This window comes from Hevea brasiliensis, chromosome 3 (genome assembly GCF_030052815.1).
Source record: "Hevea brasiliensis isolate MT/VB/25A 57/8 chromosome 3, ASM3005281v1, whole genome shotgun sequence".
Taxonomy (NCBI): domain Eukaryota; kingdom Viridiplantae; phylum Streptophyta; class Magnoliopsida; order Malpighiales; family Euphorbiaceae; genus Hevea; species Hevea brasiliensis.
The window spans coordinates 28,037,920-28,182,098 of record NC_079495.1 but is presented as its reverse complement, the minus strand read 5'-3'; the positions used below and the strand labels follow the sequence as shown (position 1 = coordinate 28,182,098).

General features: G+C 33.2%; 1 protein-coding gene and 1 long non-coding RNA gene across 3 annotated transcripts; one reads left to right on the top strand and one right to left on the bottom strand.

The window, feature by feature from the left end:
* Positions 1–94,455: 94,455 nt before the first annotated feature.
* Positions 94,456–109,433, bottom strand: LOC131178509 (transcription factor ORG2-like). The gene is made up of 3 exons (XM_058143469.1): positions 109,122–109,433; positions 108,233–108,589; positions 94,456–94,694 (listed from the first exon to the last, which is right to left on the bottom strand). The coding sequence occupies exons 1-3, from the start codon at positions 109,428–109,430 to the stop codon at positions 94,593–94,595; spliced, it is 768 nt and encodes a 255-aa protein (XP_057999452.1). The 5' UTR covers positions 109,431–109,433; the 3' UTR covers positions 94,456–94,592.
* Positions 109,434–112,081: 2,648 nt separating this feature from the next.
* On the top strand, positions 112,082–124,695 carry LOC131178508 (uncharacterized). Of its 2 annotated transcripts, XR_009147430.1 has the most exons (4): positions 112,082–112,748; positions 113,016–113,131; positions 113,828–113,892; positions 124,366–124,695. It is a non-coding gene; the product is annotated as an uncharacterized LOC131178508 (long non-coding RNA). The 2 variants fall into 2 exon arrangements; XR_009147429.1 differs by having other exon boundaries at positions 112,082–113,131.
* Positions 124,696–144,179: the final 19,484 nt, after the last annotated feature.

The window sequence follows — 144,179 nt, the reverse complement described above, 5'->3', positions numbered from 1 at the left end:
AAAACTCGGTGTTACCGAAAAATCGAGAATGCAACCCGAATAGGGGCATTGTGGTCATTTGTGTCACACCTTACCCCTCTGTAAGGCACAACATGATCCCGTAGAATACCTAATGAACTACCGAACTTCACCTACCGATAACTCATTAAGTACCCTACAAGGGATTTTAAAACAATTTTCTTATTTTTGATAAGTGGTGAGCATTTCTAATAAGTATTTAAAACATTTAGTTAAAATTAAAACTAGTTAATATTTTTTGCCCATTTTATTTTTACGCAAATTTTCTAAAAATTTTGACAGAGTTCCCTCTGTATTTTGAGAAAACAGTTCTTCAAATACCTATAAAAAAGCACTTTTAAAAATTTTTCTCAACAACTGCTTCAATTTCATACTCAATCTCAATCAATTTCTCAACACATTTATCAACTTTCAAATTTCAAATCCACTATCCAATGATCATCAAAATACTAGCAATCCATTTCATTCATATTTCATTAGAAACAAAGCAATTTATATACATCATTACAAAATTTACATTAAGAGAATTTCAAACTACAATATATATTGCAACTTTATACAAATTTTATACAAACTGCTCAAGACTCATTTTTACATATCCATACATTTATGTGCAATATATACATCAAAAGAAATATTTACAGTTAGGGTATAAATTATACCCAAAGACTTCAAGCTGAATGATCCTCAATCTTCAAATTTCGATCTCTTGCTCCTCTAGTCTCTAAATCTACGACAGCAATAAAAGCTATCGCTGAGTACTAGGACACAGTGGTGCACAACATACTAAAATAATATTTATGCAGAATATAAACCACATTTATTCAAAAATTTGACTAAACATGAGCATTAAACACAAAACACGAATTATGAAATTTTAATGCAAACCAAGTTCATTTCGAAGAATCAAAACACATTTCATAAAATCCACAGTTAGATCATGCCATTCGAAACAAATAGAATCTCAATAGCCAGAGGCTAAAGAGAAATCACATCACAAGGCTAGCTAGCTCAAATATATGGATATCCATTCACATCCTCTTCTACTGGCACACCTCAACACTTCTCCAGAGAAGGAATCAAAATTCGAAACTAATTACCCCCACTAGTCGTGCTAGTGAGGTGTTCAAATATATGGTCATGACACTATGGTTTGAAAACTTATCTTAACCATTTGCTAAACATTGTCATTTCAATATACATAATAATTTCAACAATTTAAATCAAAACATCATAAGAATGCCATAATTCAATATTTCACATTATTCAAAACAGTATGCAAAAGATGATTATAAAAAATATACGTTGTGCACAAACCTCAAGTGAGTCGCCTCTTGGCCTTGACTCGGTTCCTCGGCTTTTTTCTCGGTATTCTTTTCAACTAAAACACACAATTTTATAATGTTTCAGTACTAGAACTTAACATAAATCCAAAATAAATTTAGCTTCACATTTATCTAGTTCTAACGTGTTAAATTCGACGTTCTCGAAATTTTTGTGTTTCGGGTTACTATTCACTATACTATTCAAGTCAAATAGTTTACTTTCTAAGGCTTAATAGGTATGGGAACTCCAACTTCACCCGCATACCACATTTTAGTCACTAAACTTGTTGGTTTTGGTTGTTTACTCAAATCCTAAGTCATTTAGGCAAATTTGGTAAATTTCAGTTTTGGAGTCTTAAGTTGCATTGTTCCATTGGTCACTTTATTGTTGTAATTTGGAAAAAATTTCTTCATAGAAAATGTTCCCCATTGTCTTAAGTTTATTCTCCTTTTTGAATCACTCCAATTGGAGTTTTGTAGCTCAAGTTATGCCCAAATTATGGTTACTGTTCATGCTGCAGAGTTTTGTTCAGGCAGATTATTGATCCCATCTTCGTTCAGCAATTTCATTAAGTTAAGTCCATAATTTGGTCTAATTTCCTTCATACGAAATGTTCTACTATATCTTAGGTTTCCATCGGTTCAAGATTCACTTAAATCGGAGTTTTCTAGAGAGAGTTATAGCCATTGAAACTTTACTGTTCAAATGGCAATCCTGCAGTTTTGCAGGTTTAGTAACTCAACTTTGCTCAATAATTTGATTAGGTTAATGGCATAATTTGGGTTGGTGTTCTTCATGAAAGTTTTAGATCTATATCTTATCTAATTACTAGTAAAATTTCAGGTCATTTTGACCTTCCTAGCTCGAGTTATGACTAAATGAACAAATACAGTTCATTTGGTCAGTTTGTGCAGTGGCAGCCTGCACTTAACCAACTTTGGTCAATTGGTTCACTAGGTTTTGGTCAGTTTTTGGGCATGGTTCCTTAATGAAAATTGTGTCATTTTATGTCTATTTTCATCCCCAATTGGTGGCATATCAATTGGACTTTTAAAATTTCCGTTTTGGTCCTTCAAAGTTGGCTTGGTCATGCTGCATTTACCCTACGAATTTGACTTCCATTCTAACAATTCCCACACATCTCCTTTGGTCATTATTGACCATTTTTTCACTTCACAATAGGTCAAACATGCCATTTACTCATTTTTCCAAATTTTGCCTCAAAACCCTAGGCCTCCAAACCCTAATCACACTAAAATGTTGCATTTATTCACATTTATGCATTTCCATCTTACTACCATTCTCATGCAAATTTACTAACACATTTAAATCCATCAAACCATACAAAATCATACTCCCCTTCAACAGGCCAAAATTTCAGTTTGGTCCTCCCCCCATATTTTTATTTCATTTTAAGTTTATTTACAAGCTCTTGATGCCATAGAAACACTAATTAAACAAAAAAAAATTGAAGTTTATATTACTAACCTTGAGCAGAATTTTCTTCCTTCTTTTCTTCAAATTTTTCTTCTCTCTTTTCCTTGAATCCTCTTTCCTAGTTGCCCAAACAAAGTCTAGTTATTGTAGGACAATTTTCTATGGTTGGATTTTGGTTCTTCAAGCTCAAAAATGAGCTTTAATGGTGGTTTAAGTGAGGGAGAGGGTGAGGGAGAGAGAATGACGTTTTGAAAAAGAAGAAAACTTGTGTTTTATTTTTTTTTCTTTTCTTTCTTTTTATCTATTTTGCTTATGGAAGACCACAAAATCTAATTTAATAAATAAATTAATTTATTTATTTATGGCATCATGCATGAGGTCATGCATGAGGTCATCACCTTTTTACTTTCTCATTTTTCTCTCTATTTTTTTTTCTATTAGTTCTTTAATTTAATTCTCGATTCTGAAATTTTCTTTTCTCCGTTTTTATTTGACAGTTAGGTCAGAAATCAGCTCTCGGGGTCAATTGACCAAATTGCCCCTCGCCGGTTCATCCTGATTTGCAATTAATTCTATATTTCTTCTGGCTCCCTGACCTAATTATTTGACTGGCTTAACAGTTCTTTTTCGTAATTTTCTCTTTTCCACTGTGTTCATAAGGGTCCTAAGGACCGCAGCGTCACTTTTTACGGTTCGAAATTTGAGTTTAAAATGACTTCGCAGTCATTCCCGAGAAGGTCACCAATCGCTGTGACTCTCGGCTCGTTTAACTTCTTATGTTCTGTTTTTCTTATTTGTACTTAACTACTTGAACATTACTAATTATTTGTGTTTATGGTTTATCTAATTGTCTTAAGTATGGTTCTAATCCTCTTAATTGTCCAGACCAACACCGGTCACCGGAGCAGTGAAATATACCAGGCTATACAAATAGGGGTGTTATAATTTGACACCCCGAGTTGTCTTTTGACCTAAATTTCCATTAAAAATAAATGATATTAAACTTTGAAAATACCATGAAAAATTAAAATGAGATACATTATGTAAATAGTAAAAGTGTGGTGGCCAAATTGCAAAAGTTGGAAAGTTTAACATTAAAATAGATTTTTAATCAATTAGTGCTCCACTAACATCACTTAAGTGGACCTTTAATCAACCTTTGGATAGAAAATTTTGTCATCTTCAACCTTGGGACAAACCAGCCGAAACAAAGTGAGAGAAAAACTCCATGGCTGAGCTTGAAGGACCTCCATGCAACCTTGGTTAAGTCACTCTTTCCACTAGCTCCCTTTATTAAACTTGACCTTCATACCTTGGGTAGCATACTAGGAGCAAGAAAGTTAAGTTTTGGTGAGGTTTTGAAGAACTTCAATAGTGGTAAATGAGTGTTTTCAATTCTTGTTTCATTAAAAGTGTAACCAAGATGGTGGGTAGTTGATTTATGGAAGAATTTTTGAAGTTTGATGTTTTAATGGCGATGTACATTTTGGAAGCCATGGAAATTCAGTATATGCAGCTTGTTTTTACTTGTTTATGGTTGTTTAAGATGTTGTTATTGATGGTAGCATGGATATGTGTATAATGGTTTGGAATTGGGTATGTAAATGGGGTATGTTCATGTGGTTAAATGGTGTAAATGGACTTTGAAAAATTCTGTTTTATAGTGTGCATGTTGAGAATGGTTACAAGCTGTCCAAAATTACCAAAATGTATTGTTAAATGTGTTAATGGTAAGGTACAAATCAGAATTGGCATGAAGGAAGTAGTTTGGTAAGTGTTGAATATGTAATTGGTAAGTGATGAGAAGTGTGTAGTAGGGTAGTGTGTGTTTTGGCTTAGAACCTTAAGTGTGTGACTCTAATTGGTATGAGACCAATTGGAGGTGAAACTATGCACAAAATATGCTAACTTTTATGAAGGAAGCTTACCAAAATTCTGCCTAGAAGGTCACTTGAAAAATGACCAAATCCGGATTAGTGACTTGAAAGCCTGGAAATTAACTATTTAGGCAGTAGTTAGTGTTTCGGCTATAACTCACTCAAAACAGGTCCAAATGACCTGAAAAATTTACCATAAATAGATTAGACATAGATCTACAATTCTTCTGAAGACACCAAAGCCCATAAATGGCCAGAACCAAGCCCAATAGCTTACACAAGTTCAGGTATCAAAACTGGCCGAACCAAAAGTGACATAAAAATGACCTAAAGTTACCATTTTGGTGCATTTTGTCCAGCATTGGCAAATTGACCATAACTTGGTCTACACAACTCAGAATGACCTGAAATTTTTCCCTGTGTGCAATAAGACATAGACCTACAAGTTTGTAGTTTGAACTGAAACCCGAAAACCAAGGGAACTAGGTCATCCGGCTAGGTCAAATTAATATACCAGAATCTGGCAAATTGCAATAAAATGCAATATACTTGAAAATGAATTTGGTAATATGCACTAACACTAAAAGGCTATAAAATGTGACATATTAGTAACATTAAACCTAATTCGCCTAGAGTGCATCGAGGGTCAATATTTTAGGTTGACTAAGGAAAATAATAGAATTCAAGAAATTAATTATTAAGCCTTATTGTTAGAGATAGTTTAAATGAGTACTGAAACACTTCAAATTGTGTGTTTCAGTTAGCAAAGACTCAGGGAAGGAGAAGGAAATGCTGAGTCAGGACCAAGAGACATTTATCAGAGGTTTGTGCACAACAGTTATTTCTTTTGAATTTTCAATTGAAATGAATTATGACAATTTGTCTGTTATTGTTTGAATTGTGAAAAATTGTTTGAATGGAAATTTGATGGATACTTATTATTTGAAAATATTGCAATTGGTTTGATACCACAGCTATCATGTATATTGATTGAATTCCTTGTTAGCTTGTCTAGTGGGATGAATTGGCTTTGAATTCCCTCTCTGACTGAAGTGTTGAAGTGTGTGCCTGTTGAGGATGAATAGAATGAGTACTCATATTATTGCTAGCTAGCTTTGTTATTCCTCACTAGCCATCGGTTTTTGGGACGAATTGGACTTTGGCAACATGATTAAGTTGTGTGTATGATTTATTGATATTTATTGTGATATTTTGAAATGGAGTTTAAATTCTCATTGACATTCACTTTCTTTTGAATTTAACTATGGTTTTAAGTACGTCACACATTACCCCTCTGTAAGGCATAACATGATCCCGTAGAATACCTAATGAACTACGGAACTTCACCTACCGATAACTCATTAAGTACCCTACAAGGGATTTTAAAATAATTTTCTTATTTTTGATAAGTGGTGAGCATTTCTAATAAGTATTTAAAACATGTAATTAAGTGGAAGGCTAGTTGGAAATTTTGGCCCATTTTATTTTTTCCTCAAAATTTATAAAAATTTTGACAGAGTTCTGTCTGTATTTTGAGAAACCAGTTCTTCAAATTCCTATAAAGAGCACTTCTAAAAATTTTTCTCAACTACTACTTCAATTTCACAAACAAACTCAATCAATTTCACAATCATTTTAATAAATTTCTCAAGTTCAAAATTCAATAATCCTCAACATACTAGCAACACATTTCATTTAAATTAAATAAAATAGTTGTACTCATATTTCATTAGAGACAAAACAATTTATATACATTCTTACAAAATTCATATTAAGAGAGTTTCAAACTACAATATATATTACAACTTTATATAAATTTTATACAAACTGCTCAAGACCCATTTTTACATGTCCATACATTTATGTGCAATATATATACATCAAAAGAAATATTTACAGTTAGGGTATAAATTATACCCGAAGACTTCAAGCTGAATGATTCTCAATCTTCAGCAGCTTAGTCTGCTGCCCCTCTAGTCTCTAAATCTGCGACAGCAATAAAAGCTATCGCTGAGTACTAGGACTCAGTGGTGCACAACATACTAAAATAATCTTTATGCAGAATGTAAATCACATTTATTCAAAAATTTAACTAAACATGAGCATTAAACACAAAACAAGAATTATGAAATTTTAATGCAAACCAAGTTCATTTCGAAGAATCAAAACACATTTTATAAAATCCACAGTTAGATCATGCCATTCGAAACAAATAGAATCTCAATAGCCAGAGGCTAAAGAGAAATCACATCACAAGGCTAGCTAGCTCAAATATATGGATATCCATTCACATCCTCTTCTACTCTTAACTTATGTTTTTCAAACTATTTAGTCATTTTAGTAAAACTATTTAGTTAGTTCCTATATTTTGAAAAAACGCATTAGTTAGTCTCTGTAATTTGACTCCATTAACTATTTAGTTTCATAATTATTTTTTATACCTAAAATTTTTCTGTACTCATGATTTAATATTTTTACATATTATTTTTTATTATTTTTTATATGATATAATATTATTATAATACATTTATTATTATTATAATAATATAATAATTTTTTAATTTTCGTAATATTTATATTTTATATACACTTAGTATTTCATATTAAGTTAATGAAAATAAAAAGAGTAATAGAAATAAGAAATTATAGAAGTGAAATTTATAATGAAAAATTTATTATTACAATATAATTTTATAATTGTAAGTGTTTTATAAATATATAATTTTAACTATTTATTATTTTGTTAATTCTTAAGTATTGAGTTTATCAACAATAATTAGTTTTTACTATTTTATAATTTTTACAAAACATATATAATTAATGTGAAAAATCTAAAATTTTTCTAATATTATTTAAGAGTTTCTACCCATAATAGTAAAATAAATTTAATTTAGTTTAATTTTATAAAATATTGATTTTTTTTTAATTTTTATTTATTTTTAATTTAATTTTTAATTTTTTTGACAAAATTAATTGTGCACATTTATATCAATAAGTATTAATATTATTAAGTTTTATTTACTATATAAAATTTTATATAATTTTATTTTTTTATTGATATGGAGAAAAACTTTAAAAATAAAACTGAGAAATATATTAATACTAATAAATTATTTATAAATAATAAAATAATAACTAAAATTTTTTTATAAAAAATAAAAATTCAATGCCAATAGAATAAAAAGCTCTAACGTTAATATGTTATTATTTTTAATTAAAATGATTATAGTAAAAAATATATAGATAATTATCTGATTTATACTAAAATATTTTATCAAACTAACCTATAACGTATTTTTAAGTTAAATTTTTTATAATTATTTTTCAATGAGTAAACATCAAATTTTGATTAAAAAAGTTAATGATACTTGTATTCATATGAAAATTATGATTTTTTTTAATTTAATTATCAATTTATATTTATATTTAAATATAAATTTATTAAATTGAAATAACAATATTCAAAGTATGATTTCTAATTCTTTTGCATGTATTCACTATTTACCAAGTTAGGGTAGTATTATAGTATTAAAAAATTAAAAAATTAAAAAAATATATTGTTTTATACATACGAACATTAATATTTTTAAACTTTTAACGTGTCATTTTAAAATAAAAAAAATCAGTATTATAAATTATAATCATCTTATTAATTATATTAATTTTATAATTAACTTAAACAACATATTTTATTAATTATTATATATTATTTAAAACTTTTATATTCATACAATTTTAATATATATTGTATACTAATTAACTATTTTTTATAAATCAACGAATATAAATTTTTTGTCCATTGTATATATAAATATATGTGATAAGTTAATAACTAAAAATATTCTTTTTGTATAAAAATAAAATCAATGTTAATAGAATAAAAAACACTAATGTTAATATATTATTATTTTTAATTGAAATGATTACATAAAAAACATATAGACAATTATTCAGTTTATAGTAAAATATTTTATCAAACTAACTTAAAACGTATTTTAAATTTATATATTTTATAATTATATTTTTTAAAATTATATTTTTTATAATTATATTTTATAATAAATAAAAATTCTATTAAATGATATAATGCTTGTACTCATATTAAAATTGTGAATTTTTTAATTAAATTACTAATTTATGTTTATATTTAAATATAAATTTATTAAATTGAAATAATAATTCTATATTTAAAATATGTTTTTTAATTCTTTTTATACGCATTCAATATTTTCTAAGTTAGAATAACATTATAATATTATAAAATTATATATATATATATATATATATATATATATATATATATATATATATATATTGTACAACCCGATTTTTTCACAAATTCTATTTCTTAAATTCAAAATATTATTTTTAATAAGATATAATTGGATGCTATTTTAATAAAAATTACTGTTATTGAGAAACTTAAATTAATGTTATTTCTAAACATACCATATAAATTATTTAATAGCCCTATTTAAATTGGAATTATTGGTTTTATAAATTAATGTTAAATTAATTATCAAAATATAAGTATTATTTCATTATTTTCAATCTGATTTTAAGGTTTGATTCAAATTATTATTATTATTATTATTATTATTATTATTATTATTATTATTATTATTATTATTGTTGTTGTTGTTGTTGTTGTTGTTGTTGTTTAATTAAAAAAAAAAAGATTTTTTGGACCAGGCCCCCCTTCCTTTTCTCTCTCCCCCATCCCACTCTTTCTCTCACTTTCTCCCTCTTGCTTTCCATCCGGTCAGCCAGTATCAGCACTGGCAAGGCACCGACGGCCTTCCCCCATGTCCGAGCAACAACCAGACGGTGGCAGCACCTAGCAGTAGACAGCACACAGAGAGAGAGAGAGAGAGAGAGAGAGAGAGAGAGAGAGAAATCGCATAATAGGGACCCAACTTCCCGACGTCACTCCGACCATTTTCGGTGGCCATTTCTAGTGGTTCTGTAACACCTCTTACCCGTCTACAGTGTAGCCGAGCAAGGCGTGCTGCACGGCGTGCCGAAGCACCTAGTCTGTGATTATCACATTTTCTGAACTCAATTTGATTTTAAGAAGTCTTTTATGTCATACTCATATCATGCTGATACTATTTTTATACTTTAATAAAATCAGTGTTTCAAAAATGGTAATAAAAAATTTGGCAAGGTGCCGTCTGTATTTCGAACAAACTGTCTTTCCAAACCAGTTGAAAACAGTTTAATATGATAATATCAAAATCTCAAATATTTCATAGTCTCGATTTCTCAATAAAGTCAATAAACTTTTACAGTCATTAAACAGTTCCATAATACAGTCCATAATAATTTAAATATATCCAGAAAATCTCCATAGTATTTAATATGTACAAGATATTACAAACTTTAGAGCTTTTATAATATTACAAAATATAGGGCCAAATTTCAATTATACAATAAAAGTACAAAATATAAGATATCCTAAGTCCTACCATATATGCAATGCAGTGCAGATGACTCTAGACTCCTGTGCAGATCTGATGTCTCACCCGATCATAGGTTTGCTGGGCTCCCCAGCTGTGTCTCCAATACCTACGCGTTACAAAAGCAACGCGTTAAGCACTTTTGCTTAGTGGTGCCAAATATAAAGAAATATACACTAAAATAAAGTAAATGAATTTATGACTTCGGTATTCTTTACAATTGTTGATTCTGCCTTTATTTGCTAACATTTCAATAATTGCTAATTTTTGGTAGTGCTGTATGTCAGTAAACTGGATTTAGCTATTTGAATTTAATAGTACTTGAATTACTGCCCGTGTAGCCTATATGCTTACTAGACTGGATAAACGGATATACTGGCACTGGGTACCTAGTAACTTGGGCCGTCACACCATCGGTCACTAAGTGTCTCCTAGTGTGCAAATAGTGTGGCTAAAAAGCCATATAATCAATCTAGCGATAAGCCAAGAATAAATACACAATATGTATGGCCGTGGGCTATTAAAGTCACAGTGCGGCATAATCAGTCGTAAAAACACAGTATGGCATAAAGCCATTTACAGAACAACTATCAGAATCCTATTGGCATGCCAACCTATCCAAACTAGTCAACTAGGAAAACTAGGGCACATTATAAATTAAATGTTTAATTCTTCAATTTTTAGAGTTTACTAACTATTATGTAATTCATAAGTCAATGCATATGTTGATCTTTTTAGGTACTATGGATAAGTTGTTTCTAGCATCAACATGTCACATATTGTAATTCAATATGCTGCCAATATAGTGCAATTTACCATTTTGATAAGTTGGAATTCATTGCCAAATTGCTTCAAGCATCATTGTATGTAAATGTCAAATTCTCAATTTTTGGTGTCCTAGATTGGTCTAGCTTAAAGTACTATTTCTCTTGGTTTTTAGCTTCTGGTCAAAGAAGCAAAATTGTAACTCTATGTCTTATTACATGCGGAGCAAAATTTCATATCATTCTAATTTTCATAGACCAAGATATGGTCAATTTAATAAAGCTGGACAGATTGCACCTTTAGTGTAAAATTTGATCAATTTTAGGTCACTTTTAGTTCTGGCAGTTTTGATACCCGAACTTGTGCAAGCTATTTGACTTGGTTTTGGTCATTTTTGGGATTGGTGTCTTCATAAGAATTGTAGCTCTATGTCTAAGCTAACCATGGTAAAAATTTTAGGTCAATTGGACCTATTTTGAGTGAGTTATGATCATCCTAATGATTACTGTTTATATGGTCAAAAATCTGGGTTGTAAGGTTGCTATTCCGGATTTGGTCATTTTTAAGGTCAGTTTCTAAGCAGAATTTTCACAACATTTCTACATGAAAGTTGGCTTATTTGGTGTCTAATTTCACCCCCCATTGGCCTCATACCAATTGGGTTCACGGTTTGGCACTTATAACCTAATTTATGTACTGCCATCAATACACAACCTGCACAAAACACTTACACTTCCAATTTGATATTCCTTCTCCTCCTCCTTACTTCAATATTCAATCAATGGCACTTCCATATATATATTGTACACAATTCCAACAAACAATTTTGGGCAGAATATTCAAGTGCTCAATGCACACAATTCACCATTAAGTTCAACATTCACTTATACCAAAATTCAACATATCTCCATATCAATATTACACATACACTTCAACATACTCATACTTCAATATCAATTACACATGCTACCCACAATTTAACACTATCATATTCCATTAATAAACTTCATATTCACACACAAATTCATGACATTATAGGCTGCCAAACATTGCAGTTTTCCCAAAGCATTAAGGTTTCATTTCACACCCTTAATTCAAGCACTACATGCACATACTTAGATTTTGACTTATTACATCTTCCATTTGAGTTAATCAACCTTAATTTCCATCCATTAGAGGTAAAAAAAACTCAAATATAACACATATTCATGGCTGCCGAAAATGGACCATTTCATTTCTCAATGTTTTCTTCATTTCTCTTCACCAAAATACTCACCTCAACCTAAACACAAGGTTTACTAAAGCAAGGGAGACGTTTTGGACACTTACCACTTTTGAAGCTTATCAAAACTTCACCAAATCTTGTTTTTCTTGTTGCCAATATCTTCCCCAAGGTAAGTAGGCAAGCTTTAATGAAGGAACCAAGTGGAAATGGTGGCTTGATCATGCACAAATGAAGGTTGCATGTGGGGCGGCCATGGTGGTTTCCATGGTGAATTTCATTTCGGCAAGGTGAAGTTGGATGAAGAAGAAGATGATTCAGCTATCCCAAGGCTTAGATAAGTGTCCCATGGCTGGAGTTAGTGAAGCACTAGGTAATAGTTTAGTGGTTAATTAGTTAAAGTTTCCTTATTTGCTCATTTAGCTCCATTCTTTTACTATTTACACATTGTATCCTATTTTAATTTTTCATGACATTTCCTAAGTGCAATATCATTTATTCTTAATGGACATTGAGGTCAAAAGGTAGCTCTTGGTGTCAGATGACCAAAATGGCCCACTTCGAGTTATATTCCCAATTTTTTGATAACACCGATTTTTGTCTGTTTCTCGATTTTTCGTTTTTCTTTATACTAATTTATTAATTTTTCTTTGATATTTCTAGTGTAAATTATATTTCAATAGACCTTTAATTACTTCCCGAAATTAAATTTCGAGGGTTCCCGCAGTCCTAGGGTCGGCAACGACCTTCTCAGTGCGGTCACCCATCGCTGCGGTGTCGGCTCATTTAACTTAACTTCATTTTCTCTCTTTCATTTATCTTTGATTTTTTTTTGTATTTTCTTTTTATTTATTTCATCATTATATGTCTGTTCACTATCACCGAAGTGTAGTTCCAGACATCCTGAGTTGCCTGGACTGTTATTTGGCCACTGGAGCAACAGAACTTACAAAATACATACAGTGGGGATGTTACAACTCTTCCCCTCTAAATAAAAATTTCATCCTCGAAATTTACCTGATGTGAAAAGCTGAGGGAACTGTTGCCTCATTGTCTCCTTGCTCTCCCATGTTGCCTCTTCCGTGTTGTGGTGTCTCCATAGGATTTTCACTAGTGGAATTGTCTTATTTCTGAGCTCTTTTACCTTTCGTGCCAAGATTTTAATTGGTTCTTCTTCATATGTCAGGTCAGGTTGTACCACAATTTCTTCTGCTAAGATGACATGTGAAGGATCTGATCTGTATCTTCAAAGCATCGAGACATGGAACACATTATGTATCTTGTCCAGCTCAGGTGGTAAGGCTAATCGGTAGGCTACTGGTCCAACACGTTCCATAACTTCATATGGGCTAATGAACCTAGAGCTTAATTTTCCCTTTTTCTCGAATCTCAACACTTTCTTCCACGGTGATACTTTGAGAAATATCTTCTCGCTAACTTCATACTCAATGTCTTTTCTTTTCAAGTCAGCATAAGATTTTTGTCGGTCTGAGGCAGCTTTCAAATTGGCCTTTATCAGTTTTACATTTTCCTTTGTCTGTTTTATCAGGTCTGGCCCCACTAGTTTATCTTCACCCAATTCAGTCCAACATACAAGTGTTCTGCGTTTTCTCCCATACAGTGCTTCATAGGGTGCCATTTGTATGCTAGCTTGATAGCTATTGTTGTATGCAAATTCTGCCAGTGGAAGGTATCTGTCCCAACTTCCCTCAAACTCAATAACACAACTTCTCAGCATATCCTCGAGGACCTATCACATATGTTCGGTTATTATTATCAGTATCAGTTCAATTATTGTTTATAATAACTCAATAAGTTTCAGAATTTACCTGGATTATTCTTTCTGACTGTCCATCCATCTGAGGATGAAAAGCCATACTAAAATGGAGTTGTGTGCTCAAGGACTCTTGTAATTTCTTTCAAAATCTAGATGTAAACCTCGGGTCTCTATAAGATATAATGGAAAATGGGATTCCATGTAGTCTAACTCTCTCACTGATGTACAATTCTGCTAGTTTTTCCAGTGAGTAGTCAGTTCTAACTGGCAGAAAATGTGCTGATTTGGTCAACCTATCCACAATCACCCATGCTGCATCATGCTTCTTCTGAGTGAGAGGTAGACCACTGATAAAGTCCATAGTGACTAGGTCCCATTTCCATTCAGGTATGTTTATGGGTTGTAACAAACCTGATGGAACTTAATGTTCTGCTTTGACTTGCTGACGTGTCAAGCATCTAGTTACATAGTCAACTATGTACTTCTTCATACCTGGCCCCCAGTATCAGAGTTTCAGGTGATGGTACATTTTTGTGCTTCCTGGATGCATAGCATACACACTGTTATGTGCTTCTCTCAGAATACTGGTTTTCAATTCTTTATCATCTGGAACACACACTCTTTCTTTATAGTACAGGCACCCATTTTCTTTTGCTTCATATTCAGTTTCCTTCCCTTTAGTGATTTTGCCCATAATAGCCATTAATTTCTCATCTGTCTTCTGCCCATCCTGTATTTGTTGTAATAGATTCAGCTTCACTTGCAACTCAGCCAAAATAACTCCATCATGAGTTAAGGACAGTTGGGCATTCAGAGATCTTAATGCTACAATAGATTTTCTGCTTAAAGCATCAGCGACTACATTTGCCTTCCCAGGGTGGTAATCAATCACACAATCATAATCTTTCAGGAATTCAATCCATCACCTCTATCTCAAATTAAGTTCCTTCTGGGTTGGCAGATACTTCAGACTCTTATGGTCTGTATATATGTAGCATTTTTCTCCATACAAGTAATGCCTCCATATCTTAAATGCGAAGATAATTACTGCTAACTCTAAATCATGAGTAGGGTAATTCTTTTCATGTGGCCTTAACTGCCTGGAAGCATATGCGACTACTTTCCCTTCTTGCATGAGTACACACCCTAACCCATTGTGTGAGGCATCACCGTAGACAACAAAGTCTTTTCCAGACATTGGCTGTGTTAACACTGGTGCCTCTGTCAACATAGCCTTCAGCCTCTCAAAACTGGCTTGACACTTGTCATTCCAATCAAATTTTATATTCTTGTGTAGTAATTTGGTCATTGGAGCATCTATCAGGGAAAATCCCTTTATAAATCTTCTATAATATCCAGCTAACCCCAAGAAACTTTTGATCTCAGTTGTATTTCTGGGAGGCTTCCTTTCCATCACTGCTTCAATCTTCTTGGGATCCACTCTAATCCCTTCAGTTGATACTACATGTCTAAGGAATGCAATCTCATTCAACCAGAACTCACACTTGGACAATTTAGCATACAGTTTCTTCTCTTTTAGAGTCTGCAGAACAATTCTCAAATGCTCATCATGTTCTGCTTTATCCTTGGAATACACTAGGATGTCATCAATGAAGACCACTACGAACCGATCTAAGTATGGATGAAAGATACGGTTCATCAGGTCCATGAATGCTACTGGAGCATTTGTTAACCCAAATGGCATCACCAGGAATTCATAATGCCCATACTGGGTTCTAAATGCAGTCTTAGGCACATCGTCATCCTTCACCCTTAGCTGATGATATCCTGATCTGAGATCAATCTTAGAAAACACACCAGCTCCCTTCAACTGATCAAACAGATCATCAATTCTAGGCAATGGATATTTGTTCTTCACTGTTACTCAATTTAACTGCCGGTAGTCAACACATAACCTCAGTGTCCCATCTTTCTTCTTAACAAACAATACTGGAGCTCCCCACGGTGACACACTGGGGCATATGAACCCCTTGTCTAGTAATTCTTGCAGCTAGATTTTTAACTCTTTCAATTCAGTAGGTGCCATCCTATACGGAGCAATTGAAATTGGAGCTGTACCCAGCATAATCTCAATTGCAAATTCAACTTCCCTTTCTGGTGGTAAACTAGGCAATTCCTCAGGAAATACCTCAGAAAAATCCTTTATTGTGGGTAGGTCAGACAAGTTAAGTTTACCCTGCCTAGTGTCAACCACGTGTGCCAGATAGGCTTCACACCCTTTTCTCAACCATCTCCTTGCAACTGTAGCTGAGATGACATTAGACAAGAAATCTGTCCTTTCACCCATAACTGTTATTTCTTCGTTCTTAGCAGTTTTCAGAGAGATTCTCTTCAATTTAAAATCTACTATTACCTGATAATGGGATAACCAGTCCATTCCCAAAATCACATCAAACTCATGGAAAGGCAGTTTGATTAAGTCTGCTGAGAACTCTTTCCCTTGAATCTTCAATGGATAGCCCTTATACACCTTGTTTACTACCACACTGTGGCCTAGCGGATTTATGACAAGGATGTCTTGGTCACTTTTCTCTACTAATATTAACTTTTTTACGGGAAACTTGATACAAATATATGAATGAGTAGATTCAAGATCCACTAATGCATGCACAAAAGTATTATAGAGGAGGAACGTACCCTTGATGACATCTGGAGCATCCTGTTCCTCCTATGCCCTTATAGCATAGGCTGTGGCTGGTTTTCTACCTTCTGCTCTCTCCACAGACTCTGATACAGCTTTCTGTGAAGTATCGGCTGCCTCGGCTATCACACCTTACCCCTATGTAAGGCATAACATGATCCCATAGAATACCTAATGAACTACCGAACTTCACCTACCGATAACTCATTAAGTACTCTACAAGGGATTTTAAAACAATTTTCTTACTTTTATAAGTGGTGAGCATTTTCTAATAGGTATTAAAATCATTTAATTAAAGTTGAAAACTCGTTAAGATTTTTGGCCCATTTTATTTTTTGGCAAATTTTATAGAAATTTTGGCAGAGTGCCGTCTGTATTTTGAGAAAACAGTTCTTCAAATACCTGAAAAAAAACACTTCCAATAATTTTTCTCAACAACTTCTTCAAATTCACAATCATCCCAACCAATTTCAACACCATTTATCAATTTCCAAAAATTCAAATCCACAATATCCAATTCAAATACCATCCAAAATATTACTAATTACTTTCATTCAAATTAGAATAAAATACTTCCATTCATATGTAATTAAATGTAAAAAAAATTATATACATCATACTAAAAATTTACATTAGGAAAAATCCAACTAAAATTTATTACAAACTTTATACAAACTGCTCAAGACCAATTTCACATGTCCATACCTTTATATACATTACATACATCAAAATAAATTTTTACAGTCAGGGTATAAAATATACACGATAACTTCAAGCAGGTAGGTCCTCAATCCTCAGCAGCTCAGTCTGCTGCTCCTCTAGTCTCTAAATCTGCGACAGCAATAATAGCCATCGCTGAGTACTAGGACTCAGTGATGCACAACATATTAAAATAATCTTTATGCAGAATTTAAATCACATTTATTCAAAAATTGGACTAAACATGAGAATTAAATACAAAACATGAATGATGAGATTTTAATCCAAACAATTTCATTTCGAAGTATCAAAACCAATTTCATAAAACCCACAGTTATATCATGCCATTCAAAACAAATATAATCTCAGTAGCCAGAGGCTAAGGAGATGTCACATCACAAGGCTAGCTAGCTCAAATATATGGATATCCATTCAATTTCTTCTTTTACTGGCACACACCTCAACACTTCAGTCAGAGAAGGAATCAAAATTCAAAACTGATTACCCCCACTAGTCATGCTAGTGAGGTGTTCAAATATATGATCATGACACTGTGGTTTCAAAACTTGTCTCAACAATTTACTAAACATTGCCATTTCAAATATACATAAATAACTTTCAACAATTTAAATCAAAAGCATAATAAACATTTCATCACAATGATGTCACAATTCAATATTTCAAATTATTCAAAACAATATGCAGAAGATAAATTACAAAAATTATACGTTGTGCACAAATCTTAAGTGAGTCTCCTCTTGGCCTTGACTCGACACCACGGGTTCCTTCCCGGTATTCTTTTCAACTGAAACACACAGTTTTACAATGTTTCAGTATCATAACTTATCAAAAATCCAAAATAAATTTAATTTCACTTTTACCTAGCTCTAATGTGCTAAACTTGACGTTTTTTTAAAATTTGTGTTTCGAAGTTACTATTCACTACACTATTCAAATCAATTTGTTGACTTACTAAGGCTTAATAGGTATGGGAATTCCAACTTCACCCACATACCTCATTTTGATAACTAAATTTGTTGGTTTTGGTTGTTTACTCAAATTCTAAGTCTTTTAGGCAAATTTGCAAATTTTCAGTTTTGGTGTCTTAAGTTGCACTATTCCATTGGTCATTTTTCTGTTAGAATTTGGCAAAACTTTCTTCATAGAAAATGTTCCCTATTGTCTTAAATTTATTCTTATTTTTGAATTACTCCATTTGGAGTTTTGTAGCTTAAGTTATAGCCATTTGAATCATGGCTGCTGGATTGGACTTAACTCAGATTTTCTGGGCAAATTCTGGTTTTGGCAGTTTTAGGTCACCAATTTTGGGAGGCCAAACGACTTGGTTAAGGTGTAATTTGGGTTTGTGTTCTTCATGAAAGCTTTATGTCTATATCTCAGCTGTCTACTGGTAAAATTTCAGGTCATTTAGACCTTCCTAGACCAAGTTATGGCCAAATGAACAAAACATTATTCATTTAGTTATTTTTGTACAACTCAGACTGCAAAAATCTGGATTTAGTCAATTTGTTCACTAGGTTTTGGTCACTTTTGGGCATGATTCCTAAATGAAAAATGTGTCATTTTGTGTCTATTTTCATTCCAATTGGTCTCATACCAATTGAACTTGTAAATTTTCAGTTTTGGTCCCTCAAAGGGACCTTGGTCTTGCTGCCAGCAACATGACCATTTTCAATCCGAATGTAAACTCACCTCTAACACTTTCAACACATCTCAATTGGTCACAAATGACCATTTCTCACCTCAAACTAGGTCAAATACATCATTTTACAATTTCTCACATTTTTTACTCCTAAACCCTTGGTGTCCAAAACCCTAACTCATGCAAAAGGCTCAATTAGTTAAATCAAAGTGCAATTAAAGTGTCTAAACATTGTTTACATACTTTACCAAGCTTAATTGTGTCTTTAATTGCATCCATATCACTCACATCCTAAATCTTATATGTTGATCGAATTTCACATATACTCTACACACTTGGTTTGTTTCATTTCTTTTATCAATTCTAAATTTATGTTCTACTACATAAACAAAACTTTAAATAGAATTTGAAGGGAATAAGCACTAACCTCTTCTTTGTATTTCAATCTTCCAACCCTCCAATTTTTCTTCAATTTCACTTCTCCTAAACTCCTCCTTGAAGTTTAATGTGAGGATTTCTACTAATTTTCTAAGGGATTTATGGGGGGTTTTAAGATCACAAAAGCTCAAAGGAAAGCTTTAATGGAGGAAAGAAAAAAAAATTAGAGAGAGAGAATGAAGAGTGGCGGCCTAAAGTGATGAAGAAGACCAAATTTTAATTTTCTTTATTTAGTTAATTTTATTGTATATTTATTCAATTTTTGACTTAGTAAAAAAAATTAAATGTAATTATTTTTATTATCATGCTTAGGTCACCACATGATGTCATTATATTCTTTTCTTTTTTGAATTTTTTTTTCATCTCTTTGTTTTTTAGTTCTTTAATTCAATTCCTGCTTCTGAAATTTTCTTTTCTCCAATTTTATTTGACTGTTAGGTCAGGAGTCAGCTCTCAGGGTTAATTGACCAAATTGCCCCTCGCCGGTTTAACCCGGTTTGCAAATAATTCAATATTTCTTTCGGCTCCCTGACCTAATTATTTGACTGGCTTAATAACCTTTTTTCGTGATTTTCTCTTTTTCCACTGTGTTTGTAATAGTCCTAAGGATAGTGGCGTCACATTTTACGGTTCGAAATTTGAGTTTAAATCGACTTCGCAATCCTTCCCAAGAAGGTCACCCATCGCTGTGACTCTCGGCTCGTTTAAGTTCTCATGTTCTGTTTTTCTTATTCATACTTAACTAATTAGCAATTGCTAATTATTTGTATTTATGGCTTCTTTAGTTGTCTTAAGTGTGGTTCTAATCCCCTTAATTGTTCGGACTGGCTCCGGTCACCGGAATAGTGAAATATACCAGGCTATGCAAATAGGGGTGTTACAATTCTCTCCCCCTTAAAATAAATTTCGTCTCGAAATTTTACCTGGTATCAATCTTTGAACAGCTATGAGTGCTGTCTCCTCATGTCCTTCTCTCATTCCCAATTAGCCTCCTGGCCCGAATGATGGTTCCACAGCACTTTCACTAATGGTATTTGCTTGTTCCGTAGCTGCTTCACCTCATAAGCCAGAATCTCTATGGGTTGTTCCTCATATGTGAGATCTGGATTCACTTCAATTTCCTCTATTGGTAGTACATGAGATGGGTCTGATCGATACCTCCTCAACATAGACACATGAAAGACATTATGTATCTTCTCTAACTCTGGAGGTAGTGCCAATCGATATGCCAAAGGACCCACTCTTTCTAGAACCTCATATGGCCCAATGAAATGAGGACTCAGTTTCCCCTTTCTGCCGAATCTCATAATTCTCTTCCAAGGAGAAACCTTGAGGAATACTTTCTCACCCACTGCATACTCAATATTTCTTCTCTTCAAATCAATATAGGACTTCTGATGGTCTGATGCATTCTTAAGTCGATCTCTGATCACCCTAATCTTTTCCTCGGTCTGCTAAACAATTTTGGGCCCAATCATCTTCCTTTCACCCATGTCATCCCAACACAATGGGATTCTACATTTTCTGCCATACAAAGCTTCATATGGAGGTATCCCAATGCTTGATTGGTAGCCATTGTTGTAAGCAAACTCAATCAAAGGCAAGTGTGTGTCCCAACTACCCTCAAACTCAATCACACAAGCCCGTGGTATGTCCTCTAAGATCTGAATTACTCTCTCAGACTGGCCATTTGTCTGTGGGTGGAATGCAGTACTGAAGTTCAATCTAGTTCCTAGGGCTCTCTGAAGACTACCCCAGAATCTAGAAGTGAACCTAGGATCTCTGTCTAATACGATGGATACTGGCACTCCATGGAGTCTCACAATCTCATCTATATACAACTTGGCCAATCTTTCTAAACTGTAGTCCATCCAAATTGGCAGAAAATGAGCAGACTTGGTTAGTCTGTTAGCAATGACCTATACTGCATCATGACTCTTTTGTGTCCTCGGAAGTCCCATCCCAAAATCTATCGTTATTCTCTCCCATTTCCATTCTGGTACTGGTAGTGGATGTAACAACCCAGCGGGTACTTGATGCTCTGCCTTCACTTGCTGACAAGTTAGGCATTTAGAAACAAAATCTGCCACATCTCTTTTCATACCCATCCACCAGTAATGCTCCTTTAGCCCTCTATACATTTTTGTGCCACCAGGATGCATGGCAAAAGGAGACTCATGTGCTTCCTTCAAAATGATCTTCCTCAAATCAACATCATCAGGAACACACATTCTGCCTTGGTGTAGCAGTAAACCATCATTTCTTATTGAGAATTTTGGTTTCTTACCCTGCCTGACTTCTTCCAATAGCTTCTGATACTTCTGATCATTTTGAGCAGCCATTCTGATCTAATCAATTAACACTGGCTGTACATTCCATGCCACTGCTGTCTGTCCCTCATCATTAATCTCTAAGCTGGCATGAAATGATTTGAACTCATGTACCATAGACAAAGGAGTAACCCATAGACTTGCCATAGTCTTACGACTTAAGGCGTCAGCCACAACATTAGCTTTCCCTGGCTGATAGTCTATCAGACAATCATAGTCTTTTATCAACTCTAACCATCTCCTCTGTCTCAAATTCAACTCTTTCTGAGTGCCCAAATACTTCAAACTCTTTTGATCTGTGTAGATATAGCACTTCTCTCCATACAAATAATGTCTCCATATCTTAAAAGCAAACACTATAGCTGTAAGCTCCAAGTCATGTGTCGGATAATTACTCTCATGCGGTTTCAGCTGGCGTGACGCATAGGCAATGACATTTCGATCTTGCATCAATACACAGCCTAACCCATTGCGGGAAGCATCACTATAAACTGTGTATTCTTTACCCGAGGTAGGTAAAGTCAGGACTGGAGGCTCAGTCAAATATTTCTTTAATTCATCAAAACTCTGCTGGCATTTATTCATCCACTGAAATTTCACATCTTTTCGAAGTAACTTGGTCAATAGAGATGCCAACATGGAGAATCCCTTCACAAATCGACGATAGTATCCAGCTAAACCCAGAAAACTGCGAATCTCTATGATATTCCTGGGTGGCCTCCAATTAAGGACAGCTTCTATCTTATTTGGATCTACCTTGATGCCTCTACTGATACTACATGCCCTAAGAAAGATATTTCTTTCAGCCAAAATTCACATTTTGACAATTTGGCGTATAGTTGTTTCTCCCTCAAAGTCTGTAGTACAATCCGTAGATGTCTATCATGCTCTTCTGCACTCCTCAAATAGACCAATATATCATCTATGAATACCATAACAAACTGGTCGAGGTATGGTCTGAAGATAGTGTTCATCAGATCCACAAAAGCAGCCGGAGCATTAGTTAACTCGAATGGCATGACCAAGAACTCATAATGGCCATAGCGGGTTCTAAAGGCAGTTTTAGAAATGCTCTGCTCTTGTGCTTTCAGCTGATAATAACCTGATCTCAGGTCAACTTTGGAGAACACCGCTGCACCCCTCAACTGATCAAACAAGTCATCAATGCTGGGCAATGGATATCTATTCTTTATTGTCACCTTATTCAACTGCCGATAGTCAATGGATAAGCGGAGAGTGCCATCCTTCTTCTTAACAAACAACACTAGCGCTCCCTAAAGTGACACATTGGGGTGGATAAAGCCCTTGTCAAGTAGTTCTTGCAACTGCACTTTCAACTCTTTTAATTCTGCAGGTGCCATTCTATATGGCATTATGGAGATTGGGTCCACACTAGGCATAACATCAATCTCAAACTGCACCTCTCTTTCTGGAGGTAATCCTAGCAATTCATCAGGAAACACATCCGAAAAGTCACATACTGTAGGGATGTCCCTCAGTGCTGGGCTCCCCACTTGGGTGCTATCACATATGCCAGGTATGCTTCACACCCCTTTTTGATCATCCTTCTAGCTAGTGCAGCTGAAATGATGTTTGATGGTAGTAAATGCCTCTCCCCATGTATTACCACATCACCGTACAAAGGGAGACCAAAAGCAACTGTCTTCAGTTTACAGTCAATCATGGCGTGATGCCTGGCTAACCAATCCATGCCCAAGATAATATCATAATATCTAAAGTGCATTTCAATCAAATCTAATAGAAAAACATGTCCTTGGATCACCAAAGGATAGTTTCTATAGATTCTGTTGACCAGGACCTCTTGTCCTAACGGACTAGTTACTAGCACTTCAAAACCCATTTGGACACATGGAACAGCAAGTGAATTGACTATGCTAGCACTAACATATGAGTGGGTTGAACCTGGATCAAACAACACAAATACTTCTTAATCAGAGATAGAGAATGTACCAGCTACCACATCGGAAGTCTCAGCCTCTTCTCGCTGTCTTATCATCTAGACTCTGGCTGAAGCACTTCCTTGTGCTGACTGACCAACAGTGCCCTGACTGCCAGAAGCAATGCCTCTACCTCTACCTCTTCCTCTACCAACTAATTGTGAACCTCTGGGAGTAGGACTCTGAATAGATACTTCTGCAGTCGTAGGAGCTGGACCATATTTAGGAGCACTAGTGCAGTCTTTAGCTAAAAGGCCCTTGCCTCCATAGTTAAAGTAGGCTCCCGTAGCCCGATAGCATTCTCCCCCATGAATCTTGCCACAAGTCTCACAGGGGCAGGCAGGATATGAACCCCTGCTCGACTACTAACCAGACCTAGGGGGTCTCTATTTAGAAAATCTGCCCCTTTCAAATCTTCCACCTCGACCTCTGCTAGGTCCACCAAATTTCTTCCTCTTCCCAGAAGTACCACCAGAACTTGGCTCTACTGACTTTACACCTTTATCCTTCTCTGTTTTCTCAGTCTTCTCTGATTTTTCTTTTACAGGTGTTGCTTCTGATTCAATCCTTTCTAGCTCAAGTGCTTGAGAGATGAGCTCAGAGAAGTTGTTATATCTGAATCCCACTACTTGCATCCTCAAACTGGGCTTCAAACCAGTCTCAAATCTCTTGCACCTTTCCTTGCTAGTAGAAAGCAGACTCCCAGCATAGTGGCTTAAGCGGGAGAACTCCCTCTCATACTCTGCCACTGATCTGTTCCCTTGTTTCAGACTCAAAAATTCTTGTAGCTTCTGATCAACATATGCATCTGGGATATATTTCTGTCTAAATTCTCTGATGAAGTCATCCCAGTTCAGTACTGGTGGTTCAGCCAAGCTGTGGGGGATGGTCTTCCACCAATCATATGCATCCCCTTGCAGTAGTGACATAGAGTATTCAAAGTTCAATTCATCTTGGCAGTGCAGCTTCTTGAACACTTTGTCCATTCTTTCAAGCCATTGCTCTGCCTCAAGTGGGTCTACTGTACCCTTAAATTCTGTAGCCCCATACTTTAAAAGTTTGTCATACTATCTGATTGAAGGTTGTAGTTGTACCATAGGTGTCTAGGGTGGAGCTTGAGCAGGTATACACCCAGCCATTTGTTGAAACATCGTAGCCATCTGCTGTGCGAAATTTGTAGGAAACTGCAGCATTTATGAGGCTGGTGCTACTAATCCACTAACATTCTGTAGAGCTGGGGCTTCCCCTTATGCCTCAGCTTCAACAGATTGCTCGACTGAGTGATCCCCTTCTTCCATTTCAGTCTGAAGTTAGGGTATCTCCTGAACAAATAACACAAGGAGATTTCCCTCCGTTAGTTCATATTTATGATGTAATGCATTGTATGTAACAAATAAGGACATTGAGCAGTTGTACTTAACAAAGAAAAGACACAAATTCATAAATTAAAACATACTTCAAAAATTTACTCTGATACCACTAAAACATGTCACACCTTACCTCTCTGTAAGGCATAACATGATCCCGTAGAATACCTAATGAACTACCGAACTTCACCTACCGATAACTCTTTAAGTACTCTACAAGGGATTTTAAAACAATTTTCTTACTTTTATAAGTAGTGAGCATTTTCTAATAGGTATTAAAATCAATTAATTAAAGTTGAAAACTCGTTAAGATTTTTGGCCCATTTTATTTTTCCGCAAATTTTATAGAAATTTCGGCAGAGTGCCGTTTGTATTTTGAGAAAACAGTTCTTCAAATACCTGAAAAAAAAAACACTTCCAATAATTTTTCTCAACAACTTCTTCAAATTCACAATCATCCCAACCAATTTCAACACCATTTACCAATTTCCAAAAATTCAAATCCACAATATCCAATTCAAATACCATCCAAAATATTACTAATTACTTTCATTCAAATTAGAATAAAATACTTCCATTCATATGTAATTAAATGTAAAACAACTTATATACATCATACTAAAAATTTACATTAGGAAAAATCCAACTAAAATTTATTACAAACTTTGTACAAACTGCTCAAGACCAATTTCATATGTCCATACCTTTACATACATTACATACATCAAAATAAATTTTTACAGTCAGAGTATAAAACATACCCGATTACTTCAAGCAGGTAGGTCCTCAATCCTCAGCAACTCAGTCTGCTGCTCCTCTAGTCTCTAAATCTGCGACAGCAATAACAGCCATCGCTGAGTACTAGGACTCAGTGGTTCACAACATACTAAAATAATCTTTATGTAGAATTTAAATCAAATTTATTCAAAAATTGGACTAAACATGAGAATTAAATACAAAACATGAATGATGAGATTTTAATCCAAACAATTTCATTTCGAAGTATCAAAACTAATTTCATAAAACCCACAGTTATATCATGCCATTCGAAACAGATATAATCTGAATAGCCAGATGCTAAGGAGAAGTCACATCACAAGGCTAGCTAGCTCAAATATATGGATATCCATTCAATTTCTTCTTCTACTGGCACACACCTCAACACTTCACCCAGAGAAGGAAACAAAATTCAAAACTGATTACCCCCACTAGTCATGCTAGTGAGGTGTTCAAATATATGGTCATGACACTATGGTTTCAAAAATTATCTTAACAATTTACTAAACATTGCCATTTCAAATATACACAAATAACTTTCAACAATTTAAATCAAAAGCATAATAAACATTTCATCACAATGATATCACAATTCAATATTTCAAATTATTCAAAATAATATGCAGAAGATAAGTTACAGAAATTATACGTTGTGCACAAACCTTAAGCGAGTCGCCTATTGGCCTTGACTTAACACCTCGGGTTCCTTCCCAGTATTCTTTTCAACTGAAACACACAGTTTTACAGTATTTCAATATCATAACTTATCAAAAATCCAAAATAAATTTAATTTCACTTTTACCTAGCTCTAATGTGCTAAACTTGACGTTTTTTTAAAATTTGTGTTTCGGGGTTACTATTCACTATACTATTCAAGTCAATTTGTTGACTTTCTAAGGCTTAATAGGTATGGAAATTCCAACTTCACCCACATACCACATTTTGATAACTAAATTTGTTGGTTTTGATTATTTACTCAAATTCTAAGTCTTTTAGGCAAATTTGCAAATTTTCAGTTTTGGTGTCTTAAGTTGCACTATTCCATTGGTCATTTTTCTGTTAGAATTGGGCAAAACTTTCTTCATAGAAAATGTTCCCTATTGTCCTAAATTTATTCTCCTTTTTGAATCACTCCATTTAGATTTTTGTAGCTCAAGTTATAGCCATTTGAATCATGGCTGCCGAATTGGACTTAACCCAGATTTTCTGGGCAAATTCTGGTTCTGGCAGTTTTAGGTCACCAAATTTGGGTGGCCAAATGACTTGGTTAAGGGCATAATTTGGGTTTGTGTTCTGTATGAAAGTTTTAGGTCTATATCTGAGCTATCCACTGGTAAAATTTCAGGTCATTTAGACATGCCTAGCCCAAGTTATGGCTAAATGAACAAACACTGTTCATTTGGTCATTTTTGTACTGGTCAGACTGCAAAAATCCGGATTTGGTCAATTTGCTCACTAGGTTTTGGTCACTTTTTGGGCATGATTCCTAAATGAAAAATGTGTCATTTTGTGTCTATTTTCATTCTCAATTGGTCTCATACCAATTGGACTTGCAAATTTTCAGTTTTGGTCCCTCAAAGGGACTTTGGTCTTGCTACCAGCAACATGACCATTTTCAATCCGAATTTAAACTCACCTCTAACACTTTCAACACATCTCAATTGGTCACAAATGAGCATTTCTCACCTCAAACTAGGTCAAACACATCATTTCACAAGTTCTCACATTTTTTACTCCTAAACCTAAGTGTCCAAAACCCTAACTCATGCAAAAGGCTCAATTAGTTAAATCAAAGTGCAATTAAAGTGTCTAAACATTGTTTACATACTTTACCAAGCTTAATTGTGTCTTTAACTACATCCATATCACTCACATCCTAAATCTTATATGTTGACTGAATTTCACATATACTCTACACACTTGGTTTGTTTCATTTCTTTTATCAATTCTAAATTTATATTCTACTACATAAACAAAACTTTAAATAGAATTTGAAGGGAATAAGCACTAACCTCTTCTTTGTATTTCAATCTTCCAACCCTCCAATTTTTCTTTAATTTCACTTCTCCCAAACTCCTTCTTGAAGTTTAATGTGAGGATTTCTACTAATTTTCTAAGGGATTTATGGGGGGTTTTAAGATCACAAAAGCTCAAAGGAAAGCTTTAATGGAGGAAAGAAAAAAAATTCAGAGAGAGAGAATAAAGAGTGGCGGCCTAAAGTGATGAAGAAGACCAAATTTTAATTTTCTTTATTTTGTTAATTTTATTGTATATTTATTCAATTTTTGACTTAGTAAAAAAAAAAATTAAATGTATTTATTTTTATGATCATGCTTAGGTCACCACATGATGTCATTATATTCTTTTCTTTTTTTGAATTTTTTTTCATCTCTTTTTTTTTAGTTCTTTAATTTAATTCCTGCTTCTGAAATTTTCTTTTCTCCAATTTTGTTTGACTGTTAGGTCAGGAGTCAGCTCTCGGGGTCAATTGACCAAATTGCCCCTCGCCGGTTCAACCCGGTTTGCAAATAATTTAATATTTCTTCCGGCTCCCTGACCTAATTATTTGACTGGCTTAACAACCTTTTTTTCGTGATTTTTTCTTTTCCACTGTGTTCGTAATAGTCCTAAGGACCACGGCATCACATTTTATGGTTCGAAATTCGAGTTTAAATTGACTTCACAATCCTTCCCGAGAAGTTCACCCATCACTGTGACTCTCGGCTCGTTTAAGTTCTTATGTTCTGTTTTTCTTATTCATACTTAACTAATTAGCAATTACTAATTATTTGTGTTTATGGCTTCTCTAGTTGTCTTGAGTGTTGTTCTAATTCCCTTAATAGTCCGGACCGTCTCCATTCTTCGGAATAGTGAAATATACCAGGCTATGCAAATAAGGGTGTTACATCGGCCTTACCCGACTTTCTACCCCTTGGAGCTGGAGGGGCAAGCCTAAAAGTTAATACTGGAGTGGATGTAGCAGTTCTGCGAGGACAATCTCAGACTAAGTGGTCTATAGATCCACACTGTAAACAAGCACCTATCATCCTCCAACATTCACCCTTATGCCATTTTTGGCAATGTGGGCAAGGAACAGATACTGTTGGGGCTGGTCCCCTGAACCCTGTCTCTGGAGAGCTAGCCACTAAACGGGTGGACTGGCCTCTCCTTGGTGCAAACTGAGATTTGGGCCTCTGTGACTGACCCTGACTTGGTGCTCTACTGAAACTCTGTGTAGGTGAACCTCTGAATTTCTTACTAGGGGCAGAAGATGTACTAGTCTGATCCTAACCTCTTTTCTACTGTCTGTCCCTTCTGTTCTGCTCATTCATTCTAACTTTTTCAACCTTCAGTGTAGCTTCCACTAACTTGGCAAACTCTGTAATCCCCAAGGCTATAATCATTACTTTAATGTTATCATTGAGTCCTTCCTTAAATCTCTTGCATCTCTCTGCCTCATTAGGGACTATTTCCCGCCCATAGCGGCTCAGTCTGACAAATTCCCTTTCATATTCAGCCACTATCAGCTGTCTCTGGCATAGGGTAATAAGCTCCCTTCTCTTTTCTTCCAGGTATACACTGCCCACATACTTCTTTCTGAACTTAGTGAGAAAGAAATCCCAAGTTATTTGTTCTGGTGGCACCTCACTAGTCACTGTATCCCACTATTGTTATGCATCATCTTGCAGTAGTGATACAGCAGCTTCCAACTTCTGCTCTGGAGTACAATGAAGTTGTTTCAAGACTTCCAGTTCTGTCCAACCAGTTTTCAGCTGTGACAAAATCATTTTCCCTTTTGCCCAGAAAATCCACTGCTCTTAACTTCCTGAGTCTCTCCATATGAGATTTTTGATGTGGAGGTGGTGGTGGTGGTATAACTCCTACCATCTGTCTAAAGAACTCAGCCATTTGTTGAAATGTGGCTGGTGCACCTGGTACTGGTGGAGCAGGTTCCCTCCTGTCTCCTAGTTCAGTCATAGATGGAGCATGACTTTCCACTTCCTCATCGACTACTCTCTGTGATGTGGAGTCCATATTCTGATCAAAATAACAAATCAAATCAAAAGATCTGCATTAGAGTCATCTTAGCACTTATAATGCAATGATATTATGCAATCTATCTAGGTCCAGAAACGCCTAAACTGTGCTTTGATACCACTAAATGTAACACCCCTTACCCGTCTACAGTGTAGCCGAGCAAGGCGTGCCACACGGTGTGCCGGAGCACTTAGTTTGTGATTATCACATTTTTTGAACTCAATTTGATTTTAAGAAGTCTTTTATGTCATACTCATATCATGTTGATACTATTTTTATACTTTAATAAAATCAGTGTTTCAAAAATGGTAATAAAAAATTTGGCAAGGTGCCGTCTGTATTTCGGACAAACTGTCCTTCCAAACCTGTTGAAAACAGTTTAATATGATAATATCAAAATCTCAAATATTTCATAGTCTCGATTTCTCAGTAAAGTCAATAGACTTTCACAGTCATTAAATAGTTCCATAATATAGTCCATAATAATTTAATTATATCCAGAAAATCTCCATAGTATTTAATATGTATAAGATATTACAAACTTTAAAGCTTTCATAATATTACAAAATACAGGTCTAAATTACAATTATACAATAAAAGTAAAAAATACAAGATATCCTAAGTCCTACCATGTATGCAATGCAGTGCAGATGACTCTAGACTCCTATGCAGATCTGATGTCTCACCCGGTCATAGGTTTGCTGGGTTCCCCAGCTGTGTCTCCAATACCTACGCGTTACAAAAGCAACGCGCTAAGCAATTTTGCTTAGTGGTGCCAAATATAAAGAAATTATACACTAAAATAAAGTAAATGAATTTATGACATTGGTATTCTTTACAATTATTGATTCTACCTTTATTTGCTAACATTTCAATAATTGCTAATTTTTGGTAGTGCTGTATGTCAGTAGACTGGATTTAGCTATTTGAATTTAATAGTATTTGAATTACTACCCGTGTAGCTTATATATTGATCAGACTGGATAAACAGATATACTGGCACTGGGTACCTAGTACCTCGAGCCGTCACACCATCGGTCACAAAGTGTCTCTCGGTGTGCAAAAGTGTGGCTAAAAAGCCATATAGTCAATCTGGCGATAAGCCAAGAATAAATACACAATATGAATAGCCGTAGGCTATTAAAGTCACAGTTTGGCATAATCAGCTGTAAAAACACAGTATGGCATGAAGCCATTTACAGAACAGCTGTCAGAATCCTATTGGCATGCCAACCTATCCAAACTAGTCAACTAGGTAAACTAGGGCACATTATAAATTAAATGTTTAATTCTTCAATTTTTAGAGTTTACTAACTATTATGTAATTCATAAGTCAACGCATATGTTGACCTTTTTACGTACTATGGATAAGTTGCTTCTAGCATCAACATGTAACATATTGTAATTCAATATGCTGCCAATATAGTGCCATTTACCATTTTGATAAGTTGTCATTCATTGCCAAATTGCTTCAAGCATCATTGTATGTAAATGTCAAATTCTTAATTTTTGGTGTGCTAGATTGGTCTAGCTCTATTTCTCTTGGTTTTAAGCTTCTGGTCAAAGAAGCAAAATTGTAGCTCTATGTCTTATTGCATGTGGAGCAAAATTTCAGATCATTCTACGTTACATAGACCAAGATATGGTCAATTTACTAAAGCTGGATAGATTGCACCTTTAGTGCAAAATTTGGTCAATTTTAGGTCACTTTTAGTTCTGGCAGTTTTGGTACCCGAACTTTTGTAAGCTATTTGATTTGGTTCTGGTCATTTCTGGGATTTGGTGTCTTCATAAGAATTGTAGGTCTATGTCTAAGCTAACCATGGTAAAAATTTTAGGTCAATTGGACCTGTTTTGAGTGAGTTATAGTCATCCTAATGATTACTGTTCATATGGTCAAAAATCTGGGTTGTAAGGTTGCCATTCCGGATTTGGTCATTTTAAGGTCAGTTTTTAAGCAAAATTTTCGCAACATTTCTACATGAAATTGGCCTATTTGGTGTCTAGTTTCACCACCCATTGGCCTCATACCAATTAGGTTCACAGTTTAGCACTTATGACCTAATTTAGGTACTGCCATCAATACACAACCTGCACAAAACACTTATACTTCCAATTTTATATTCCTTCTCCTCCTCCTTACTTCAATATTCAATCAATGGCACTTCCATATATATATATATATATATATATATATATATATATATATTGTACACAATTCCAGCAAACAATTTTGGGCAGAACATTCAAGTGCTCAATGCACACAATTCACCATTAAGTTCAACATTCACTTTCACCAAAATTCAACATATCTCCATATCAATATTACACATACACTTCAACATACTCATACTTCAATATCAATTACACATGCTGCCCACAATTTAACACTATCATATTCCATTAATAAACTTCATATTCACACACAAATTCATAACATTATAGGCTGCCAAACATGGCAGTTTGCCCAAAGCATTAAGGTTCCATTTCACACCCTTAATTCAAGCACTACATGCACATACTTATATTTTGACTTATTACATCTTCCATTTGAGTTAATCAACCTTAATTTCCATCCATTAGATGTAAGAAAAACTCAAATACAACACATATTCATGGCTACTGAAAATGGACCATTTCATTTCTCAATGTTTTCTTTATTTCTCTTCACCAAAATACTCACCTCAACCTAAACACAAGGTTTACTAAAGCAAGGGAGACGTTTTGGACACTTACCACTTTTGAAGCTTATCAAAACTTCACCAAATCTTGTTTTTCTTTTTGCCAATATCTTCCCCAAGGTAAGTAGGCAAGCTTTAATGAAGGAACCAAGTGGAAATGGTGGCTTGATCATGCACCAATGAAGGTTACATGTGGGGCGGCCATGGTGGTTTCCATGGTGAATTTCATTTGGGCAAGGTGAATTTGGATGAAGAAGAAGATGACTCAGCTGTCCCAAGGCTTAGATAAGTGTCCCATGGCTGGAGTTAGTGGAGCACTAGGTAATAGTTTAATGGTTAATTAATTAAAGTTTCCTTATTTGCTCATTTAGCTCCATTCTTTTACTATTTACACATTGTATCCTATTTTAATTTTTCATGACATTTCCTAAGTGCAATATCATTTATTCTTAATGGACATTGAGGTCAAAAGGCTGCTCTTGGTGTTCAATGACCAAAATGCCCCACTTCGTGTTATATTCCAGATTTTTGTCTGTTTCTCGATTTTTTGTTTTTATTTGTACTAATTTATTAATTTTTCTTTGATATTTCTAGTGTAAATTATATTTCAATAGACCTTTACTTACGTCTTGAAATTAAATTCTGAGGGTTCCCCGCAGTCCTGGGGTCGGCAACGGCCTTCTCAGTGCGGTCACCCATCGCTGCGGTGCCGGCTCGTTTAACTTAACTTCATTTTCTCTCTTTCATTTATCTTTGATTTTTTTTATATTTTCTTTTTATTTATTTCATCATTATATGTCTGTTCACTATCACCGAAGTGTAGTTCCTGACATTCTGACTTGCCTGGACTGTTATTTGGCCACTAGAGCAACAGAACTTACAGAATACATACAATGAGGATGTTATAGGTTCCATGCGCCACAAACTCCTGAGATGACCAGCTTTCAAATGAGACCAGTGGCACTACATTTGGTGGCTGGAGGAAGGAAAACCGGTGAGAGAAAGTTGAAAGAAAACACATTGGTTTCAATTTTTCTGATCACTTTTCTAGTGATCCGACTGTCGGATCAGCGATCCAAGACCACCGATGGACTCAGGGTGATGAAACCTTCAAGATGGGACTGACCCCTCCCTAATCGCACACCGTTTGAAAAAGGCAATCATCAGACGGCCTAGATCGCTTAGTAAGATTTTTGGGCCTTTTCAATTCTCAAAAATTAAAAATAATTTTATGAAAATTATTGATAATTTTTGGACTTAATTTAGGTGCGATCGGATCGGTGATAGCTCACTGGCCTCAGGACTGAGTTTTGACCTAGTCCGGGTGTCCGATGGGCTATCCCAAAAAGGGGTCATGTTTACAGTCGATCTTAGCATTTTCAAACGTTATGGATGCGTTTTAGGTGTCAGATTTGACACAGGTAAACCCGAACTCCAAGTTGTACATTTTTTTTGCTTAATACCTAATTTAGAATAAAATTCATAAACTATTCATTGGTGATTAGAAAAATTATGATTCTTATTGCAATAGATATATAACCTTGTTAAAGACTGCAGGACCAAATTTTAGAATTTTTTAGAGCTCATTTAAGTGATATTTGCAGAATGTTAGTTTTAAGGATTAAAATATAATTTTTCAATTTTATGAGAATTGCCTAGTTGGGAGGGCCTAAGAGGGGCCATGCGATGTTGATGGGATATGGATGTGGGAATTGTGATTTAGAAGTGTTATTTGAACTATATTCCAGGTTGAGTGGGTCCTAGGTATAGGGAAAACTCTGCTGGATTTTTGACATAAATTAGGGTGTCTTTGGTCTCTTTTAAGTCCTGTTTTGAGTTAGTACTATATAATATAATTATTTAGGTGATTAGGATTAGTCGTCTTCCTCCACCCAATCGCTACAATAGTCACTGGTTAATCAGTAAGTAGATATTGATTTAACTTATAATTCAATATTATTATGTATTCAGAGCATGCTCATGCATCACTTATAGATATATGTACATAGTTATTTGCTAGGCACGCCTTGTATTGCATTTATATTTGATGATGTTGTTGTGATTGTTGCTTTATGGCGATTTGGAGCTATGTGTGTAAGTTAGTGTGTATGAGTTGTGTATATGGATATGGATAGGACGGGTAGGCGCGGCTGGAGCTTGACTCACTGGAACTCGATCCTTATTATGAAAAAGTCAGGGTAGGCACGGCTTTGAGTTGATCTTGCTAGCCCCCACATTTGTATATTAAGAGAAAGTCCAGCTTTGAGTTGATCTCACTAGCAAAGGTTAAAACTAAGAGAGCTGTATAGGGGATTAGTTTCCATATATATATGCATGAGTATAGATTTGACAAACGGCTATGTGAGTGGTCCAGATTATCTTTAGTGTGATTATGACTTGACTTATTTGAATTGTGTAAAGATGTTGCATTTCATTCTTAGGGATGCACTAGACTTAGATAGTTATAGAAATTGTATGTAAAATCAATATCTTAATCTATGAGTCAAACGCTCACTCCTGTTCACCCTATTTTTTCAGGCTACAGTAGGAGTTTTTTTTTCAGAATAACTTGCTTTCTTCCTCGCAGGTTTATTAGCAGTTGCTTATTTGTACTATCAATTTCCAAAATTATAATCTAAAACTTCGCATGAGTTAGCACTAGTAATGATCTTGTCAAGTACTATTTAAATTTAAGTTTTAGTGTTTTAATAAATGCAAATTTTTATGATATTTAAAATGTTTGCAAATGGTGGTATCAGGGTTGAGCTGGGCTCCCCTAACTTTAGTTTTTTTTTATGGTTATCGGGTTGGGTTAATCCGAATAAAAATATAATATTCTATTTTATTTTATTCACATGTTGGGCCTCAGTTTTTTGCCCTGGTCATGGATTTGGGAACAGTAAAACTTACTACGGGCCTCAGGGGCTTTATACTAGTCTAGTTCCCAGTGCCAATTCGGCCCATGGGATTGGGTTGTGACAATATTAGTATTAAAGCCTAGGCTTTAGATTCATGGGAATGAGTATAATTGGGAGTGTAAAAGGAGTCTTGTTAGGAGGTCACATGCGGAGTATAGGATCATGTTTCATTTTTTTTTGTAATTTCTTATTTCTAGATTCTGCGTTATTCCTTGGGTAGTATAAGAGTACTTTAGTTTAGTATCTCGATTTTCATGGAGTACATAGTGATGTAAACTACAGTTAGCAGATGTGTTGGGGTCTGCCATGGGGATACATACTCTAAGAAGTTGTGTTTTGGTTAGTATAGGGCTAATTGGCGTGCTTATCTAGTGCAAGGCACAAGGAAATTAAGGTGATTTTTGGTAGTATAGTTGCTTTAGATGGGAGTGAGGGTAACACTACTGGCAGTCATCAGTGGATAGCCTAGTCAGAATAAGTTAATGGGTTTAAGAGGGATAAGAGATTAGGAATCTAGTTTGTTGGGATGTATCGTAGTAACTATGCAATATTCTTGATGTTAATGCTGTAAGTTGCAGATTACAGTACCGACATAGGATTATTATGTAGAGCTATGTGTTTCCCTATGGTGCACCTTGACGAGGGCATTTGCAGACAGTCTCTGTTTTGGCACAGTTATGTCAAGATAGAGTTCTATTTCTACAGGGGAGTTAAGAAAGCTCCTAGTTAGGATTTAAACCCTTGAGATAGGATATCAAAGGTTGCAGTTGGGTGATAACTAGAGTCAGTGACTTAGTTATCCTAATTTGAGTACAGAGTTATAGCATAATTGGCATGAGACTAGAAGATTTTAGTATGGTTATAGTGCAATGATGACACCTGCCTAGTGGGGCCATCTGGTCTTTGATATGGGGTCTTAGACAGTTTTGGCGTTACAAGAGACATTTTGCCTAAAGTTTAGTAAGAATATTATATCCTTTGTGTGTCAGCAAGATGCAATACCCTTGCTATCATTAGTTAAGATATAGGGTATGATCTTATGCTTTCAGGAAAGATAGAAGATTACTACTAGTGAGGGTGACCTAAAGAATAATGTCCCAAATGGGACTGTAGAGTGTGGTAGAGAGTAGTTGGCTCAAGTATCCTAAAGAGGGTATAAGTTTCATTGTAGGAACTATAAGTGATTGGCTCATAATGGATGAAAAGCCAGTGAATTGAATGACAGGTTATGGTACCCAGTACCATAAGTTTTGACTAATTGAGTGGATATAAGAAAATAAAATCCCTATAGATTTCCTCCTTGAGGTATTAGAGGGTAGTTTGTAGTTAAGCAGAGGAAAGGACAATAACTGCAAGTCAGTGAAAATAAGTCATAGAATATCAATAGATAAAAGAAAATATGGAAATGAAAATTTGGATAGTTGGTTTCAGATGTAACAAGAGAGAAATTCGAATGATCGTGGAAGTGCTAATCAGAGTGGTCAAAAGACTAATTTTGAGTAGTACAAAGGTGAAGATGACCTAGCAGAGACACTAAAAAGTATAGTTACCTATCAGGTCAAGAAGAAGAATGGAGCTGAGAAATAAAGTAATCAAGGTTCTATTTTGGATTAGATAAAAGAGATGAATTAAAGAGCAAACTGAATAGTCCAGAATAAGACAAGATTAAGAAGATCAAAGTAAGATATAAAGTACATAAAGTGCCATCTTGGGCAAGGTAAATAAGGTGAACTGAAAAGCAATATTAGAAAGCCTAGAACGAGATTACATGAGCAAGGATAGTTGTCAAGATATAGGATCTAAAAGTATAAGACTTAGAGCATGTCATAGTTCGGGCAGTGTCAGGAGCCAAAACATGGAGTTTAGAGTTGCATGATATGGATCAAACTTTGTCTATGCCTATTCTCAAGATGGAGTAGGTAGCACTGGGATAAGACCCATTTAAGCTTCTAACAGTGTAAGGGAAGTTAGTTGAGGAATGCAACCAAAGAAAGCAAAGGTTATAGGATGTGCAATGGTGTAACACCCCTCACCCGTCTATAGTGTAGCCTAGCAAGGCATGTCACACTCGGTGCTAGAGCACCCTATCTTATCTTACTTTATTCCTTTAATAATTTGTTCTCGTTATATTTTAAAAATAAATTATATTTCTAAAGGAGAAACTAATGGAGTTTGCCCTATTCTATTACCGTTTGGCGTATTTCACTATTCACCTACTTGAAATTTTCAATAATATTTTATAATAAAAATCTCATTCATGCTCATCATAATCATTCCACATTCAATTCTTGCAACTCATTTCCATGCTCAATTCATATATCAAAATTCTCAAATTTTCATTAATTACATAATTTACAAACTAATTACATAAATTCATAATTTACATGATATACAAATTAATTACAATTCCCATAATTTACATTTCAACATAATAACTAATTATAATGCACAAAATACATAATATGACTTTCGTGAGTCCTATCTACATGCATTGCTGAGGAGGTGACAACCTTGAACACTTCTGATACTTCTGCAGATCCAAACTCTAAAATCCCATTCTATTGTCCACTGGGTTTTATCTTCAGTACCTGCGTGAAGGAAACAATCCATCGCGCTAAGCATTGCTACTTAGTGGTGCGATAATATAACAAGAAAATAATATATACAAATAAAAAAAGAAATGAAGCATCATTTGGATACTCAGGAATTTAATTTAATTTAATATGATATTTCTAGTATTAACTATCTTTTGTTCTAATTTGTTCCTCTTAGAAGCGCTTAGTTCTTAAATTCACAATAATAATATACAATATACAAAATTAATAAAAATACTAAGTTTATATTCATATGGTTACAGAAGGTATATTTGTGATATTTATTTAAGTTATACCTATTCTTGCTAATCTTTCATCACTTTACTTAACAATTTTTATGTGATTTGGATAGTTTCATAATAACTAATATTCTTAATTCTAACTAATTCTTTTCAAGTCTTTCTAACCCATTTATTTAATTTCTAACATTTTTAATTTCTAATATTCTTAATTTATTTCACTGCCCAAGTAACCTATGACAGGCTTACTAAACTGGATAAGCGGGTCACTGGGCACTGGATACCGTGGTGTCTCGAGCCGTCATACCATGGGATGTGAAATACGGAACGTCAACCATGTATGCTATCAATATGGCTAAAAAGCCATGGTAACAGATAATCGGACATATAAGCCATGATGGTGAGCATAAGGCGATAAATACAGGCATAAAGCCTTATGCATTACTGCTCAAATAATACCCTATTGGCATGCCAATCTATCCAATCCGATACACGTGTCTAGGTAATACATGGGCATATTAGTACCATTAAGTGTTAATATGTTTTATTATTTCATTATAATTTCTACTTATATTTATAGCATTCAATTTTAGTTATGATGGAAGCATAATTTTCAACTCACATTACTACGCAATTTATACATTCATCATATTATCTATATTGATCATAATTCACATCAATTGTTTCACGTACCAACGTACTCAAAACATTCTTCCTTTCTCCAATAATGAGAACTAATGTCCCATTCATACCTTTATATGATTCATTTATTCATTACAAAATTTGTATGAATTATCATTTGCCATTCAAGAAGATTTTTTGTTTACTAAGTATTTATGATTTACCTTATTTCTACTCATGTACCATTTATTGGGTAGGATATTATTATTATTATTATTCTAACTATAATGAAACATAAATCTTCATGATGACTTCATCTCATTTATACATTTGACAATCTACTTATATTAATTACAATTTCATATTTTAAGTTGAATTACTAATATATTATGTATTCTATTAGTGATGGCCATATAAGCCCTAACTACCTATTCACACAATTGAGGTGAATTACCATTCATATTTCAAGTAATTTATGAACATTTCATGAATTTCAAATTTTTGGCCTTAATTTCCCTCTAACAATTTGGCCAAGATGCATAGTCCATTGGCCATACTTCCTTCATGGAAGTTATTGCTTATGTGTCAATTTAAATCTTTCCTTTTAAATCATTCACCTTAAAATAGTATAATTCTAATCATAATTACTTAATTAATGACCCTAGGCAGCCTATGAATTTCAGAAATTTCTATCTCTTTTGTCACATAATTCAAAGCACTTAGGCTTAGAATTGGCTGTAGGTCCCTAAAATAAGGTTCTAGGCCTTCATCTTAATTTTTCATATCCTTAGGGTTACTATTCAATTTACTATTTATGCAAAATTTGACTATTTAATAAATAATAAGTATGTAAGTTCTAAACACACCATCATACCACATTTTGGTTTTCAAATTTGTTAGCATTAGTTGCCAATTACAATTCAAAACTTCCTAGAAGTATTTTCAAAATTTCAGATTTTGTCTCTTAAGTTTACTGTTCCATTGGACTAATCTACAGTGATAATTTGGCTAAACCTTCTTCATGAAAGTTATTCCTTGATGTGTCTTCTTTAATTTAATCACTCCATTTGGAGTTTTGTAGCTTAAGTTATGGCCAAATTACCATAACTGGTTGGATTGGTCTATTCCCAGAATTTCTGGGCAAATTTGGCTCTAGCAGTTTTGGTGCCCTAATTTTGGCTGGTAATTTGAATTAGTTATGATCAGAGTTTGGGTTTCTGTTCTTCATCAAAGTTGTTCTACATTATCTGAGATTTTCATGGGTTCATGAATCAGGTCATTTGGACCTTTCTACACAAAGTTATCGCCATTTGAACAAATACTATTCATTTAGTCATTTTCCATATCCAGATTTTGGTTACCCGGATTTAGGCAATTTGAGTGTCACTCTAATTTGGTTTTCTGGATAGGGTCTCTTCATAAAAAATGTGGCAAATTGTCTTAGGTTTCATCTCCAATTGGCCTCATACAAATTGGAGTAACATAACTCTACTTATGGCCTAAAAACCACACTGGACTCAAGGTCCAAAAAATCCTACATGAACACAACACTCCCAATACCACCATTCCATATTACTACCAACCTCAAATCACATTCAAAGCACTTCAAATAGTTCATAATTGATCTCAACATCATCAGTTACTTAACATATCATAAAATCCCCAATTTTAATACCAAACCCTAACTTATAGATTTTTCAATTTCAAGTAACACATGCCAACTAACATCTAACTCAAATATACTCATCAAAAACCACTTCTAAGAAATTTAATTCAAACAAATCAACAAATTCCAACCTCCTCCCATGGTCGTCAAAATTAGGGTTCTACCTACTCATAGTATTCTTTTCATTTTCAAGAAATTTTAACCTAATTTCACATGCTAATCATACTTAGAATAAGAAGGAAACATAATTAGTGCACTAACCTCTTGTAGCTCAAGTCCAAGCCAACAAAAACTTCAATTTCTTCTCCTCTTTTTGCTCCCAAACACCTTAGCAAGTTTCTAGGATAAATTTTTATGTTGGGAACTTGGGAAAATATGGTGGGAATTTAAGGTTTCATGAGCTTGCTAAGCTCATCAATGGAGGATGGCTAGGGAGGTGGTTCGGCCATGGAGAAGAAAAGAGGAAGATGAGCTGATTTTTATTGCATTTTAATCTCTTTTATCTCTTATAACTAGGCTTGTTAAATTTTAATTGGTGGGAAGTTTATTTTTATTTTCTTTTTCTTCTTTCTTTTATCATTTTTAATTAAATTTTTAGCAATATTTACTCATATTTTAGAACATAAATCTCACCTACTTAAATGGACAAGTTGGTCAAAAATCTTCTTTGAAGGTGAAATGACCAAAATGCCCTTCGTTTTGCTTAATGAGCTAAAATTGTCTGTACCGATTGTTTTAATTTTCCTTGTGTTTTCTTAGCTATCTATTGTCATCGAAACCTCAATAATTCTTCACTAGAGTGTCAGAAATTATTTCACAGAGTTTTCCCACGGGTCTAGGGTTGCTAACTGCCTTCATAGTCGTTTTTCTTTAGGTCACCTATTGTTGGAGCTCCGGCTCGTTTAACCTTAGTGCATTTCATTGCTTAAATTTTTCCTTAATTTTTCTTGTCATTATTTGAGTTATTTATGACTTCTCACTCTAGTTTAAATATAGTTCCAGACATTCTGGCTGTTCGGACAGATATTGGTCATCGGAGCAGTAAAACATACGGACTATCTAAAGTGATGATGTCACAATTCTTCCCCTCTAACAAAAATTTCGTCCTCGAAATTTACCTGATGTGAAGTAGTAGAGGAACTGCTACCTCCTTGCTTCTTCACTTGTCCGCATTGCCTCAAATCCCTCCAATCTGCTATCACTGTGTGTAGAATTCCTCTTAGGGCAATCTTTCAGAAAATGGTTCATGGCCTCACATCTATAACAGGCTCTAGTCAACCCCCTACATTCACCTCTATGCCACTTTTTACAATGGCCACACTTTCTTGGGGTAGAACTTCTCATTGTTAGCCCCGATGTATTCACTACTGGTGTCTCTGGTTGGTCTCTTCTGGATATGGGTCTAGGTCTTTGTCTCTTACTCTAATCTAAAGTTTGACTTAACTGTTCTCTAGGCCTCTTATTACTAGATTGATCAAAATCTCTTTTCTGTTGATTGCCACTCCTATTCTGTTCCTCTTTATAGACACAGGTAATATATTTCTTTCTGAACTCTATCAGAAAGAATTCCCAAGTTACCTTAACTGGCGGCACTACCTTGGTTACAATATCCCACCAATGATATGCAGCTTCTTGTAGCAATGAAACTGTACACTCCAAACTTTGTTCTGGGGTACAATGGAGTTGCTGCAAGACTCTTTCAGTCCTTTCTAACCAATATTCCGCAGCTGTAGAATCATCTTCCTTTCTGCCCTTGAAATCTACAGCCCCCATAAAACTTGTTGGGGTTGTGCAAGTCCCTCTAACACTGGCACAGTAGGACCTCTCCTGTCTTCAACATCACTCTTAGTGGTGCGATAATATAACAAGAAAATAATATATACAAATAAAGAAAGAAATGAAGCATCATTTGGATACTTAGGAATTTAATTTAATTTAATATGATATTTCTAGTATTAACTATCTTTTATTCTAATTTGTTCCTCATGGAAGTGCTTAGTTCCTAAATTTATAGTAATAATATACAATATACAAAATTAATAAAAATACTAAGTTTATATTAATATGGTTACAGAAGGTACATTTGTGATATTTATTTAAGTTATACCTATTTTTGCTAATCTTTCATCACTTTACTTTAACAATTTTTATGTGGTTTGGATCGTTTCATAATAACTAATGTTCTTAATTCTAACTAATTCTTTTCAAGTCTTTCTAACCCATTTATTTAATTTCTAACATTTTTAATTTATAATATTCTTAATTTATTTCACTGCCCAAGTAACCTATGACAGGCTGACTAAACTGGAAAAGCGGGTCACTAGGCACCGTAGTGTCTTGGGTCGTATTACCATGGGGCATGAAATACTGAACATCAACCACATATGCAATCAATATGGCTAAAAAGCCATGGTAACAGATAATCGGACATATAAGCCATGAAGGCGGGCATAAAGCCATAAATACAGGCATAAAACCTTATGCAGTACTGCTCAAACAATACCCTATTGGCATGTCAATCTATCCAATCTGACACATGTGTCTAGGCAATACATAGGCATATTAGTACCATTAAGTGTTAATATGTTTTATTATTTCATTATAATTTCTACTTGTATTTTATAGCATTTAATTTTAGTTATGATGGAAGCATAATTTCCAACTCACATTACTACGCAATTTATACATTCATTATATTATCTATATTGATCACAATTCACATCAATTGTTTCACGTACCAATGTACTTAAAACATTCTTCCTTTCTCCAATAATGAGAACTAATGTCCCATTCATACCTTTATACGATTCATTTATTCATTACAAAATTTGTATGAATTATCATTTGCCATTCAAGAAGGTTTTTTGCTTACTAAGTATTTATGATTTACCTTATTTCCACTCATGTACCATTTATTGAGTAGGATATTATTATTATTCTAACTACAATGAAACATAAATCTTCACGATGACTTCATCTCATTTATACATTTGACAATCTACTTATATTAATTACAATTTCATATTTTAAGTTGAATTACTAATATATTATGAATTCTATTAGTGATGGCCAAATAAGCCCTAACTACCTATTCACACAATTTAGGTGAATTACCATTCATATTTCAAGTAATTCATGAACATTTCATGAATTTCAAATTTTTGGCCTTAATTTTCCTCTAACAATTTGGCCAAAGATGCATAGTCCATTGGCCATACTTCATGGAAGTTATTGCTTATGTGTCAATTTAAATCTTTCCTTTTAAATCATTCACCTTAAAATAGTATAATTTTAACAATAATTAATTAATTAATTACCCTAGACAGCCTAGGAATTGTAGAAATTTCTATCTCCTTTCTCATACAATTCCAAGCACTTAGGCTTAGAATTGGTTCTAGGTCCCTAAAATAAGGTTCTAGGCCTTCATCTTAATTTTTCGTATCCTTAGGATTACTATTCACTTTACTATTCATGCAAATTTGACTATTTAATAAATATTAAGTATGTAAGTTCTGAACACACTGTCATACCACATTTTGGTTTCCAAATTTGTTGGCATTAGTTGCCAATTACAATTCAAAACTTCCTAGAACTATTTTCAAATTTTCAGATTTTGTCTTTTAAGTTTACTGTTCCATTGGACTAATCAACAGTGATAATTTTGTCACACCTTACCCCTCTGTAAGGCATAACATGATCCCGTAGATTACCTAATGAACTACCGCACTTCACCTACCGATAACTCATTAAGTACCCTACAAGGGATTTTAAAACCATTTTCTTTTATTTTGGAAGTGGTGAGCATTTTAGTAGGAATTAAAAACAATTAATTGAAGTTTGAAAACTAGTTAAGATTTTTGTCCCATTTTATTTATCTGTAAATTTTAGAAAAATTTCGACAGAGTGCCGTCTGTATTTGGAGAAAACAGTTCTTCAAAAGCCTGTAAAAACACTTCCGATAAATATTTCCATAACTCCCAACCTCCAAATAATCTCAATTCAACTCAAAATTTTCGGATCAAACCATTTCAAAATAATTCCATCAACATTGCATTCAGTAAAGCTAATTTACATTCACAAGTTTAATTTACAGATATAAAATCCAAAAATAATACTATTACAGTTTATAAATACAACTCCTCAACTTTATATTAATATATATGTGACACCCCTTACCCGACTACAGTGTAGCCGAGCAAGTTATGCCACTCAGTGTGCCGGAGCACTCTATTTTATCTTAATTCATTTTTATCATAGTTTTGAATATAACTTGTGAAATATAATTCATTTATTGAAATTGTAATTTATTTGAGGTTCCGAAAATTTTAAAGAAAATCCGGCGGAGTACCGGCTAAAAATGGAGAAAACAGTTCTTCGGAACCTGTGAAAAACACTTCTAATAATCATATTTATCTATTCACAAACTCCAATATCAAAATCTCAATATTTTTCAACCATTCGTTTCTCAATCATTCATCACATTTGATAGTCATGTAACAGTCACAGATCAATATTCACTTTTCCATTTACAAACACAATTTTGCATTATTTACATGAAAATCAAAATACATTACATAAGTTTCATTTACACAAAGGAAAATAAAAATCAATTACAAAATACCAAAATGAAGCCTAGTGTCCCACCAATGCACTGTAGATGGTGAGGTGACACAGACACTATGCAGAACTATGAACTGCCTTACCGAATCTGTGGTCTACTGAGCCCTCTGTCCAAATCTTCAGTACCTATGCGTTGCAAAAGCGACGCGCTAAGCATAAAGCTTAGTGGTGCCAATAATACAAGAAAATATAATATGCAAATAAAAATAATAATTTCCTTGCTATTGTGTTCATAAGAAATGAGTAATTACTAACTTATTGTTTAGTCGAGGGCTAATCATGTTTTATGATATTAACTTCTTCATGCATTTCGTTAATTTTTTTTTTTCATGATCTTGAGCTTCCTTGTATTTTTGTAATCATTCCTGATACTTAATTTTCGTATTTTCTTTAATAATCAGTTCACAGTTATACTTTTCCATTCATTTGGTTGCCCAAGTAACCTATCTTTGGATATTTGGATGGATAACGGGTCGTTGGCACTAGGCACCGCGGTGCCTCGGGCCGTCATACCATGGGACGCAGAACGTCAACCACGTATGCAGTCAATATAGCTAAAAGCTATGATATCACATAATCGGGCATAAAAGCCATGAATACGGGCATAAAAGCCACGGATACGGGCATAAAGCCATGAATACAGGCACAAAGCCTTTCCTTTCGCAGCACTGCTAAAACAATACCCTATTGGCATGCCAAACTATCCAAACCAATCTAGTTAGGTATACTAGGGCATTTGATACTTTTAAATTTTTCAAATTTTGAATTTCAAGTTTTGGTGTCACTATTCACCTTATTGGTCAACAAAAATGTTGACTTTTGGATAGAAAATAGGTGTATTGGTTTTAACTGAAGGAACGGAAGCGTGAAAAACACAAGTTTATACCATTGAATTCAAAATTTTCACCTAGGGTCATATGCATCATGCAAGATTTATTTTTATCTATTTGATTTCAATGATAAACAACATATTAAAACTCTTTTAATATGTTTTTGGATCTGTATTTGCCATTTAAGATTTTAAAATTAATCAGATTAATTTTAGAACCCTAGATTAAATCAAGAACGATTACACTAACCTCTTGATGCCTTTGCAGTGATATCTGCGCCTTTGAGATTCGTCTTGAGGACACGGATGTTGTCCCTCTAGCTTGTCCACACCAAGAACACCTATGGCAGCCCTTGAATAGCTTCTAAAGCTTTTTCTATTAATTAGAAAATCAAGTTCTGCCTTTTAAGAGATTAAAGATGTAAACAGGACACTAGAAACAATTTCTAGTGTTCTTAATTCAAGAGATTGATGGCTAATCTCTTTGAATTGATAAGAGATGAAGAAGAAGAGATGAAAACTCTCAAAGTGGCGTGACAAAGGAGTGTGGCTGCTGGTTGTCTTTTATTTTCTCATAACAACACTTAAATAGCTAGGTTAACACATTAAACCCTTGCCACATATCACCCTTTGATTAGCTCTAGGTTTAAGTGACCCAATCACATTGTGCCAAGTGTCAAACCTATATTTAATCTTGATTTTAATCATCTTACATGATTAAAAAACATTTGGCAAGCTTATGTGTTATGCCATGTGTCACCATCTCATGGTGCCACGTGTCACACTGCAAAATGACCAAAATGCCCCTGTGTCTTAATTTTGAGTTCTTAACCCAAAATAATTATTTTCTTCTTCTAATCAATTTATATCAAATATAAATTAATTAATTAATCTCTATTAATTAATTTCTCATTAATTAAATTCATATTTAAACACTTTAAATATAAATTTAACTTATATTATACATCCAATAATCTAGATTTGGTTTCAAGTCATGCTAGGGACTTTGCAATCTAATTGCAAACCAAACCTATTTAATTAATCAATTAAACTCTTTAATTAATTAATTAAATCATATTTAAATAGGTGATAACTTGTGTATGTGTGTGACTTACTAGGCTCATCACTAATTGGCAATGAGACATGATATCAACTCTTAATATCATCAGAACTCTTTCTTACCATAAATGATTTCTCTAAATCATTTTATGAACCTCATAGACCATGGTTAACACCTAGCATAGCATGCCATGGCCACCCAATTAGTAATAAGGTTTACCTTAAATGAACCTATAATCATATGTTACCATGCACTAGAATCTCTCTGTTACAAAATCCCAACTCAAGCTAGAGTCATGGTTTATGTCAAACTCCATTTGCTATGAATATTATGTTCTCTTTTAATTCCAGTTCTTGATTAAAAAGATTTTCTCATCAGAAACTCTTTTATGAATAAATCTATCTGTCCTGGCCAGGAACTTGAAACATCAAGAACAATTAAATGAACATAGGATTTTATCTCTATTTACTTAGAGGAACAGATTCCATCTTGATCAACACCTACCTCCATATATAACTAGTAGGAGCCAACACATGCCCATATACCCATACACAGTACAAGTATGAAAGCAGTATCAAACTCAAACTACCTATATACAAGACAACTGTGCTATCTCAAGTCAAAAGATTATATGCACTGATATGATTTATGACAAAACATTGACAAGAGTAAACTCCATGTGCTTGTCATAAGTGTCACTGGTTCGGCCTACTTATCATTTATAAGTGCCTATCATGTTTGTCATATGGCATGAGACTCACCATTCCATCTTATTTATATCTCATATAAATAACTTGGGAACAAACATGAATACAATCTTTCTGGATAAGTCATGTCCTTATTATGAAGTATCCTCGATTGTGAACCTATTTATGATACTTTGTGCTAGAAATATTGTCACTCATATTCTTAACAACTTAAGAATAATATTTCTAACAAAATATCAATGGACCTTTTCTATTACACATAAATATATTATGTAAACGGAAAAGTGGAAATGCCTTTTATTAATAAAAATATGTACAAGATACATACTAAATGATATGCTCTAGGGCATACTACTAACAATTAACACCCCAAACATACCACATTTTGTATTTAAACTTTGTTGGAATTGATTACTATTACCATTTCTAAGTTTAAACCAAGGGAAGCAGAATTTTCAGTTTGTGAAGCTTAATTTCACTGTTCCATTAAGCACTGTTGTAGTGGGAATTTGAAGAAATGGCAAACATGAAAGTTGTTCCTTATTTTGTCTAGTTAAATTTCCTTTTTTGAATCACTCCATTTGGAGTTTTGTAGCTCCAAATATGGTCCAAAAACCACCACAGCTGGCCGGATTTCCATTCTGCAGAAATTACCATATCTACAGTAACATGAACAGTGACTGCCACTGCCATTTGGGTTAGGTTCTTGTCATAATTTGGGGTAGGTTTCTTCATGAAAGTTGTTTGTCTATGTCTTAACTTGTTTCTGTATAAATTTCAGGTCAATTGACCATATCTACAGTAAGTTATGGCCAAATGAACAGTACTGTTCATTTGGTCATTTCTGCAGGTGCTGTTGCAGGGTATCCGGATTGGGGCCAACTTTTAGTCCTCTTGCTTTGGTCTTTTGGGCATAGTTTCTTCAGCAAAAATGTGCCATTATAAGCCTAGTTTCATTTCCAATTGGCCAAACACCAATTGGACCAACACAGCCAAAGATATGGCAGTCCAAGTGGACTGAAATTTGATCACCTATTTGTTGTCTTTAGGCGACCTACACATTCACTTTGCCATGCATTAACTCACTTCAAATTATGATTAACTTGCCTTAAATGGTCACTAATTGACCACTAGAATGTCCATTAATCAATTCAAATGCCAAGTCCAATTTTCACCCTTAAAACCCTAATTCCCATTATGAATTTTCACAACTTACCTTAATTAACTACTAGTTCATTATCCTTATATTTATACACTTTAAACATGGTTTCTAGTTCACTCCAAGTCCATCACAAACACTCAATCCTATTCCTTCCTTAGGGCAGCCGAAATCCATGGCATACACACCCATAAGTTTCATTCATTTAATCCACAATTTCATACTCATTTTTAAGTCCTTAACATGGAACAAGAGATATACATGAATAATTAAGCACTAACGTCTTTGCTCAACTTATTGAGCTTGTGAAAACTCTAGAATTTCTCCTCTTTCTGGCTGCCTAGAGTTGCCTTGTGATGTGGGGACAAGTTTTAGTGAAGGTGACTTAGGGTTTAGTAGTGGAATTTCATGGGAAATGGAAGAAATTAAAGGAAACTTTCATGGAGGGTTATAAAAAAGGGGAGGTCACGTTTTGGCTGAAGAAGAAGAAGAAGATGACCAGAATTTTTGGTCTCCTTTGGTCTCTTTTATTAGTTAATTAAAGGGTTGTTTAATTGTGATTGGAGGAAGCTTTTTAAATGACATCACAATATGTCATATTTGGCATTTTATTGCATTTTCTTTTCTTTTCTTTTCTACTAACTTTCAATTAATTTTTCATCAATATTAATCCATATTTTATGTGATAATAATTATTTACTCAACTGGACAAGTCGGCCAAAAATCGTCTCTGAAGGCGAAATGACCAAAATGCCCTCCGTTTGGCTTAACGGGTCAAAATTGTCTGTACCGATTGTAAAATTTTTCTAAATATTTTCTTGGCATTCTAATGCCATAGGAACCTCAATGACCCTTCTCTGGAGTCCCAAAAATTATTTTATGAATTTTTTCCCGGGTCTAGGGCTCCTCGTTGCCAGAACCGCAACTTCCCTCTGGGTTACCCATCGCTTGGTCAACGGCTCATTTGACTTGGTTGTCATTTATTTCTAAAATTTTTCCTAAATTTTTCTTATTAATATTTGAGTTAATTTTGGTTCTTGACTTTAGTTTAAATATTTTTCGGACGTTCTAGGTATGCAGACGGACAGATCACCAAAGCGATGAGAATGTACGGAGTTGCTACCGGGAGGGTGTTACAACTCTTCCCCTCTAATTTAAATTTCGTCCTCGAAATTTACCTGACTTAAGTAATTGGGGAGTTGCTACCTTCTTATTTCTTCACTTCCTTGTATCGCCTCATCGATTATGCAGGTTTGGCTCTTCTGAGCTTCCATAGCATATACTTGTGGTGCCACCACGACTTGGGCTTTTCAAGCTCTCGAAACAATCTTCTGTGAAATGTCAGCCATTTCTGCTCTACCCGATCTTTTACCCCTTTGAACTATAGGGAAAGGTCTATCAACTTGTACCGGAGCTATTGAACCACTCTTCTGAGGGCAATCTCTTATGAAATGATCCGTAGCCCCACACTTGAAACACTCTCTAGTTAACAATCGACACTCCCCTCTGTGTCTTCTACCACAATGCATACGATCAGCATTAGGGTTGATCCCCTTGTTATTGTGCCCGGGGAACTAGCTATAGATATTCCAATCTGGCCTCTGTGGCCCTGTGTCTGATCTTGTGAACTAGAACCCTTAAACTTCTTACTATCAGTTGGTATACTTGACTGTCCTGGTCCAAATTCCCTCTTACGCTGCCTATCTTTCCTATTTTTTTCATTTGTTCTCACTTTCTCCACTTTTAATGCAGCTTCCACTAACTTGGCGAAGTCTGTGATCCCCAAGGCAGTGATCATGATCTTTATATTATCATTTAATCCCTCTTCAAATCTCTTACACCTTTCAGCTTCATTAGGGACTATCTCCCTTCCATAGCGGCTCAATCTTACGAATTCCTTCTCATACTCGGCCACTGACAACTGTCTCTGCCTCAGGTTAATAAACTCTCTTCTTCTCTCTTCTAGGTATACAGTACCCACATATTTCTTCTTAAATTCGGAGAGAAAGAAGTCCCATGTCACTATTTCTGGCTGCACTTCACTGGACACAGTGTCCCACCATTCATATGCATCGTCTTGCAGCAGAGATACAGCAGATTCCAAGTTTTGCTCTGGAGTGCAATGGAGTTGTTTTAGAGTGCACTGCTCTGTTCAACCAATTTTATTTGCAATGAATCATCTTCTCTCTTACCATAGAAGTCCACTGCTCCAAACTTTCTTAGCCTTTCCAGGTGTGATTTCTACTGTGGAGCTGGTAGTGGTGGTGGTGGTGCTGGCATTACTCCGGCCATTTGTCTAAAGAAATCGGCCATTTGCTGGAACATGGCCTGTGGAGGCTGAGCAGGCTCTGCTTGAGCTGGTGGAGTAGGTTCTCCCCTACCCCCAGTCTCAGCTGCTACAGGTGGAGCATGACTCTCCACTTCCTCCTCGACTGCTCTCTGTGATGAAGGGTCCATATCCTATTCAAAATAAGAAAGACAAACAGATCTGCATTAGTGTCACCTCGACTCTTACAAATGCAATGCATGGTATGGACTCAATCTAGGCCCAGAAATGCCTAAACCGTGCTCTGATACCACTAAATGTGACACCCCTTACCCGACTATAGTGTAGCCGAGCAAGTTATGCCACTCAGTGTGCCGGAGCACTCTATTTTATCTTAATTCATTTTTATCGTAGTTTTGAATATAACTTGTGAAATATAATTCATTTATTGAAATTGTAATTTATTTGAGGTTCCGAAAATTTTAAAGAAAATCGTGAATCTGCTAAAAATGGAGAAAACAGTTCTTCGGAACCTGTGAAAAACACTTCTAATAATCATATTCATCTATTCACAATCTCCAATATCAAAATCTCAATATTTTTCAACCATTCGTTTCTCAATCATTCATCACATTTGATAGTCATGTAACAGTCACAGATCAATATTCACTTTTTCATTTACAAACACAATTTTGCATTATTTACATGAAAATCAAAATACATTACATAAGTTTCATTTACACAAAGGAAAATAAAAATCAATTACAAAATACCAAAATGAAGCCTAGTGTCCTACCAATGCACTGTAGATGGTGAGGTGACACGGACACTATGCAGAACTGTGAACTGCCTTACCGAATCTGTGGTCTACTGGGCCCTCTGTCCAAATCTTCAGTACCTATGCATTGCTAAAGCGACACGCTAAGCATAAAGCTTAGTGGTGCCAATAATACAAGAAAATATAATATGCAAATAAAAATAATAATTTCCTTGCTATTGTGTTCATAAGAAATGAGTAATTACTAACTTATTGTTTAGTTGAGGGCTAATCATGTTTTATGATATTAACTTCTTCATGCATTTCATTAATTTTTTTTTTTTCATGATCTTGAGCTTCCTTGTATTTTTGTAATCATTCCTGATACTTAATTTTCGTATTTTCTTTAATAATCAGTTCACAGTTATACTTTTCCATTCATTTGGTTGCCCAAGTAACCTATCTTTGGATGATTGGGTGGATAACGGTCGTTGGCCTTTGGACACGCGGTGCCTCGGGCCGTCATACCATGGGGCCTTGAGCGTCAACCACGTATGCAGTCAATATAGCTAAAAGCTATGATATCACATAATCGGGCATAAAAGCCATGAATACGAGCATAAAAGCCATGGATACGGGCATAAAGCCATGAATATAGGCACAAAGCCTTTCCTTTCGCAGTACTGCTAAAACAATACCCTATTGGCATGCCAAACTATCCAAACCAATCTAGTTAGGTATACTAGGGCATTTGATACTTTTAAATTTTTCAAATTTTGAATTTCAAGTTTTGGTGTCACTATTCACCTCATTGGTCAACAAAAATGTTGACTTTTGGATAGAAAATAGGTGTATTGGTTTTAACACCCCAAACATACCACATTTTGTATTTAAAACTTGTTGGAATTGATTACTATTACCATTTCTAAGTTTAAACCAAGGGAAGCAGAATTTTTAGTTTGTGAAGCTTAACTTTACTATTCCATTAAGCACTGTTGTAGTGGGAATTTGAAGAAATGGCAAACATGAAAGTTGTTCCTTATTTTGTCTAGTTGAATTTCATTTTTTTGAATCACTCCATTTGGAGTTTTTTAGCTCCAGATATGGTCCAGAAACCACAGCTGGCTGGATTTCCATTCTGCAGAAATTACCATATCTACAGTAACATGAACAGTGACTACCACTGCCATTTGGGTTAGGTTCTGTTCATAATTTGGAGTAGCTTTCTTCATGAAAGTTGTTTGTCTATGTCTTAACTTGTTGCTGTAAAAATTTCAGGTCAATTGACCATATCTACAGTAAGTTATGGCCAAATGAACAGTTACTGTTCATTTGGTCATTTCTGCAGGTGCTGTTGCAGGTTATCCGGATTGGGGCCAACTTTTAGTCCTCTTTCTTTGGTATTTTGGGCATGGTTTCTTCAGCAAAAATGTGCCATTATAAGCCTAGTTTCATGTCCAATTGGCCAAACACCAATTGGACCAACACAGCCAAAGATATGGCAGTCCAAGTGGACTGAAATTTCAGTCACCCTGCTGCTGTCTTTAGGCAGCCTACACATTCACTTTGCCATGCATTAACTCACTTCAAATTATGATTAACTTGCCTTAAATGGTCACTAATTGACCACTAGAATGTCCATTAATCAATTCAAATGCCAAGTCCAATTTTCACCCTTAAAACCCTAATTCCCATTATGAATTTTCACAACTTACCTTAATTAACTACTAGTTCATTATCCTTATATTTATACACTTTAAACATGGTTTCTAGTTCACTCCAAGTCCATCACAAACACTCAATCCTATTCCTTCCTTAGGGCAGCCGAAATCCATGGCATACACACCCATAAGTTTCATTCATTTAATCCACAATTTCATACTCATTTTTAAGTCCTTAACATGGAACAAGAGATATACATGAATAATTAAGCACTAACGTCTTTGCTCAACTTATTGAGCTTGTGAAAACTCTAGAATTTCTCCTCTTTCTGGCTGCCTAGAGTTGCCTTGTGATGTGGGGACAAGTTTTAGTGAAGGTGACTTAGGGTTTAGTAGTGGAATTTCATGGGAAATGGAAGAAATTAAAGGAAACTTTCATGGAGGGTTATGGAAAAGGGGAGGTCACGTTTTGGCTGAAGAAGAAGAAGAAGATGACCAGAATTTTTGGTCTCCTTTGGTCTCTTTTATTAGTTAATTAAAGGGTTGTTTAATTGTGATTGGAGGAAGCTTTTTAAATGACATCACAATATGTCATATTTGGCATTTTATTGCATTTTCTTTTCTTTTCTTTTCTACTAACTTTCAATTAATTTTTCATCAATATTAATTCATATTTTATGTCATAATAATTATTTACTCAACTGGACAAGTCGGCCAAAAATCGTCTCTGAAGGCGAAATGACCAAAATGCCATCCGTTTGGCTTAACGGGTCAAAATTATGCACTGATTGTAAAATTTTTCTAAATATTTTCTTGGCATTCTAATGCCATAGGAACCTCAATGACCCTTCTCTGGAGTCCCAAAAATTATTTTATGAATTTTTTCCCGGGTCTAGGGCTCCTCGTTGCGAGAACCGCAACTTCCCTCTGGGTTACCCATCGCTTGGGCAGCAGCTCATTTGACTTGGTTGTATTTTATTTCTAAAATTTTTCCTAAATTTTTCTTATTAATATTTGAGTTAATTTTGGTTCTTGACTTTAGTTTAAATATTTTTCCGGATGTTCTAGGTATGCAGGACAGACACGTCACCAAGCAAGAGAATGTACGGAGTTGCTACAGGAGGGTGTTACAACTCTTCCTCTAATTTAAATTTCGTCCTCGAAATTTACGACTTAAGTAATTGGGGAGTTGCTACCTTCTTATTTCTTCACTTCCTTGTATCGCCTCATCGATTATGCAGGTTTGGCTCTTCTGAGCTTCCATAGCATATACTTGTGGTGCCACCACGACTTGGGCTTTTCAAGCATCTCGAAACAATCTTACGTGAAATGTCGACCATTTCTGCTCTACCCGATCTTTTACCCCTTTGAACTATAGGGAAAGGTCTATCAACTTGTACCGGAGCTATTGAACCACTCTTCTGAGGGCAATCTCTTATGAAATGATCCGTAGCCCCACACTTGAAACACTCTCTAGTTAACAATCGACACTCCCCTCTGTGTCTTCTACCACAATGCATACTGATCGAGCCTGGGTTGATCCCCTTGTTATTGTGCCCGGGGAACTAGCTATAGATATTCCAATCTGGCCTCTGTGGCCCTATGTCTGATCTTGTGAACTAGAACCCTTAAACTTCTTACTATCAGTTGGTATACTTGACTGTCTTGGTCCAAATTCCCTCTTACGCTGCCTATCTTTCCTATTTTTTTCATTTGTTCTCACTTTCTCCACTTTTAATGCAGCTTCCACTAACTTGGCGAAGTCTGTGATCCCCAAGGCAGTGATCATGATCTTTATATTATCATTTAATCCCTCTTCAAATCTCTTACACCTTTCAGCTTCATTAGGGACTATCTCCCTTCCATAGCGGCTCAATCTTACGAATTCCTTCTCATACTCGGCCACTGACAACTGTCTCTGTCTCAGGTTAATAAACTCTCTTCTTCTCTCTTCTAGGTAAACAGTACCCACATATTTCTTCTTAAATTCAGAGAGAAAGAAGTCCCATGTCACTATTTCTGGCTGCACTTCACTGGACACATTGTCCCACCATTCATATGCATCGTCTTGCACGGAGATCTGTGATTCCAAGTTTTGCTCTGGAGTGCAATGGAGTTGTTTTAGAATTCTGCCTGTTCTGTTCAACCAATTTTCGGCTGCAACAGAATCATCTTCTCTCTTACCATAGAAGTCCACTGCTCCAAACTTTCTTAGCCTTTCCAGGTGTGATTTCTGCTGTGGAGCTGGTAGTGGTGGTGGTGGTGCTGGCATTACTCCGGCCATTTATCTAAAGAAATCGGCCATTTACTGGAACATGGCCTATGGAGGCTGAGCAGGCTCTGCTTGAGCTGGTGGAGTAGGTTCTCCCCTACCCCCAGTCTCAGCTGCTACAGGTGGAGCATGACTCTCCACTTCCTCCTCGACTGCTCTCTGTGATGAAGGGTCCATATCCTATTCAAAATAAGAAAGACAAACAGATCTGCATTAGTGTCACCTCGACTCTTACAAATGCAATGCATGGTATGGACTCAATCTAGGCCCAGAAATGCCTAAACCGTGCTCTGATACCACTAAATGTGACACCCCTTACCCGACTATAGTGTAGCCGAGCAAGTTATGCCACTCAGTGTGCCGGAGCACTCTATTTTATCTTAATTCATTTTTATCGTAGTTTTGAATATAACTTGTGAAATATAATTCATTTATTGAAATTGTAATTTATTTGAGGTTATGAAAATTTTAAAGAAAATCCGTGAGTCTTGGCTAAAAATGGAGAAAAGCAGTTCTTGAACTGTGAAAAACACTTCTAATAATCATATTCATCTATTATCAATATTCAATATCAAAATCTCAATATTTTTCAACCATTCGTTTCTCAATCATTCATCACATTTGATAGTCATGTAACAGTCACAGATCAATATTCACTTTTTCATTTACAAACACAATTTTGCATTATTTACATGAAAATCAAAATACATTACATAAGTTTCATTTACACAAAGGAAAATAAAAATCAATTACAAAATACCAAAATGAAGCCTAGTGTTCTACCAATGCTTGTAGATGGTGAGGTGACACGGACACTATCTGAATCGTGAAGCGCCTTACGAATCGTGGTCTCTGGGCCTCTGTCCAAATCTTGATTACCTATGCATTGCTAAGCGACACGCTAAGCATAAAGCTTAGTGGTGCCAATAATACAAGAAAATATAATATGCAAATAAAAATAATAATTTCCTTGCTATTGTGTTCATAAGAAATGAGTAATTACTAACTTATTGTTTAGTTGAGGGCTAATCATGTTTTATGATATTAACTTCTTCATGCATTTCATTAATTTTTTTTTTTTCATGATCTTGAGCTTCCTTGTATTTTTGTAATCATTCCTGATACTTAATTTTCGTATTTTCTTTAATAATCAGTTCACAGTTATAATTTTCCATTCATTTGTTTGCCCAAGTAACCTATCTTTGGATGATTGGGTGGATAACGGGTCGTTAATCTTGGACACCGCGGTGCCTCGGGCCGTCATACCATGGGACGCAGAACGTCAACCACGTATGCAGTCAATATAGCTAAAAGCTATGATATCACATAATCGGGCATAAAAGCCATGAATACGAGCATAAAAGCCATGGATACGGGCATAAAGCCATGAATATAGGCACAAAGCCTTTCCTTTCGCAGTACTGCTAAAACAATACCCTATTGGCATGCCAAACTATCCAAACCAATCTAGTTAGGTATACTAGGGCATTTGATACTTTTAAATTTTTCAAATTTTGAATTTCAAGTTTTGGTGTCACTATTCACCTCATTGGTCAACAAAAATGTTGACTTTTGGATAGAAAATAGGTGTATTGGTTTTAACACCCCAAACATACCACATTTTGTATTTAAAACTTGTTGGAATTGATTACTATTACCATTTCTAAGTTTAAACCAAGGGAAGCAGAATTTTTAGTTTGTGAAGCTTAACTTTACTATTCCATTAAGCACTGTTGTAGTGGGAATTTGAAGAAATGGCAAACATGAAAGTTGTTCCTTATTTTGTCTAGTTGAATTTCATTTTTTTGAATCACTCCATTTGGAGTTTTTTAGCTCCAGATATGGTCCAGAAACCACAGCTGGCTGGATTTCCATTCTGCAGAAATTACCATATCTACAGTAACATGAACAGTGACTACCACTGCCATTTGGGTTAGGTTCTGTTCATAATTTGGAGTAGCTTTCTTCATGAAAGTTGTTTGTCTATGTCTTAACTTGTTGCTGTAAAAATTTCAGGTCAATTGACCATATCTACAGTAAGTTATGGCCAAATGAACAGTTACTGTTCATTTGGTCATTTCTGCAGGTGCTGTTGCAGGTTATCCGGATTGGGGCCAACTTTTAGTCCTCTTTCTTTGGTATTTTGGGCATGGTTTCTTCAGCAAAAATGTGCCATTATAAGCCTAGTTTCATGTCTAATTGGCCAAACACCAATTGGACCAACACAGCCAAAGATATGGCAGTCCAAGTGGACTGAAATTTGATCACCTCACGCTGTCTTTAGGCAGCCTACACATTCACTTTGCCATGCATTAACTCACTTCAAATTATGATTAACTTGCCTTAAATGGTCACTAATTGACCACTAGAATGTCCATTAATCAATTCAAATGCCAAGTCCAATTTTCACCCTTAAAACCCTAATTCCCATTATGAATTTTCACAACTTACCTTAATTAACTACTAGTTCATTATCCTTATATTTATACACTTTAAACATGGTTTCTAGTTCACTCCAAGTCCATCACAAACACTCAATCCTATTCCTTCCTTAGGGCAGTCGAAATCCATGGCATACACACCCATAAGTTTCATTCATTTAATCCACAATTTCATACTCATTTTTAAGTCCTTAACATGGAACAAGAGATATACATGAATAATTAAGCACTAACGTCTTTGCTCAACTTATTGAGCTTGTGAAAACTCTAGAATTTCTCCTCTTTCTGGCTGCCTAGAGTTGCCTTGTGATGTGGGGACAAGTTTTAGTGAAGGTGACTTAGGGTTTAGTAGTGGAATTTCATGGGAAATGGAAGAAATTAAAGGAAACTTTCATTGAGCGTAATGGAAAAGTTGAGGACACGTTTTGGCTGAAGAAGAAGAAGAAGATGACCAGAATTTTTGGTCTCCTTTGGTCTCTTTTATTAGTTAATTAAAGGGTTGTTTAATTGTGATTGGAGGAAGCTTTTTAAATGACATCACAATATGTCATATTTGGCATTTTATTGCATTTTCTTTTCTTTTCTTTTCTACTAACTTTCAATTAATTTTTCATCAATATTAATTCATATTTTATGTCATAATAATTATTTACTCAACTGGACAAGTCGGCCAAAAATCGTCTCTGAAGGCGAAATGACCAAAATGCCATCCGTTTGGCTTAACGGGTCAAAATTGTCTGTACCGATTGTAAAATTTTTCTAAATATTTTCTTGGCATTCTAATGCCATAGGAACCTCAATGACCCTTCTCTGGAGTCCCAAAAATTATTTTATGAATTTTTCCGGTCTAGGGCTCCTCGTTGCGTAACCGCAACTTCCCTCTGGGTTACCCATCGCTTGGGCACCGGCTCATTTGACTTGGTTGTATTTTATTTCTAAAATTTTTCCTAAATTTTTCTTATTAATATTTGAGTTAATTTTGGTTCTTGACTTTAGTTTAAATATTTTTCCGGACGTTCTAGCTGTCCGGACCGACACCGATCACCGGAACAGTAGAATGTACGGAGTTGCTACCGGGAGAGTGTTACAATATATGAACGATATTTATTTACATCAAACTAAATTACATTGGGTATAAAGAAATACCCGTGCAAAAATATCAGTGAAGTCCCAACAATCAGTAGCTCACTGTACTGCTTTTTTCTTGTCTCTATCTGCGACAGCAAAGAAAGCTATCGCTGAGTATAAAAATACTCAGTGGTGCAAAACAAAGTATAAAATGCATAATATAAAACATTTATGAACAATTTATAATTCAAAAATCTCATAATCGCATTTCCCAATTTTTCAAATCACATTTATAACAAATCATAATTTTCAAAGCTTAATATAACATAACATTGATCAAACAATTTAATAAATATAGTGTTGCTAATCAATAACACAACTTAGGCCATGACACAAAATTCTCAAACATGCCGTGTGTACATCACAATAAGGCAAACTCACCCCACTAATCGAAATCAAGGAGGGAGGTGGCTAGCTAGCTAATGAGTACTCATCCAAACTCACCCCTCAAACTGGAAAGCCAGAGAGGGAGGAAAGTGATCAAATATCAAACTCAACCCCACAAGTGGAGGAGGAATATAGTAAGGGACTGCCATGCCAAGTGTGAATAAAAAACAATTTCAAAATCATATTATTCAACATTTTATGCAAAACATTAATCAATTTTCATTTCAAATTTCCATTTACAAAGTAGGCACTACAACATTTCTCAAAGTATTGTTTAGCATAAATTGCTCCAAAATGTATTCAAATAAATTTTCTAATAGCAAATCGAAAGTGAAAAGTTATTGTGCACAAACCTGATGTGAGTCGCCTCTAGGTCTTGACTCAGTCCTTTAGACCTTTGGGGTCTTTTTGAGCTGAAACACACAATTCATAGTGTTTCAGCATCTTATCTCACAATAAATCTAATAATTAATTTATATATGTTCAATTCTAGCTCTAATATACTTAAACTTACATTCTTGAAAATTTTCATGTTGAAGTTACTATTTATGGTACTATTCAAGTCAAAATATTGACTTTCTTATGCTTAATAGGTATGGAAAATCCAATTATACCCATATACAACATTTTATTTACCTAACTTGTTGGTTTTGGTCATTTTCTCAAAACTTAAGTCTTTTAGGCAAACTTTCAAATTTTCAGTTTTGGTGACCTATTTTGCACTATTCCATTGGTCATGTTGCTGTTAGAATTTGGCCAAGTTTTCTTCATAGAAATTGTTCCTTATTGTCTTAAATTTATTTCTGTTTTTGAATCACTCCATTTGGAGTTTTGTAGCTCAAGTTATAGCCATTTGAAGCATGGCTGCCGGATTGAACTTACAGTTGCAGGCAAATTTACAGGTTCAGCGGTTTAGGTCACCAACTTTGGGTGGCTAAATGACTTGGTTAAGGGCATAATTTGGGTTTGTTTCTTCATGAAAGTTTTAGGTCTATATCTCATCTTTCTACTGGTAAAATTTCAGGTCATTTAGACCTACCTAGCCCAAGTTATGGCCAAATGAACAAATACTATTTATTTGGTCATTTTTGTACAAGGCAGAACACTCACATCTGGATTTGGCCAATTTGTTCACTATGCTATGGTCACTTTTTGGGCATGATTCCTGAATGAAAAATGTGCCATTTTGTGTTTAGTTTCATTCCCAATTGGCCTTACACCAATTGGGTTGGTAAAATTTTAGTTTTGGTCCCTAAAAGGGACCTTGGTTCTGCTGCCTGCAGAATGCCCATAACCAATCCGAATTTCCACTTGATTCTCACACTTCCAACATACTACAATTGGTCACATATGACCATTTTTCAGCTCAAACAAGGTCAAACACACCGTTTGACCAATTCTCCAAATTTTGTCTCCCAAACCCTAGGTCCAAAACCCTAACTTACTTGATTTGTTACATTTAATTGATTCCAAGCATACCAACATCATTTCTCAACTCATTCAAGCTTACATACACTTTTAATTCAATCAAACACATCATACTCTCATAAATCTATGGCTCTGGCTGAAATTCTTCCCTTTCCAATCATACAATTTTTTTTTTTTCAATTTTCTCAATTTAATTACTTCATTTCTAATGCTAACTAAACATAATTAAGCTAAATTTCAAGATATCTAAAGTAATTTAGTTTGAACATTAACTTACCTCAATTGATGAATTTCAATCTTCTATTTCCTTCAATTTCACTCAATTTCTTATGCCCAATCTTCCATTCATAGGTGATTTAGAGGTTTTATAAGGATTGAATCATGAAAATTTGTGGAAAATTCAAGGTTTAATGAGCTTGAAATATGCATCCATGGAAGAAAAGGAAGAGAGAATGAGAGAGAAGGAGTGGCAGCCAAAATGAAGCAAGAAGAAGCAAAATTTTTTTTTCTTTTCTTTTAAATTTTAGCTAAATTAATACATAATTATCCCATAATTTTTAAATTCTTAATTATTAAGTTTATTGCATCATGCATGATGTAATAAACCTTTTTCACTTTTTCAACTTTTTCTTTTTCCTTTTTTTTTCATTTATTTATCTTTAGTTCTTTAATTTAATTCTCGACTCTGAAAATTTCTTTTCTCTGATTTTATTTGACAATTAGGTCAGGAGTTAGCTCTAGGGGTCAATTGACTAAATTGCCCACCGGGTTTGCAAATAATTCAATATTTCTTTTGGATCTCTGACCTAATTATTTGACCGACTTAACAATTTTTTTTCATGATTTTCTCTTTTCCACTGTGTTCGCAATAGTCCTAAGGACCGCAGCATCACATTTTACAGTTAGAAATTTGAGTTTAGATCGACCTCGCAGTCCTTCCCGAGAAGGTCACCCATCGCTGTGACTCTCGACTCACTTAACTTTTTATTTTCTATTTTTCTTATTCATACTTAACTATTTAACAATTACTAATTATTTATGTTCAAGGCTTCTCTAGGTGTCTTAAACATAATTCTAATCCTCTTAATTGCCCAGACTGACACCGGTCTCCGGAACAGTGTAATTTACTAGGTTATACAAATAGGGGTGTTACAAATCTGGTTAAACTTTTTTCATGAAAGTTATTTCTAGATGTGTCTTCTTTAATTTCCTTTTTGAATCACTCCATTTAGTGTTTTTTTGCTCAAGTTATGGCCGAATTACCATAACTGGTCAGATTGATCTATTCCTAGAATTTCTGGGCAAATTTGGTTCTCGCAGTTTTGGTGTCCTAAATTTGGCTGGCAATTTGAATTGGTTATGGTCAGAATTTGGGTTTCTATTCTTCATAGAATTTGTTCTACATTGTCTATGCTTTCCATGGGTTCATGAATCAGGTCATTTGGACATCTCTACACAAAGTTATGGACAACCCCAAATCTGGTTTCCAATTTATCAGTGTTCAACTTTTTGATATAAGCTGGACAACCCCAAATCTTAACATACTTAAAACTTGGTTTTCTTCCATGCCATATCTCATAAGGTGTGGAAGATATTGATTTTGATGGAATCCTATTTAGAATATGCAAAACTGATTCTAATGCAAATCCCCAAAAGGAGATTGGCATATCAGTATAGCTCATCATACTACGTACCATATCCAATAGGATACGATTTCTCCTTTCAGATACACCATTCAGCTGTGGTGTTCCTGGAGGAGTCAGCTGGGAAATAATGCCATGCTCTTTCAAGTATTCATCAAATTCAGTACTCAAGTATTCACCTCTACGATCTGATCGAAGAGCTTTAATACTTTTTTCTGTTTGATTTTCTACTTCAGATTTAAATTCTTTGAACTTTTCAAAGGATTCATGTTTATATTTCATCAAATACAAATACCCAAACCTTGATTTATCATCAGTAAAGGTAATAAAATAATGAAAACTGCCTCTAGCCATTCCCTTAAATGGACCACATACATCACATGTATTAGATCCAAAATATTTTTCAGCTCTTAGTCATTGTCCAATAAAGGGTGATATAGTCATTTTGCCTGGAAGGCAAGATTCACAAGTTGGAGTAGGTCCAAAACCCAATAAGGATAAAATCCTCATTTTCCCCAGCTTTGCAATCCTATCTTCTACAACATGACCTAACCTTAAGTGCCAAATATATTTTGAACTTGAGTTGATTTTCATCATGGCATTGCATTCTTTTAGATTGCTTGTATTAGATTTGTATTTAATATTATTATCTAGATAATAAAGTCCATCATGCATATAACCCAAACCAACATATTTATTTCCAAAATAAATATTGCAAACATCATTTATGAACTGAAATTCATAACCATCTCTAGTCAAACTAGATATAGAAATGATGTTCTTAAAAGGCATTAGGTACATGCAAAACCTTATTTAAATACAAAACATGTCCACAAATGTATAAAGATTTAGATCATATGGCTAAAGTTTCAATAGTTGAGCTTTTACCAACTCGGAGTCTAATATCTCGTTAGTGCAAGCTGCTACTACTTGCTATACTCTAGGCAGTTCCTATTCCTGTGCCCATCCTTCTAGCAGTGGAAACACCTTCCTTTGCCTCTATCAGCTTTGGTCTTCCCTTTCTATTTAGCTATCTTCTTGGAAGGACTAGGAATTTGGGGTTTCTTTTTCTTATTGCCCTTCTTCTTGTTGGACTTTCCAGCAGAAGAAGATGCAATCAAAGCTACCTCTTTTTCTTTATTGCCCAGCATATTCTTTTGGGCAATAAATAGCATGTTAAGTAGACCAGCCAAGGTGTATTCCTGCTTAGTCATATGAAAATTTATCACAAAAATTCCCAAATGACTCAGGAAGGGACTGAAGGATCAAATCCATCTGCAGTTGGAAATCCATGTTAAAGTCAAGATGTTCTAGTTGCTCAATAAGCCAAATCATCTTGTGGACATGATCCCCAATATTTTGTCCCTCAGACATCCTTATGCAAAATAGCTGTCTAGATATCTCATACTTGGCATTCCTGCTATGTTCACCATACAACTCTTGTAGGTGAAGGAGGTTCTCACTTGCATATTATATGTTCTCACGTTGCTTCTGTAACTCATTACTCATAGAAGCAAGCATGTAACACTTAGCTCTCATATCATGCTCCTTCCACTTGTCCAAAGTTTAATTTTCCTCTTAAGTGGCCTCTGGAGGTAAGAGACCAGAAACCTGTGAGTCTAGAACATATCCTATATGTTCAAGGTTCAGGACAAGTTTCAAATTTCTTAGCCAATTAGAAAGATTAGGTCCTGTCAACCTATTGTGATCAAGTATGCTTGCAAGGATATTGGATGGTGGTGGTTGTGGTGTGCTCATTATTATCAAAAAATTAACAGTAGAAAATAACCAGATTAATTAGTAAATGTATCATGTTTATAACCAAAATTATCATGGTTTTTTAATCAAATTGGTCCTCCCACTAACTTAGCGAATCCTACATTTCCAAAGTAGAAAACGGAAATCCTAGTTGGATGGATTTCTAGTGGGTGATTGAATTCTTATAATCCTATTGATCATCCTCAAGCACATCCATTATTGGAATTACAATAAACTATAAGTGAGCAACTCCTTGCCCATCACATCTCATGTGAGGTTTAATCCTTTTACTTAGCCCCTAATGCTCAAAATCTCAAGCACATCCATTATTGACTTATCTTGCATTAGTTAAGTTGATCCCATTGAGCTAGTAAATATGCAAATAATTTTAATGTCATCAGGCACATCCATTACTGGGCACCAAACCATTTACATATTTACAACATCTCATGCTTAACAATTATTCTTAAGAAAATCTCTTAAATTAATTGTATCATAAGCAAGTATTTAAAATTTCTTGAAATAATTGCCTCAATGGAGGGCCCATGTTATAATTACTTTAATTATATCATTTCCAACTTAATAATTTGTTTGGAAGATTTTGTGGTCATCCTAATTACTATTATGGTCTCACTTTGCACATTATCAAATTAGCATGCATATATCATATACTTGCATACATTCTTATACATCTCATGCATTCATGGATAAACATATAAATATGGTATCATCATGGACTTTCTAAGGGATTCAATTCTGAGCCACCAAGAATTGAATCAAGGCATTCCTAGGTACATTTCATTCATTCATATTACAAGAGTTGCTGAAGGAGTACATAATCAACACTTGATCTTGAATTCCTCCCACTGGTCCCACCAATGCTCTTGACTTCTTTGATCTTCTTGCAATCCAATTACATAGTAATCATTGGCATAACAAGGTGAATTTACAAGAACCAAATAAATGAAATTACAACCCAAAAATATTACAACCTTTATAATACATGCCATCAAAATAAATTAAAATAAATTAATTAATTTACAATCCAAAGAAACATAAAAGAAATAAATCCAATCACATTGGTGTTTTATTGTCCATGATCATCCATCATGCATATCACCATTTAACAATTAAATAAAACATACATACGAAGATTAAATTGAATATCTCATATTCAACTTAAAAATCCAGACTTAAATATGATTCAAACAAATTTAAAAATTCAGATTTGAATCACATTCAAACAAATTTAAAAATTCAGATTTGAATCAAAATTTAATTGTGTGATTAAAAATCCTAATTAAACATTTTAATTAGTCATGAAATGGGCCTTAGATCATACAACAATTGCACATTCAATATCCATCTACCTTGCGCACCATAGTGGTGCCAAAACCATGTGCACCATGGGCACAATCATGATGCCGCCACTCACTTCTTTGCAACTAGCAATGAAACAATCATCTTATGATCAAATCACACAATTAAATCATATAACAAACAATCTAAATGGCAAATATAGTGGCTCTGATACCAATTAAAGGAGCGGAAGCATGAAAATTATTAGATTAGAACATTGAATTCAAAAATTTTCTTCTAGGGTCTCATGCATCATGCAAGATTCATTTTCATACCTATTGATTTCAATGTTCAATAGCATATTAAAATACTTTTAATATGTATTTGGATCTACATTTGTAACACCGCTATATTCGGTAGTGCGTTCTACTGTTCCGATGACCATTGTCTGTCCAGACAGCTAGAATACCTAGAACTACACTTAAATGTTAGTGAGGAGACATAAAATAATGAAATACAATAGAGAGAAATATAAGAAAAATAAAGAAAAAAATAATAGCAATGAAATGTAACCAAGTTAAACGAGCCGAAAACCGTAGCAATGGGTGACCGCAACGGGAAGCTGCGGCATGGACCGTTGACTAGCCCTGGACCGTGGGGAACCCTGGAAAATATTTTTAAGACTTAAATAAACATCTATTGAAGTATAAATAATATTGGAAATGTCAAAGAAAAATTAATTAATTAGTATAAAGAAAAACGAGAAATCGAGAAACTGATAAAAAATTGGTGTTATCGAAAAATCGAGAATGCAACCCAAATAGGGGCATTGTGGTCAATTGACACCCCGAGTTGCCTTTTGACCTAAATGTCCATGAAAATAAAGTGATATTAAATAGTGAAAACCCCATGAAAAATGAAATTGAAAATGAGAAGTATAAATAAGGAAAATTATGGGTAAGATTTGGAATAACTAAAAGTTGGATTAAATTAATATTAATTTTCATTAGTGCTCCACTAACCTCAATCTTTGGACACCTAAAGGGACACTTGGAACATCAGAAACTCATCTTCAACCTCACATTGAAAACCAGCCGAACCAAGCTTCTCCCAAACTCTCCCATGGCCGCCCCATGTCTAAGCTCCCATCTCCCTCTTCAAGCCATGGTTTGCATAAGTGGTCTTCATTAAAGTTAATCCTCAACTTGTAAGAAAGAAGTTGATAGCAAATTTAAGAGGTTTTAGTGCAGTTTGGTCAAGCTTCAAAAGAGGTAAGTGGTTGTTTTCATTTCTTGTTTCATTAAAATTGTAACTAAGGTTGTGGTGAGTTGATTTATGGAAAAAAAGTTAAAGTTTTGATGAGTTAGGTTGATGCTTCATTTTGGCAAGCATGGAAGTTCAATATGTTAACTTGTTTTCTTCATATATTTGGTGATTTGAGGTATTGATTTAAGTGTTTAAATGTATTGAAGTTGATTTCTATGTATAAAGTTTGAATGGAAAGCTTGAAAAGTGAAAATGAAAGTTTTATGTGAATGTGTTACTTGGGCAGCCTCATAATGAAGTTTAGTAATGTTTAAGTTCATGAAATGTTATTGAAGTATTGGTACAAAAAAAATGGCAGCATATGTATATGAAATAGTAGTGATAAGGTATGTAATTTGATGTTGAATTGAGTTGACAAATGTTGAGAAATTTATTGTGTTAAACTATTATTGGAGTTTGGGATTGAAGAGATATATTGGAAGTGTTTTTTACAAGTTTTTTAAGAACTATTTTATTCAAAATACAAATAGCACTCTGCCAAAATTTTTACAGAAATTATTGATATTCAGAATTGTTATTTGGTTTCACTTCAGTTAAAAATATTTTAACGCCTCCCAAAAGTGCTCACCACTGTAAAAAGAAATAAGAAAAGGTTTAAAATCCCTTGTAGTGTATTTAATGGGTTATCAGTAGACGAAGTTTGGTAATTCATTAGGTATACTACGGGAACATGTTATGCCTTACAGAGGGGTACGGTATGACATGTTTTAGAAAAGGTCCCTTAGGCAAATCCCACATCGATAAAGCATGGAGATGGTTTTGGGTTCAAAAAGTGATGATATATAAGATGGGGGAACTAATCACTAGAGGCGTCTTTTGGTGGAATGGCCTGGAGAGTTGGAAGAACTCTAGGGTTAAGCATGCTTGCTTGAGAGAAATCCTAGGATGGCTGAGCTCCTGGAAAGTTCTCCATTCCACCTATGGGACAAGACCGTGAGGCTTATGGCGAAAGCGAACAATTCCTCTAGTGGTTGGAGCCCAATTGTTACAATTAGTATTAGAGCTACTCGCGTTTCCTCTTGAGCGATGGTGGGGCAAACCTCAACAAGGACGCTGAGTCCCGAAAGGGGGGGAGAAAGGTTCCTTAGGCAAATCCCACATCAGCAAAGCACGGAGATGGTCTTGGGTTCAAAAAGTGATGATATATAAGATGGGGGAACTAATCACTAAAGGCGCCTTTTGGTGGAATGGCCTGGAGAGTTGGAAGAACTCCAGGGTTAAGCGTGCTCGCTTGAAAGAAATCCTAGGATGGGTGACCTCCTAGGAAGTTCTCCCTTCCACCTATAGGACAAAATCGTGAGGCTTATGGCCAAAGCGAACAATTCCTCTAGTGGTTGGAGCTCGATTATTACAACATTTGCCATTTAAGATTTTAGAATTAACAAATTAATTCATTAGAACCCTAGATTAAATCAAGAACATGTGCACTAACCTTTTGATGCACTATAGTTGTGTTTGGTACATTTGGAAAGCACCTAGGACACCAAATGTTGTCCCTCTAGATTATCCACACTAAGATCACCAATGGCAGCCCCTTGAACAGCTTCTCAAGCCTTTCCAATCAATTAGAATTTGAGGTTTCGCCTTTTAGAGAGATTACAGATGTATATAGGACACTAGAAACAATTTCTAGCAATTGTAATTCAAGAGAATGTTGGCAATTCTCTTTGAATTGATGAGAGATGAAGAAGAGAGGAGAGAGTCTCTTTGGGTGGTGACACACAATGAAAAAAACCAGATTGTATTATTTGTTCTTTCATCCTTTCCCTTATATAGCTAGGTCATCACTTAAAACTCTTGCCAAATGTCATCTTTTGATTGGCTCTTAGTTTAATTGACCCAATCACATTGTGCCAAGTGTTAAACCTAGATTTAATCTTGACTTTGATCATCTTACATGATTAAAAGACAAATGACAAATTTATGTGTAGTGCTATGTGTCACCATCTCATGGTATCACATGTCACCCTGTGAAATGACCAAATTACCCTTGTGTCTTAATTTTGAGTTCTCAACCCAAAATAATTATTTCTCTTCTTCTAATCAATTTATATCAAGTATAAATTAATTAGTTAATCTCTATTAATTAATTTCTCATAATTAAATTCATATTTAAACACTTTAAATAAAAATTTAACTTATACTATACATCCAATAACCTAGATTTGGTTTCAAGCTATGCTAGGGACTTTGCAATCTAATTGCAAACCAAACCTATTTAATTAATCAATTAAACTCTTTAACTAATTAATTAAATCACATTTAACTTGGTGATTACTTGTGTATGTGTGTGACTCACTAGACTCATCACTAATTGGCAATAAGATATGATATTAACTCTTAATATCATCAGAACTCTTTCTTACTATAAATGATTTCTCTAAATCATTTTATGCACCTCATATACCATGGTTAACACCTAGCATAGACCATGGTTAACACCTACCATTGCATGTCATGGCTACCCAATTAGTAATAAGGTTTACCTTAAATGAACCTATAATCATATTTTACCATGCACTAGAATCTCTCTGTTACAAAATCTCAATTCGAGCTGGAGTCATGGTTTATGTCAAACTCTATTTGCTATGAATATTATGTTCTCTTTTAATTCCAGTCCTTGATTAAAAAGATTTTTCTCATTAGAAACTCTTTTCTGATTAAATCTATCTGTCCTGACCAGGAACATGAAACATCAAGAACAATTAAATGAACATAGGATTTTATCCCTATTTACTTAGGGTAACAGATTCCATCTTGATCAACACCTACCTCCATATATAACTAGTAGGAGCCAACACATGACCATATACCCATACACAGTACAAGTATGAAAGCAGTATCAAACTCAAACCACCTATATACAAGATAATTGTGCTATCTCAGGTCTAAAGATTATATGCACTGATATGATTTATGACAATGCATTGACAAGAGTAAACTCCATGTACTTGTCATAAATGTCACTGGTTCGGCCTATTTATCATGCATAAGTGCCTATCATGTTTGTTATATGGCATGAGACTCACCATTCCATCTTATTTACATCTCATATAAATAACTTGGGAACAAATGTGATTATAATATTTCTGGATAAGTCATGTCCTTATTGTGAAGTATCCTCGATTGTGAACCAATTTATGATACTTTGTGCTAGAAATACTGTCACTCATATTCTTAACAACTTAAGAATAGAATTTCTAACAAAATATCAATGGACTTTTTCTATTACACATAAATATATTGTGTAAACGAAAAAGTGAAAATGCCTTTTATTAATAAAACATGTACAATATACATACTAAATGATATGCTCTAGGGCATACTAATAACAGATGGAACTCTATATAGCTGGTTACATATGAGATAGATAGAAATTAGTACAACAACCTGGTTAGTGGTATGAAGTAAATGGGAAGTTTACAATATCGTGGAAATGAGTAGTACAAGTACTTTAATATGGAGAAAGTCTTACTAAAGTTTCAGTGGCCAATAAGATTGACAGTGATCTCTGATAAGGTGTCTGTAAAAGTAACTACATCAAAAAGAGGGCACTTTGTGAGACAACACAAATTGAATAGTACGAGTCGTATCCTTGCTCTATAGAGGAAGCATAAAGGGTACTAAAGATGTTAAATAAGGTCAACAAGCAATGAATGCAAAGGTTTCGCTATGAAATTATGATAACAAGCAAAACACTACAGTAGAGTTAGAGAGTAGTATAAAGTATTCTATAGCGTACAAAGAGTTTGAAGAATAAATGTTCGCACCAATCCCAATAACCTTCCTTTCCTTACCCCCCCCCCCCCCCGTTTGTTTGAAAATTCAAGGACGGATTTTTTTTTAAGGGGGAAAGAATATAACAACTCGATTTTTTCATAAATTCTATTTCTTAAATTCAAAATATTATTTTTAATAAGATATTTTAATTGGGTGCTATTTTAATAAAAATTACTATTATTTAGAAACTTAAATTAATGTTATTTCTAAACATACCTTATAAATTATTTAATAGCCCTATTTAAATTGGAATGGTTGGTTTTATAAATTAATGTTAAATCAATTATCAAAATATAAGTATTATTTCACTATTTTCAATCTTAGTTTCAAGGTTTGATTCAAATTATTATTATTATTATTATTATTATTATTATTGTTGTTGTTGTTGTTGTTGTTGTTGTTGTTGTTATTGTTTAATTAAAAAAAAAAAGATTTTTTGGAGCAGCCTCCCCTTCCTTTTCTCTCTTCTCAATCCCACTCTTCCCCTCACTTTCTCCCTCTTGCCTTCCATTTGATCGACCAGTATCAGCACCGGTGAGGCACCAGCGGCCTTCCTCCATGTCCGAGCATCCACCAGACGGCGGCAGCACCCAGCAGTAAATAGCAACAAGAGAGAGAGAGAGAGAGAGAGAGAGAGAGAGAGAGAGAGAGAAGAGAGGAGAGAGAAAAATCGCATAACAGGGACCTAACTTCCTGAAGTCGCTCCGGTCGTTTTCGACAGCCATTTCTGGTGGTTCTAAGTGCCACGAACTCCTGGGATGACCAGCTTTTAGATGAGACTAGTGGCACTCCGTTTGGTGGCCGGAGGAAGGAAAACTGGCGAGGGAAGATTAGAAGAAAAACACATGGGTTTCAAGCTTTATGGCCACTTTTTCGCAATCCGACCACAAATCGACGATCCGAGGCCATCGATAGACTCAGGGCGACGAAACCTTCAAGATGAGACTAGTATAACACCCCTATTTGCATAGCCTGCTATATTTCACTATTCCGGTGACCAGTGTCGGTCCAAACAATTAAGGGGATTAGAACCACACTTAAAACAACTAGATAAGCCATAAACACAAATAATTAGTAATTGTCAATTAGTTAAGTATAAATAAGAAAAATAGAACATAAGAAGTTAAATGAGCTGAGAGTCATAGCGATAGGTGACCTTCTCAGGAAGGATTGCGAAGTCGATTTAAACTCAAATTTCGAATCGTAAAATGTGACGCTGTGGTCCTTAGGACTATTACAAACACAGTGGAAAAGAGAAAATCATGAAAAAGAATTGTTAAGCCAGTCAAATAATTAGGTCAAGGAGCCGGAAGAAATATTAAATTATTTACAAACCGGGTTGAACCGGCGAGGGGTAATTTGGTCAATTGACCCCGAGAGATGACTCCTGACCTAACTGTCAAATAAAATCAAAGAAAATAAAATTTCAGAATTCGGAATTAAATTAAAGAACTAATTGAAAAATAAAAAATAAAAAAGAAAGAAAAAGTGAAAAAAGTGATGACATCATGCATGACCTCATGCATGATGAAATAATTATTATAATTAAAATTTATTTAATTTAAATTTGTGGTCTTCCTAAAGACATAAAAAGAAAAAGAAAAGAAAAGAAAAAAAAAATTGGTCATCTTCCCACTTTCCCGTCCACACTCTTTCTCTCTCTCTTTTCTCCTTAGTTCCTCCATAGCCATGAAAATTCAAGCTTTCAAAGCTTGAATCAACCCCATAAATCCCATAAATTTCTTGTGTAAATCTTATTATTTGATCTTGGCAAGCTCATTGAGAACAAAAAGAAAAAAGAAATTAGAAGAATTCGAGCTTTTGGAAAAACTTCAATTGAAGTAAGTTGATCTAACCTTTTCTTTAAGTAAAAATGTTTGAATTAGAGTAGAAATAGATGGAATAACATAAAAAATTGAGAAAATTATGTATGAGAACAAAGGTGTAAATTTCAGCCATCCATGGGATTATGAAGTGTTGATATGTTTTAGTTCAAGTAAATGCGTATGCAAGCCTAATTGAGCATGTAGATGTGATTGGCACACTTTGATTTGATGAATTTTGATAAATTGGAAATTAGGGTTTATGGCACCTAGGGTTTGGAAGGCAAAAATGTAAGAATTGGTCAAATGTTGTGTTTGATCTTGTTTGAGATGAAAAATGGTCATTTGTGACCAATTGAGATGTGTTGGAAGTGTTAGAAGTGAGTTTAAATTCGAATTGAAAATGGTCATGTTGCAGGCAGTAGGACCAAGGTCACTTTAAGGGAACAAAACTGAAAATTTACAAGTCCAATTGATATGAGACCAATTGGGAATGAAAATAGACACAAAATGGAACATTTTTCATTTAGGAATCATTCCCAAAAAGTGACCAAAACCTAGTGAACAAATTGACTAAATCCGGATTTATGTAGTCTAACCTGTACAAAAATTACCAAATGAATAGTCATTTGGCCATAACTTGGGCTAGGTAAGTCTAAATGACCTGAAATTTTACCAGTGGATAGCTGAGATATAGATCTAAAACTTTCATGAAGAACACAAACCCAAATTATGCCCTTAACCAAGTCATTTGGCCACCCAAATTTGGTGACCTAAAACTGCTAGAACCAGTTTGGTGCCCAGAAATCTGGGTTAAGTCCAATCCGGCAGCCATAATTCAAATGGCTATAACTTGAACTAAAAAACTCCAAATGGAGTGATTCAAAAAGGAGAATAAAGTTAAGACAATAGGGAACATTTTCTATGAAGAAAGTTTTGCCAAATTCTAACAGAAAAATGACCAATGGAACAGTGCAACATAAGACACCAAAACTAAAAATTTATAAATTTGCTTAAAAGACTTAGAATTTGAGTAAACAACCAAAACCAACAAAATTAGTAACCAAAATGTGGTATGTGGGTGAAGTTGGAATTCCCATACCTATTAAGCCTTAGAAAGTCAACAAATTGACTTGAATAGTGTCGTAAATAGTAACCCCAAAATACAAAATTTAAAGAACGTCAATGTTAGCATATTAAAGTTAGGTATAAGTGAATTTGAATTTAAATTTATTTTGGATTTATGATTAGTTATAATACTGAAATACTGTGAAACTGTGTGTTTCAGCGGAAAAGAATACCGGAAAAGAATACCGGAAAAGAACTGGAGACATCGAGTCAAGGCCAAGAGGCGACTCGTATAAGGTTTGTGCACAACTAATTATTTTGTTACTTTTCACTTCTAAATTGATTTGAACAAGTTTATTTTATGATTTATAATTTTATTGTATTGAGGATTTTAATTTGTTGAATGAAATTGTATAAATTAAATATAAATTTTCTTATGCATTTAAGGATTTATTGTATGGTTTTGAGGATTGTAAATTTTAAGTTTGATGTGTTGCCAACCTTAAGCATGAATTTATGATGATTAAATATGTTGATAATTTGGAAACACTTTGTAAATAGAAATTGTTTTGAATATGATTTGAAACCATAGTTGACATGGTAAAATATGTTGTGAATTCTCATTAGCTTGTCTAGTGAGATATCTCCTCCACTAGATGGGGCGAGTTCCTTCCTCTCTGGCTTGCTAGTTGGGGAAGAGTTTGAATGAGTACTCATACATACTAGCTAGTCTTTGTTCCTCCCTTTTAGCCTCGGTTATTGGGAGAGTGTGAAATGTTGTGGTGTACAACACGACATCTATTTGAATTTTGGGTCATGGGTTCAACTGTGTGAATTGTTGGTAACGCCCTTTAAATTATGCATAGTTTGATAAATTGTGGTTGAAATAAATAATTTAACAGTGATTAAAAATATTTTTGTATTGTTTCGGGATTTAAAAGAAATATAGATAAATAGTTACTAGTTGATCAAAATGTTATTCAAATGAATAATTTGCATGAATGAAAATATTGATTTATGAATGTTATAAATTTTGAAGAATTTAGAAATTTTAAATTTTTATTTATTATGAATTGTCAAGCATAACTTGTATTAAGTTTTAAATTATTAGTTTATGCACCACTGAGTTCACCACTCAGCGATAGCTTTATATGCTGTCGCAAGTGAAAGAAAATATAAAGCAGCTGAGCAAGATTACTAAAAGGCATTGTGAGACTATCTTTGGGTATATCATAGATATACCCTTGTACTTTAGATTTTGATGTAATTTTGTAATTGTATGAATGAAATTTACTTTGAGCAGTTGTACCAACTCTTTTGTAATATATTTTTGGATTGTAATTAAATACAAATTATTATAAGGTTATCTTGAGATTTTATGTATTTATAAAGTTTTGCACTACTAAATTTTTAATGATCCCATGAATGTAAATATTAATTTTGTTACCTTAATGAGAGGTTTCAATGTTTAATTTAATTTAAACTGTGTATTGAGTTGCTTGTGCTGATTTGTGAAATGAAATTGATTAATGGAGTTGTGATTGAGAAAAATATATTGGGAGTGTTTTTATTTTTAAGTTTTGAAGAACTGTTTTCTCAAAATATAGATGGCACTCTGCCGAAATTTTTATAAAATTTGCAGAAAAATAAAATGGGCTAAAAATTTTAACTGGTTTTCAACTTTAATTAAATGTTTTAATACCTATTAAAAAATGCTCACCACTGATAAAAAGTAAGAAAAGTATTTTAAAATCCCTTGTAGTATATTTAATAGGTTACCGGTAGGCGAAGTACGGTAATTCATTAGGTGTATTACGGGAGTATGTTACATCTTACGAGGAGTAGGGTGTGACAACTAGCCCCACTCCGATCGGATACCGTTTGAAAAGGGCGATCATCTGACGGCCTAAATCACTTGGTAAGATTTTTAAGCCTTTTCAATTCTCAAAAATTAAAAATAATTTTATGATAATTATTAATAATTTTTGGGCTTAATTTAGGTGTAATCAGATCAGTGATAGCTCACAAGCCTCAGGACCAAGTTTTTGACCCGGTCCGGATGTCCGATGGCCTGTTCCGAAAAGAAGTCATGTTTATAGTTGATCCTAACATTTTCAGACATTCCAGACGCATTCTAGGTGTCGACGTACAGTAAACTCGAACTCAGAACACCCTAAGTTGGTGAGTGCGTCATTGCTCGGTGACTGTCTTTGTCGGACAGCTAGGATGCCTAGAACCACACCTTGTTATGAGAGAGGAGACATAAATAATGAAATACAAAAAGAAAATACAAGAAAAACAAAGGAAAATCATAGCAAAGAAATGTAACCGAATAAGTGAGCTGAAACCTAGCGATGGTGATCATGACCGGAAGTCACGAGTGGACCGTTGACTAGCCTCGACTGTGGGAACCCTGGAAAACATTTTTAAGACTTAATTAGTCCCTTATTGAAGAATAAATATCATTAGAATGATCAAAGTAAAATTTAATTAATTAGTACCAAGAAAAGTGAGTAATCGATATAGAGAAAAAATACGGTGTTACTGAAAATTGGGAATGCCACGAACAGGGCATTATGGTCATTTGACATCCCGAATTGTCTTTTGACCTAAATTTCCATTAAAAATAAATAATATTACACTTAGAAAATGAAATGAAAAATTTGTTTAGTGGTACCTAAAATAAATAGCCAAAAATGGAGTGGAAATGGTGTAAATAACACATTAAACTTATAATATGGTTAAATAATGTGAGTGGGCCACTAAAGGAATAAACTAAAGACATAGTGGGGCAGGTGTACATCCATTATCCAAGGCAGAAACTTCATCTTCTCCATTGTACCAAAGTTGCCGTGAATGAAGGGAGAGGAAACTCCATGGACATTTTCATGCAAGCTTGATCCATCCCTCCATTTCAACTCCATTCACTTGGGTTCCTTCATGAAACTTTGTCTACTCATCACAAGGAAGAGTTTGATACTAAATTTGAGAAGTTTAAGCAAGGTTTAACAAGCTCCAAGCATAAGGTAAGTCCATAATTTTGAAGATAGCTTTGTTAAGTTTTGTGTGCATGTTATGGGTGTTGGTTTTGTGAAGGAAAATTTTGAGTTTGAAGAGTTATTGTTGTTTTCATTTTGGACAGCCATGGAGTCACGTTTTTGATGAGATATTTATGCATATAATTGATGAGAAATAATGTTGATCATGGTGATTTAATATCCTAGAGGATTATTTCACATATATATGGTGATTTATGCACTTGGATGGGAATTGGTAAATTGTAGGGCACTTTGATGTTGAAGAAGGTTTTCGGCAGCTTGGGGACCCTTGAATAATTGTATGTATTGATGGAAGTATTGGCAGAATGTTGACATAGAAGAATTGATGAATGTGTATGTAAATTAGTAGTGGAAATTATATGTAATGATTAGGTGTAATTATGTACATATATTGCTAAATTTGGACTTTGTGGTTTAGTGTAATTGATGTATTGAGAATGTTTGTATTCTGTCCAAATTGACCATAGTAAGAAGTGATAAATGAATATGGAATGGTATAACATCAGAATTGGGTATGGGGATTTAAGGTAGAGCAAGTTAAATGTGTGTTTGAATTGGGGTTTGAAAGACACATAGAGGACAGTGTGCAAATAGACCTATAACTTTAAATGTGTAACCTCAATTGGTATGAGACCAATTGGAGGTGAAACTAGGCACAAAATGTGCCAACTTTCATTGAGAGAACATACCAAAATTCTGCTTGCAAGGTGATGTGAAAAATGACCAATTCGGATTAGGTACACTTGAGACCTAAAAACTGACCATTTGGGCAGCAGTGAGTGTTTAGGCCATAACTCACTCAAAACAGGTCCAATTGACCTGAAATTTTAACCATGAATAGTTAAGACCCATACCTACAAGTCTTATGAAGATACCAAAGCCCAGAAATGACCATAAGCAAGTCAAAAAGCTTGCACAAGTTCGGGTCCAAACACTGGCCGAACCAGAGTTGACCAAATTGACCAAAAATTGACCTAAATTGATACCATTTGACCAGCAATAGTGTAATGACCATAACTTGGTCTACTTAACTCGGATTGACCTAAAATTTTGCCCTGCGTGCAATAAGACATAGATCTACAAGTTTGTAGTTTTGACCGAAGCCCGAAAACCGAGAGAACTAGGCCGTCCGGCTAGGTCAAACCAGTATCCCGAAATCCATTAAAATGCACTAAACAAGTAAACGAGTTTGGCAAAACGTAACAAACCTAAAACACTATCTAATTTGACATATTAACGACACTAAAACATAATTTACCTAAAACGCAAAGAGTGTCGGTATATTATGTTATTAAGTGAATAATTGAGTACAGTGCATTATATACTAAAAAACATCGTTAGAGGCAAAATAAATTAGCACTTAAACACTTCAAATTGTGTTTCTCAGTTAACAAGGACTCAGCAAAAGGGAAAGAAATACTGAGTCAAAACCAGGAGACAAATATCAGAGGTTTGTGCACAACAACTATTTCTCTTGAATTTTCAATTGAAATAAATATTGACTATTTGTATATTATTGTTTTAAATTGTGTTTGTGCACAACAACTATTTCTTTTGAATTATTTTCAATTGAAATAAATTATGACTACTTGTATATTATTGTTTTAAATTGTGGAAATGTGTTTGGTGGACACTTATTGATTGAAAAACATTGTGAATGGTTTGAAACTGTGAAAAATTGTTTGAATGATATTGATGGATACTTATTGATTGAAAAGCACTGTAAATGGTTTTTGTGGAAATTGAAGTGAATTACGAATTGTGTTGCCATTTTGTGAATGAAATTATAACTTTGGAAATTTATTGGATTCTTACGGATCATTTGAATAAAATGTTTGGAATTGTTTTGACTCACAATTGGCATGACACCGATACTATGTTCCTCCTCCATTAATGGGGTGAGTGTGATTATTCCTCCCTCTTTGACTTATCAGTCTGGGGTGAGTATGATTATGTTCCTCCCTCTTTGACTTCCTAGTCTGAGGTGAGTATGGATGAGTACTCATTAGATAGCTAGCTTCCTCCCTCATTGATTTCGATTATTGGGGTGAGTATGTCTTGTCGTGGTGTACAACACGGCATATATGGGAAAATTGTGTCATGACTTAAATTGTGATATTGATTGGCAACACTGTATTCTCCAGTTATTTGATCGAATGGTGTTATTGATTTGCAAAACGATATTATTCAATTATTTGATCGAATTGTGTTATTGATTTGCAAAACGATATTATTCAGTTATTTGATCAAATTGTGTCATTGATTGGAAAAAACTGTGTTATTCAGTAATTTGATCAAATTGTGTATGAATTGGCAATACGGTATTCTTAAGCTATTTGATTAAATTGTGTTATTATGAATTTTGATAATTTGTGAATTGGAGTTTAAATTCCTTATGACATTCATTGTCTTGAAATCAACTATGGTTTTAAGTATCCACTAATGATATGATTTATGAATTGTGATTTAAAATTGTATTTGGTTAATGTTGTGCACCACTGAGACATTGTCTCAGCGATAGCTTTTTATTGCTGTCGCAGGTAGAGAGATAGACAGGGCAGCAGACTAGGCTGCTAGTACCGCCAGCGAGAGATTTTGGGTATAGTGAGTATACCATATGTGGCATTTTGTATTGTAATGTATATTCACTGTATGTATATTTTGTTCTTGGTTTTGAGCAGTTGTAAATTTAAGTTGTACAATAAAGTTGTAAAATAATTATGAGTTATTTGGCTTGTAAAATTGTGTTATATTTTTGTATCTTAGTCTTTGAAAATCACCGTGGATTTGACTTGAGAAATGTGTTGTGTTGATAAAAATGTTGGAGTTGAGATTTGAAAATATATTGAAGTGCTTTTTACAGTTTTCTCAAGAACTGCTTTGTCCAAAATACAAATGGCACCTTGCCAAAATTTTTACAGATACTCCAAATAAATCAAATGAGTTAGTTGTTTCACTTGATTCACCAAAGTCTTTCACACTGTAAATAGTGCTCACCATTGTAAAAGAAGAAAAGTTTTTAAAATCCCTTGTAGTGTATTTAATGGATTATCGTGAGACGGAGTTGGTAATTCATTAGGTATACTACGGGATCATGTTATGCCTTCTGAGAGGGTAGGGTGTGACATGTTTTAGTGGTATCGAGCAATGGTTTTAAAGTGAATTTGAATCGTGAATTTGAAATCTTTATTTCGGTAACTACAATTGCTCAAATGTTTGATACATACAGTACATTACATTATAAATATGCACTAACGGAGGAAATCTCCTTGTATTATTGTACAGAGGTCGTGGAAATAAATTTTGATGCATTAGTGACTAGTCCTTTAGGATAAGGATTGTGATAACAAGTGAAATTAGTTTTGGAAGAGTTTATCTACGAAAAGTATTTGTTGACACACCATAAAATTATAAGCTAATTGGCGAGCCTACTTAATGTAAGGCAAGAGGACGTAAATGTAAGATGCAGAATGGAATTGCTCTAGATGAGGGCAAGGAGGTTCTTGTTAGAAATTGCTAATGGATATTGTAATCGTAATAAGATTCGAATATCGGTGAATTCAAAAAGAATAAAAGATAACAAAGTTTGATCTATTGGGATGTATCGTAGTAACTATGCAATGTTCTTGATGTTTATACCGTAGTCAGACACTGATCGACTTGAGATTATTGTGTAGAGCTACGTATCACCCGATAGTACACCTAGATAAGAATAGTTGCCAACGGCATCTGCTTTTGGTATAGTTATGCCATGACAGAATTTAATTGTTAGAAATAAGTTTGAAAATCCTACTTAGGGATCTAAAACTCAAAAGTTAAAATATCGAAAGGTTATAGTTCAAGATAAAAGGAAGTAAGTTATAGAATATTGACAGATAAAAAGAGTTATGAAAGTAGAGAATTGAGCAGTTGATTCATGTGTAACAAAGAAATATTACAAATGTGAGGAAGACTATGGACTAGAATGGTCGAGGACCAATGACTGATGAATGATTCTAACATGACCTCAAGGGTCATTCAAGGAGCAACGTGAACCAAAATATTAGACAAAGATAATAGTAAGAGGAGATTGGTGTTATCCAAACAAATTAAACATTGTATTAGATTGTTAAAAGTCTTACGATCATATAGAAAGGAGAAATAAATGTATGACTATTGTAAGATGGTTATCGGGTAAAAATTTCGTGGACGAAATTTATTTAAGGGGGAGAATTGTAACACCCTAAGTTCGTGAGTGCGTGCTCATTGCCGGTGACCAGTCTTTGTCAGGACAGCTAGGATGCCTAGAACCACACCTTGTTATGAGAGAGGAGACATAAATAATGAAATACAAAAAAGAAAATACAAGAAAAACAAAGGAAAAATCATAGCAAAGAAATGTAACCGAATAAGTGAGCGGAAACCTAGCGATGGGTGATCAGGAAGTCACTGAGTGGACCGTTGACTAGCTCTCGGATCATGGGAACCCCGGAAAACATTTTAAGACTTAAATAGACCCTTATTGAAGAATAAATATCATTAGAAAGATCAAAGAAAAATTAAATAATTAGTACAAAGAAAAGTGAGAAATCGAAAAGCAGACAAAATATTGTTACGAAAATTGGGAATGCCACAACAGGTGCATAATGGTCATTAGACATACCGAATAGTCATTTGACCTAAATTTCCATTAAAAATAAATAATATTACACTTAGAAAATGAAATGAAAAATTTGTTTAGTGGTACCTAAAATAAATAGCCAAAATGGAGTGGAAATGGTGTAAATAACACATTAAACTTATAATATGGTTAAATAATGTGAGTGGGCCACTAAAGGAATAAACTAAAGACATAGTGGGGCAGGTGTACATCCATTATCCAAGGCAGAAACTTCATCTTCTCCATTGTACCAAAGTTGCCGTGAATGAAGGGAGAGGAAACTCCATGGACATTTTCATGCAAGCTTGATCCATCCCTCCATTTCAACTCCATTCACTTGGGTTCCTTCATGAAACTTTGTCTACTCATCACAAGGAAGAGTTTGATACTAAATTTGAGAAGTTTAAGCAAGGTTTAACAAGCTCCAAGCATAAGGTAAGTCCATAATTTTGAAGATAGCTTTGTTAAGTTTTGTGTGCATGTTATGGGTGTTGGTTTTGTGAAGGAAAATTTTGAGTTTGAAGAGTTATTGTTGTTTTCATTTTGGACAGCCATGGAGTCACGTTTTTGATGAGATATTTATGCATATAATTGATGAGAAATAATGTTGATCATGGTGATTTAATATCCTAGAGGATTATTTCACATATATATGGTGATTTATGCACTTGGATGGGAATTGGTAAATTGTAGGGCACTTTGATGTTGAAGAAGGTTTTCGCAGCGTGGGGACCCTTGAATAATTGTATGTATTGATGGAAGTATTGGCAGAATGTTGACATAGAAGAATTGATGAATGTGTATGTAAATTAGTAGTGGAAATTATATGTAATGATTAGGTGTAATTATGTACATATATTGCTAAATTTGGACTTTGTGGTTTAGGGTTGTAATTGATGTATTGAGAATGTTTGTATTCTGTCCAAATTGACCATAGTAAGAAGTGATAAATGAATATGGAAAGGTATAACATCAGAATTGGGTATGGGGATTTAAGGTAGAGCAAGTTAAATGTGTGTTTGAATTGGGGTTTGAAAGACAAATAGCGGACAGTGTGCATATAGACCTATATCTTTAATTGTGTTACCTCAATTGGTTTGAGTCCATTTTGTGGTGATACTAGGCCCAAAATGTGCCAACGTTCATTGAGAGAACATACCAAAATTCTGCTTGCAAGGTGATGTGAAATATGACCAATTCGGATTAGGTACACTTGAGACCTAAAAACTGACCATTTGGGCAGCAGTGAGTGTTTAGGCCATAACTCACTCAAAACAGGTCCAATTGACCTGAAATTTTAACCATGAATAGTTAAGACCCATACCTACAAGTCTTATGAAGATACCAAAGCCCAGAAATGACCATAAGCAAGTCAAAAGCTTGCACAAGTTCGGGTCCAAAACTGGCCGAACCAGAGTTGACCAAATTGACCAAAAATTGACCTAAATTGATACCCTTTGACCAGCAATAGTGTAATGACCATAACTTGGTCTACTTAACTCGGATTGACCTAAAATTTTGCCCCGCGTGCAATAAGACATAGATCTACAAGTTTGTAGTTTTGACCAAGCCCGAAAACCGAGGAACTAGGCCGTCCGGCTAGGTCAAACCAGTATCCCGAAATCCAAAGAAGTTGCATTAAAATGCACTAAACAAGGAAACGAGTTTGGCAAAACGTACCAAACCTAAAACCCTATCGAATGTGACATATTAACGACACTAAAACCTAATTTACCTAAAACGCAACGAGGGTCGGTATATTAGGTAATTAAGTGAATAATTGAGTTCAGTGCATTATTTACTAAACACCATCGTTAGAGGCAAATTAAATTAGCAATCAAACACTTCAAATTGTGTTTCTCGCTAACAAGGACTCAAAGAAAAGGGAAAGAAATACTGAGTCAAAACCAGGAGACAAATATCAGAGGTTTGTGCACAACAACTATTTCTCTTGAATTTTCAATTGAAATAAATATTGACTATTTGTATATTATTGTTTTAAATTGTGTTTGTGCACAACAACTATTTCTTTTGAATTATTTTCAATTGAAATAAATTATGACTACTTGTATATTATTGTTTTAAATTGTGGAAATGTGTTTGGTGGACACTTATTGATTGAAAAACATTGTGAATGGTTTGAAACTGTGAAACATTGTTTGAATGATATTGATGGATACTTATTGATTGAAAAGCAATCAGAAATGGTTTTTGTGGAAATTGAAGTGAATTACGAATTGTGTTGCCATTTTGTGAATGAAATTATAACTTTGGAAATTTATTGATTCTTACGGATCATTTGAATAAAATGTTTGGAATTGTTTTGACTCACAATTGGCATGACACCGATACTATGTTCCTCCTCCATTAATGGGGTGAGTGTGATTATTCCTCCCTCTTTGACTTATCAGTCTGGGGTGAGTATGATTATGTTCCTCCCTCTTTGACTTCCTAGTCTGAGGTGAGTATGGATGAGTACTCATTAGATAGCTAGCTTCCTCCCTCATTGATTTCGATTATTGGGGTGAGTATGTCTTGTCGTGGTGTACAACACGGCATATATGGAAAAATTGTGTCATGACTTAAATTGTGATATTGATTGGCAACACTTTATTCTCCAGTTATTTGATCGAATGGTGTTATTGATTTGCAAAACGATATTATTCAATTATTTGATCGAATTGTGTTATTGATTTGCAAAACGATATTATTCAGTTATTTGATCAAATTGTGTCATTGATTGGAAAAAACTGTGTTATTCAGTAATTTGATCAAATTGTGTATGAATTGGCAATACGGTATTCTTAAGCTATTTGACTAAATTGTGTTATTATGAATTTTGATAATTTGTGAATTGGAGTTTAAATTCCTTATGACATTCATTGTCTTGAAATCAACTATGGTTTTAAGTATCCACTAATGATATGATTTATGAATTGTGATTTAAAATTGTATTTGGTTAATGTTGTGCACCATCGAGACATTGTCTCGTGATAGCTTTTATTGTCCGCAGTAGAGAGATAGTAGGCAGACTAGGCGCTAGTACCGCCAAATGAGAGATTTTGGGTATAGTGAGTATACCATATGTGGCATTTTGTATTGTAATGTATATTCACTGTATGTATATTTTGTTCTTGGTTTTGAGCAGTTGTAAATTTAAGTTGTACAATAAAGTTGTAAAATAATTATGAGTTATTTGGCTTGTAAAAATTGTGTTATATTTTTGTATCTTAGTCTTTGAAAATCACTGTGGATTTGACTTGAGAAATGTGTTGTGTTGATAAAAATGTTGGAGTTGAGATTTGAAAATATATTGAAGTGCTTTTTATGAGTTTTCAAGAACTGCTTTGTCCAAAATACAAATGGCACCTTGCCAAAATTTTTACAGATACTCCAAATAAATCAAATGAGTTAGTTGTTTCACTTCAGTTCACCAAAGTCTTTCACACCTGTAAATAGTGCTCACCACTGTAAAAGAAGAAAAGTTTTTAAAATCCCTTGTAGTGTATTTAATGGATTATCAGTAGACGGAGTTGGTAATTCATTAGGTATACTACGGGATCATGTTATGCCTTACAGAGGGGTAGGGTGTGACAAACTCCAAGTTCTTTTTTTTTTTGCCTAATACCTAATTTTGAATAAAATTCATAAAATATTCATAAGTGATTAGAAAATTATGATTCTTGTTGCAATAGATTTATAACCTTGTTAAGGACCGCAGGGCTAAATTTTAGAATTTTTTAGAGCTCTTTTCAGTGATTTTTGCAGAATGTTAGTTTTAAGGACTAAAATGTAATTTTTTAATTTTATGAGAATTGCCTAGATGGGAGGGCCCTGGAGAGGCCATGCGATGTTGATGGGATATAGATGTGAGAATTGTGATTTAGAAGTATTATTTAAACTATATTACAGGTTGGATAAGTCTTAGGCATAGGAGAAACTTTGCTGGATTTCTAGCATAAATTAGGGTGTCTTTTGTCTCTTTTAAGTCCTATTTTGAGTTAGTACTAATGAAAATATAGTATAATTATTTAGGTGATCAAGATCAGCCTTCTTTCTTCATCCAACCGCTACAGTAGTCACCGGTTAACTAGTGAGTAGATATTGATTTTACTTATAATTTTAATATTATTATGTATTCAAGGCATGTTCATGCATTACTTATAGATATATGTACATAGCTATTTGCTAGGCACGCCTTATATTGCATTTGTATTTGATGATGTTGTTGTGATTATTGCTTTATGACAATCTAGAGCTGTGTGTGTGAGTTGGTGTGCAAGAGTTGTGTATATGGATATAGATAGGATGGGTAGACGCAGTTGAAGCTTGACTCGCTGGGACTCAATCTTTATTATGGAAAAGTCAAGGTAGGCACGGCTTTGAGTTGATCTCACTGGCCCCCGCATTTGGATATTAAGAGAAAATCTGGCTTTGAGTTGATCTCGCTGGCAGAGATTAGAACTAAGAGAGCTGTATAGGGGATCAGCTCCCATATATATATGTGTGAGTATGGATTTGACACACGGGTGTGTGAGTGCTCCAGATTATTTTTGGTGTGATTATGACTTGACTTGTTTGAATTGTATGAAGATGTTGCATTTCATTCTTAGGGATGCACTAGACTTAGATAATTATAGAAATTGTATGTAAAATCAATATCTTACTTTATGAGTCAAACGCTTACTCCTGCTAATCATATTTTTCGAAGTTACAGGAGGAGTTCTTTTTTCAGAATAACTTACTTCCTTCCTTGTAGGTTTATTAGCAATTGCTTACTTGTATTATCATTTTTCAAAATTGTAATATAGAACTCCACATGAGTTAGCACTAGTAATAATCTTGTTAAGTACTATGTAAATTTAAGTTTTAGTGTTTTAATAAATGCAAATTTTTATGATATTTAAAATATTTGCAAATGGTAGTATCGTGTTGGTGGGCTCCCCTGACTTTAGTTTTTTTGCTTTTTATCGTTATTAGGTTGGGTTGACCCAAATAAAAATGTAATATTTCATTTTATTTTATTCACATGTTGCGCCTTAGTTTTTAGCCATGGTCATGGATTTTGGAACAGTAATACTTACTACGGGTCTTGGAGGCTTTATACTAGCTTAGGTCCTAGTGCCGGTCCGGCCCGTGGAATCGAGTCGTGACATATACAAGCATTAATTTTTTAATCTTTTAATAATATATCATTTGAAATTAAAAAAAGTAGTATTATAAATTGTAAACATTCTACTAATTATATTAATTTTATAATTAAATTCAAATTAAACATATTTTGTTAATTATTAATTTTTTAAATAATATATATTTATCTGTTTAAATATTTTTCTCATATATATAAACTTTTTTTATACTTTGTATGTAATTATATAATGTTTAAAACTTTTATATTCGTATAATTTTAATAGACATTACATACTAATTAAATATATTTTTGTATAAATCAACGACTATGAATTTTTTTTGTCTATTGTGAACACACACTAATTAGTAGCTTTTACATAAGATTTATAAATTCAATTTTAATTAAAACTAATTTATATATTATTGTAATAATTAAGAATTTTAGAAATATATCTATAATTAAGAAAATATAAATTTATTTTATATGAAATATTTTTTAATGAACTTGTTATAAATTAAATTAAAATTTCAAAAGTATTAATAAAAGAATTCATATGTTTGATTGACAAAAAGTTAATTTTTTCTTGTTCTTCTATGTAATTTCAAATATCATTGAATTAAAATAATTTTACATAAATAATTATAAGATAAAATAAAAATTTATTAGGATTAATTAAAGAAGTTATTCATATAAATAAAATACCTTCCTGTTTTTGTAAATAATATAAATTATGAATGTATTTTTATAAAATTTTATTTAAAATTTATATTATAATAAAAATTTAATTAAGTAGACCTTTAATACAAGTATGATTAAGAAATTTAGATTTATATAAATTCTAAAACTATATAGACAATTAAATTTTAAATCTCAAGAATTTTAAATTTATATAAACTTTAAAATTAAATTAAATATTAAAAAATATAATTGCAAATACTATAAAGAATGAAGGGAAATTTGACCAAAGCTAATGTTATTCCCTCTTCACATATTTATATATTATATAGATAATTATTTTTTATATCTAAACTACCCTAATTCTCTCCCATTTATTCTCTTTTATCCTTTTTTATTTCTCTTTCCATGTTTCTTTTCCTCTATACCCACACCTTTCTCCCCCTTATTCTCTCTTTGTTTTTATCAGTCAATGAAAATGGTGTAAGCTATCTACACCAAAAAGTTAATCAATTTCTTTAAATTTCTAAATAATTAACGAAAATTATTTCTAAGTAGAGAAAACATAAAAATGATGTCCAAAAAATTAGAAATTTAAAAAAATATAAATTAAGATTTAGCCTACACATAACAAAATTTCTATTTTTATCTAAAAATATATTTTTCAAAATACATGAATAAACTAATTAGTTTCGCTAAAATAGAAGGACTAAATAATAGTGTTTTTTAAAATGCAGGGATCAACTAATTAGTTTCTTTAAAATAGAGAGACTAAATAGTAGTGTGAATAGTATGGATAATGGAAAATTTGACGAATGTACTAAATAGCTTAAAGGAAATTTTTACCTAGGACCAAATAGTTAGTATCATTAAAATATATGGGCTAAATAGTAATTTTTTTATTTCTATTAATAAATTGATCCCTATGATCAGTGAATTTTGAGGACTAATTTGTTATTAAAAGTAAAATATAAGGACTAAATTGTTAACGAAAATAAAAATTTAAGGATCAAACCGTTACTAAACTTAAAACAGAGACTACTCTGTGAGTTTTGTTAAAACTCAAAGATTTAATTGATAATTTACCCTATAAAAAGTCACCTAACAACGCAAAGACAACTACTATTAATGTTTAAAAAAAAAATCTTCCAACTTTCAATGATTCAATATCTAGACTTAATTTGTAAGAGTTAATTACCAAAATAATTTTGAAATTTGTCAATTTTTTTAATTTAAACATTAAATTAGTTTCTTTAAAATATAGGGATCAACTAATTAGTTTCTTTAAAATAGATGAATTAAATAGTTGTATAAATAATATGGATAATGGAAAAATTGATGAAGAGACTAAATAGCTTAAAGGAAATTTTTACAGGGACAAAATAATGTATTTTTTAAAATATTGGGACAAAATAGTTAGTTTCGTTAAAATATAGGGGCTAAATAGTAATTTTTCTATTTCTATTAATAAATTGATCCTATGATCAGTGAATTTTGAGGACCAATTTGTTATTTAAAATAAAATATAAGGACTAAATTATTAACGAAAATAAAAATTTAACGATCAAACGGTTACTAAACTTAAACCTACAACTGCTCTGCACGTTTTGTTAAAATTTAAAGATTTAATTAATAATTTACCCTATAAAAAGTCACTTGACAACACAAAGACAACTACTATTAATGTTTAAAAAAAATTCTTATAACTTTCAGTGATTCAATATCTAGACTTAATTTGTAAGAGTTAATTACCACAATAATTTTGAAATTTGTCAATTTTTGTAATTTAAACATTAAATTTGCATAATTGATAATTAAATCATCACGTTTGATTGGTGTTTCAAATTGATCTGATTGTCAATGAACTAATGGTATACTGAAATTTCATGTTAGATATCGTATCATCGCTAAAGAAATTACTCCACAAACCCCAAATTAACCACAACTTCTCCACTATAATAAATTCCTAAACAAACCTTTCTTCATAATCAATTTTCACTCTCTCAATGCACTAATTCAATTCTTAACATACATGCAAGCTACTTCTTCTTCTCAATACCCCTTCTAATCCATTGATTCAATACTTCATCCATTGATTATCATGTCTCAGGAAGTAAAGGTTCAACCCCATGAAACTTTCTCCTTTACTTTTTTTTTCGGTAAAATTAACTCTAATTGAGACTCTAATGCTTGATAGTTCATAGCTCTCGAAATCTCATAGTTCTAAATACAATTAGCATTGACCCAATGCTTATTCATTCATTCTTTTTTTTTTTTATCAAAAAATATAGGAGATTCATTAGATGAGAAACCAATACAAGGCCACAAGCCCAATAAACATAGTTTGCTGTAATCACTCCCACCCAAGTCCAAAAACAAAGGTCTGAAGCCCATACAAAGGAAACCTAGGACTAAAAATGGGTTAATTGATATCTTTTCCATCAACAACCATCACTGATGTCTTCAACAAGGATGATGCCCTCAAATAGTAAAGCCAGCCAATAAGAGCCTGAATATTTTAAAGGGAAGTTACACAAGTAAAACTTGAAACATTAAAGGGACACCCAACTAGATTCGAAGCTCCCAGATCAAGTATCCCAACCAAAAGTTCAACCTTAACATATATAGGGGAGTGAAGCAACAAAACAACTAATGAACCACTAGGCTAGGACTAGTGCTAGATGAACTGGGAAATGGCATGGTAAAGACATAGGCATCTTAATCTTCTATAGCCCCATTGGATGATGCTCAAAAAATAGTACCACTAAGAATGCCAACAAACAGGAAAGACTCCCTTCTATCAAAGCAAAACCATCACCTACCAACCTTGAAGGGAAGCATCACCATCAACCTTAATGCTCTCTAACCCAACATGCAGCTGGCTTTGAACAACCCAAAACATAGCCCCAACAATGAAGGGCACTGAAAACTACACAATGAGAGACTAACAGACTAAAAAAAAAAAGAAAATAAATCAAAATAAAACAAAAATACACACAAAGAGATGAAACTACTTTATTAATAACAAAGTCTAATGATTTTTCTCATTCATGAGAATAGTGCTCATGTGCTCAATAGAGATAAAGTCTAACATGTAAGGCCCATTATGGACAATATCTTTTGATTTAAAAAGCTTCATATAGATGGCAGTGAAATTTACCTATTATTTTCATATAAGGATTTGGCATAATATTTAGTGCCACTTGATTTTTATTTCTTTAAAAAGTTATATAATAATCCAAATCATAATTATATAACTTATATTATCATGAATTTTTTAATATATATATATATATATTGTTGGAACATTTTAATATCAAATAAAATAATTTATTAAACATATTAATTAAAATAACTTAAGATTATTTATTTAACTATTAATGAAAGTAACTTAAGTTGTTTAATAAGTTTAACTTAAAAATCATTTATTTTTCTACTAAAGTCATCTATAAATAGATGAGCTCTCAATCATTCTTTCTACAACATTAAAAAACACTAAGGAGGAAAACCTTAGAGGGAGTTTAAAATTCAAAGAAACGTGTTTTCTTGGTGGAGCTATGGATTCAACCACTAGTGCAGAGTTAGTTTGAATCACACGACCAAATTATCAGGCAATTGTATTATGGAGGGGACAAGTTATATAATGTCTATTGCATCGGTTTATGGGCATTGCCTACCGCAGAGGGCTTGAATCTCCTTAAAGAGAGTGAGATATCTATGCCTTAGCATGATCAATCTCGTTATTTTATTCCTCATGTTTTAATTATTATTTATGTTATTCTTTGTATTTTAATTATTATTTTATTGTAATTTCACAATAATTTTAAAGAGATTCAAATATGGAACCTATTGAAAAATTAACAGAGAACATAAGAGATCTAATAAGCCCTTCTACTTCAACAAAGCCCATTTCAAGAGATTGAAAGACAATGGTTGAGCAATCTGAAAAAGATGAGTATAATTGTCATTATTATATTCTAAACTATTGTTCTGATCAATATTATGATTATATGATAGTACTTATCGTTCTATAAAGAAAATATAGAAAGCTTATAGTTAATACTGAGCAAGCTGGTGTGAAGAATTATGCTATTGTTGCTTTTTCTGTTATCAAATGGTGGTTAGCAAGCCCTTTGTAATGCTAGCATAAGATACTTTTGTGACATGAGAACAATGGTAATACCACTAAGGTAAACTTAATCCCTTCAGATATTTTATATATACAAAAATTAACAATTACCTTAAGAATTACTTTTAAAGCCTTGGGAATTATTCATGAGAACCATAACTCCATATTCACTTACTTTTAATGGTGTAACTAAATGGCAAAAAAAATATAACACTTATTTAGAATTGACTAATGCCATTTTGGTTTATGCTGGAGCTCCCTCAAATCTTTGGGGTGAAGTTATACCAACTACATATCATGCATTAAATCATGTGTCACAAAAAAAAAAATAGTAAATTGATTTCATTTGAGTTATGAGAGGGTATTAGCCAAATTTGGAATATATTAAAGTATGCAGTTGTCTAGCTTATATTAGATTACTAGATTCCAAAAGACCCAAATTGGGAGTTAGAGTCATTGCTTGTGTTTTATATGATGTGCTTGAAATAACACTTCATTTAAATTTCTAGATATTAAAAATAATATAATCTTTGAGTCTGAAGATGCTATATTCCTTGAAGATAAATTTCCTTTTAATTCAAAAATTAGTGGGGTTCATAGAGCCTAGATGAGAAAACAAATTGTGCAAGCTAACTAAATCCCTTTATGGCTTAAGGAAGGCATCAAAATAGTGGCATGAAAAACTTGATTCTTACATGATTGAAAATGGCTTCAAATGAATTAAGTATGATAAGTGCATTTATTATAAATTATTTGATGATGAATATGTTATTATTAGCCTCTATATTGATGATATGTTAATTTTTTGCTATAATATGCATGTGATTAGAGAGACCAAAAATATACTTTGCAGTCATTTTGATATATAAGATCCCGGTGAGGCTAATTTCATACTTAGCATGAAAATCACTAAAATAGATGATGGTATTTTTCTTGATCAGTCAAATTATATTGAAAAATTATTGAATAAATTTAATTTTATTAACAGCAAGCATGTTGCCACTCTTTCTAATTCTAGTATTCATTTATTTCCTTTTAAAAGTGAAAATGAAATTACTAATCAAAAGGAATATGCTCGCATTATTAGAAGCTTGCATTTATTTAACTGATTACACTAGATCTAATATTGCTTATACAATATAAGTACTAAGCAGGTATATAAGCAAGCCAAGTAAAGATCATTGGTGTAGAATGGATAGAATAATTAAGAATATTTAGTTGATACTAACAACTATAGTTTGTTGTATAAAAAGATATCCTGTAATACATGAAGAATATTGTGATGCTGATTGGAATACGCTATCAGGTGATTTTCTCTCTACCATAGGTTACATTTTTAATTTGGGAAGTGGTACTATACCTTGGAAATCTAAAAAACAAACAACTATTGCCAATTCTACTATGGAAGCTGAACTCATTGCTTTAGCTTCAGCCAGTGAAAAGACAAATTGGTTAAGAGACTTGCTATATGAAATTCCATCATGGGAAAGACCTACCCCACCAATATTAATACATTGTGATAGTACCACAACATTTTGGTAGAGTGAAAAGCCATTATTATAATGGTAAATCCAAATCCATAAAAAGAAAACACAGTACTATAAAATTATATAAATATTCAAATAATCTTGCAGATCCATTTACTAAGGACTTAGCAAGAGAAAGGATTTGGAATACATCGAGGGGACTGCGATTAAACCCTATACAATCAAGAATCACATATAAGGATACCCAATCAAAGGACTAGATATCCTGTAATTGGATTCAATGGAAAAAAAATGAATTATATGGTGGTCATAAGAAATGCACTATATATTATTCAACCTATCCTTATGATGTGAGTTCATTTATCATGTAATGTAAAGAGAAGGTTGAGTTGAAAAAAAAAATACTTTTAAGGAATTTTTGTGGCTCTTTATAAGTGGGGTGTTAGAATTACAGGAGCACCCTTGATAGATTTCACCAATATGAATGCAGAGGTGGGTTGCATCCTATAAGAATCAGGTTTATTGTTCAATACACTCATGAAAACTGGGATAGTACAAGGCCGTAATGTGTTGGCTGTCAAAGCTCATGTATGTTAATACCTAGATCTTTAAGTGTCAGCAATTATCCTTTATTTCCCCTAAGCAGTTAAAATTCAAGTTTGAGTTCACTCTAATTTTGGAGTAGAAGTGATTGTTTTGCTAAGTGAAGGTTCAATGCAAAGTCACACTTTCATTAGGCATCAGGATTTGGCTAGTAAACTCATTTTCCAATAATTTTAGGATGAGTGGGGGAATGTTGGAACATTTTAATATAAAATAAAATAATTTATTAAACTTATTAATTAAAATAACTTAAGTTTATTTATTTAACCATTAATTAAAGTAATTTAAGTTGTTTAATAAATTTAACTTAGAACTCGTTTATGTTTCTACTAAAGTCATCTATAAATTGATGAGCTTTCAACCATTCTTTCTACAACATTCAAGAGAGTTTAAAAGTAAAAAAAAGGTGTTTCTTGGTGGAGTTTCGGATTCAACCATTAGTGCAAAGGTAGTTTGAATCACACAACAAACTTATCAGGCAATTGTATCTTGGAGGGGACAAGTCAATATATAATATTGTTGCATCAGTTTACAAGCATTGTCTACTGCTTAGGGCTTGAATCTCCTTAAACAAAGTGAAATATCCATGCATTAATATGATCAATCTCACTATTTTATTCTTTATGTTTTAATGATTATTTAATTTATTTTCTATATTTTAATTATTATTTTAATTTTTTATAGTTTCGCCAACATATATAATGGTTATAATTTGTAATATGGTTATAATTTGTAATATGGATGAATTTTATTGATATCCTTTACAATTAATTACTTATCCTTTATATCCTTAAATATTTATTTATTGTTATTTTTATTTAAATGTGTCACATACAATTTACAAAAAGAAAATTGAAACAAGCACTCGATAATAGTAGTAATAATACTAATAAACTTATATACATTTGCTTTACAATTTAGATGATCAAATATTATGAATTCCATTAGAAAATCCTTCCCCTTTCTCATATAAAGACACAAGCTTCTCACGTAAAGTCTCACAATCCAATTTGTAACTTCTGTCCACCTGTAGATTTCACAAGTTCAAAGATTAGAAACAAAATTTATATGCAAATATTTCTAAAATATGATAATTTTTATCAATAAATTTTAGTTTAATAATATAAAAATGACCTTTAAGTCTGTAAAGTACTTATTTAGCATTAAAATCGAAGGGTTAAAATTATTTTTCTAAAAAAAAAAGTATAATTTTAAATTCTGTTAAAAAAAAGTTTCAAAAAATTATTTTATTATTCTAATATTCTTATGATTAAAATTTTTTAAATTTAATTTTATATTTTTTTTAATATTCCGTGACTAGTGTATTTAAAAAAAGTATTTTTTTAATAATAGTTCCAACAATAATACTAAACATGCTTAAAATCTTGATTCTAAATTTTTATTAAATTTAATTATATAAATAAATATATAATTTTTTTAAATATATATACTTTGTCACTCTAGTTATAATTATAAAGCACATTCAGTAAGAAATCTTTTTAATTTTTTTTAATTTTGTATCTTAATTTAAAAAAAATACTTAAAATTATAAAAATAATTAATAAATCAACCACCAATAAAAATTAATTTCTTTTTTTTTCTAAAATAATAATTTAAAGTATTTATTTAAAAATATTTTTCATTACTTATTAATGTGTCTTATTTTAATTTAATTAGATTATTGCAATGTAACCCAATTTTAGATTGTTTTTAGCATTAGATTATAATTAGTCATTTTGTCAACACAATTGACCAGCTTATTTATTTTTTATTTTAATATATAATTTAATATTTATTTTCATAAAATTTTATATTTCAAAATCATACTATAAATTTTTTTTAATAATAAAATTCTTAATTAATTATATTACATACAATTAAAATTTTGTTAAAATATTAAATAATTGTATCTTATTAAAATTAAATTAAATTTTTATTTCCAAAATATTATTAATTATTTTTGTCTAAATATTTTTTTTATAAAAAATGTAACAATATAATATTTTTAGAGTAACTATAACAATAAATATGCTAAAAAAAATCTTAAATATTATGATAATATTCAATTATTATTATTATGTCAAATAATTTTTTAATTTTTGATTTGCATTTTATTCTTTTTTTTAAGGTCTTAAGTTTATTGTTCTAAATTTAAATTGTTTATACTTCTTAGCAGCCGTAAATCTTTATTGTTTGATTTTCCTATATAATACTTCATATTTTTTTTAAATAATATTTATTTATTTTTTTTATATAAATCATTGAAAAGTTATACGGTTAATGTTATATCTCTTTATTCTAGTTATTTGATTTTCAAACTCTATATTCTTTGTAGGAATGCTTATTTTTTTAAGTATAATCTATAATTATGTATACAACAAAAAAAAAAAAAAACAGTTTATTATTATAAACATAAACATAATGTATTCAAAAAAAAATATAATGAATATTTAAAAAATAATACAAATTTTAAAAAATATAAAATAATTAAATTATCTATATAAACAAGTAAAAAGTGAGAGATTTTAATAACTCATACACCTAATATTTAAGAGAAATGAGAAATAAATTTATTTTCTACTATTAATAAATAAATTATTTAATAGTGACATAAATACTATTTTGAATTTTAAAATTTAACAAATTGTAACACACCTATATTAAGTAGTCTATACATTCTACTGTTCTGGTGATTAGTGTCTGTTCGGACAGTCAGGATGTCTAGAATTATGTTTAAATTATCTAGAAAAATCATAACTAAAAATTAATAGAAATTATATGAAGGTAAAATGGAAATAAGAAAAACAAAGTATAATCAGTTAAATGAGCCGAGGTTCCCGAAATGGTAAGTGACTGTGAGCTCAGTTGCTGCCCTAATTTCTTATGGGACCCTATGACACCCCAGGCCTGGGAATAATTGCGAAGTTAGTGGAAGTGTGAAAACCACAGAAAAGAATAGAGAACAAGCTCAAATAATTGAATCAGGGTTCATGAAGCAATATAGTACTATTGGAAAAACGAATCAGACCGATAAGGGGTAATTTGGTCAATTCACCCTTAGAGGTGACTCTTAGCCTAAATGTCCATTAAAATATAGGAAATTAAAATTATGAAAAATGGAATTAAATTGAAGAGGTGAATGGAAGAAAAGAAAACAAAAAGAAAAGAAATTCAAAAGTAAAAGCTTTATGACATCATCAATGATGCAAGCATTATGTAATAGAAATTTATAATTTAAAATTTTGAAATTATGGATAAATGTTGACATAAAAGACCAAATAAAAAAAAAAAAAGAGAAAAATCATTTCTATCTTCTTCTAGCCATCCACTCTCTCTCTTCTCTCTCTCTCTCTCATTTTCTTTCTTCCATCATGAAAGCTCCTCTCAAGCTTTTATAAACCCAAATTTAGCCATAAATTCCCTAACTCCCTTAAGTAAAACTTATTTTTGAGTCTTGATTTGAAGATTGAAAGTGAAAAAGAAGCTTTTATAAACCCAAATTTAGCCATAAAACTCCCTTAAGTAAAACTTATTTTTGAGTCTTGATTTGAAGATTGAAAGTGAAAAAGAAGGGAAAATTGAAGAGTTGAGAAGAGGAAAAGAGGTTAGTAATGATTCTTCCAATTTTCTCTCTATATTCATGAGTAAGCACTTAAATTAAGTTATAATTTGTTGAAAATGAAACAAAAATAACAAGTTAGGGAACTCTATGAATTTCAGCAGCCATGGGGTATTGGGGGAAATGATGTGTTTTAATTCAATAAATCATGTATATAAGCCCAATTGAGTGAGTAGGTGTTAGAGATACACTTTAGTTTCATGAATTATGACAATTGGAAATTAGGGTTCTTGGCACTGAGGGTTTTGGTTGGAAATTGGGGATTTTGGTCAATTGATGACCAATTGACCTTGTTGATGCTAAATTGGTCAATTGGTGTGCTTATGAGTGCATATGAATGCATGGAGTTGAATTGGGATTGAATGTGGTAATGCCCAAATCTGGACAGCTTGACCTTTGTCCCTTTAAATGGTTATAACTGAAATTATGTTGCTCTAATTGGTGTGAGGCCAATTAGAGATGAAAACTAAGACCCAAAGCAACAATTTTCATACAGAAATCTTGCCCTAAAACTGACCAAAAGTTAGTGTAAAATTAGGTTGAATCCGGATTAGGTACATCGCCATCGAACTAAATTGACCATATGAACAGTACTTATTCAAATGGTCATAACTCTGTGTAGAAAGGTTCAAATGACCTAATTTTTATATCAATGGAAAGGTTAAACATAGTAGAACAACTTTCATGAGGAACATAAACTCAAATTCGGACCATAACCTGGTCAAATTGACAACCGAACTTAGGTTACCAAATCTGTCAGACCTAAATTTGTCTAGAATTTCTGGGTTTTGACCAATCCGGCTAGCCTTAGTAAAAGTGGCATAACTTGAGCTACAAAACTCCAAATGGAGTGATTCAAAAAAGAGAATTAAAACTAGACACATTAAGAAACAACATTGAAGAAGGAAAGTTAACCAAATTTCCACTGTAGATAGGTCTAATGGAACAGTAAACTTAGGAAACAAAATCTAAATTTTTGCAAATTCTTCCAATAAGTTTTGAATTGAGATTGGCAACCAATACCAACAAATTTAGGACTTAAAATGTGGTATGTGGGGGTAATTAGAACTAGCATACCTATTAAGTATGAGAAAGTCAATATTTTACTAAATTAATTAAGTGAATAGTAACCACCATAACTAAGAATACAAAGAACTCAATTTATGGGATTATATAAGTAAATTTTAAATGCAAAATGCAATTGTTAGAATTATTGTTAGAAATAATTTGGATAAATATTGAAACACTTATAATTATGTGTTTCAGTAGAAAAAGAGACCATAAAAGATAAGGAAAAAGTTAGTCAAGGCAGAGAGGCGACTCATTCTAGGTTTATACACAACTAATTTTGTTCTAGTATTTTAATTTTGTAATTGAGTTGAATGAGTTGTAACTATAAATTGTTTTGGTTGCAATTTATGATTTTCTCCTTGAATTTATTTAATTATGTGTTGCCAACCCTATAAGGGAAATTTCAATGAAATATGTTATGTGATTTGAAATGCAATTATTTGAATGGAATTTTTATGAATTGGTTTTTAAACTACAATTAGCATGACAGTCCCATTCGGAACTCCCCAGTAGTAACAGCTATTTAGGATTTGGTAATTAAAATTTCTTATGTCTCCCATTAATAACAGTTAGTGGGGTAAGACTATATGAGTACTCATTAGCTAACTAGCCCTTCCCTCATTAATAATGGTTAGTGAGGTGATTTGCTTTGTCGTGGTGTACAACACGGTATTGATCGTGAAATTTTATGTCATGGTCTAGACTGTATGTTCTTAGCAACACTTTTTTCTTTAAGATTTGTGAAATATGATTGAAATGATGGTTTTTAGTGATTTGATAATTTGATATGTTTCATTATTATGAAAACTTTGATTTGTTATGAATTGATTTATTTTATTTTATAATGTTTTGTTTATATTAGTTGTGTACCACTGGGTGAAATTACTCAGCGATGGCTTTTCTTGCTGTAGCAGATAGGAAAAAGGATAAAGAAGCAAAGTGAGCTGCTTAGAGCTGAGATTAGAGTTTATTTTGGACTTATTCTGGGTATATCAATTATACCCCTTTGTAAATTTTCTTTTGATGTAAATTAAATTGTATGTATCCATATGTGAATGTTGAGCAATTGTATAAAAGATATACTATCATTTTGGTCAATGTAAATTTTTATAATATAAACTTGTTTATTTTTTTTTTATAAATGCAGTAGTTAAACTTCTTTGAGAATTCTATAAATTGTGATTTTGCTTGAAATTGTGTTGAATTGAGAATGGATGGTGATGAGTGTAAATGGAGTTGTGGGAATTATAAATATTGGGAGTATTTCTAACAGGTTTTGAAGAACTATTTTCTCATTTTTAGCCGGCATTCTGCTGAATTTTTTATAAAATTTTCAGAAATCCTAATTTTATAATAAATTTAATTTATGACATAAACTTCAATTAATGGTTTGAATAATTATTCAATATTACCCCCCATTTTAAAAATGAATAAAAATTATTTTAAAATTCCTTGTAGTATATTTAATGAGTTATCGGTAGGCAAAGTTCGGTAATTCATTAGGTATACTACGAGATCATGTTATACCTTACGGAAGGGTAAGATGTGACATATTTTAGTGGTATCAGAGTAATGTTTTGAATGAGTTTTGAACTATGCATTTGAATATTTTTTTTGATAAGTACAACTGCTCAATGTCATTGTTTGATACATGCGATGCATTTACATCATGAATATGAACTAATGGGGATTATCCTCTTTATGTTGGTTGTTAGGGAGTGGAATTTCTATAAATTAGAATGGAAGAAGGGGATCATTCTGTTGAGCGATCTGTGAGGTGAGACACGGAGGAAGCCCAGCTCTCCCGAACGTTATTGGGTCGCTACACGGCTTCACCCATGTTGCGATTTCTTGCTCGATTCGCTCGTGATAGTTACCTGTTTCAACAAATGGCTAGGAACATGATAACCCAAGCCCCAACCCAAGCACGATGGTGCAACCATAGCCTCGGCCAGGCAATATGATAAATTAATGAAATTTGGGGCTCTTGAATTCAAAGTCTTGTGGATCCACTAGAGCGAGCCTTTGGATTGAAAGAATGGAAAGGGTATTCAAGAAGTTGCATTGTACAAAAGAACTCAATTTTGAATACTCGGTCTCTCTGTTGCAAGGGGATGCTTATGAATGGTGGAAGACCATCCCTCATAGTTTAGTGGAGCCCCCTGTTCTGACTTGGTCGGATTTTCTGAGGGAATTTAGACAGAAATGGGTCCCTAACACATATGTTAACATGAAATTGCAAGAGTTTTTGAGCTTGAAACAAGGGAATAGAACAGTAGCAGAGTATGAGAGAGACTTCTCCAAACTAAGTCATTATGCGGGAAACCTACTTACCACTAGCAGAGATCGATGTAAGTAGTTTGAGGCTGGTCTGAAGCCCAGTTTGAGGATGCAAGTAGTGGGATTCAGACATGAAAACTTCTCTGAGCTAATATCTCAAGCACTAAAACTAGAAATAATTGAATTGGAAGGGGCACCTAACAAGGGTTCTGAATAGAAAGAAAAGCTGGAAAGATTCGATCAAGCTCACGATAGTGGGTCGGAAAGAAAGCACTTTGGAGGATCTAGCTCACACAAGTCTGGTAGAGGTAGATCTTCAGGACAGAAACCACCCCGACCTAGCCAACAGACATCTAGAGCAATAGCTCCAGTCCTTACTTGTGAAACATGTGGGAAAGTACACAGAGGGGTCTGTTACAAGGCTATTGGAGCCTATTATAATTGTGGTGGAACTGGCCATTTTGCAAAAATATTGTGTGAGTGCTCGCAGAGCTACACCACCTACTACAGCTGAAAGCTCAATTCAGAGTTCTACCTCCAGAGGTTCGCAGACGACTAGAGGCGAGGTAGGCGAGGTAGTACTTCTAGCGATCGAGCCACGATTAATCATCTTGAACAAAGTGGTGCACCGGCTAGGGTATACACCATACGGCAATGGGAAGAGGCTAAAACTTTTGACATAGTTGCTGGTACTTTCTCAATCTTTAATCAAGATGTATATGTATTGTTTGACCCGAGTTTTACACATTCTTATGTTAGTGCCAGCATCACTGGTTATATGCTGTTCCTTGTATGAAAATGAATTTTGAGGTGTTAGTAACTAGTCCGTTAGGACAAGAGGTTAGGGTCAATAGGGTGTATAAGGATTATCCTTTAGTGATCCAAGGACATACTTTTTTGTTAGATTTGATAGAAATGCCTTTCAGAGATTATGACATTATCTTGGGCATGGATTGGTTAGCCAGACATCATGCTATGATTGACTGTAGACTGAAAACATTCACTTTTGGTCTCCCTCAGTATGGTGATGTGGTAATACATGGAGAGAGACAATTATTGCCATTAAATCTCATTTCGGTTGCACTAGCTAGAAAAATGATCAGAAAGGGGTGTGAAGCATATTTGGCCTATGTGAGAGACACCCGAGTAGGGAGTCATTCATTAAGGGATATTCCTACAGCATGTGACTTTCCAGATGTATTTCCTGAAGAATTACTAGGGTTACCTCCAGAAAGAGAAGTGCAATTTGAAATAGAGGTTATGCCTAGTGTGGACCCAATCTCCATTACACCTTATAGAATGGCACCTGCAGAGTTAAAGGAGTTGAAGGTGCAGTTGCAAGAATTGCTTGACAAGGCTTCATCCACCCTAGTGTGTCACCTTGGGGAGCACCAGTACTGGTTGTTAAGAAGAAAGATGGTACTCTCCGTCTATGTATTAATTACAGACAGTTGAATAAGATGACCATAAAGAATAAATATCCACTGCCTCGCATAGATGAATTGTTTGATCAATTGAAGGGTGCAACTGTGTTCTCTAAAATTGATTTAAGATCGGGCTATTATCAGTTGAGGGTGCAAGAGCAGAGTATTCCAAAAATTGCTTTTAGAACTCGATATGATCACTATGAGTTTCTGGTTATGCCATTTGGGTTGACTAATGCTCCAGCTACTTTTATGGACCTGATGAACACTATCTTCAGGCCATACTTAGATCAATTTGTTGTAGTATTTATTTATGACATATTTGTGTATTCGAAGAGTGCAGAGGAGCACGATAGACATCTGCGGATTGTGCTATAGACTTTAAGGGAGAAACAGTTGTATGCCAAGTTATCGAAGTGTGAATTTTGGCTGGAAGAAATTTCTTTCTTGGGGCACATTGTATCAGTTGAAGGTATAAAGGTAGATCCTAGCAAGGTTGAAGCTATCCTTAATTAAAAGCCGCCCAGGAATATTACAGAAGTTCGCAGTTTTCTGGGTTTAGCTGGTTACTACAGCCGTTTTGTGAAGGGATTTTCTATGTTAGCATCTCCACTGACCAAGCTACTTCGGAAAGATGTAAAATTTTAGTGGACTGATAAATGCCAGTAGGATTTTGATGAGTTGAAGAGATGTTCGATAGAAGCTCCAGTCTTGACTTTACCTACTCCGGGTAAAGAATACACTATTTATAGTGATGCTTCTCACAATGGGTTAGGTTGTGTACTGATGCAAGACCAAAATGTTATTGGTTATGCATCACGTCAGCTGAAGCCACATGAGAGAAACTACCCTACACATGACTTGGAACTAACAGCTATTGTATTTGCTCTAAAGATCTGGAGACATTATCTGCATGGAAAAAAGTGTTATATTTACACAGATCATAAGAGCTTGAAATATCTAGGCACATAAAAGGAGTTGAATTTGAGACAGAGGAGATGGCTAGAACTGATTAAAGACTATGACTGCTCGATAGATTATCAGCCAAGAAAAGCAAATGTGGTAGTAGATGCCTTAAGTTGCAAGACTATGGCTAGTTTAAGGGTTTCTCCTTTATCTATAGTGCATGAGTTGAGGGCACTACATGCAAATCTGGAGATAGATGAGGAGGGGCAGATGATAGCTGCTTGGCAAGTGAAGCCAATGTTGATTGGTTAGATAAAAAAAGCTGCATAGAATGATGAAAATTATCAAAAATTGATGGAAGAGACTCGGAATGGTAAGAAGCCAGATGTTACAGTGAATGATGATGGCTTACTGTTATACCAGGGCAGAATGTGCATTCTAAATGATGTGGAATTGAAGCAAGTCATTATGAAAGAAGCACATGATTCTCCTTTTGTTATGCACCCTGATGGCACTAAAATGTACAAAACGGTAAAAGAGCATTATTGGTGGAATGGGATGAAGAAAGACATAGCAGAGTATGTAGCCAAATGCCTAACTCGTCAGCAAGTAAAGGCAGAGTATCAAGTGCTAACTAGTTTGCAACACCTATTGCCGATTCCTGAGTGGAAATGGGAAAGAATCACAATGACTTTATGATGGGGCTTCCTAGAACACAAAAGAATCGTGATACAGTATGGGTCATTGTGGACAGATTAACGAAGTCTGCTCACTTTTTGCCAGTGAGGATGGACTATAACCTGGACAAATTGGCTAAACTGTACCTTGATGAGATAGTGAGACTTCATGGAGTGCCAGTATCGATTGTGTTAGACAGAGATCCAAGGTTCACTTCTAAATTCTAGGGTAGTTTGCAAAGAGCCCTGGGAACTAGATTGAACTTCAGTACGATATTCCATCTAAAAAAGACGGTCAGTTTGAGAGGGTGATTCAAATTTTGGAGGATATGCTATAAGCTTGTGTGATTGAATTTGAAGGTAGTTGGGATACACACTTGCCTTTGATTGAGTTTGCCTACAACAATAGCTATCAATCTAGTACTATTGGAAAAACGGATCAGACCGGTAAGGGGCAATTTGGTCAATTCATCCTTAGAGGTGACTCTTAGCCTAAATGTCCATTAAAATGTAGGAAATTAAAATTATGAAAAATAGAATTAAATTGAAGAGGTGAATGGAAGAAAAGAAAACAAAAAGAAAAGAAATTCAAAAAGTAAAAGCTTTATGACATCATCAATGATGTAAGCATGATGTAATAAAAATTTGTAATTTAAAATTTTGAAATTATGGATAAATGTTGACATAAAAGACCAAATAAAAAAAAAGAGAAAAAAATCATTTCTATCTTATTCTAGCCATCCACTCTCTCTCTTCTCTCTCTCTCATTTTCTTTCCTCCACCATGAAAGCTCATCTCAAGCTTTTATAAACCCAAATTTTAGCCATAAATTCCCTAACTCCCTTTAGTAAAACTTGCTTTGAGTCTTGATTTGAAGATTGAAAGTGAAAAAGAATGGAAAATTGAAGAGTTGAGAAGAGGAAAAGAGCTTGAAAGAGGTTAGTAATGATTCTTCCAATTTTCTCTCTATATTCATGAGTAGGCACTTAAATTAAGTTATAATTTGTTGAAAATGAAACAAAAATAAAAAGTTAGGGAACTCTATGAATTTTAGCAGCCATGGGGTATTGGGGGAAATGATGTGCTTTAATTCAATAAATCATGTATATAAGCCCAATTGAGTGACTAGGTGTTAGAGATACACTTTAGTTTCATGAATTGTGACAATTGGAAATTAGGGTTCTTGCACCTGAGGGTTTTGGTTGGAAATTGTGGATTTTGGTCAATTGATGACCAATTGACCTTGTTGATGCTAAATTGGTTAATTGGTGTGCTTATGAGTGCATGTGAATGCTTGGAGTTGAATTAGGATTGAATGTGGTAATGCCCAAATCTGGACAGCTTGACTCTTGTCCCTTTAAATGGTTATAACTGAAATTCTGTTGCTCCAATTGGTGTGAGGCCAATTGGAGATAAATACTAAGACCCAAAGCAACAATTTTCATGCAGAAACCTTACCCTAAAACTGACCACAAGTTAGTGTAAAATTAGGTTGAATCTGGATTAGGTACACTGCCACTGTATAAAATTGATCATATGAACAGTACTTATTCAAATGGTCATAACTCTGTGTAGAAAGGTCCAAATGACCTGATTTTTATACCAATGGAAAGCTTAGACATATTAGAACAACTTTCATGAAGAACACAACCCCAAATTCTGATCATACCCTAGTCAAATTGACAGCCAAACTTTGGTCACCAAATCTGCCAAACCTAAATTTGCTCAAAATTTTTGGGTTTTGACTAATCCGGCCAGCCTTAGTAAAAATGGCATAACTTGAGCTACAAAACTCCAAATGGAGTGATTCAAAAAGGGAATTAACACTAGACACATTAAGGAACAACTTTTTTAAGAAGGAAAGTTGACCAAATTTCCACTATAGATAGGTCCAATGGAACAGTAAATTTAGGAGACAAATTTGAATTTTTGGAATTTCTTCCAATGAGCTTTGAATTGAGATTGACAACCAATGCCAACAAATTTAGGATAAAAAATGTGGTATGTGGGGTTATTTAGAACTAGCATACCTATTAAGTATGAGAAAGTCAACATTTTACTAAATTAGTCAAGTGAATAGTAACCACAATAACTAAGAACACAAAGAACTCAATTTATGAAATTATATAAGTAAATTTTAAATGCAAAATGCAATGTTAGAATTATTGTTAGAAATAATTTGGATAAATATTGAAACACTTTAATTTGTATATTTCAGTAGAAAAAGGGACCGTAAAGGATAAGGAAAAAGTGAGTCAAGGCAGAGAGGTGACTCATTGGAGGTTTATACACAACTAATTTTGTTTAAGTGATTTTAATTTTGTAATTGAGTTGAATGAGTTATAACTATAAATTGTTTTAGTTGCAATTTATGATTTTCTCCTTGAATTTATTTAATTATGTGTTGCCAACCCTATAAGGAAAATTTCTTTGAATGAAATGTGTTATGTGATTTGAAATGCAATTATTTGAATGGAATTTTTATGAATTGATTTTTAAACCACAGTTAGCATGATAGTCCCATTCGGAACTCCCCAGTAGTAACGACTATTTGGGATTTGGCAATTAAAATTTCTTATGTCTCCCGTTAATAATGGTTAGTGAGGTAAGACTATATGAGTACTCATTAGCTAGCTAGCCCTTCCCTCATTAATAACGGTTAGTGAGGTGATTTGCTTTGTCGTGGTGTACAACACGGCATTGATCGTTAAATTTTGTATCATGGTCAAGACTGTGTATTCTTGGCAATACCTTTTTCTTTGAGATTTGTGAAATATGATTGAAATAATGGTTTTTATTGATTTGATAATTTGATATGTTTCATTATTATGAAAACTTTGATTTGTTATGAATTGATTTATTTTATTTTATAATGTTTTGTTTATATTAGTTGTGTACCACTAGGCAAAATTACTCAGCGATGGCTTTTCTTGCTGTAGCAGATAGGAAAAAGGATAAAGTAGCAAAGTGAGCTACTTGGAGCTGAGATTAGAGTTTATTTTGAACTTATTCCGGGTATATCAGTTATACCCCTTTGTAAATTTTCTTTTGATGTAAATTAAATTGTATGTATCCATATGTGAACGTTGAGCAGTTGTATAAATGATATACTATCATTTTGGTCAATGTAAATTTTTGTAATATAAACTTGTTTATTTTTTTTTTATAAATGCATTGGTTAAACTTCTTTCAGAATTTTATAAATTGTGATTTTGTTTGAAATTTTGTTGAATTGAGAATGGATGGTGATGAATATAAATGAAGTTGTGGGAATTATAAATATTGGGAGTGTTTTTAACAGGTTTTGAAGAACTGTTTTCTCCATTTTTAGCCGGTATTGTGCCGAATTTTCTGTAAAATTTTCGAAAATCCTAATTTAATCAAAAATTTAATTTATTACCTAAACTTCAATTAATGGTTTGAATAATTATTCAATATTACTCCCCATTTTATAAATGAATGAAAATTATTTTAAAATCCCTTGTAGTATATTTAATGAGTTATCGGCAGACAAAGTTTGGTAATTCATTAGATATACTACGGAATCATGTTATGATTTACGGAAGGGTAATGTGTGACATAAATGATTTGTATTATATTTTAAATTAGATTATGTAAGCCAATAAAAATATAAAAAAAAATAAAAATTTTACATCTTTAAAAGAAATAAAATAAATAAAAAGAAAAAAATATGAAGATGCAAATTTTAAAATTAAAGAGGATAAATGAAATTTTAAAGTAATCAATATATATAGGCAATTGATATTATTTGTTAAATCATTAAGTCATCTAGATTACAAAACGTGACACATGATAAATTTTTAAGTATATTAATAAACTAAATAACTTAATTTTGTATGGTCATTTTTATACTTTAATTTTAATATATGTATATTGATTGCTAATAATTAGTCCTATTAGTTACCTCAGTAATATATTCCATTAATGAAAAGCATATTCCATTGTGCGAAAGATATTTTTCATTTTTTTTAGTTAAGCACTAAAAGTTTATTTTTACTTTTTTGTTAATTTTCACAAAAAATAACCTTGGAAAGCTCATATAAATTAAAAATATAAGAATTTAAAATCAACAAACAACAATAAGAACTTTCTTAATTTTGTTTTTCTAAAACAATACATTAAAATATTTTGACATTTTTAATAATTTTGAAAATATGATGAATTTTAACTTTTAAGTTACAATAATATCTTAATTCTTAAATAATTTTAAATTTCAAATATAATTTAAGTACAAAATTAAATATTTAAAAAATTTGGAGAAAAATGTTCTTAAAATATTTTGATTTATTATTTGAGAAAAGATATTTTCATTGGAAATTTTTGTAATTTTAGGACTTCTAACATTGTTATCCCTTATATTTAATAAAAAAATATATAATTTTATATAAAATTAGTTATCCATTTGTGTGTTGTATGGTAATAATTTTTTTTAAAAAAATTTTATTTAATCTAAATTAAGTAAATTAAATTATTAATTTAAAATAATAAATACCCAATTGTATTTTAAGCAAGCATAATAATAATAATAATAATAATAATAATAATAATAATAATAATAATAATATACCTGAAGATGTAAATTATAGAAGACTCTGCCTCCAAAGGATTGGAAGGAAGAAGAATTGATTAAAACATGATCATCCTCCAGTAAATGAAGCAAGATTTCTGATAGTGGAGTTGTACGGATAATGAAAGTGGAAATCTGAATTAGAACTTCTGTGTCACTGAGATGAGTAGCTGATACTGCTGATAAAGAGCTGCGAGTACTGATGCCTTTTCTTTGCTTTACTTGCTGATGCTGACCTTGCTTAGATATCTTTGATAAGAGTTCCTCTTTCATTTGAACCAACTTCTTCACTTCCTGTTGTAGTTCTGGTATGAACTTTAGCACCCGAGAAACTGTGGCTGGTATGCTCAGTTTCTTCTGTTTATTAACATCAGCAAAACCCACTTAAAATCTTGATTTGTGCATTTACTAAACACACTTTAGCTGATTTTACATAAATTTTGATACAAATATTTAATCTAATAAATATTAAGCCCATTTTTATATAAAATAAAACTTATGTTAAATGCACTAAAAAAATTATACCCAATTAAGTCTTTTTATTTTAAATTCCTACTTAATCAAGCATATAATTACATAATTACATAATTAATTGAATGCATCATTTGATAACGCTTAAAGTGTAACTATTTAACCTTAAATTTATAAAAGTATAACTAATAAATCCATTAATTTTATAAAAGTATAACTAAAATTTAAAGCACCTGCAATTCACATCTACACATTCACCGGTTGTAGGAGTTAAATAATTATACTTTTATAAATTGTATGCAATTAAATATGAGATTGTTAAATTAATTTTCAATGAAGGCCGGGAGTTATAGAGTTTTATGTTAAATTTAACATGTATTTTTTAGGGAAAATAACAATGGAAGAAAAGGGTACACACCGTTTGATCGGCTGCCGGAAGCAGAAATCGAAGAGAAGAATAGAGGGAGTTCATCTTTTTCCGACGATCACTTTCGCTTGCATTATGGTTAAGCTTCTTAACCGTATTAGGATCACCATTATAATCTGTAAAAGAAGCAGAGTGATCAAGCTCCAATATTTCTGGAGGTTGAGATTGAAAGAAATTAACATTAGCAGCTGTAATAATCGCCTTCTCAGCTTTTGTAGAGAAGTAGACTTGTTCATGGGCAATGGGGTCCTCCAATGGCCATCCATAGGTTTGAAACATAGAAGGAGACAAAGCTAACATGATAGGTATGGTTAGGTTTAGAGAAAAGAAATGTCTTGACTTATATATATACAAAAACCATACACATCATCATTAATTTGTTTGATTAATATTGGGAGGTGGAAGATAAATTATAAAAAGTAAATGAATAATTATGCTCCAACTTTATTAGAAATTGCATTATATATAGTAAGATGTTAAAGAAAATGCCACTTTACCAACCTTTTACTATTGAAAGATGGCATTATATAGTAAGATACTCAAGAAAATGACATTTTAGCTGCATGGATTGATCCTCTTGCTAGATTTATGTGCCGTGGTACTTTCAAATATTACTCATCATTTCCCCTTTTTTCACATCTTGAACTTCCTTTAATTATGAATCTAACAATTCATTAGTTCAACAGTTTATTTTACATAATTATTGTATATATAATGAATAAATTTTAACTGTTATCATAATGAAATTCATTATAATATATCATCATATTATAAAATTTCTCGTCCTCTTACTTAGTAGAATTACCACATCTCTCCTCTAATACAAGTAGAAATCAACATTTGAGTAAAAACAAAAAATTAATAGAATTATTATTATTATTATTATTATTATTATTATTATTATTATTATTTTGGTCATGAGTGAAACTCTACCTTTCCCTCTCCGTTGTTTTTTAATTAAAATAGAAGAAAAATGAATTTTTAAATTTGAGGTCCACTCATTATAGATGAAAGACGTATTGAAATGTAACATTTGATAATATTTTTATTTAGGGTAATTATTATATATATAATAATTTAATTATAATTATTAATTATAATTAAATTCACGTAAAATTTATCATAACTAATTATTATAATATAATATTTTCAATTGGTGTCAATTTTTTTCATTATTTTTCTCTGCTTTCAAACAGCATCTGGGGAGAGGCTGCTTGTTCTGGACACGTGTACCGTGCAGGGCTTCCACGAGACATTAGCATTCTCGCCCCTCACTTACACGTGCTTTGACTGCCACGTCTACTGGATTCCTTCGTTCCCCTGACCCAAGTAATTTTTTTTAAGATAAAATTTTAGTTGAAAGGAAGTTTTATAACAATAACAAATCTAAATAAATAAATTCAATTCTCCTCAACTCATCATATTTTATACTATTCTTTTAAATAATTTATTTTTTAAATATATATATATATATATATATATATATATAATCGCCACATGTTTTGACCTTTTTATTTATTGGCTTTTCTTTAAGATTTGCATTGATGTTTTTGATTTTTTTATCTGTAAAGATGTGGTAAGATTTGCATTGATTTTTTTTTATTTTTTTATCTGTTGTCTTCTACTTCTCACCAAGGATTCTCAAATTAGAATCCTCTTATCTATAATGCCAGTTATCTTGGCATCATCCCCTTCTTCAATAATCTCACCTATTCAAGGTGAAGAAATTAGGTTTTCTTTTGTGGGATTTTGGGTAATAGTTACTTTTAGATTTGTTACTCAAAATTTTAATAGATTTAGAAGACATATATTTTCCTAATTTGAATGGGAGAAATAATCATCAATATGATAAAATGATATTTTCTATATAATGTATAACTCCTATTTTAGTGTTATTCCTAAATTAAGTTAGATTCCTAATTAGAGTATAAGAGAGGTATTCACTTATTGCAGAGAGATACTTTTGCCCATTGAGGAGAGTGTCTTTCGCTAATTGTAGAGAGAGATTTTTGCCAATTACAGTTAGAGAGATACTTCGGCCTAAAGTGGATTAAAGATATAAAATTCAAGAAGAAGAAGTTTGTATCCTTGTTGAAGTGGTTATTACCCACATAGTTGAAGACACCATTTGAGGTGTATAATGTAGTTAAACTAGGAAGTATGTTGGTTATATCTAGAGGAGATAAAGAGAGACTAACTAATATATTTACTATGAGTAGTTATGTAGTGAGAGTTTTCTTGGATGTAATTGGGATGATGGGTAGTTAATTTTGAGCTTATAATTGACTTTTTTTTTTTTTTTTATAGCGGAAGATGGCAAGCTTATGGACATAACCATATGATGAAAGGGTGAACCATGTAAATATCGTTGTTGTAATTATTTGTTTTGTTTTTTTTATAGTTTGCACGTTTTCTCGATGCACAACTGTTCCTACTATTAGGATGTGGGCATTAGAAAGAAGGCATAGCGAAGAAGAGAATGAGAGGTAAAAATGGAGCTTGCTGACTTGAGGGAAAGCAAAATTCAACAGTCTCAGCCTTCATAGTGAGATGATATTCTCATGTCGTCCATGGCTACTTGTAGATCAATTTGCTTTAATGGATTAATGGGTTGGGATTCTCCAACAACAAATAGAAGGAGATTTTGCTGATTTTTTTTTTTACCAAAGTTAATTTTTTCTTTTTCTGCTTTCAATTAATTTTGTGGGTTTTCTTTTAAATGCACTATTTATTTTTTTGACAAAAAAAAATTATTTTGATGGTTTTGGTTTCATTTGATTGGAGTACCAAACTGTTGGCGCAATATTCGTTCTGAATTTGCTGGGATCTCATGGTGATTAATAAGGACAAACTAAATGGTGTTGGAGCAGCAACATTTAGAAAGCCAGCATGCAATGAATGTTATAACAAGAGAACCCAATGCTCCAGTAAACCCCCCAAAGAACCCTTATCCCAACCCAACACTTTCCCTTCTACTTCGTTTCCCTTGGCTCCACCATTAATCTCTTTAACTAACTAATTAGTTTCAAGCCTTCTCAAACACAACACTGGAGCTCAAGGTAATGGATTTGATAATGTGAATGTGGTGGTGGGTATTGTGTTTAGTTGGATATTAATTTATTTTGTTGGATTTGTTAAATCTGTTTGTAAATGCTTGATTTACAAGGTAATTTGAGATCTTAGATGTGAGTTACATATCTATTTGTTGATTTTTATTTGATTTTATTTATGATGGCTCTAACTTCTCAACTGTTGCTTCAAGTTCAGTACATTTATTCAATAAATTAAACATTGATTTCTAGGACACAATGGATTATCTAGGTACTTTCTCTCCATTCTCGGAGAAATTACATGTATTCATTGGGTATGAATTACATGTATTCTCGGAGAAATTACATGTACTTTCTCTCCATTATTTATTGCCTAATTTTATTTCATTGTTTTTTTTAGTTATTATCATTATTAAAAGCAATATTTTAATGAACCATTATATGCAATTAAAACAAAAACATTGCTTTATACAATTTTTTCTTTTGGTTTGTTTTTATTTACTTTTACTTACCATTTTTTAGCAATGGGAGCAATATTTTCAGCCAAGGATTTGTTTGCATCTTGCAGGTATAAGTACTTTCAAGGCTTTCTTTCTATTTTATATATAAAAAATAGATAAAAACAAACATAATATACTTTGCAGAGTTTTATAATTGATGAGTTTTGCAAATGTGTCCATTGCTATATGCCTATTTGTTTCTTATGCATTTGTATTTACAAGATCTAAATTAAATTCATTGGCCTTTTAAATTACTCTCTCTCTCTCTCTCTCTCTCTCTCTCTCTCTCTCTCTCTCTCTCTCTCTCTCTCTCTCTCTCCAAATTGCATGTTTAGGGTCCATTCCTCAACATTGCTCCCAATAAAGCAAATTGGCATCTTTGAAGGGATGTGTAAGAGAAGCTTCATAAAGCTTTGAAGGCGCACTCATAAGGCAATTTATAAACTTATGGGTAAGCGATTGCCATGTTTACTTCCATATGTTTATTTTATTCCATCAACAATATATTCAATCCCTGCTCTATTCCACTCTATATGTAGTTGTTCAACAAGGAGATAATTTTCCTTTGCTAATTATAATCACTTGAGAGACCTTTGTCTTATTTTTTATGAGTGGCTTCATGTGCCTTTTGTCAATACATATATAAGCAATTGTTAAGCCTATCAAAATTTATTCCCCAGTGCAAGCTAATTCGAATCTTTCTGTACAATGGGCATCAACTTCAAACGCAATTAGAGCAACTAGAATAGAATAGGATAAATTGTTGAGGTAGCTTGTCATAACTTTTATTTTATAGTTTTATTATTCTATGTTCAAGATTTCCTATTAAATAGCTAGAAATGTATTTATATTTTTCTTATCATTTGGTCCATGTGGGCAACTATCAATGTTGCAAGACAATTGACTGTATATTATTGTCGGAGGATTTAGGCATCACTTTTGTTAAATGATGCAGCTGATTACAATTTTCTTTTTTTTAATCCACATTACTTCAACAATTACTTCCTTTTTTAGAGATATTGTTTTGTTATATTCCATTGCAAGTTGGTTTCATTCGGTGATTTTGCATTACATTTCCATTCTACCCCATGATCTCTAAAGTCAAAGTTAAGAATCAATAGGTTGCCTTTTTTTTTTTTTTTTACAGCAAGGATTCTCATATTGATTATAATGCTGGGACAAAACTTTCTTAGCATTGATTTGTAATTGGAGGTACATGTTTTCAATTTGCTTCTTTGTAATTACAATTTTTTTTTTGGGCAAAATAGGGATGATACTTAATCATTTTTTTATTGCAAGAACCATCTTGACTAGCTTTGAATTATGTTTGGTGATGTTTTAATATCATTCGAACATGTTTTAATCATAAACATGTAATCCTCATCAGACTCATTTTGCATCCATTTAGAGGCCTTTTCTGAATAAAATGTAGCACTTTCTTTGTGTAGCAATGCTTTAGAGACTTGCTCATAATATTTCATTGAATCTATTACCATCTCTACATAGATTGCCACAATACTTTTCAAAGAATCCTGATCAATTAGTTCTCCATTGCTTTCCTAATTGATATGAAGATCAAAGTTCATATATATATATATAACAAAATCAAGTGTTTCAATTAGGAAACATAACTTAGAAAACTCAACTCTAGTATCTGACCATACCATGGATATAACATTTGTTTTTTACTTGGCAATTTATTTTACCATATAGATGTTAAGATTGTGGAGGAAAGATATTATTATTTTTATGTGGATTGAATTTTGGATATGTCTTCGTGTACCTGAATTGTGATTAGACTCGAAAGCTTGCCCGATTGAGATAAAAAGTGAGATTTATGATCATAGCGGAGGGCACAGGACCAGTATAAATATTGTAATATTTTGCCATTTGAGGTAGAGTTGTGAGATATTTGGGAACACACTGGAGTTAGGTTTTGAGAGTTTTGAGTGATTGTATCTTACTTTTTTTTTTTTTTATCATATTGGAATTTTTCTCTTGTCTTGCCCATGACGTAGACCTTACTGTTGAATCACATTAAATCCTGTGTTATGCTCCTTCTTTTTTTTATACTGTGTGATTGTGCGATTTGTGTGTGTGCCTTAGATTTACTTGCCTTTTATAACAGACTGGTATCAGAGCTTTGTGCATGTAATCTAGGGTTTACAGATGGCATCATCTTCAATGAAGTATGAGATAGAGAAGTTTTATGGTGGATCAAGTTTCAGTCTGTGAAAGATTAAAATCAAATCTTCCTTGATCTTGCAAGGTCTATGGAAAGTAATCGTGATAACTTTTCAGAAGGTATGAAAGAGGCGAAGAAGGCTAATTTAAAAGAGAAAGCCTTGAGTGCAATATTAATGAGCATAACTGATAATGTCTTATGTGAGATTGCTAGTGAAAGCTCAGTGTTTGTAGCATGGAAGAAATTGGAAGATTTGTACTCTGCCAAATCGCAGACCAATCTCCTATATCTAAAGAAAAGGCTTTACAATCTAAGAATGAGTGAAGGTACACCCATTACAGAACATCTAGATGAATTTAATTCAATCATTATGGACCTAAAGAATATTAATATTGATATTGATAGTGAGGACTAGGCCTTAATTGTGTTATGTTCTTTGCCACCCTCCTATGAGACTTTTATTGATACTCTATTAAATGGGAAAGATAGTATTTCACTAGATGATGTTAGTAATTCTCTAAAATTGAAGGAGTTAAAAAAGAATTTTCCAGATAATAGAGAAAGATTTAAGGGGGAAGGTTTGGTGAGTAGGGGAAGAACATATTCAAGGAAGGGTTCTTCTAGCAGGAAGAAATCTAAGGCTAGATCTAAGTCAGGAATAAAAAAGGCCAACTATTTTGAGTGTAGGGAGCAAGGCCACTACAGGAGAGACTGTCCCAAGTTGAAAAATAAAAAGGGAAAGCAACTAGAAAGTTCTGCAAATATTATTGATAGGTTTAGCAATTCTGATAGTGATGATAGTGCTAGGAAAATTTTATCCGTGAGTTTAGATCATGGACAGAATTCCTAGATTCTTGATATTGGTGCTACTTATAACATATGTCCACACAAAACTGGATTGTCACTTACAAACAAATGAGCGGTAAGGAGTTTCTAGGTAATGATCATGCATTACTTGTGGAAGGAATTGGTAACATTAGATTGAGGATGTTTGATGGCGTTGTCAGAACTATAGAGTGTTGACATGTTCTAGAACTAAAGAGGAACCTGATTTCTCTTGGGACACTTGACTCTCATGGATTCATATACCATGCAGAGAATAGAGTTCTCAAAGTGTGCAAGGGCTCTATGGTACTCATGAAAAAACAGTTTGGTTTCAGGATTGTATTTTCTTCAGGATAGTACAGTTTCAAGGGAAGTTGCAATAGCATTTGGAAGCAATAATCAAAATTACACTCAATTGTGGCATCTGCATCTTGGTCATATGAGTGAAAGAGGGTTATCTGTATTGAGCAAGCAGGATTTATTAGATAGGCAGAAAATAAAATTTATGGACTTTTGTGAACACTGTGTGTTTAGCAAATAGACTAGGGTGAAGTTCGACAAAAAGGCCGTGTGCAAGGCCAGAGGAATGGTGGATTATGTCCACTCAGATATATGGGGTCCTAACAAAATCCCTTCCAAGAGAATACCATGTACTTCATAACTTTGATTGATGATTATTCTTAGATGGTTTGGGTGTATTTCTTAAAAATAAAAAATGAGGCATTTTCAACCTTTGTAAAGTGGAAGACGATGATTGAGAAGTAGATAAAAAAAAAGTTCAAGCATCTTAGAACTAATAATGGGTTGAAATTTTGCAATCTTGAGTTTGATGCATTCTGTAGCAATGAAGGTATAGTGAGACACCGCACTTGTACAAGGACACCACAACTTAATGGTATTGCAGAACACATGAATAAAATGCTTTGTGATAAAGCAAAAAGCATGCTCTGACATTCAAGTTTGGGAAAGGATTTTTGAGTTGAAGTAATTTTTACAGCCTATTTTTTTGTTAATAGATTTCCATCTATAATTATTTAGTGTAAAGCTCCTTTTAAGATCTGGTCTGGTTCACCTGCTAATTAGTCTTGGCTGAGAGTGTTTGGTTGTCCCGCTTATACTCATGTGAGGATGGTAAACTTGAACCAAGGGCAAGAAAATGCATATTTCTAGGGTAGGCATTAGGAGTGAAAGGCTAAAGGTTGTGGTTTAATGATCCAAAGTCTCCAGGATTAATTATCAGCAAGGATGTGACATTTAATGAGTCTACTTCATTGGATAGTTAGATGGAGAAGTTAATAGCAGAATTAGATCACGGTGTCAAAGAACAGGTGGAGCTTTATATTGATACTTCAACAGTTTAATCCAGTGATTCAGAGGATGAGGTTGAAGATCCTAATCAACAAAAGGATGCACTTAAGCAACAACAATAGGAACCATATAGCATTGCAACTGGTAGAGAGAAAAGATAGATTAAACCCCTGCATAGATATGCATATGCAAATCTAGTTGCATTTGCCTTATCAGTTGTTGAGACAGTTGATGTGTATTAACCCAGCAATTATAGAGAAGCTATTTCTTATTCAAATACAGTTCATTAGGTTAGTGCTATGGGTAAAGAAATTGAATCTCTTCATACAAATCAGACTTGGAAGCTTGTAACATTGTCTAAGGGACAGAAAATGGTAAGTTGCAAATAGGTGTTCAAGAAAAAGGAAGGCACTCTAGGGGTTGAAGCACCTTGATATAAAGCACGATTAGTAGCAAAAGGCTTTACTTAGAGGGAGGGGATTGACTTTAATAAAATGTTTTCTCCAATTGTGAAGTGCACTTCTATCAGCGTCTTACTTGCTATAGTTGCTTTTCATAATTTAAAGCTTGAACAACTAGATGTGAACATTTTTGCATGGTGAGGTGGAGGAGAAAATTTATATGAGTGATCCCAAGGGATTTGTTATTCTAGGTATAGAAAACCATGTTTGCTTATTTAAGAAATCTTTATATGGTCTGAAATAGTCACCTAGGCAGTGGTACACAAGATTTGATACATTCATGGTTCATAATGGCTTTATTTGTAGTTCATATGATAGTTGTGTGTATCATAGGAAGGTTTTAGATGATTCCTTTGTCTATTTGTTGTTGTATGTGGATGACATGCTTATTGCTGCTAAAAGCATATCACATATTAACATTCTGAAAAAGCAGTTGAGTGATGAGTTTAAGACAAAGGATTTAGGTGCTGCAAAGAAGATATTAGGAATGGAAATTATTAGGGATATAAGTGTTAGGAAGCTTTTTTTGTCTCAGTAAGCCTTTATTGAGAAGGTGTTTAAGCATTTCAACATGAATAATGCTAAGCCTGTAACTGTTCTGTTTGCTGACCATTTAAAGTTATCTGCAGACATGTCACCAAAAATAGATGAGGAGATGGAGCACATGTTCAGTGTTCCCTATTCGAACACTGTTGGTAGTATTATTTATGCTATGGTTTACACCCGACCTGACATTTCACATATAGTTATTGTTGTGAGTAGATACATGGAGTGTCTTGGGAAAGAGCATTAGTAGGCAATGAAATGGATTCTGAGGTATTTGAGGGGTACTACAGATGTTGGTCTGACATTCGATAGGGCCAGGATGAGTGATTTAGTTATTGGCTTTGTGAATTCAGATTTTGCAAAGGACTTAAACAAGAGGAGATCTTTGAGAAGTTATTTATTTACTCTCTTTAGAAGTGCTATTAGTTGGAAGGCAACATTGCAAGCTACAGTTACTTTATCTACCACAGAGGCTGAATGTATGGCTTTAGCAGAGGTAGTAAAGGAAGCTTTATGGTTACAAGGTTTGGTGGGTGATCTTGAGTTAATACAGAATAAGCGAACAGTGTTTTGTGATGGTTAGAGTGCAATACATCTCATAAAGAATCAAATGTACCATGAGCGAACTAAGCACATTAAAGTCAGATATTACTTCATTCGGGACATTATATCTTAGGGGACTGTAGTTTTGCAATTCTCTACACATGATAATCCAACAGATATGATGACTAATGGAGTCCTAATTAGTAAGTTTAAGCATTGCCTAGACTTGGTTGGTGTTTGTAATGCTCAGTAGTGCCCTTGCAAGAGCATATGGCAAGACAAAGTGTTTGTGGTGATTTTGTTAATAATGGAGGGAATTCAAGCCAAGGGGAAGAATTGTTATTTTTATGTGGCTTGAATTTTAGATATGTCTTCATAGATATGAATTGTGACTCAACTCGAAAGCTTCGCGCTGTGACCCGATTGAGATAAAAAGTGAGATATGTGGTAGTAGCAGAGGACACGGACCAAAGATAAATATTGTAATATTCTGCCCTTTGCAGTAGAGTTGTGAGATATTTAGGAAATATACTGAGTTTAGGATTTGATAGTTTTGAGTGATTGTATCTTACTTTTTTCATCATAGTTGAACTTTTTCTCGTTTTACTTGTGGACATAGACCTTACGGTTGAACCATATTAAATCATGTGTTATTCTTCTTCTCTTTTTTATACTATGGATTGTGAGATTTATCTGTATCTTAGATTTGCGTTCATGTTATAACAAATATGAAGGGGAAAATAGGGATGCAAAATGGAGGAAAAATGTAACACCCTCACTGTAGCAATTACGTACATTCTACTGTTCTGGTGACCGGTGTCGGTTCGGACAGCTAAAACGTCTAGAAAAAAATATTTAGACTAGATGGAGGAGCCATAAATAACTCAAATACTAATAAAAAAATTTAGAAAAATTTTTAAAAATAAAATACAACCAAGTTAAATAAGCCGGTGCCCTAGCGATGGGTAACCCAGTGGGAAGTTGCGGTCTTCGTAGCTAGAAGCCCTAAACCCAAGAGAAAATTCATGAAATAATTTTTAGGACTCCAGAGAAGAGTCATTGAGGTTTCGAAGGCATTAGAATGTCATGAAAATGCTTATAAAAAAATATTTTAGATCGGTACAGACGATTTTGGCTCAAAAAGCCAAACAGAGGGCATTTTGGTCATTTTGTCTTCAGAGATGATTTTTGGCCAACTTGTCTAGTTAAATAAATAATTATGTGACATAAATGTAAATAAATATTGCTAAAAATTTAATTGAAAATGATTAGGAAAGAAAAGAAAAGAAAAAAAAAAGAAAAATAGAAATTATGACATCACATGATATCATTAGTGTGCCTCCACCCAATCACATTGTGACACCTCATTCTAAACCTCCCTTACCACTAGAGCAAGACTTGGGCAGCAATTAGAAGAAGAGAAAGTGAAAGAAAGTGAGGGGTGAACAAGCTAGAAAATCAGCCAAGAGGTTAGTGCCATAGTCCTTGTTCTTAATTCCTTCTAAACTTGAATTTAAGCTTAGTTAAGTTGAAAAATTGATAGAAATTGAACAAAAAATGCATGATTGTATCCCATGAAATTTTAGCAGCCTTAGGGTACATTAGGGTTTCATTGATTAGATTAAAATATAGTTGTACATGGCTGCCATTGAACATGAATTTGATGTCTTAATTCATTGATTGCATGTATATGGAGAATTAAAGTTGTTGGAGTTAGGGTTTGGGACATCAAATTTGGGATATTATTTATGTAAGAAGGAAAAATGGGAATGGTCAATTAGTGACATTTGGTTTATGTTTGATTTGATTGAAGTGATTTTGTGACATGGAATTGAGGTTAGAATGTGCCTTAGTGTTGAGTGACGGTGGGGATGTGAGTCCAAAGAAGTTTGGGCAACTATAACTGGAGTTGTGTAGGTTCAATTGGTGCAAGAATAATTGGACATGAAATTAGATACATAATGGCACAACTTTGATGAAGGAATCCTACCCAGAAAACCACAATAGACTGACCTAAAAATTGACCAAATTCGGGTAACACACATTCTGCCTGGGCAAAATGACCAAATGAACAGTGTTCATTCATTTGGTCATAACTCAGTGTAAAAAGGTCCAATTGACCTGAAATTTGTTTCAATGAAAAGCTTAGACAATTTTGAATAACTTTCATGTAGAATAGAAACTCCAATTCTGAACTTAACCAAATGAAATTGCTAACCAAAGTTGAGCTACCAAATCTAGTAGAACCAGAATTGCCCAGAAATTCTGGGTAAAAGTCCATCCGACCAGTTATGGTAAAATAGCCATAACTTGAGCTAGAAAACTCCAAATGGAGTGATTCAAAAAGAAAATTAAAGAATACACATAAAGGAACAACTTTCGTGAAGAGAATTTTGTCAAATTCCTACTGTACAAATAACCAATGGAACAGTAAACTTAGTGCTTGAAATCTGAAAATTTTAAAATATCCAACACTAAGCTTTATAATGGTATTGGCAACCAATGCCAATAATTTTAGAATGCAAAATGTGGTATGTTGGGGATATTAGAACCAATATACCTATTATCTATGAAAAAGTCAACATTTTAGTTGACTAATGGAATGAATAGTAATAATTAATATAACACCCCTATTTGCATAGCCTGGTATATTTTACTATTCCGCTAACCGGTATCGGTACGGACAATTAAAGGGATTAGAATCACATCTAAGACAACTAGATAAGCCCTGAACGCAAATAATTAGTAATTGCCAAATAGTTAAGTATAAAGAAGAAAAACAAAGCATAAAAAGTTAAATGAGCCAAGAGTTACAGCGATGGGTGACCTTCCCGGAAAATGACTGCGAGGTCAATCGTAACCTGAATTCTGAACCGAAAAATGTGACGTCGTGGTCCTTAGGACTATTGCGAACACAGTGGAAATGAGAGAATCACGAAAAAAGAATTGTTAAGTAAGTCAAATAATTAGGTCAGGGATTCAAAAGAAATATCGAATAACTTACAAACCGGATTGAACCAGTGAGGGGCAATTTAGTCAATTTACCCCTAGAGCTGACTCTTGACCTAACTGTCTAATAAAATCAGAGAAAAAAAAAATTTAGAATCGGGAATTAAATTAAGAAGCTATGAAAAAATAAGAAAAAAGAAAAAGAAAAGAAAATTAGAATAATGACATCACTTACATGACCTAAGCATTACCTCATAAATAATTACCATTTAATTATTCTATTTGACTAAGTCAATTAAAGGGATAAAAAAAAATTAAAAAGATAAATTTTTTTCTTCTTCTTCTCCAAATTTCCGTAGCTCTCTCTATCCCATTTCTTCTCCCACCAAAAGCCTACATTAAAGCATGCTTTATGCTTGCTTCCAACCACTAAACCTTACGTTGACCCCAAATTAATCCATTAGAACTTGATAACCTCACTTGAGAAGAGGATTAAGCAAGAAAAAAAGAAGGAAAGAGGAGTGGAATTGAAGATTGGAAATTCAAAGAAAGAGGTTAGTCATCAATCACTTAGTTTTTCTTTAAAATTCATGCACATATGCTTTAATAAACTTAGAAATTGTATAAAATCAAACAAAAACAATTGTTGTGGGATCAAAAAGGAAATTTCGGTCAGCCTTAGTTAGGGTTTGATATGAATGATTTTGAGGTGTTTGAATGGTTGTTTAGGTTGAGTTGTGCATGTGAAGTATGGATATATGTTTTGAATGCATTAGATTTGAATTCTATGTAATTAGGGTTTTGAGAATTTTGAAAAATTGGAGAAAAAGTTGAGAATTAGTCAATTGATGTAGTTGACCTTATTTGAGTTGAGAAATGGTCAATTGTGATCATTTGTAGTGTGTGTGAATTGTTAGAAATAAGTTTCAATTCGGATTGGTTAGGGTCATTATGCAAACAACTTGACCTAGGTTAAATTTACCAACCCAATTAGTGTGAGGCTAATTAGGAATGAAACTAGACACAAAATGGACCATTTTTCATTCAGGAATCATGCCCAGAAAATGACCATAACTTAGTGTACAATTAGGCCAAATCCGGATTAGGGCACACTGACCTGTACAAAAATGACCAAATGAATAATAGTTACGTAAATGACCATAACTTGGTCTAGGAAGGTCCAAATGACCTAAATCTTATATCAATGGAAAGCTGAGACATAGCCCTACAACTTTCATGAAGAAAACAAACCCAAATTTTGACCATAACCTATCTGGAAAACCACCTGCATTCAACACACTAAAAATTGCCAAAATCCAGAAAATGCCCAGAATTCTGGGTAACACTAAATCCGGCCAGCCCCATTCAAATAGGCATAACTTGGGCTAAAAAACTCCAAATTGAGTGATTAAAAAATGGAATTAAAGCTAAAACAATAAGGAACAACTTTGATGAGGGACACTTAGCCAAGTTCTCACAGTAACTAGACCAATGGAATAGTAAAAAACAGGGGACCAAAACTGAAAAATTGTAATTTCCCTTAAGAGACTTAGAAATTGAATTGGCAATCAATGCCAACAAAATTGACATCCAAAATGTGGTATATGGGTACAATTAGAATTAATAAACCTATTAAGTATAGAAAAGTCAACGTTTTGACATGAATAGTGCCACCATACACAAAAATGTGAAAGACCCGAAATTTATAAACCGTAATAGGAAGGATAAGTTTGTAAAGAAATTGTTGGAATTTAAGTATTAGAAATAGATACTGAAGCACTTTAAATTTATGTGTTTCAGTTGGAAAGGGATCTTTGAAGGAGAAATGAAAGTTTGAGTAAATTGAATCGACAAAAGAGGTTTGTGCACAACTAGTTTTTGATTGAATTTGTTTTGAATATTTTGCGTAATTAAATGATTTTATTCTTCCTTATGCACTATGTTTATCAATTATGAGATTTATTTCAATGATTATTGAAATTGGTATAGCAAGCATGGGTTTAGTTTTGTGAAATATTATTTCAACAATTATTGAATATTGTTTTGGACTAGATAAATTATGTTTTGAATTGCAACGGGCAATTTGCATGAATAAAATAAAAAATTTTGTTTTGGATTGTAATGAGCATAAAAAGTTATGGAATATTGGAATTGATCTTGATTTAACATTGTGTTGTGATTTATGCTCACAAAAAGGACAAAGAAATGCATGATATTGTTTTAATATCTCACTATAGATGCTTGACTAGGTTATTACCTGTCTTTATATCATTTGTTGATGAGATAATGGAGTTAGCTTTGTTTTGTTTCGAAAACCATGGTATGTGCACAGACTTAGATTCTTCTCTTATTAGATGTTAGATCTAAGTTTTTGTTATGGACCCGTCAAAAGTTTCATTACTGTGTTGTGTGCTGTGCACGATGATTCGACCTCCTTGACCATAGGGAGTTAGAATCCAGATTCGACATCCCCGACCATAAGGAGTTAGAATCACCCCAAAGATGGCCCTTTCGGATTAGTCTTGCATAGTTAGTGAGATAAGAATGGGTTTTGATTGATAAGAAATTATGATTTTAAATGAGATTGTGCACAAATGATTTTGTTAAAATAATTGTTTGTTTCCATAATTGCAGGAATTATTTTTATTGTTCAGTTGTGATTTGACAAATTGAAATTTTGATCAAGGTTATTTTAACAAGTGACTATTATTATTGGCAATGAAAATTTTGACATTTGGAAATTGGTTAAGTTTCGAGATTCCAAAATTTTTGGTATAATTATTGTTAATGTATATTGTATTACATTTTAAATTATAGTTGTGCACCACTGAGTTCACCACTCAGCGATAGCTTTGTATGCTGTCGCAGGTGAGAGTAGAGATAGAGCAGTTGAGTGAGATTCCTACAGCTGCACCTTGAAGACTGCTTGTGACTAGCCTCGGGTATATTATAGGTATACCCTTGTATATTAGATTTTGAATATGCATGTAAATATATGTGTGTAAATTATTTGAGCAGATGTATAAAACTTTTGAAATGTTATTTTGGGTGTGTAATGGAAATGCAAATTTAATTGTAACAATAATTTTAGTACCTTAATGAATGTATTATTTACTTTCTTCTGGAAATTGAAAAATTATGGACGATTTCTTTTATGATGAGTTTGGCTTGATAAGTGAATTGAATTGATTGTGATGAATGAGGATATGAAAATGAGTGTCTTGGAGTTGTGGTTGTTTTGAAAATATTGGGAGTATTTTTATAGGTGTTTGAAGAACTATTTTTCCCAAATATAGACGGTACTCTGCTGAAATTTTTTCAAGATTTGCGTAAAAATAAAAATGGACCAAAAATTTTAACTTGTTTTTAAACTATAATTAAATGTTTTTAATTCCTACCAAAAGTGTTCGCCACCTTCAAAAAGTAACAAAATTATTTTAAAATCCCTTGTAGTATATTTTATGGTTTACCGGTAGGCGAAGTACGGTAATTCATTAGATGTATTACGGGATCATGTTACATCTTTCTAAGGAGTAGGGTGTAAAAATTAAATTTTAATTTCAAAAAAAAAATTGCATAATTAAAAGTGTTAAATGCCCTAGTAGGCTTAGTGTGATTGGTTTGGATAGGTTGGCATGCCAATAGGGTTATGTTAGTAGTACTGTATATGGCTTCATGCCATTCTGTGTTTTATGGCCTTACATGCCATTCTGTGATATAATAGCCTTTGGCTATTTTGATTAAGATTACTATACTTGGTTTCATACCTCATAATTATTACAGCTTATTAGCTGTTCTGTTGCACACTGGGAGACACAATGTGACCGATTGTATGATGGGCCGAGGTACTTGGTACCCAGTGCCAGTTTACCCGTTTATCCAGTTCAGTCAACTAGTATAGGTTACTTGGGCAATCAAAATAAATCTTACCAAATTTTAATCAAATAATTAACAAAAAAAGTATCAGATTATTGCAAATAATTGCTAGTCAATCTGCATAAAATGTCAGCATACACTCTGCATGTTTATTTCGTTCTAGTTAATTTTATTTTATTATTGGCACCACTAAGTAGTATTGCTTAGCGCGTTGCTTTTACCATGCGTAGGTACAGGAGATACGGAGCGTGAGCCTAGTAGACCCCAGACTGGGTGAGAGTCAGATCTGCTAGTGTCTTGTGTCACCTCTCATCTGCAGTGTATTTTAGTAGGGCACTAGGATTCCCTTTTGTATTTTTGTAAATTGTATTTTGTATTTAGGTCTTTATGTTATCATGCAAATTATAAACTCTTGTATCATTTTATATTGCAAATTAATGAAAATTAAGTATTGCCTTCATAAAAGTGAGTTCAAATTGAATTATATATGATATGGATTGAATGAATGAAAATTATTGAGAGATATTGAGATAATATTGATTATTTGGAGTTGAGAATGATTGGAAAAATATTTGGAAGTGTTTTCCACAGGTTCCGAAGAACTATTTTCTCCATTTTTAGTCTGCACTCTGCCGAATTTTCTGAAAAATCTTCGGAACCTCTAATAAATTTAAAATTTCAATAAATGATGTAAATGATATCAATTTCACAAGTTTCACTTAGTGACCCATAAATAAATAAATTTTGAAATGATAAATATCAATGAGTTAAGATCTGGTGTTCCAGCACACTGTGTAGCATATCTTGCTTGGCTACACTGTTGATGGGTAAGGGGTGTCACAAATTGAATGTGATAATTAAGAAGTAATATATTGAGATAAGATAAGATAGGGTGCTCCGGTATCAAGTGTGACATGCCTTGCTCGGCTATACTGTAGACAGGTGAGGGGTGTCACAAAAAATGTTGGATTCATTGGTATTCAATGGTGATGTGGATGTTCCTAGTGTTATGTTAAAGTGTATAAGATTCTAATTATTTGAATCACAGATCTTCAGTGAATCTAATAACCAAAAAAAATATGAAAATGATATTTTTGAATGAATCTCTTGATTTTGACTAAACTAATTCCCATGATTTTGACTCCGTTGAAAGTCTAAAATTAAGATACTGTATAAATATAATTTCTTACAGTTTATGTGACAACCCTTACCCGTCTACAGTGTAGCCGAGCAAGATATGCCACCCAGTGTGCCGGAGCACCATATCTTATTTCATAACAAATTACCCTCCTTAATTTATTTATTTGTTATTCACCAAGTGCAAAAGCTTACCAATTATATCATTTTATTTACAAATTTGATTAATCTAAATTTTCCATAAATTTTTATAGAAAATCCTAAGAGTGTTTCAGAATTGGAAAACAGTTCTTCTGAACCTGTTAAAAATTCACTTACAATATGGTTTTCAGATCCAAAACTCCAATATACACACATATCAACTCAATCTCTAAATCTCAACACAATTTTTCAAAATTTTTGTTCACATCACAATTCGAATCAATTTCATGAATAACTCTCCAACATTTTATTTTTTAACAATAAAATATACTGATAATTACAGTAATATGAAATTTCATATATTTACATTATCATATGATTTCATGAGTTTGTAATTATAATCAAGAACTAGTACAAAATGCAAAGTACAAAATACAACCCAAAATCCGAATATCCTACCAAGTGCATTGCAGATATGAGGTGACTCTGGACTCTGTGCAGATCTGACAAATCACCCAGTTTGAGGTCTGCTGGACTCCCCAGCTATGTCACCAGTACCTGCGAGTGACAAAAGCGACGCGCTAAGCAATTCTGCTTAGTGGTGCCAATATAAAATAAAATAGCTAAAATAAAACGTATATGCAGAATGTATGTTGACATTTTATGTAGACTAAATTCCTGACAATTATTGTAGTATTATTTGATTAAAATTTGGTAAGATTTATTTTGATTGCCCAAGTAACCTATACTAGTCAAATGGACTGGATAAATGGGTAAACTGGCACTGGGTACCAAGTACCTCGGGCCATCACACCATCAGTCACAACATGAAAATTCCTTAACTCCCATGGATATGGATATGGATAGGTGAGGTAGGTATATGTGTTATGTTTTTACTGACTCTCGCCACCTGCGAGTTAGGTAGGGGTTTTATATTTCACTGATTCCTACAGTATGGAATAAGAGAATATGTTAGACTTTAAGAAAGCCAAGGTATAAGGTTGGCTTCTAATATTTATTAGGCGCATGAATAGCTCTAACTTATCCTCTCGTGCGAAGATTGGGTGATTTATTTGTTTAGTGCATTCTCATTTGTAGGACTGCATTAGAAATATATTAGTTATAGAAATTATAATTATAATCAATATCTAAACTTTCTGAGTTGAACACTCATTCCTATTCAATATTTTCCCCCCATTTGTAGGATAAGGACTTTGTTTTAGAGTTTAACCTCCATTTTTCTCTGTAGGTTGTGGTGTTTCTTAGTAGTTTTTTATTTTGTTAATTTGTTTATTTAATTATTTATTTAACTATTTCAATCCTAGAACTCCACTATGACACTAATAAATTTTGTATTAATAGATATTAATAATAAATTAGTTTTGGATATTAGGGTTGAGTTAGGCTCCCCAGATTGTTGTGTTATGTATTTGGTTGACTTGGACCTCCCAAATTGAGTTCTAATAGTTTATAAAAATATTTCATCTTGTATGTTGGGCCTTGAGTTTAGGTTTGGTTATGGATTAGTGAATAGTATGGCTCACCATGGGCTTCAAGAGTTTTAAGCTGGCCCAAATCCTAGTGTCAGTCTAACCCACAGAGTTAGGTTGTAACATGTATAATTTTGCATTGTGCTTATTATTGTAAACATTTTGTAATGATAAAGTATTAAAGAAGATTTATCATAGTATGAGTCAATGTTTGTTTCCAAATTATCTATGAAAGTAGAATAAACAAAAAATTCCAATTTCACAGATTCCACCTTCAACAAAAAAAAAAAAAAAAAAAGAATGTGAATGTTATGATGAAGGGTTGTACCCAAGCCCAATAAAATGAGCTCTATGAGATGGAAGTGATGTGGATAAATTAGGAAAGTATAAAAGAAATTATGTTTTTATGGTCAGTATGTTAAAAGGGAAATTTCACATGTTTTTAAAAAATATATATTATAAAACGAGTATAGGAAAGGTCAAAGTCATACTTGCTATGGGTTTTGGTGGCCTTATGCCTCCCCATACTCTTGCATCAGTAATAGTCCATATTTGGATCATTATAGAGATAAAGGCATTTATCCATCTACAAAAAAGACTAAGATGTATATCTATCTGCAAAGAGATTAATGCGTTTATCAACCTACAAAGAGAGTAAGACTTTTATATGCCTACAAACAGACTAGGATGCTTATCCACCTACAGAGAATTAAGGCATACGTCACTCAAAGAGGAGTCAAGAAGTCATCCAAGGCACAAGTCTGCCTAAAGAAGCATTGAAGTGACACCTAAGGCATAAGTTTGTCATTAAGGCATCAAGTAAGCCACTTAATATGGCAAAAGTTTACCACATTAAGCCGTTAAACTGCCCAATCATAAAGGCAAAAGTCTGCCACATCAAGGCATTAGATAGGTCATCCATAAAGGCAAAAGTTCACCACTTGAAGATTATTAAGGTGATAGTCTGCCACTTTCCGACACCCATTAAGGTGATTGTATGCCAATAAAAGTATTTAAGGTGATAGTCACCTGAAAATTTCAAAAGGCTTTATAAAATGGCAACAATTTTGTCATTTAACATATTATTTGACTTCAAACTTTAAAAGTCGTACTCATGGAGGGACTAGTAATGAAGTAGCACCCTAAAATACCAAAATGTATAGAATTCAAATCCAACAAAAACACTATCTACTAAGTGTAAGTATCTCACCTTATAATATAAAATATATTCATTTTCAATAGTTTAAAAAATTGAGTTTTTTATTCTTATAATATAAAATAACCATTGTCTTTTTTATCCATCCCTACTTGTCCTTTTCAACTTGTATATATATTATAAAGAGTAGATAGATTATAAATTATAGCTTATCAATTTGAGTTTATTATTTTATTGAGTTGAATGGGAGGTCTAAAATATAAAATTTAATCGAGTGAAGTTAAGTTTCAAGTTTTGAGATTTAAAATCAAGCTAAATTTTAACTTCACACCATATTAGCTTGACTCGATCTCAATATCACCTAATAAAAATAAGGGAAAATACAAAAAACAAAAAGAGTATGTATATATATATATATATATATATATATATATATATATATATATATATATATATATATATATATGGTTTTGTACATTGACACATGAAGGACCATGATTTAATTTTTGTCAATTTGATACCATGTATTTTCCTCAGTTAGTAAATGTGGTTTAAACCATTTATTACCATTAAATAACATTAACGTGATGACCATGTGGCACTAACGTGGGGACACATGGCAAACGTGGTGATTACGTGGAGAACACATGGTGTTGATGTGTCCCCATGTGTTTCCATGTTAGCATCATTTAATGGTAACAAATGTTTTGGACCACATTTGCTTAAAAAGAGGAAAAACATGGTATCTTAAATTGATAAATATTAAATCATGATCCCTCATGTGTCAAAGTGCGAAATCATAGTGTTTTTTTTTTTTTTTTTGTACTTCCTAAAAATAAATATAAGAAGCAACTTGAATCTTTCTTTGATTGCCCATCTTAGTAGTATGAAACAACAGTTGATCGGGATTTAAACCACCTTACTTGCTCATAATTTCATTTTATACTAGAAGATAACCCATGTGATACGGCGGGATTTTTCTTTTTTATTTGAATACATAAAGTTCATTTTAGTTTTCTCTTAATCAAATGATATCTTTTTTCACTCTTTAAACAACAATTTAGATGACATACAAATAATATTGGAGCTGCCAAAAGCTTCCATCAAGACGTTGACTACCACCTAAATGAAAATACTTGGAACATAGTACAATAACATGTATCAACAATACAGTTATAATCCCATAGTTAAGACAATATCAATCAACAAAATGCCTTACAATGTCATTATATCATAAAGTTGCATTTAAAATGTGACATCCCTTACTCATCTACAGTGTAGCCGAGCAAGATATGCCACCCAGTGTGCCGGAGCACCATATCTTATTACACAACAATTTACCCACCTTAATTTATTTATTTGTTATTCACCAAGTGCAAAAGTTTACCAATTATATCATTTTATTTACAAATTTGATTAATCTGAATTTTTCACAAATTTTTGTAGAAAATCCGACAGAGTGCCGGCTGTAAATTGGAAAACAGTTCTTCTGAACTTGTTAAAAAGACACTTCCAATATGGTTTTCAGATCCAAAACTCCAATATACACACATATCAACTCAGTCTCCAAATCTCAACACAAATTTTCAAAATTTTTGTTCACATCACAATTCGAATCAATTTCATGAATAACTCTCCTACATTTTATTTTTTTACAACAAAATATGCTGATAATTACAGTAACATGAAATTTCATATATTTACATTATCATATGATTTCATGAGTTTGTAATTACAATCAAGAACTAGTACAAAATGCAAAGTATAAAATACAACCCAAAATCCTAATATCCTACCAAGTGTACTGCAGATATGAGGTGACTCTGTACTCTGTACAAATTTGACAAATCACCCGGTCTAAGGTCTGCTGGACTCCCCAGCTATGTCTCCAATACCTGTGCGTGGCAAAAGCGACGCGCTAAGCAATGCTGCTTAGTGGTGCCAATATAAAATAAAATATTTAAAATAAAATGGATATGTAGAATATATGCTGACATTTTATGTAGACTAAATTCCTGTCAATTATTGTAGTATTATTTGATTAAAATTTGGTAAGATTTATTTTGATTGCCCAAGTAACCTATACTAGTCGAATGGACTGGATAAATGGGTAAACTGGCACTGGGTACCAAGTACCTCGGGCCATCACACCATCAGGCACAACATGGAAGGGGTTTTATATTTCACTGACTCCTATGGCCTTACGTGTGATGGCCCGATGGTGTTACCATTAAATGACCGATGGTGTGATGGCCTGAGGTACTTGGTACCCAGTGCCAGTTTAGCTGTTTATCCAGTCCAGTTGACTAGTATAGGTTACTTGAGCAATCAAAATAAATCTTACCAAATTTTAATTAAATAATACTATAATAATTGCCAGGAATTTAGTTTACACAAATTGTCAGCATACGTTCTGCATATCCATTTTATTTTAGCTATTTTATTTTATATTGGCACCACTAAGCAGAATTGCTTAGCGTCACTTTGCCACGCATGTGCATCGAGACATAGTCGGGGAGTCCAGCAGACTCGATCGGGTGATTTGTTAGATCTGCATAGAGTCCAAAGCCACCTCATATCTGCAGTGCACTTGGTAAGATATTAGGATTTTGGGTTATATTTTATACTTTGCATTTTGTACTAGTTCTTGATTATAATTACAAACTCATGAAATCATATGATAATGTAAATATATAAAATTTCATATTACTGTAATTATCTGTATATTTTGTTGTAAAAAAATAAAATGTTGGAGAGTTATTCATGAAATTGATTCGAATTGTGATGTGAACAAAAATTTTGAAAAATTGTGTTGAGATTTGGAGATTGAGTTGATATGTGATTATATTGGAGTTTTGGATATGAAAACCATATTGGAAGTGTCTTTTTAACAGGTTCAGAAGAACTGTTTTCCAATTTACAGCCGGCACTCTGCCGAATTTTTCATAAAATTTATGCAAAATTCAGATTAATCAAATTTGTAAATAAAATGATATAATTGGTAAACTTTTGCACTTGGTGAATAACAAATAAATAAATTAAGGAGGGTAAATTGTTGTAAAATAAGATATGGTGCTCCGGCACACTGGGTGGCATATCTTGCTCGGCTACACTGTAGACGGGTGAGAGATGTCACATTTTAAATGTAACTTTATGATATAATGACATTTTAAGGCATTTTGTTGATTGATACTATTTTAACTATGAGATTATAACTGTATTACTGATACATGTTATTGTACTATGTTCCAAGTATTTTCATTTAGGTGCTAGTCAACGTCTTGATGGAAGCTTTTGGCAGCTCCAATATTATTTGTATGTCATCTAAATTATTGTTTAAAGAGTGAAAAAAGATATCATTTGATTAAGAGAAAACTAAAATGAACTTTATGTATGCAAATAAAAAAGAAAAATCCCGCCGTATCACATAGTTTATCTTCTAGTATAAAATGAAATTATGAGCAAGTAAGGTGGTTTAAATCCCGATCAACTGTTGTTTCATACTACTACGATGGGCAATCAAAGAAAGGATTCAAGCTGCTTCTTATATTTATTTGTAGGAAGTACAAAAAAAAAAAATACACTATGATTTCGCACTTTGACACATGAGGGATCATGATTTAATATTTATCAATTTAAGATACCATGTTTTTTTTCCTTCTTTAGAAAATGTGGTCCGAAACATTTGTTACCATTAAATGATGCTAACATGGAAACACATGGGGACGCATCAACACCATGTGTTCTCCACGTAATCACCATGTTTTCCATGTGTCCCCACGTTAGTGCCACATGGTCGTCACGTTAACGTTATTTAATGGTAATTAATGGTTTAAACCACATTTACTAACTGAGGAAAATACATAGTATCAAATTGATAAAAATTAAATCATGGTCCTTCATCTGTCAATGTACAAAACCATATATATATATATATATATATATATATATATATATATATATATATATATATATATATATATATATATATATTCTTCTTGTTTTTTATATTTTCCCTTATTTTTATTAGGTGATGTTGAGATCGAGTCAAGCTAATATGGTGTGAAGTTAAAATTTAGCTTGATTTTAAATCTCGAAACTTGAAACTTAACTCGATTAAATTTTATATTTTAGACCTCCCATTCAACTCAATAAAATAATAAACTCAAATAGATAAGCTATAATTTATAATCTATCTACTCTCTATAATATATATACAAGTTGAAAAGGACAAGTAGGGATGGATAAAAAAGACAATGGTTATTTTATATTATAAGAATGAAAAACTCAATTTTTTAAATTTTTGAAAATGAATATATTTTATATTATAAGGTGAGATACTTACACTTAGTAGATAGTGTTTGTATTGGATTTGAATTTTATACATTTTGGTATTTTAGGGTGCTACTTTATTAATAGTCCCCCAATTAGTACGAATCTTAAAGTTTGAAGTCAAATAATAAGTTAAATGACAAAGTTATCGCCATATTATAAAGCCTTTTGAAATTTTCAGGTGACTATCGCCTTAAATACTTTTATTGGCATACAATCACCTTAATGGGTGTCGGAAAGTGGTAGACTATCACCTTAATAATCTTCAAGTGGTGAACTTTTGCCTTTATGGATGGGCTATCTAATGCCTTGATGTGGCAGACTTTTGCCTTTATGATTGGGTATTTTAACGGCTTAATGTGGTAAACTTTTGCCATATTAAGTGGCTTACTTGATGCCTTAATGACAAACTTATGCCTTAGGTGGCACTTCAATGCTTCTTTGGGCAGACTTATGCCTTGGATGACTTGTTGACTCCTCTTTGAGTGACTTATGCCTTAATTCTCTGTAGGTGGATAAGCATCCTAGTCTATTTGCTGGCATATAACTCTCTTTGTAGGTTGATAAACGCATTAATCTCTTTGCAGATAGATATACATCTTAGTCTTTTTTGTAGATGGATAAATGCCTTTATCTCTATAATGATCCAAATATGGACTATCACTGATGCTAGAGTATGGGGAGGCATAAGGCCGCCAAAACCCATAGCAAGTATGATTTTGACCTTTCCTATACTCGTTTTATAATATATATTTTTTAAAAACATGGGAAATTTCCCTTTTAACATCCTGACCATAAAAACATAATTTCTTTTATACTTTCCTAATTTATCCACATCACTTCCATCTCATAGAGCTCATTTCATTGGGCTTGGGTACAACCCTTCATCATAACATTCACATTCTTTTTTTGTTTTGTTTTTTTTTTTTTTGAAGATGGAATTTGTGAAATTGGAATTTTCTATTTATTCTACTTTCATAGATAATTTGGAAACAAACATTGACTCATACTATGATAAATCTTCTTTAATACTTTTTCATTACAAAATGTTTACAATAATAAGCACAGTGCAAAATTATACATATTATAACCTAACTCTGTGGGTTAGACTGACACTAGGATTTGGGCCAGCTTAAAACTCTTGAAGCCCATGGTGAGCCATACTATTCACTAATCCATAACCAGACCTAAACTCAAGGCCCAACATACAAGATGAAATATTATTATAAACTATTAGAACTCAATTTGGGGAGTCCAACTCAACCAAATACATAACACAATAATCTGGGGAGCCTAACTCAACTCTAATATCCAAAACTAATCCATTATTAATATCTATTAATACAAAATTTATTAGTGTCATAGTGGAGTTCTAAGATTAAAATAGTTAAATAAATAATTAAATAAACAAATTAACAAAATAAAAAACTACTAAGAAACACCACAACCTACGGAGAAAAATGGAGGTTAAACTCTAAAAGAAAGTGCTTATCCTACAAATGGGGGGAAAATATTAAATAGGAATGAGTGTTCAACTCAGAAAGTTTAGATATTGATTATAATTATAATTTCTATATCTAATTTATTTCTCATGCAGTCCTATAAATGAGAATGCACTAAACAAAAAAATCACCCAATCTTCGCATGAGAGGATAAGTTGGAGCTATTCATGCGCCTAATAAATATTAAAAACCAACCTTATACCTTGGCTTTCTTAAAGTCTAATATATTCTCTTATTCCATACTGTAGGAGTCAGTGAAATATAAAACCCCTACCTAACTCGCATGCGACGAGAATCAGTAAAAATATAACACATATACCTACCTCACCCATCCATATCCATATCCACGGGAGTTAAGGAATTTCCATGTTGTACCTACCCTGGGATTTCCATATCTGTAATACATATGTCACACCTTACCCCTCTGTAAGGCATAGCATGATTCCGTAGAATACCTAATGAACTACTGAACTTCACCTACCGATAACTCATTAAGTACCCTATAAGGGATTTTACAACAATTTTCTTACTTTTATAAGTGGTGAGCATTTTCTAATAGGTATTAAAATCATTTATTCAAAGTTGAAAACTAGTTAAAATTTTTGGCCCATTTTATTTTTCTGTAAATTTTATAAAAATTTTGGCAGAGTGCTGTCTGTATTTTGAGAAAACAGTTCTTCAAATACCTGTAAAAAGCACTTCTAATAATTTATCTCAACAATTTCAACATCTCCACAACAATCCCAACCAATTTCTCAAGTTTCAAAATTTAATAATCATCATTTCTCAATTTCTAAAAATTCAGTAATCATCAAAATACTAGCAATCAATTTCATTCAAATTAAAATAAACTAGTTCCATTTGTATTTCATTAAAAACAAAACAAATTATATACATCATTACAAAATTTACATTAAGAGAAATTCAAACTAAAATTTATTACAAACTTTATACAAACTTTATACAAACCGCCAGACCGCTTTACATGTCCATACCTTTACATACATTACATACATCAAAATGAATTTTCACAGTCAAGGTATAAAATATACCCGATAACTTCAAAGCAGGTAGCTCCTCTATCTTCAGCAGCTCAATCTGCTTCTCCTCTAGTCTCTATAATCATGACAAAGAATAATATTTATCGCTGAGATCGACTGGTGCAGTACAACATGCTAAAACAATCTCTATGCAGAATTTAAATCACATTTATTCAAAAATTAGACTGAACATGAAAATTAAATACAAAACATGAATTATGAGATTTTAATCTAACAAGTTCATTTCGAAGTGTCAAAACTGATTTCATAAAACCCATAGTTATATCATGCCATTCAAAACAAATATAATCTCAATAGCCAGAGGCTAAGGAGAAGTCACATCACAAGGCTAGCTAGCTCAAATATATGGATATCCATTCAATTTCTTCTTCTACTAGCACACACCTCAACACTTCAGCCAGAGAAGGAATCAAAATTCAAAACTGATTACCCCCACTAGTCATGCTAGTGAGATGTTCAAATATATGGTCATGACACTGTGGTTTCAAAACTTATCTTAACAATTTACTAAACATTGCCATTTCAAATATACACAATAACTTTCAACAATTTAAATCAAAAGCATCATAAATACTTCATCATAACAATGTCACAATTCAATATTTTAAATTATTCAAAACAATATGCAGAAGATAATTTACAGAAATTATACGTTGTGCATAAACCTTAAGCGAGTCGCCTCTTGGCCTTGACTCGATTCCTCGGATTCTTTCCCAGTGTTCTTTTCCACTGAAACACACAGTTTCACAGTGTTTCAGTATCATAACTTAGCATAAAATCAAAAATAAATTTAAATTCACTTTTACCTAGCTCTAATGTACTAAACTTGATGTTCTTTAAATTTTGTGTTTTGGGGTTACTATTCACTACACTATTTAAGTCAATTTGTTGACTTTCTAAGGCTTAATAGGTACGGGAATTCCAACTTCACCCACATACCACATTTTGGTCACTAAATTTGTTGGTTTTGGTTGTTTACTCGAATTCTAAGTCTTTTAGGCAAATTTGCAAATTTTCAGTTTTGGTGTCTTAAGTTGCACTATTCTATTTGTCAATTTTCTGTTAGAATTTGGCAGAACTTCCTTCAGAGAAAATGTTCCCTATTGTCTTAACTTTATTCTCCTTTTTGGATCACTCCAATTGGAGTTTTGTAGCTCAAGTTATAGCCATTTAAATCATGGCTGCCGGATTAGACTCAACCCAGATTCTGGGCAAATTCTGGTTCTCGCAGTTTTAGGTTACCAACTTTGGGTGGCCAAATGACTTAGTTAGTGGCATAATTTGGATTTGTGTTCTTCATGAAAGTTTTAGGTCTATATCTCAACTGTCCACTGGTAAAATTTCAGGTCATTTAGACTTGCCTAGCTCAAGTTATGGCCAAATGAACAAACACTGTTCATTTGGTCATTTTTGTATAGGTCAGACTGAGAAAATCCGAATTTGGTCAATTTGTTCACTAGGTTTTTGTCACTTTTTGGGCATAATTCCTTAATGAAAATTGTGTCATTTTGTGTCTATTTTCATTCCCAATTGGTCTCATACCAATTGGACTTGTAAATTTTTAGTTTTGGTCCCTCAAAGGGACCTTGGTCCTGCTGCCTGCAACATGACCACATTCAATCTGAATTTAAACTCAATTCCAACACTTCCAACACACTTCATTTCGTCACAAATGACCATTTCTCACCTCAAACTAGATCAAACACATCATTTCACAATTTCTCACACTTTTGACTCCTAAACCCTAAGTGTCCAAAACCCTAGTTCACCAATTCATTGCATTTAGCTAATTCAAAGCATATAACCATAATCATTCAACTACTTGATGTTCATAGTCCCCTCTAATTCAATCAAACCATGCAAATCATACCCCTCACACATGCTGGCTGAAATTCACTTATAGTCCACACTTTTAATTTATTTCAATTTTCTCAAAATTTACAAGCTATTTCACTACCTACACATGAATTAAATCTAGGAAATAGAGAGTTAAAACTCTAACCTTTGCTTTGGATTCCCAAAACTTCCAATCTCTATCTTTCTTCCTCCTTCTTTCTTCTATACTTCTTGTCTAGGGTTCTTGAGAAGCTTTTTAGGGTTTAGGGTTAGATTTTGTGAAAGAACATCAAGTTATTCAAGTTTGAATAACTCTTTAATGGTGGACAATCATGGAGATGAGAGGGAGAGAGGGTTCGGCTAGTTGGGTGAGGGAAGAAGATGAGAGTTTTCTTTTTTTTTTTTTTAATGTTATTTTGTCTTAACTAATAGAGTTTATCTTAGTCAAAATTGGTAGGTAAAAATAAAATCAATTATGACATCATAATTGATGTCATCCATGATGTAATAAGCTTTTTCTTTTCTTTCTTTTTTTTATTAGTTCTTTAATTTGATTCCCAATTCTGAAATTTTCTTTTCTCCGATTTTATTTGACAGTTAGGTCAGGAGTCAATTGACCAAATTGCCCCTCGCCGGTTCGACCCGATTGGCAAATAGTTTAATATTTCTTCCGGATCCCTGATCTAATTATTTGAATGGCTTAACAATTCTTTTTCGTGATTTTCTCTTTTCCACTGTGTTTATAATAGTCCTAAGGACCGCAGCATCACATTTTACGGTTCAAAATTTGAGTTTAAATTGACTTCGTAGTCCTTCCCGAGAAGGTTACCCATCGCTGTGACTCTCGACTCGTTTAACTTCTAATGTTCTATATTTCTTATTTATACTTAACTAATTGGCAATTACTAATTATTTGTGTTTATGGCTTATCTAGTTGTCTTAAGTGTGGTTCTAATCCCCTTAATTGTCCGGACCGACTCTGGCCACCGGAATAGTAAAATATACCAGGCTATACAAATAGGGGTGTTACAACATAATATAAGCTCTAACTTATCCCCAAGGCACATAATACATAAAATTATAATGTAATAGATACGAGATGCTCTTGATGTAATAACTAATTACAAATGCATAAATGAATGCATGAGCATGTCAATAAATATAACTCAACTCAACTCAACTCAGCTAAGCCTTTATCCCAAAAATTTGGGGTCGGCTATATGGATTCGCTTTTTCCACTCTGAACGATTTTGGGTTAAATCCTCAAAAATGTGTAATGCTTCTAAGTCATGTTGTACTACTCTCCTCCAAGTCAATTTAGGTCTACCCCTTTTTTTCTTTCTATCCTCTAACCTAATGTGCTTTACTTGTCTAACTGGAGCCTCCGTATGTCTACGCTTCACATGACCAAACTACCTTAATCTCCCTTCTCTCAACTTATCTTCAATTGGCACCACTCCTACCTTTTCTCTAATACTTTCATTACGGACTTTATCTAGTCTAGTATGGCCACTCATCCACCTTAACATTCTCATCTCTGCAACTCTTATCTTAGATGCATACAACTCTTTCAGTGCCCAACACTCACTACCATATAACATAGCCGGTCGTATGGTCACATGCAGTAAAATTTTCCTTTTAATTTATTGGGAATCTTACGATCACATAAAACTCCCGTGGCACGTCTCCACTTTAACCATCCGGCTTTAATCCTATGACTAAAATCCTCCTCACATCCCCCATCTACTTGAAGGACTGAGCCTAGATATTTAAAGTGATTACTTTGGGACAGTACCACTCCATTCAAACTAACTCCTTCCCTATCACCAGTTTGACCTTCACTGAACTTGCAATGCATGTATTCTGTCTTCGTTCTACTTAACTTAAAACCCTTTGACTCTAGAGTACTTCTCCAAAGTTCTAGTTTCCTATTGACTCCTTCTCGTGTCTCATCTATCAGAACAATATCATCCGCAAACATCATGCACCAAGTAATACTCTCTTGTATATGTTTCGTCAGTTCATCTAAAACTAATGTAAAAAGGTAAGGGCTTATGGCTGATCCTTGGTGTAATCCAATTGAGATCGGAAAATCTCTTGTGTCCCCTCCCACTGTGCGCACAATAGTAGTTGCTCCTTCATACATATCTTTCAATACTTGTATGTACCTAATAGATACCCTCTTTTGTTCTAACACATTCCATAAGACTTCTCTTGGAACACTATCATAAGCCTTCTCCAAATCAATAAAAACCATGTGTAGATCTTTCTTCACATCTCTATATTTCTCCATCAAGCTTCTAATGAGAAAGATCGCTTCCATAGTTGAACGACCGGGCATGAAACCAAATTGATTGAGAGAGATAGAAGTATCATGACGTAGTCGATGCTCCACAACTCTCTCCCACAACTTCATAGTATGGCTCATGAGTTTAATTCCCCTATAGTTTGAGCAACTCTGTATGTCTCCTTATTTTTAAAAATAGGTACTAAAATACTCTTCCTCCATTCATCAGGCATTTTCTTTGAGTTTAGAATCTTATTAAATAATTTAGTTAACCATGCCACTCCCATATCTCCCAAATACTTCCACACTTCAATTGGTATTTCATCGGGTCCACAGGCTTTACTCACTTTCATTCTCTTAAGTGCTTCCTTTACTTCTAAAGATCTAATCCTTCTAGTATAATTTACATTCTTTTCTATTGTTCTATAATCTATATTCACGCTATTTCCATTTTGACTATTATTAAAGAGATCATTAAAATAATTTCTCCATCTTTCTTTAATGTCCTCATCTTTCACCAACACTTTTCCTTCTTTATCCTTAATGCACCTAACTTGATTGAGGTCTTGACATTTCCTTTCTCTACTCCTTGCTAATCTATAAATATCTTTCTCCCCTTCTTTAGTTCCAAGTTTCTCATATAACTTTTCAAAGGCCTGTGCTCTTGCTTGACTAACTGCCTTTTTTGCCTCTTTCTTTGCTATCTTGTATTGTTCATATGCCTCATTATTATCACATTTAGGTAATTTCTTATACCATTCCCTTTTTCTCTTCATTGCCTTTTGTACTTCCTCATTTCACCACCATCTCTCTTTTGAGGGTGGTCCATGTCCTTAGACTCTCCAAGTACTTTTCTAGCTACTTCTCTAATCTTTGATGCCATCTGTATCCACATATCATTGGCCTCCATATCTAGCTTCCATACTTCGGACTCGAGAAGCTCATTTTTGAACTTCACTTGCTTTACTCCTTTGAACTTCCACCACTTTGTTCGAGCTACACTATTTCTTCTGACCTTACTTGAATTGTTCCTAAACTTGACATCCAAGACCACCAACCTATGTTGACTTGTTAAAGCCTCTCCTGGAATGACCTTGCAATCCTTGCATAGAGCTCTATTTGTCTTCCTAGTTAAGAGGAAGTCGATTTGGCTTCTATGTTGCCCACTTTTGAAAGTCACTAAATGTGACTCTCTTTTTATAAAGTAGGTATTTGCTAGTATTAGGTCGTATGCCATAGAAAAATCCAGGATGCTTTTTCCCTCCTCATTTCGACTGCCAAAACCAAAACCTCCATGAACATTCTCATAACCTTGTCTATCACTTCCTACATGTCCATTCAAATCTCCACCAATGAAAACATTCTCTTCATTCGGTATGCTTTGCATTAAATCATCCATGTATTCCCAAAACCTTTGTTTACTCTCATGTCTACTCCTATTTGTGGGGCATAAGCACTAACTATATTTATTGTTTCTCCTTCTAGTACTAGCTTTACTAGTATAATTCTATCTCCTACTCTTTTCACAGCTACTACTGCGTCTTTCAATGTTCTGTCTATGATTATACCCACTCCGTTCTTGTTTCTCTCCTTTCCGGTAAACCACAATTTGTACCCTGAATTACCCACTTCCTTACTTTTCTCTCCTACCCATTTAGTCTCCTGAATGCAAGCAATATTCACCCTTCTCCTTTCCAAGGTATCCATAAGCTCCATTAATTTTCCTGTAAGTGATCCAACATTCCAAGTACCAACCCTGATCCTCCTCCTATCCTGCTCCTTCCTAATTGGTCTCCTTCTATGATATCTTCTATTGTTTTCTATGTCTATCTTGTGTTCTGTTCCACTATTTGTTCTACTATCTGTCCTATGGACTAACTTCTTTACCCACACCCGTCCATGATGTGGGAACCCTTGCTCACTTAACACCACACCCGGGCGCCGGCATGGCGCGTCGCTTTCGGTGAATGCCCTACACCCTTGCATATTTATCACTATACCCGAGCTCCGATGTAGCGCGTCGTTAGTAGAGGACGCCCCAACGTTTATATCTTTTGAATCCATATCATAGGGTGTGATGAAATTTTTACGCTGGTTGTCACCTACCGCAACCCTCCTCCTTTATCCGGGCTTGGGACCGGCTAAGCGCAAACTACTTAGGCGGAGTTCATGTCAATAAATATAAAATATATAAAATGTAAATAATATTGAAATTATAAAGATAATTAATATCTAATTCACTAAGTTGACAATTCGATTGTAGCTTATTTGGTTGGAAGGAAGAAGATGGCTAGCCACAATCACTTATACAAACACACTGACCTTTATCGATTTACTAACAAAATAATTAAATTAAACTATAAAAGCAAGAATTAATCCTAGGATTTTGCCAAAGTTTTGACAAAGTCTCCTCTATAACTATATCTAACCCCTTGCAAGAAACTCAACCAACACAATAGCACACAGGGCCTCAGGCCCACAATATACAATGCCCATCTAGGGCATACAAGTAACCCTAAGTTATGTCTAATTATCCAAACTCTAGTTTAGGTCTCTAACTCCTCTGTTGTTTGATTTATTATTTTCAACACTTCAAAAATTATAAAAATATTCCTGGAGATTCTCTACATTATCCTTGTATTAATTAAATTTGTTTTATTTAATTTTATTAAGTCAGGAATATTTACAGATTAATTAGTTAGCTTAAACCTAGGTTAATACCACACAACTTTAGTTTGGGATTACCTTTGTGAATTTTGCTACATGGAATGCATCCAAAACATCTAAAAATGTTGGAACCAATTCTAATATTGATTATGTTTTGAGATGGACCGCTACGTGTCTAAATCGGGCCGAAAACTCGATCTCGGGCTATGGTGAGCTATTGTCAATTCAAGTGTGCATTTGAAATGCCCATGAGCTGTTAGTGACAAATCCACAAATGGTTTGTCAAAGCTTCGCTTCAATTACCTAGTATTCGCAAATTTAAGTTATACCATTTGATGAGCATCTTCTCCGCTTGATCTAATCGAAGTGTAGTTTTTGTCAAATCGAAGCTTGCAAAGAGTAGATGAATATTGCCTGGCCTAATCATCCATTCTAATCATCAGTTGGCTAGGATCTAACTGGAAAGCTTAAAAACGCCAAAAGTTCTCTCCTCAATAACTTCTTCTTTCAGCCACCATTTTAAGCAAGGTTGGTCCCAAAAGAAAGCTCATGGGATAAGAATTCTATTGCCATAGAAATTGTATGCATCCCACACCAAACGACGTCAAAATCGAACTGAGAAAATCCTACCCTTTCATGCACAAAAACCCATTTCTCCTTTTTCTCTCATCATTGCAACTGCTTTTGGCTACCGATGGACTACTAGCTGGAATCGTCTGATTGATAGGGACCCTCATCGTCACTCATGATGGGTTAGGGGTTCACTAGTAAGAAAGAAAAGGGAGGAAGAGAAGTGAGGGAGATGAGAGCGACGTTCAAAAGGGGGGTGGTATTGCGCTTTTTCAAAGTTTTTTTTTTTTTTTTTACTTAACTTCATCTATCTTCCTCAACTTTCTTAGGTTATTTAATAAAGTCCTAAAATTCTTTCAATCAAGTCCAAATTTTACTTTAACACAATTGAATTCAATTTTTTAAATAAAATTTTTAAATTACAATAATAATAATAATAATAATAATAATAATAATAATAATAATAATAATAATAATAATATCAAAATTCATAAAATTTTATATTAACATTTAGGTTATTACAATATATGTCTCAAATAGCTCCAGAAAATGGTATAAAAGTACACATAATTAGCTTTGTCAAGCCTTGGAGCTTACTTAACTAAAATTTGCTAGCTGCATCCCTTA

Excerpts from the sequence above, each read along its gene's own strand:
- LOC131178509 (XM_058143469.1), bottom strand. The coding sequence starts at position 109,430 with ATGTTAGCTTTGTCTCCTTCTATGTTTCAAACCTATGGATGGCCATTG. Across the intron at positions 108,590-109,121 it reads TTCCGGCAGCCGATCAAACG|AAGAAACTGAGCATACCAGC; the intron begins GTGTGTACCCTT and ends GTTAATAAACAG. Across the intron at positions 94,695-108,232 it reads TCTATAATTTACATCTTCAG|GTGGACAGAAGTTACAAATT; the intron begins GTATATTATTAT and ends TGAAATCTACAG.